The sequence below is a fragment of the Alternaria ethzedia genome, assembly GCF_023757985.1.
Source record: "Alternaria ethzedia strain BMP 0044 chromosome Unknown scaffold_8, whole genome shotgun sequence".
Taxonomy (NCBI): Eukaryota; Fungi; Ascomycota; class Dothideomycetes; order Pleosporales; family Pleosporaceae; genus Alternaria; species Alternaria ethzedia.
The window spans coordinates 525,677-652,014 of record NW_026056201.1 but is presented as its reverse complement, the minus strand read 5'-3'; the positions used below and the strand labels follow the sequence as shown (position 1 = coordinate 652,014).

General features: G+C 53.3%; 30 protein-coding genes across 30 annotated transcripts; 17 read left to right on the top strand and 13 right to left on the bottom strand.

Moving 5' to 3' along the window:
• Positions 1-5,251: 5,251 nt before the first annotated feature.
• J4E87_004421 (uncharacterized protein) lies at positions 5,252-7,933 on the top strand (the record flags this gene model as incomplete). The annotated part of the gene is made up of 1 exon (XM_049376042.1): positions 5,252-7,933. One exon carries the CDS (start codon positions 5,252-5,254, stop codon positions 7,931-7,933), a length of 2,682 nt encoding a protein of 893 aa, XP_049234251.1.
• A 2,005-nt stretch (positions 7,934-9,938) lies between these two features.
• J4E87_004420 (uncharacterized protein) lies at positions 9,939-11,879 on the top strand (the record flags this gene model as incomplete). The annotated part of the gene is made up of 3 exons (XM_049376041.1): positions 9,939-9,992; positions 10,125-10,649; positions 10,704-11,879. The coding sequence occupies 3 exons, from the start codon at positions 9,939-9,941 to the stop codon at positions 11,877-11,879; spliced, it is 1,755 nt and encodes a 584-aa protein (XP_049234250.1).
• Positions 11,880-13,407: 1,528 nt separating this feature from the next.
• Positions 13,408-14,897, bottom strand: J4E87_004419 (uncharacterized protein; the record flags this gene model as incomplete). The annotated part of the gene is made up of 4 exons (XM_049376040.1): positions 13,408-13,751; positions 13,804-14,618; positions 14,676-14,751; positions 14,813-14,897. 4 exons carry the CDS (start codon positions 14,895-14,897, stop codon positions 13,408-13,410), a joined length of 1,320 nt encoding a protein of 439 aa, XP_049234249.1.
• An 8,876-nt stretch (positions 14,898-23,773) lies between these two features.
• J4E87_004418 (uncharacterized protein) lies at positions 23,774-27,356 on the top strand (the record flags this gene model as incomplete). The annotated part of the gene is made up of 3 exons (XM_049376039.1): positions 23,774-23,858; positions 23,918-27,223; positions 27,274-27,356. 3 exons carry the CDS (start codon positions 23,774-23,776, stop codon positions 27,354-27,356), a joined length of 3,474 nt encoding a protein of 1,157 aa, XP_049234248.1.
• Positions 27,357-29,430: 2,074 nt separating this feature from the next.
• Positions 29,431-30,328, top strand: J4E87_004417 (uncharacterized protein; the record flags this gene model as incomplete). The annotated part of the gene is made up of 3 exons (XM_049376038.1): positions 29,431-29,484; positions 29,629-29,908; positions 30,021-30,328. 3 exons carry the CDS (start codon positions 29,431-29,433, stop codon positions 30,326-30,328), a joined length of 642 nt encoding a protein of 213 aa, XP_049234247.1.
• A 436-nt stretch (positions 30,329-30,764) lies between these two features.
• J4E87_004416 (uncharacterized protein) lies at positions 30,765-32,012 on the bottom strand (the record flags this gene model as incomplete). Its single annotated transcript, XM_049376037.1, has 4 exons — positions 30,765-30,984; positions 31,036-31,274; positions 31,325-31,783; positions 31,833-32,012. The coding sequence occupies 4 exons, from the start codon at positions 32,010-32,012 to the stop codon at positions 30,765-30,767; spliced, it is 1,098 nt and encodes a 365-aa protein (XP_049234246.1).
• A 3,767-nt stretch (positions 32,013-35,779) lies between these two features.
• Positions 35,780-37,798, bottom strand: J4E87_004415 (uncharacterized protein; the record flags this gene model as incomplete). The annotated part of the gene is made up of 3 exons (XM_049376036.1): positions 35,780-36,526; positions 36,585-37,130; positions 37,196-37,798. 3 exons carry the CDS (start codon positions 37,796-37,798, stop codon positions 35,780-35,782), a joined length of 1,896 nt encoding a protein of 631 aa, XP_049234245.1.
• Positions 37,799-40,430: 2,632 nt separating this feature from the next.
• On the top strand, positions 40,431-41,696 carry J4E87_004414 (uncharacterized protein; the record flags this gene model as incomplete). Its single annotated transcript, XM_049376035.1, has 5 exons — positions 40,431-40,551; positions 40,604-40,788; positions 40,838-40,995; positions 41,043-41,301; positions 41,349-41,696. The coding sequence occupies 5 exons, from the start codon at positions 40,431-40,433 to the stop codon at positions 41,694-41,696; spliced, it is 1,071 nt and encodes a 356-aa protein (XP_049234244.1).
• Positions 41,697-43,482: 1,786 nt separating this feature from the next.
• J4E87_004413 (uncharacterized protein) lies at positions 43,483-44,469 on the top strand (the record flags this gene model as incomplete). The annotated part of the gene is made up of 2 exons (XM_049376034.1): positions 43,483-43,828; positions 43,880-44,469. The coding sequence occupies 2 exons, from the start codon at positions 43,483-43,485 to the stop codon at positions 44,467-44,469; spliced, it is 936 nt and encodes a 311-aa protein (XP_049234243.1).
• Positions 44,470-45,625: 1,156 nt separating this feature from the next.
• Positions 45,626-47,221, top strand: J4E87_004412 (uncharacterized protein; the record flags this gene model as incomplete). The annotated part of the gene is made up of 2 exons (XM_049376033.1): positions 45,626-45,805; positions 45,875-47,221. 2 exons carry the CDS (start codon positions 45,626-45,628, stop codon positions 47,219-47,221), a joined length of 1,527 nt encoding a protein of 508 aa, XP_049234242.1.
• A 3,297-nt stretch (positions 47,222-50,518) lies between these two features.
• On the top strand, positions 50,519-52,677 carry J4E87_004411 (uncharacterized protein; the record flags this gene model as incomplete). Its single annotated transcript, XM_049376032.1, has 5 exons — positions 50,519-50,880; positions 50,929-51,363; positions 51,413-51,675; positions 51,725-52,288; positions 52,340-52,677. 5 exons carry the CDS (start codon positions 50,519-50,521, stop codon positions 52,675-52,677), a joined length of 1,962 nt encoding a protein of 653 aa, XP_049234241.1.
• A 1,664-nt stretch (positions 52,678-54,341) lies between these two features.
• Positions 54,342-55,373, top strand: J4E87_004410 (uncharacterized protein; the record flags this gene model as incomplete). The annotated part of the gene is made up of 2 exons (XM_049376031.1): positions 54,342-54,503; positions 54,597-55,373. The coding sequence occupies 2 exons, from the start codon at positions 54,342-54,344 to the stop codon at positions 55,371-55,373; spliced, it is 939 nt and encodes a 312-aa protein (XP_049234240.1).
• A 379-nt stretch (positions 55,374-55,752) lies between these two features.
• On the bottom strand, positions 55,753-56,340 carry J4E87_004409 (uncharacterized protein; the record flags this gene model as incomplete). The annotated part of the gene is made up of 2 exons (XM_049376030.1): positions 55,753-56,069; positions 56,115-56,340. The coding sequence occupies 2 exons, from the start codon at positions 56,338-56,340 to the stop codon at positions 55,753-55,755; spliced, it is 543 nt and encodes a 180-aa protein (XP_049234239.1).
• A 658-nt stretch (positions 56,341-56,998) lies between these two features.
• Positions 56,999-58,543, bottom strand: TUB4 (gamma-tubulin; the record flags this gene model as incomplete). Its single annotated transcript, XM_049376029.1, has 4 exons — positions 56,999-57,388; positions 57,438-57,827; positions 57,886-58,480; positions 58,536-58,543. 4 exons carry the CDS (start codon positions 58,541-58,543, stop codon positions 56,999-57,001), a joined length of 1,383 nt encoding a protein of 460 aa, XP_049234238.1.
• A 341-nt stretch (positions 58,544-58,884) lies between these two features.
• J4E87_004407 (uncharacterized protein) lies at positions 58,885-60,135 on the bottom strand (the record flags this gene model as incomplete). Its single annotated transcript, XM_049376028.1, has 4 exons — positions 58,885-59,451; positions 59,500-59,679; positions 59,727-59,914; positions 59,967-60,135. The coding sequence occupies 4 exons, from the start codon at positions 60,133-60,135 to the stop codon at positions 58,885-58,887; spliced, it is 1,104 nt and encodes a 367-aa protein (XP_049234237.1).
• A 1,954-nt stretch (positions 60,136-62,089) lies between these two features.
• J4E87_004406 (uncharacterized protein) lies at positions 62,090-64,114 on the top strand (the record flags this gene model as incomplete). Its single annotated transcript, XM_049376027.1, has 2 exons — positions 62,090-62,667; positions 62,731-64,114. 2 exons carry the CDS (start codon positions 62,090-62,092, stop codon positions 64,112-64,114), a joined length of 1,962 nt encoding a protein of 653 aa, XP_049234236.1.
• Positions 64,115-64,512: 398 nt separating this feature from the next.
• On the bottom strand, positions 64,513-65,570 carry J4E87_004405 (uncharacterized protein; the record flags this gene model as incomplete). Its single annotated transcript, XM_049376026.1, has 4 exons — positions 64,513-64,872; positions 64,925-65,060; positions 65,121-65,493; positions 65,546-65,570. The coding sequence occupies 4 exons, from the start codon at positions 65,568-65,570 to the stop codon at positions 64,513-64,515; spliced, it is 894 nt and encodes a 297-aa protein (XP_049234235.1).
• Positions 65,571-65,836: 266 nt separating this feature from the next.
• J4E87_004404 (uncharacterized protein) lies at positions 65,837-66,784 on the bottom strand (the record flags this gene model as incomplete). Its single annotated transcript, XM_049376025.1, has 2 exons — positions 65,837-66,499; positions 66,554-66,784. 2 exons carry the CDS (start codon positions 66,782-66,784, stop codon positions 65,837-65,839), a joined length of 894 nt encoding a protein of 297 aa, XP_049234234.1.
• A 530-nt stretch (positions 66,785-67,314) lies between these two features.
• Positions 67,315-68,408, top strand: SPE3 (putrescine aminopropyltransferase; the record flags this gene model as incomplete). The annotated part of the gene is made up of 4 exons (XM_049376024.1): positions 67,315-67,345; positions 67,413-67,593; positions 67,645-68,033; positions 68,131-68,408. The coding sequence occupies 4 exons, from the start codon at positions 67,315-67,317 to the stop codon at positions 68,406-68,408; spliced, it is 879 nt and encodes a 292-aa protein (XP_049234233.1).
• A 1,683-nt stretch (positions 68,409-70,091) lies between these two features.
• J4E87_004402 (uncharacterized protein) lies at positions 70,092-72,035 on the top strand (the record flags this gene model as incomplete). The annotated part of the gene is made up of 1 exon (XM_049376023.1): positions 70,092-72,035. The coding sequence occupies one exon, from the start codon at positions 70,092-70,094 to the stop codon at positions 72,033-72,035; it is 1,944 nt and encodes a 647-aa protein (XP_049234232.1).
• A 1,699-nt stretch (positions 72,036-73,734) lies between these two features.
• On the bottom strand, positions 73,735-74,352 carry J4E87_004401 (uncharacterized protein; the record flags this gene model as incomplete). Its single annotated transcript, XM_049376022.1, has 2 exons — positions 73,735-74,229; positions 74,287-74,352. The coding sequence occupies 2 exons, from the start codon at positions 74,350-74,352 to the stop codon at positions 73,735-73,737; spliced, it is 561 nt and encodes a 186-aa protein (XP_049234231.1).
• A 2,337-nt stretch (positions 74,353-76,689) lies between these two features.
• On the top strand, positions 76,690-78,505 carry J4E87_004400 (uncharacterized protein; the record flags this gene model as incomplete). Its single annotated transcript, XM_049376021.1, has 3 exons — positions 76,690-76,902; positions 76,963-77,676; positions 77,726-78,505. 3 exons carry the CDS (start codon positions 76,690-76,692, stop codon positions 78,503-78,505), a joined length of 1,707 nt encoding a protein of 568 aa, XP_049234230.1.
• Positions 78,506-78,890: 385 nt separating this feature from the next.
• J4E87_004399 (uncharacterized protein) lies at positions 78,891-80,308 on the bottom strand (the record flags this gene model as incomplete). The annotated part of the gene is made up of 5 exons (XM_049376020.1): positions 78,891-79,368; positions 79,424-79,520; positions 79,584-79,892; positions 79,946-79,969; positions 80,017-80,308. The coding sequence occupies 5 exons, from the start codon at positions 80,306-80,308 to the stop codon at positions 78,891-78,893; spliced, it is 1,200 nt and encodes a 399-aa protein (XP_049234229.1).
• A 4,323-nt stretch (positions 80,309-84,631) lies between these two features.
• On the bottom strand, positions 84,632-88,363 carry J4E87_004398 (uncharacterized protein; the record flags this gene model as incomplete). Its single annotated transcript, XM_049376019.1, has 3 exons — positions 84,632-85,314; positions 85,364-88,213; positions 88,312-88,363. 3 exons carry the CDS (start codon positions 88,361-88,363, stop codon positions 84,632-84,634), a joined length of 3,585 nt encoding a protein of 1,194 aa, XP_049234228.1.
• An 889-nt stretch (positions 88,364-89,252) lies between these two features.
• On the bottom strand, positions 89,253-90,400 carry RPL5 (60S ribosomal protein L5; the record flags this gene model as incomplete). Its single annotated transcript, XM_049376018.1, has 4 exons — positions 89,253-89,919; positions 89,971-90,124; positions 90,175-90,247; positions 90,392-90,400. The coding sequence occupies 4 exons, from the start codon at positions 90,398-90,400 to the stop codon at positions 89,253-89,255; spliced, it is 903 nt and encodes a 300-aa protein (XP_049234227.1).
• A 585-nt stretch (positions 90,401-90,985) lies between these two features.
• On the top strand, positions 90,986-92,372 carry ARP2_2 (Arp2/3 complex subunit, actin nucleation center; the record flags this gene model as incomplete). Its single annotated transcript, XM_049376017.1, has 5 exons — positions 90,986-91,004; positions 91,057-91,103; positions 91,163-91,309; positions 91,367-92,158; positions 92,208-92,372. 5 exons carry the CDS (start codon positions 90,986-90,988, stop codon positions 92,370-92,372), a joined length of 1,170 nt encoding a protein of 389 aa, XP_049234226.1.
• Positions 92,373-103,227: 10,855 nt separating this feature from the next.
• Positions 103,228-105,262, top strand: J4E87_004395 (uncharacterized protein; the record flags this gene model as incomplete). Its single annotated transcript, XM_049376016.1, has 7 exons — positions 103,228-103,466; positions 103,514-103,671; positions 103,724-103,893; positions 103,949-104,157; positions 104,209-104,288; positions 104,339-105,020; positions 105,073-105,262. The coding sequence occupies 7 exons, from the start codon at positions 103,228-103,230 to the stop codon at positions 105,260-105,262; spliced, it is 1,728 nt and encodes a 575-aa protein (XP_049234225.1).
• Positions 105,263-107,248: 1,986 nt separating this feature from the next.
• J4E87_004394 (uncharacterized protein) lies at positions 107,249-108,632 on the bottom strand (the record flags this gene model as incomplete). Its single annotated transcript, XM_049376015.1, has 3 exons — positions 107,249-107,963; positions 108,014-108,326; positions 108,374-108,632. The coding sequence occupies 3 exons, from the start codon at positions 108,630-108,632 to the stop codon at positions 107,249-107,251; spliced, it is 1,287 nt and encodes a 428-aa protein (XP_049234224.1).
• Positions 108,633-111,159: 2,527 nt separating this feature from the next.
• J4E87_004393 (uncharacterized protein) lies at positions 111,160-113,978 on the top strand (the record flags this gene model as incomplete). Its single annotated transcript, XM_049376014.1, has 3 exons — positions 111,160-111,165; positions 111,458-112,713; positions 113,834-113,978. 3 exons carry the CDS (start codon positions 111,160-111,162, stop codon positions 113,976-113,978), a joined length of 1,407 nt encoding a protein of 468 aa, XP_049234223.1.
• A 1,867-nt stretch (positions 113,979-115,845) lies between these two features.
• On the top strand, positions 115,846-119,202 carry J4E87_004392 (uncharacterized protein; the record flags this gene model as incomplete). Its single annotated transcript, XM_049376013.1, has 1 exon — positions 115,846-119,202. The coding sequence occupies one exon, from the start codon at positions 115,846-115,848 to the stop codon at positions 119,200-119,202; it is 3,357 nt and encodes a 1,118-aa protein (XP_049234222.1).
• Between the last annotated feature and the right edge of the window lie 7,136 nt (positions 119,203-126,338).

Below are 126,338 nucleotides of genomic sequence, written 5' to 3'. Positions count from 1 at the left end.
CGAACGCAAAGCCGACAGACACAAAACAGCGCCCATCGTCGGAGACGCGCGAGTGCATATCTTTCAGATCAGGAGCTGCAATTGCCTGCTCTACGAGTTCGGCTTCCACAATAAGAATGCGTAGGGCATCCGTTGTATCCGAGATTTGACTGTGCTTCGATTCTCGGACCTGCCGTTGCGTTTCTTCAACCCAACCTGGTCGTTGTGAAAAGGGAGTTGAGCCCCATTGCGCTAGGCTCCCGATCGATTCCAGATAGGGGAGAGATGCATCAAAAACTGAGATGATAAAGGAGTCGTCACCTTCAGCGAGCCCCGCGTCTCGAATAGAGAACTGGTATAGGGTGGACATTCGTTAAGCCTTACTGATGGGCCCAGCAAATAGATCCGGTAATTGTTCGGGCACGCGTTGTTCTTCGAGTAGCTGAACGACGTGAAAAGAGAGGCGCAAAGTTAGGGCAAGATCCCTGAGTCAACCTTAAATGGTGACGATGGGAAGGATGGGTCGGGTGACCTAGCCATGAATAGAACCAATTAGCTGAATATGCATGAATTCGCCTAAGCATACTTGCCCACCCCCGCTACGTTGGATGTGCATGAAAAATTGTTCTTCGTACACGTCGCAAGTGAGCTCGGCGCTTTGCTGCAATCCTCTATGCAGGCTGACGAGCTGTGGGAAGCAAGATAGACTTCTGACGAGAGCTGGACGAAACGTGGTGCTGACTGGCGCGCGGGTCCTGGTAACTTTGCTTTGCCCTTGCATAGTTTTCATGTAAAGGATTCATTTCGGAAGCGTACAGTCAGATCCAACGACAAACCTATCGCGCTTATCACCAAACAGGTGGTGTGAGCTGAATTGCAGTTCACATCGAGTGCCGGATGGTTTCCTGCTAACTGTATAGGTGTACAATCGACCAATAAGGTTCCTAACCGGGACAACACCAGATGCGACCATCGGTCACTCCGTTGCGGGGTTCCAGGTCAGAGGTCGTCACGAAGTGGCGCTGCCTCCGGCGTGCCTCAACCAGCTGTCACTCTCGTCTCGTTGCAGTATGCCTTAGCGAAAGAGGGGCGCGCAATCGAGGGGTCGGTGGTAGTAGCTAAAGCTGAACTGTCAGCTCCTGCGACAACTGGCCAGAGCTCCGATAGCCAAGTATAGGGCAAAGAGACTGCATGCATGCTGATGTTGTCTAGATCTGCTAGTACCGCAGTGCAGGACGCTGATCGTTGGAATTCGGTCGCCATTCCGGTGAGCAGTGGTCTGAAGATATGAAGCCATGCTTTTCTCTGCGTCTGGAACTGCCGGTACGTAGGCGATGGTTTCAGGTGAGGTAGTAGGGTGTGGGGTTGAAGCATCTGGTTCGTCTGGGGAAGATGGCGGCCTAGACTTTGGACCGGTCGAACAGCCGGAAGCGAGCGGGAGGCAACGAACGGCATTTAGATCACGTTGGACGACCATCTGAGTGGTTTACAGCACGATGAACTTTTTTCTGTTGGGAATGCGCGTGGTTGGCTGTAAGCATATCGAGAGTGCGGCTCTGCGGACCCAGGCGGCGCTCCTTCGTTGTGTACACGTCGCTGGGTGAGGGATTGCATTCGTGTACAGCCAGCAAATTACCCGGCCCACCTAGCAACGCAATTTCCCACATGTACTCGTTGCCTTGGTTGCAGGGCTACGTCAAGCCAGCGAATGTGCCGATGGTGCTCGTGGCATTATGACGATTGCTCAGGATAAAAAAACAATGCTCGCTTCGCTCGGGTCTGAGGTTTGTCTGTGTGGCTGTCAGGTGTTCAAGCAGGGGAGGCGCAGCTGTGGCTGCGGAATGTTTATTGGCTGTAGTGCCGGCAAATCTCAGTGCGCTTCCTCCTTTGGGCAAGAGGGCAAAAGACCGGCCGGAGATTGCCAATTTCGTCCTTCCTGAGGATCAAAACAGACGTGAAACGAGATTCGCAATTTTGGGTCTCCGTACGCCTCGCAACCTGGACAGCGAAAACAATACTTCCAAGAGTCAGAGTATCCTGGGAATTGTGGATGGTCGGATGGAGCAACCTCCGTCGTCCATCTCATCGTACATCGGCAGGCGCGACCTTGCCCCTGACTTCAGTTTGGTAGCTACGCGTCATAGAGGCCGTTGTTGACGATACGACGCTGCTTGACACTGACAAGTAACGACGCGTCGGCGGGCGCCAGCGGAAGGTTTGGTGCAGGGAGTTTGGCGCGTGCAAACCAATGGGCTGACCCGGAGACGTTCGCATGCTGTGGAGCAGCGCCGTGGCTGTGCAGTGCCATAGCTTTTGTATAGTGATCGCGCTTGCGCAATTCCAAGAATAATACAAACGACTCTATGTATGTAGAGTTTTCGGGAAAGCTGGGGCGCGGTGCGTGGATGCTGGAGGAAGCTATCGGGTCCTGTACCCAAGAATGAGGGGATGACCTTTGTTGCACGATGCTTTTTCGTTCACCGCTCCACTCGACACGCGATCGGAAAAAAGAAAGACAGATCTAAATTCGACGGCGCAGCATGAGCGTTGCGATGGTCGTCACAAGGACAGCCGTTGTGTGCACTACGCTCCACAGATCGGGTTGTTAGTACCGAGCGGCGCGATACGTGGTAACCTTCGGACTCGTTTCAAGATTGGAATCGTCGTATCCTCGCAAACATGCTCACTATGGGGGCCTTGGCAGCAATGTTTTCTCTCTGCAAATGGCAGGAAGCCGTGGATCAAGAAAAATGAAGTCGAGTTTTTCAATTGCGGGACGTAGCTCGGCGCATTGCGCCGATGAGAGATGGACCCTGGAGATCATTGGAGATGATGCAGACGGCGGGAGACATGGGACTCCATGTTTATGACGTCGGAGGATATTGCGACTGATTCGCAAGTCTGCTTGGTTGGAAGGGAAGCGATGAGGAATGGAGAGGCCGAGCATGTCCAAATTGCACAAACCCTAGAGCGTGCGAAGCAACATCGTTATCTCCACATGCAGGTGCGAGCCGGAACATTTTCTAGAAAGCGCAAGGAGTTGCAATGTCGATGCGGCGAATGGGGCAGCAATGCAGTATCGTGCATGCAGGGCCATGTCGACTAGATTGCCCTGACCCGAAGGCAATGAAGCTCTGGGAGATTTCAGATTCTTATCTGAAGAAGACCGGGACGAAGTGGCCATGTGGTACGAAGCCGAGTCCGCAAGCCCCGTTGTGGCGGCATGAGACACACAGGGTATTGAACTTGTTGCGCCTCGAAGCCCAGGCCGGTCCTATCAGTAATGGAGGGAGAGTTGTATGTACAGCATGGGTGCAGTAGGGTTGAGCAGATCTGTATCTGCTCCTTGTCTCCGCATACTTGGAGGTGCTTATAGTAGGTCCGCAGGTCCGGATCCGAGATGGCTTACTTCTTGAGCTGTTCAGTATCGTGAAAACCATTGCTCAACTCTCTGGCGCTCGACCTTCCCCATCGGCAGGATGTGGGCGTCGGACGGCAACAAACCCTTGCATCTTGCCTCTGGCATCCCGCTTCTCCGCATTTCGTCTATCACATCCTATTTATGGTGGCGAGGACGAGCGTCCGTCATGGCTCCAAAGGGGGGATAGCGAGGCGTCATTGCCCCTGCATAGCGAGGATCAAACGGGTGTAGTCTAGTCAATTGGTCCGAATTGCATATCAAATGCACGCTTGGCCATACATGTGCCGGGGTGCGCAGCCCCACCTCGAACGGGTGCTGTGAAACATCGAGTGCGCATCCTTCTGTCTCGAGGCCGAGTGTGCGTGAACACGTCGGGCAGTGCGGATGGGGAGAGTGGGAGCGTGGGCAGGTAGTGCCAGCTGCGGTACATGCAGCGGAAGCAGCAGCGCTGCGATTTGATTGTTAGCCGCGCTGCCCGATGGTTGGTTGCGGGAAGGCAGGCTGTTAGTGGAGAGGGGTCGGCTGGCGGCATGTAGCCAAGACGCACTGGGAGAAGATGGACAAGCAGAGCGAAGACGATGCATATCGCGTGCAGCCGCCTCAAAGGAGAGGGGTCCTGCAGCGCCTAAGGGTCGACGATATGAGCCAGGACTGCAGTGCGCATCTCGACGGCAGCAACGGCAGACTTAGAGAGCCGCATGCACGCGAGGCACCACGTAGCTATTGGACAGTTGTCACGCACACGTTATGAGATTGTACTGTAGCGGGCTGTCGCTAGTGCCGTGACGCTGTACAGATAGTGCTGATTCCTTGGAACCTGGTGGGAACTGAACTGGCAAACTACACGAGGCTAAGCAGCTATCGGCCGACTCTAGCAGACTATCGGCAGGCATGGGTAAACCGATGGGACTGCTACATCATGGTTGTGCAGAGCGCTGGAAGGGTTTGCTCCCACGTCGCCCCGGCATCGAGGCGTGACTCCTACACGTGTGAGGCTGCCGCGGAGGGATGGCCCTGCGACGGCGCACTCAGTTGTATTGTGCGGGAACCGGTCGACTGACGTGCGCGCAAAAGCAACACATAGCGACAGGTGCCTGGCTGGTACCTGGCAGCGCGTCGCGGCATCGTGTGGATCAGGCGTGAAATTACGAGGGAGACAACGATTAGCATGGGTAAAGCACGAACCGGGGATCCCTGCGCGGTGTGGTGGTGCGTGCTAGCGTGGAGCCCGCCTGGGAAGGAACGACCGACAAAAGCGACAGTTGCCCTGGTGCTCGTCTCCCACCCACCTCCGCCAATTCACCGTCACCACCTCGCCGTCGTCCCCGTCGCGCCCTGCCGAACCTCACTCTGGAGCCCATTGTCGTTACTCACACTAATTGAGTCGACTCTAGGCATCTGTCCGCTCATTTCCCCCGTCATTCCTTAATCCTGGGTGTACTGGCTTCACTCACTGCGACTACTACCACGGCAGCCTACCGACTTGCCCACTCCACCCGCAGCACTACCTCGACCTATACTGTACGCCTCGCACAACCTCACAGCCGGTCCTGCAATCTGCTCTTGCGCGTGCTGACTGTTATGTGTCAGTAGTAATCGCGTCAGCTCTTGTACCTCGACAGCGCTTGTTTCGTCTCACGCCCGCTGTGCCCACGCCTGTAGCACCCCATTCCCCACCCGTCCAACCACACTCTGTCCTCGCGCGTCCGGCAAGCTGTCCCTGGAACGCACCACCCGTCTAGCTCGCACATTAAGCATTGTGCTGCGCGTCCGTTGGCGGTACCATCTCTAATCTCGTCAAGCCCCATCGTCGCAGATCGCTGCGTCCGACAGGGCAGCTAGTAGTTCACCATGGCCGAAATTGCCCTGCCACGACACCGGGCTACACAGTCGCAAGCTGGTGTCGGCTCACCGCTCTACCAGCGTCGACAACACTCCAATGCCGGCCCCATTGAGCTCATCCCCAACCCGGAATTCTCCTTCCCCATGCGAGGACCAGATACCGCCTCTTCAGAGCCTGCACCCACAAATTCGCGGCCAATGTCCCTGCAAGCGTATCCAGCTGGTCGTCGAGGCTCCATGCCGCACTACCGACAGAAGTCTATCAACGCTCTACCAGACTTTTCCTTCAATCCTGCAGGACCAGCAAAGCCAGCCACCATCGAATCTTCACCACCACAGTCACCGGCGACACTGCCTGTACCAGTATCGCCGTCAAAGCCGGCACATGGCCACAGACGCGGTGGGAGCGAGTTCATTGGCGGTGACGTGCGACCTGGCGGCCCCGCCCTGATGAGCAGCAGCCCGACAAAGGGAGAGGATGTTCTTCCTACACCAAGTTCGACACTGCGTCCGGGTCCGCCAGTGGGTCGTCGCGGACACGCTCATCGTCGCTCGGGTGCCATCTCCTCTCACGACCTCACAACCATCATGAACCCACCTGCTCCAGCGCGAACGGGCAGCGCGCCCAACACACCCTCCGAGGGCAACCAGTTCGCTTTCGGCCACAAGTTCAACAGATCTGTCTCGCAACCCTCGCTACGCGAAAATGGCGCAGACGATGAGGCGCGACCACCATCAAGGGCCCGTGTTACCTTCTCCGATAGAATCGAGACCATCCGTCCGCTCTCCACCATCTCTTCCGAGACTGAAATCTCAACCATCAGGGGACACTCAGCTGCCAACAGCCTGTCCTCGATTGTCAGTTGCAGCAGCCCGGCGCCTGTGCGACCAGGACGCCCCAGCACAACCCTCAACACAGTTGAAGACGAGGACCGACCAAGCACGGCTGGAATGGTGCTCGACAAGTTCATGGGCAGCCGCCTAAATGGCGAGGTCATCGAACGCAAGCGACCCACGTCCGCCATCTCCCCCATCTCGCCAACCGCGCCCATCTCGAAAGTGCAAGCCAAGCGACGAAGTCTCTTCCAAAAGGATCGCAGTGATACCTCGGTTTCCACCCTTCCTACCAGTGCCTCCGATCCTGCACTCTCCAAATCCTTCGACACACCTCTAGCATCACCCACTAAAGATGACGACTCAGCACAGGTCGCCGAAAAACCGAAAGCTGCATCGCGCAAAAGCGGTCGCAAGCCCCGGAAAGTCAAGTCATGGGCAAACTCCATCATCACCAGGAAAGGAAAGCACAGCAAAAAGGCAAAGGCACGATCTCCGACACCGCCACCATATGCCGGCATGGACACCGAAGACTCGGATGAATCAGACGAGATGGACTTTGAGCCCAACTTTGATGATGACACCACAGTCACTATCGTCTCTCCTACCGAGAACTCAGTTCCTCTGCCAAAGATTGACACCGACTACGCTTCGTGGCAACCACGTGAGCTCAAGCGTGTTGATTCTGACATCATGAGCCCGGTGATCGACCTTGATGCCGCACTTGGACCCTTCAACACTCCCAATGGCACGAGCCCTCGAACCCACCAGCGGGGCTTTTCGGCACATCGACGAGCCATGCACAGTGCTGGCGGCATTGCACCTTCGCACAGGAGGACGGAGAGCGCACCTGAATTGGTACCCTTTGAGAACCGACCATCAGCAGTTGCTAATGCCTCGCCTATGGCCGATGTGTTCGAAGAGGAGGAGCCAGAAGACGACCTAACTCTGGCGATTCCAGCAAAGACTGCAAAGGCAAGGTCTACTGCTGCAGAATCTGAAGAGCCGAAGATCTCGGTCGTGGAGGCAGATGCGAAGCAGGAAGGCACTGCTATCAACTGGAACTTCAACGACGGACTTGGCATCAAGCGTACTGTGAAGCACGACGACGTTGATGCGTCTGAGCCACTATCTCCTCGAGCAGTGCCTGTTGAGTCCAGCGAGAACGTCTCGGAGCAAATGCAGGCCTCGGAACCCTTTGAAGTTGTGGAAGATCATGAGGAGCCCCGCACATCATCACTCACACATTCGTCCGACTCCACTGTCACCGCCCAGCCAATGGAGGATTCGCCAAAGCATCATCAACCTGCCATGAACTTATCGCTCCCACTGGGTCAACAAAGTCTCATGACACCCGACACGGTTACTTCTTCGTTTTCCTCGCCAGACTGCCGATCCAGTCAGATCTCGTTCGATAACGGCCGTGGAGGCACTGCAGCTTCCTCGATGACAGACTACCCCGTGATGCCTTCTCCCCGCTTTGGCGAGCCTGGACCTGAAGTTCGCATCTCTACGGAGGTCCCGTCTCTGACTTCTTCCAGGTCGACGATGACCAGTGCAATGCAGAACGCATTCCCGCTTGTCAGTCCCCGTCGATTTGGCGACCGCACCTCGTCTCTCTCCTCTGATCCCAGTGAGATTGAGTCCCGCCGTCGCAAGCGCTCTAGCATTGCTAGCCTCTCTAGGCTGATGGGAACTTCTTCTTCCTCGTTCAGCGAGCGCAGCAAGCTTTCCATTGAGCAGCGTCCTCAGTCAGAACATCGCGAGCCCACCAAGGACAAGAAGAAGAAGAACATCGGAAGCAGACTGAAAAAGTTCTTCCAGCACACCAGAGATTCCTCCCCATCAAAGACCTGAAGTGTTCATCCTTGTCACGACTTGTACATCTTTGGCTCTTGCCTCAACCGACGATTTGCAGTTTGCTTTCTAGTAGCTGTTTCCACATCATATGACATTATGGCTGTGCTTCCATGAGCACATACATCACCTCTTTCCTCTCGCATGACCACGGAGTTTACAAGCGATGAATATTTAATGGCGCATTACCAACCTGCGATGCATACGCGAACCGGACTTTTTCTTACTCTCATTGAACAGCATCTCTTTCCTTACGAGTACTAGGAGGACGAGTTTCTAGGATTTCTGTGGTTTGCATCATTGCATGGGACCTCACCTGGCATACTTTGACTGGTTTTCACTGCGGCGGTAGCCATACACCGACCGCACATACAATTTCCTTGCTCCACACTCTATTGGAGGTATATATTTGCTTATACCATCCACACGCTCTCTCAGAGACGGTCGAATCTGCCCTTTGGCAGACATTTCACGACAGGACTCTTTCTTTACTTCCTTTTCTTGACAGTCATTTATTATGAAGCAGTACATACATCACGGTATGCTGTAGTAAGCTGAGGATGGCGGGACACATGTATTTTGAACATGGCAGCACAAATCTCGTTGGGCAATCTGTACCATGAGCTTTTGAAAGGATAGATAGTGGGTTGAGCTGGATGAATGGCTGCAATCTTGAAAAACAATCAAACTATGAATCAACTACATGGCCTTGTGTTCTCTCGTGACTCCCGAAATCACTGCAGCAGTGAGTCTCCCGCTTGTTCGTGACAACGCAAATCTCGCTTCTTCATCCATCGCTTACCTTGAGCCGCTGCAATATGTCTCTGACGCCAACATGCCTGTCCACATCACTATCCGTTATCAGGACAACCAGCGCGAACTGGCCACCAGCTCATGCAAAGCCGTTATCGCGCACTGGCCTCACAATCTACCACATCGCCCGCGTGACAGCGGGACAAGAACCAAGATTTCATCTCACTTGCCCCGAGCGAGCCGCCACGGCGCACATGCACGGCAGGGACTTAGTCAGACCACGCCGTCTAAACGGTAAAGTGTAAAGTGACATAGAGTGCGTGCGGGAAGCGACATGCGACCGTCGTTACGAAAGCCGCGCCCCCATTATGCTGAAACCTCCGCGCCGAGGTTTGCGCACTGTGGTATGAAGGATTGCCGTTCATCAACAGTACGCCCGGGGACCGACCGTTTTTCCTGTTCCTGTCTCGCTCCCGCACTTTCATTTATCTGTGTTGGAGGGTTGTGCATGTGGGGTTGGCAGGATATGCAGGGGCGGCGGTGATCATTTAATTTGTAGATGGACCTCGGGAGTGTCAGGTGGTGATTAGTGAGTCAAGATGAGTGACGCGATGCAGGTACGAGTCAAGCGAAGCGGGTGCAGGTGTTTCAGAATCTGGGGTGCGGGATGGGCGGCGAAGCGAGGGGTGGTGCTGAGGCTGTGCTGTGTTGGCGATGTTTGGGGTCGTTGCTAGGGGAGATGGCGGGATGGGTCTTTGGTTTGCTTTGATGTGGGGTTGATGACCTCGAGGAGAAAGATTCAGGGCAGCATCGAGATGAGGTGAGACGAGGTGCCATCAGTTCTGATGTAGAATAGATTGTAGAGTTGAGAAGAAGAGCATATCTCACAGTTGCTTTCAAATGTAGAGCTGTACCTAGGTATGCTGGAGGGATACACGTACCTTGTAGGTCCGAAGTGCTCCAGTCAGCGCTGCCATAGTTAACTTGATGATGTATGAACGCTCTAAATGCTTCAAGATTCATTGAAAGTGTCAAACATTGGAAGACTCCCAATCGTGAAGTTCCTTCCTCAAATGCGCATTAGACTCGAGCGTCGAGGGAATGCGGTTAGTCTCGATTCGTGTTAGCGCACTTCCACGGTGCGGGCAAGTTGGCATCACCGAGCAGTGACGACTGGAGCTCCCCGCAACAGCTCAACAGCTCCACAGCTACCTCTAGACCCCCAAACACGTCAACACGATCGCGAAGAAATATGGCAGACGAAGAGAAAGAGAAGGCGGAGAAGATCGCAGCGGCGAAGAAACGCGTAAGTTCTCCCTCATGTCTCACTACTTCCTGAAGGCTGCCATTGCTCAGATACAGTTGGACCGGTGTCTTCTCCTAGCTCAAGTTTGGAAAGGTTCACCAAAGCTAAGACGATACTGACATATGCGCATAGTATGAACAATTGAAGAAGCAGAAGGCGAAGAAGGCGGGCGGAGGAAAGAAGAAGGGAGACAAGACTGAGGAACCCGCCGAAGCCGAAGCCTCGACTGAAACCCCGACCGAAGCAACTTCTCCCGAAGAGAAGCCCGAACAGGTCGCGCCGGAACCCGTAGAAGCCACAAGCGTGCCAGAGCCGCCAGCAGAGGATGATGACGAGCCCTCAGAGCTAGCAGTACCTAAGCCGTCGCACGGCCGCAAGCCTTCAGTCGCTGTTGATTCGCGACAGCGCTCCGAATCTTTCTACCGCTCGGGAGCCGCTGGTGGGCCTCTGTCGCCTGGAGGAGGGGTTGCAAGCGAGGTCTACCGGGAACAAGCACAGAAGATTGAGGAGCTCGAGAAGGAGAACAAGCGTCTGGCAAGCGAAGTTGAAGAGAATCAGACCAGATGGAAGAAGGGCGAGGAAGAATTGGAGGAGCTGCGAGAAGGCAGAGGCGATGTTGCGCTCGCGGTGGAGAAGGGCAAGGAGGCTGACAAGCTGGTATACATCCTTGAAGTCTTGGGATATGGCATAAGAAACTGACATCCAGCGTAGAAAGCCGAAGTCGAATCGCTCAAGAGACAACTTGCGCAGGCGCAAACGCAGAGCAACAAGTCCATACGCCGTACGTCGACCGCATCGCCTAGCCAAAGCGCATCCATCGACGATCTGAACGCGCAGGTCGCTTCAAAGTCCGCGACTATCGAGTCACTCGAGCTGGAGATATCGAACGTCAACAGACAGCTGTCAGAACAGACCAACAAGAACAATGAGCTTCAATCGAAGATCACAAGCCTGGAATCTGCAGTACAAAGGGCAGAGCAAGAAGCTAGCTCGACCAAGACTGAGCTACAAGATCTGAAGGCGAGCCTGGACAAGGCTGGTGATCAGGCAGAGAAGGATGGTTCAGATCGCGACTCTGCGCAGACGCGCATTGCGCAACTAGAGGCTGAATTGGGCACTGCGAACCGCAAGGCCTCAGACTCAGTCTCGCGCGCAGAACTACTGGAGAAGAAGATCGAGACTCTTACACAGCTACACCGCGACAACGACTCACGAAACCAAACACGCCTGCAAGAGCACAAGAAGATCGAGCGCGAAGCAACAGAACTACGAACCCGTATAACAGGTCTCAGCAATGAAAACGCGCGTCTCCGAGAGGCAGAGCAGCGTCGCCGCAAGGCAGACCTCGGCTCTATTGAGGACTCCAGTGTCCAAGAGCTCTTAGATGAAGAGCGCGACCGTCTCCTCGCGAAAGTGCGCGAACTTGAAGAAGAGAACTTCGAGCTCCGCCGTGGCGTATGGCGCGACCGTCGCCGCGACATGCAACCTCCCATCGACGACCAAGCAGACGCCGCACACCCTTACAACAGCTCCAACAGCTTCGACGACGTCGACCTCTCCGGCGCGCCATCCCGTCAAACGCTCCCCAACCGCACACACTCGTCCTTCCAAGACGTCATCCAATCCGGCATCTCAGCTTTCACAGGCCAGAACCCCGCGCATCGACGAAGCGACGCAGCGAGCAAGCCGAAGCCGAGACAAGAAAGCCTGGGCAGTTTGGACGAGTTTGAGATCGATGAAGATGCGTTCAGGCAGGCGCAGGAAGAGGAGGGCAGGAAGAGACTTGAGAGAGTTAGGGAGGTTAAGAGGGGGCTTGTGCAGTATAAGGGATGGAGGCCGGACTTTGTGGATGTTAGGGTGGGGATGGGTGGTGTTTTTGAGATATAAGCATCGTATGACGAATACATGGTTATGAAGACTATGTGTCATCGAGACTTCGGTCGGCTTCCAGAGAAATGCAGACATGAATAACATGACCGGCGCTTTTGAAATGATGTATCAGGGATACGGCATGCGCCATCTTAATACTCCGCGGCGCCCAAATACAGCACATAGTCATACACATACCGCGTTTACTCCATGCAATCGCTTCCAGAGTTTCTTTTCTCCATCGCGAGCTTGCTCACCGGTCTCTAGACACATACTCCCTACGCACGATGGTTTTGGAATAAGAAGTGAGGTAGTATAGTGTCTAAGACTTGGAGAAACAGGGCTTAATATACGTGTTTAGAACCCCGAAACGGAGCTTACATGTGGGGCTTCGTTTTTTCTGACAGAATCATAAACAGCTCTCCTGGACTTTTTCGACACTGCTCACTCTTCATAAAGTCCTCTCTGATCGTTTTGGTTCCACAGCACACACCGGAGCGGAAGACATGGCCTTTTCGAACATGCTTTTTTAGGTCCCGTTGGCCATGTGGAAGTCGATTGCCGTTTTGGAAGAAAGTTGGTCCTCTTTTCTCACATGAAATCATTCCAGACTGACTTTAGTATCCATGGTAAGCCCTAAAATGGCTTTTTGACAACTCTTCTCCGCACTCATGACATTGCCTGGTAACGCGTTTTGTTTTTCTGGAAAGAGGAACAGTTGGAAGAGGGCACATGTAAAGATGATGCCCCGGTTTTTGGAGACATGGCGTCTTGTATTTCACGTTTTGGGGAATAATCGTGTGGATATGTTGATGAAGTGGGAAGAAAAAGTGCGGACTGGAGAGGTTTATATTCTCAGCAGTCGCCGGGCGAGCGCCATGCCAACAGTTTGTTCAGACTTTCCAGAGTAAAGATATGCAGAATCTCTCTACAGGAGCATGCCATGGATCTTTTTGATTCTTTGGACCGCGTTATTTTGATACGTGAGCCATCGCGTCTGCTTCTCGGTCTCCATACGAGACTACTAGGTTGTATTTTGGAAGCAGGAGGAAGCACATGGGCGCTCATAGATGTCTTCTCTTCTTTCGCAACCATCATCATAGTGCCTCCAAGTTTTGGTGTAGTGAAAGGCAGGAAGGGTGTCTAGAATCGAAGTAGGAGGAAGTCGACGCGATTTATATATGTGAGCGCAACAGCACAGCAGGAAGATACACCCTACTTGTGATGCCTTTTGCTACGCGAGGACATATTGCCAATTTGCGCAAGTTTTCTTTTATCCCTGAAGGAGATGATGCACATTTATGTTCTCTCCGCGACCTGGCTAACGCATGAAGACGGAAGAAACGTTCACATGTACGACTTCTTGGGATTTTTGTTTTCCCAGGAACATCACAAACAGGTTCGGCAGTTTTTGAAGTAGCAATTGAGAGGATGAATCCTGTCTCCAAGATGTATTTGCGAGGACATTGATGCGCCTCAACTATTCTTGTATACAACATCGTTGAATAACACATCAATGCCCCTTCGTTTCATCACGGCTGCTCCGCTAATCGACGCAAGTATACGCTTCGTATTGGTCAGCGCTCTGACCTTCCAGCACTGCATGCTGTGGGTATGGGCAAAGCCTCCTTGTCCTGTTACTTCTATCTGAAGGCTCCGTAGCCAGAACCCACTCAGGAGCTACACCATCCTCTACCCATGGAATGAGAGCTTCGAGAGAGTAGTACTTTCCAGGAACCTGAGGATAACTAGCAGCGGGGCCGCAGTGACCACCACCCGGGACCATGAACAAGCGCCAGAAATCATTAAGTTGTGCCTCGCCGTAGATGGCTTTCGCTTCGTTGTGCTGATCGATAGGCCAAGTAGGCGCATTGAAAGGGTCAGCCCAGCCTATGCGCGTAAGTCTGATTTCGTGCTCGTGTAAATCTGGTGGACGACAAACCTTGCGATGCGACAAGTTTTCCACCTCGAGCTCTGAATGCATCGAGTCTTGGGGATATTGCAGTTATTAAAGGGCCTGCAACCTTGTCCACAATCTTGACGTCGTTCTGGAAGTCGAATGTAGTGTAGTCATAGCTCAAGTTCTTGAAGACAAGGTTCTGCAATATAGGTACTGCGTACGCGGTGTAGAGAGTTTCTTCCAGCAGAAGCCATTCGGATTCCGATCCTTTTGCAAATCCGGGGTATATATCGGCCCCAGGTCCAGCGTAGAACGCCTCAAACGTGGCAAGCTGCGTCTCATTCAGACATGTCGTGCTGTTATTCTCAACTTGAGCCTGCCCGGACCGGCACAGTAGTGACGTGATTTCGAAGTCGCACTTGCTTGGATCGTCGATCACTCCGTCTTTCACGCCGTCAATGTCATCACACTTCTCCAGTGCTGCATCCCTTGCAAACGTGAGTATGTCCTGGTCTAGAAATGCACCAGGCTTCCGTGCGTGAAGGCCGTTCCACAGAAACGAAAGGATGAGGTGGGAGTACCAGTTGCCGGCACTTCCTGCAACAATACCATCGAAGACATCGGGATGGTACTGGGCCAGTGCATATCCTTGAGCACCGCCTGTAGAACAGCCTGAGAAGTAAGATTTCCGTGGCGGGTTTCGGAAGAACGTCGCTGTGATGGCTTTTGCTGGTACAGTGAACATCGCGATCGAATCCCGGATCCACGCTGCGGTCTGGGCATATGAGTGAAGGAATGGAACATAGCTTCCTGGCTCGGAAACGCCGTTCTCGGAAACCAAATGTCCAGAGTCACACCTTGAGACCTATAAGTTAGCTCAACATGGCAAGATATAGAGGGGGTTAAAAACAGACCCTCCAACAGCGAAGCCAGAGTTGAGATTAGTGGCCATTGCTTGGTAATCTATCACGCCTGCAAGTCCGCCATTGCCTTCATGATGATGTCAGCAACCACGAGGCACAAGCACTAATCTGGCTGATTCAATACGTACCGACAGACAAATAGCGCCCATTGTAATTTTCGTTTTCGGGTAGCCAGACTTCAAAATTTAGTGTGTTATCTGGACCATATGGCATGAGTCCGACAACACGGCAAAAGGAAGCTGTATTTGTCTCCGTGATATTTTGAGCAGCCACAGCTGTTATATTTGCAACTCCGCCAATGTTTACACGACTGGAGCTGACGACGTAATCCACACCGTGTCGTAACGAAGTACAACTGTCATGGTCCACGGGGCTAGAAAGTGCTGCCGCTAATAACGCGGCAAACGTGAGCTGTGTGTAAGCAAAGTACAGCATGGCAGAGAATTTAGGATGGTAAGAAGGAGTGAAGCGATCGTTTACGATAACATGCGAAGTATTTGTTCTTTATGGCGCGTGGCTCTCGGCCCGATCGTAACTTGCGTAGAATGTCAATACGCACAAGCGCCGGTGACGATCACCGAAAGCTTTCTCAACGAGTCAGTAGTTTATTGCGATGAATTTGCAAAATCTACCGAGCAAGGGTCTGGTCATTGTGGACGGCTCACGATGCGGAGTGGTTTGCGGGGTGGATCGGGCGGGCTGACCGACGTGGAGAAAAGACAATCGGCGACGGGCGACCGAGCCCGAGTAGGAGCTAGACTGGATTGGGTGCATGTCTGATGCTCGACTGGTAGCTTCCGGTACAACAGAGACGCGACTTCTGCCTGCAGATTGCTTATATACCAGCAGCATTAGAGAGTAGCTCGGACATCCTGCAGCGACCGCACTCTCCTCGCTCGCATCAAATTGGCATTCTCGGCATTTGAACGCATCGAATTCGACCTTTGTGCTACCTTTGCCATGAGGGGTTTGTAGTGATAATTTTGGAAACTGTTTGAGAGAAAGCAAAAGAAATCTCGTTATGCATCCTACTCTTCGTTGAGAGACATGTCTGTCTTTCTTGTATCTTTGAGTATTCTGGAAGATACGGTAATTCCAGGAGTAAAACATAAACAAGGTTGACGCTGGGTTCATGTATTCGCGCTGACGTAGCACCCATGGTGTTGTTCTCGATGTTGTTTGGTCATGGCCCACAAATTGTAGATAGATAATGCTCTGAGTTTTGCACAGGGGCGCTGATATAATGATAATATGGGAGTAAGGAGATGAGGCCATGAAGACGAAGGACAGAAGGCAAAGCCATCCCAAATTCGCTCGTGCCTCTTCGCCCGAAGACATGTAGACGTCGTTGACTCTTTTTGAAGTGCTGGCCAGATAGTTTGTAACGGGAGAAGAGAGGGCGTAGGGTAAGAGGTCGCTTTATACGTGGAAGGGCAGAAAGACATAAATGAGAAATATGTCTTTTAGTGTGCTAGGGAATCTTTGTCTCTCATCTTCCCATGGGGCATCCATTTATTGGTTTTGAATACGCTCGGTTGAGAGAGCAGAAGGATACCGGCAAGGACATGGTTTTGCATCGCCAAGCTTTCGGAAGCACACTGGATCTCCACAAAAAAATGTCTTTTCGTTAAAGCCAAGCAGAGGTGTAGTGAGGAAGAGAGGAGAACCGCCAGCAGTGAGGTATATATCTGCAGCAGCCTAGCCCACGGCGGTCATGCAAGAGTCTGCACCTTCTTTGGTACTCGAATAGATGCTCCATATGTCAGCGACGAAGCGTGTCATAATCTCGTAAGCGTAACGTTTTAATGAAGTATTAGGAGGAAATGGACAAGCCCGAGGAATTCATGACCATGGGTACAGTTCCAGGAACAAGACCTAGACAGACATGTTATCGTGACGAAGTCGTTCTGCGTGATTCTGAGACGGGACTTTTAGTGAATGAATAGCAGCGGGGTCTTTCGAAAACGTGAAAATTTTTTTGTGACCTTTTGGAGGATGCAAATTTTGAGAGTTTTCAAATTTGAGAGGAAATAGAGAAGAAGGAATTGCGGGAGGAAGAGCTTTTTATACCGGTACCAACGAGCATAGTATTAGCTCCGCATGTAGTTTCCTCGCACATAGATTAGGAAACGTCAAATCTTGGTGCCATACACGTAAGAGACAGCTCGGTTGCTTTCGCTGTGCCGAGCGGCGATAGGGCTGGGTGTCAAATAGCAGGCCATAGCCTTTGACACAACATGAAACAACATGCAATATCTTTGTATGCGGGGCTCACGCCGAGAGCATCGCGATGTCCTCATCGACTTTTCGCAGAAACATAAAGAGTACTTGTGGCCCTTTTAGAGGGAGGAGATCTCGAGAAACATGAAGTCTGCAAAATCTTCTTTTGAAATGGTTTTTGGCTGAGTGTATGTAAACAGAAGTAGAGAAAGGGCGCCGTGAGAAGGTTTATATATACCATATCAGAAGTGCCGTTCTCCGCCGACATGACTCGTTCGTAACGTGGCTTTAGGACCTCGTTATCCCAGAAAGGCAAAACGACCACATTAGTACTGTTAAAGTAGTCTTTGAAACAATTCTCCAGCCATGAAATCATCAATGTAGGCTTTTTTAGTGTTTCGCAAAGCCACCGCCGAATCCAGACATTCGTTGTGGTCCTCCATCTTTTGATTGTGCTCTCCGGCAGATCCTCGCAGTATGTCTGCGTATTTCCGAATTTTCTGCACCATATCTTGGCGATGATCCTGTTTTGGAGTCACAAGCCAGATGTTTGGAGAAAGAAAGAAGAGAGGAAGCATGAGAACCATTCTGGTGTATTTATAGCAAGCCATGTTGCCAAAATGTATTTTCTTTTCCTGCGCCTGCGCAACATCAGGCATCAGTGTTGTCCTTTTCTTTGGACATTCGCATCGTCGCAAGTACTCGCAGGAGCGACATGGTATGGATGACATGAATTCTAGGAACGATCTTTCCATCGCACAGCGGCATGGTAGTTTTGGTGGGGTATCTACCTCGGAGCAGACCACATATACTGAATTCATGTTGTGCTTTCGGAAAGGCTTGAGGCGCTTTTGGTTCTCAGGTGTAAAGCGAAGAGAGGGTATGAGACATCGAGAGTCAGGAAGACCCCCGTTGCTTCTCATACAGGGGTTCTGGACGTCTTTTGGAGTCTTCTAGGAACGTTGAAGTTTTGGTGCAATCGGAATGGAAGTCGTTCACATCGATTCATGCAAGATTGTTTTGGCGCTTGCCACAAGCGCATACATCCAGGGTTCCAAGTTTTGGAGAGCAGAGGAAAGACTCAAAGACATCAATCGGCAGTCATGTAGTTCTTGACACTGTAGGAACTGTGTTTTCGAGAAGCTGAGAGGGTGGTGTCTCAAAGGATGGTGCGACAACATAATATCAGGGAAAGCACGTTTTTGGTCAAGAGCTTAAGACCGCGCCGAAGGCCATGAACCTTTTGTTGCCCTTTTTTGTTTTAAAATAAGGTAGAAATGAATTGTGATAGTAAGAGAAAGAGGAAGGAAAATGATCAATTTATATGCGAATGCCAGCTACCAAGCCATCAGTTTGAGACGGTTATATTTCGTACAGGGCAAGAATATGGTGTAGACTGCACACGCGTATGTTGATGAAGAGTACACTGCGAATTGAAGGCAGTGACAAACTCGCGCATACTTATTACGCTCCGACCGGATGGTTGCATTCATCGTGATGCAAGTGTGAGCAGACTGGTGAGGTAGCATAGGAGAAAGTCGAACAAAGAAGCGAAAGAGAGACACTCAGGGTCAGAACGATACGGCTGTATCTTCTTTCTGCTTTCGTGTGGACGAAGTAGCAGTCATTGTTCGCTATCCGTGATTCATCGTCATCTAAGCTCTCCAAGCTCTTCTACACTTCCCGCTCACACCACCTCCACACCACTAGTCCCAAAGAAACAACGCAATAAAGTCCCGAAGATCTTCGCAAGCCCTCCAAATCGCAAGGTGGGAGAGCAACTCGGTACGTGATGCGAGCGGCCAGTTCCGCACCCAGCGCCATGCCGTCATACCATCACCTGCCGCCCCGACAGCGATCAATCAGGCCTAGCCTTCACACCCCAGATCGAAACCCTATCTCTCGCCCGAACATCGGTATACACATTCTCGCATGCATGCCAGATACCGGTCGTGTGAAACTGGAAAAGGGCTGCGCAAAAAAGGACTTGGTGTTGCGTCAGCAGGCTGCGTAACATTATGCAGGTCATACAACAGCATGCAGGAGCTGCGAACGGTATCCCGTAACCGGATTGCCTGTTGCCGTGAAGAGTCCTTTCTTGACTTGCCACACGATGCAAGTATAGGTTGTAGCAAAAATACCTCGGAGTAAGTATCCGCGTCGTAACGAATTCCCGTTCGCAATAGGGGGCGCGGAGCTGGACGCCGTGACGTTACATAGCCACATGTGCACCGTGATCGATCCACTTAGTAGGTTCGCGGATGGCTAGTAGCCTGTTCATCTGCCGCTGTTGAGCCGTGGGCTTCTTTTCCTGGTATAGATGGGTGGATCTTGTGTGGAGAACTCTGGGGCGCGGAGGCAAAGGGTTTTTCCCGGCGGCGTGGGATGTTGGGATGCGGGATGAGAAAATAGGCATCGCCGTGAAGGAATCCTCATTCACGTGAGGCTGAACTTGTTTCTGGAAGAAGATGAGGCGACCGCAAATAGCCGAAAGGATGCGTAAAGTTAAACGGTGCTTACGCAACTTAATGGGAGAATAAAGCCAAAAGACGGACTCAACAGGTAAGAGGACGTGTCAAGCCACAGGGTCGGGAATGTCAGCTAGGATAGACCCTAGATCTCGAGTCGCATTTACCTGGGATAGCTTGCGACGAACCGCTGAGCTTCGCTTCATCTGCATGCTGCAGCAGGTTTGCATTCGAAAGAACAGCCACCCTTACTCCCGAGTGTGGACAAACGCCTCGAAATCGTAATAGTGTACTCCTACGGCCTCAACACATCATGTTGAAGATGTCGCGGAGCCGGGTGAGCGAAAGACCGAAAGCTTACCATAATCGGAGGTGTCACAGGAACAACAACTCGGGGACTTAAGAGGTAGTATCGGCTACCGCGGAAGACGTCTAGTTCGACCTATCGGGAGATGGCAATGAAAGCCAAGCGGTAGGTGATAATCGACTACGGTGCAAAGTACCGCAGCTCCTGCAGGATCGTGTCGCTGTGCGCATGACGTCGGGTCTGACTCTTTGACAACTCAATCGAAAGGGTTGAGCGTCAAGTAGTCGCTCGCGCTTAGGGTCACAGGTACAGAGCTCTAGGTGGCGAAGCAGCAGTGCATCCTAGGATGCGGCGAGGTACGTACCAAGCGTGCACGTGAACTGCAGACTAGAATCCTAGCGTCGCTTCAAATCGTGTGTCAAGCCCCACCTGGTCTAGCTTCTCCTGGAGCTATACAGTGGGTAGACTGCTGGGCGTCAGCAATGCTGCGTTATATTTGGGCGCTCAACGTCGAGGCTCAAACGACTGCAGTAATATGGGGTGATCTTTCGACTGCGTTAAGCGAACTAGAACAAGAGAGGCATTGCGCCTAAGGCAAAATACGTAGTGCCGTTACCTTGCGTGCAATTGAGTGGAACACCATGCTTTTGCGTTGCGTGCACGCTGATCTGTTGTGGGCTTGTGTTTGTGATGCTTCCAGACTCAGCTTTCGCACCTGTTACTCCGAACAGCTCCCAGTGCGGATGGCAACGGAAAACGGCTCATACGTGCCTTATGCAGGTGTGTGATAGGTGGAGCTGCAGGGCGCAACACCGCTGGCGGTTCGCAGTCGTCGAGATGAAGTACGAGGGGCAATTGTCTGGGGAGTGCGCCGGGATAACCTTATCGGGTTAGGCGTGCGTCATCGGCTCGAGCGGGCTTGAAGCGAACGGGAAGAAGCATACGCTCGTCATTAGATATCTGCATGGTCGGTCGGCATCGTGTTCGCGACCGTGCTGTAGACTCGTCCCGATGGTTGCACAAAGGAAGCACGTCATGCTGCACGAGCAGTCCAACGTGTCGTCGCTACGCGGCCGCGAGAATGCTGCTCGGTGGTAAGACGTGCATTGGCAGATGCGAACATGGCAAATTTGGTCCCTACACAAGCTATCGCGCGGTGGTTATTTGCTCTCCTCGCACCAATCGCGACGAATTGTATAAATCCCAAAGTTTCATGCCATGGCCAAGCCACCTGGGATTGTCGGCAGAAGTGACAGGAGAGCCATGCAAATTATTTCGCCGGGGAATTTATCGATCATCGATACTTGCGTTTGGCGAGCAATCTGGTGAGATGTCAGAAAGTATAGACAAGGACCGGGATGCAGATCGAGTGGTATGTGCGTTGACAACTGCATTTGCATAGACGATCTTAAGTGGCTCAGCGAACATTTACAGCCACGATCAGCAGTAGGAAGTCGAAAGCTGCTCCTGCTCGTTCGGTACATCTTCTACAGTGCTTCGATTGACGTAGATGGCTTTGGTGTCGCTGAAGGATTGCTCCGTGGCTCCACCATGTGGCCGTTCGATTGTAGATCTGCCACGAGCTTACGGTGGTCGTGCACCAGCAGCCGATCTTCATTGCCACAAAGCGCAACGTCACTGGCTAGGGTCTCTTGCAATACTTCAACTGCGAGATAGCAGCATGGTCATAGCCGAAGTTTGAATTTGGCAATGCAGACCCGACTGGCGAAGCAGCATGATGCTTAAGCCGAAGCGAGCGTAGCGGGAGGCCGAAAAGACGATAGTAGCCTGACGATGCCGTCATGCGCGGTGGATGCTCCAGTACGCGTAGGAGGGCGACGCGACAGACCGAGAACGTCAGGGTCCTGGGCTGCCGAAGGTCAGGTGCAGTAGTATACCCACCGCGGCCTGCGGAATGGAACAGGGCGTGAGAGATTTTTATCGTCGCTGCCATCGGCTCATTCCACATCCGCTGCTACGATGGGGCAACTGTGGTTCGCGACGTTGCAGTACCGGTTCTCGCAGCAAGCGCATGTACTCAACAGACGGCCAAAGACGACGGGATCAACGCTGCGAGGCGGTGATAGGTGGGCGGGTCGAGCAGCAGCGACAAGGGCTAGGACGACGGCGATGGGAACTTTGCAGGCCGTGGTCATGCGGCGCTATGAGGCATGGGTCTCTGGGCAGTCCATGCTTTACCCCAGATCTCGAAGCAGGCTAGCCGCCTTTGCTGCCGCCGTCCAAGCTCTGCAGGCTCGACCTTGGATTTCCTGGGGAAGTTTGCAGGTGTTGCAGCCCTCACCGATGTCAGCGCAAGCAGCTATCCGCCTGTGTAAAAGCAATTGAAGTCGCCCGGCGGTGCTGAGTGGCGCGCTGGCGGCATAGCGTGCTGTCAGTAGTTGCCCGTTCCTATAGTTAGGCGCTTGACGGCCGCAGCTGCATGGGCCGTGTATGCGAGGCCCATTGTTGTGCGCGCATCTTGCAGCACCCAGCATCGTTCGCCAGTATCGGTGACAGGCTGCTGAAACTCGCTCTCGGAAGCCCGAGCATGGTCGTGCCTCTAGACCCGTGCGGTACTCTGGGTATCCTCAGGGACGAGTAGCTCTCTCGCCAATTAATATGCAACCGGCAGGCCATTGGAGCTCCACAATCTATCTCCGCCAGGCGAAATGAAGCCGCCCCAGTCGGGAGCATGTTATAGATGCTGCGGCGTGCTCTTCGAGGTCGATTCCACTAATAACGTAGGTGGGTGGTGTGCAGTGTACAGTACTGCAGCGCAGACGATTGCTACAGGGAGCCGAGGCCATAGCTGTGGGCCCCTGGCGCAGTTGCTGCAGCCAAGCCGCGAGTAGTCCTGAAGGCGACGCTGCTGATCGCAGACGCCCATCGCTGCCTCTTCAGACGCGCAGGTAGAGGCGAGGGCATCGCAACGGAAGTACTCCGGACAGGACCCCTGCGCCAGAATGGCCGTTTGCTGGGGGCTCCACTTGGGAGAAGCCCTGGTGCTTGCAGGCCCGTCGAAAAACCTGGGGCGCTGGCCAGTTGCATGACACACTCGCCGCCTAGCTCCAAAGCTTTACGAGCCGTGAAGTCTGGGGATCTGCTTACAATTCGACGAGGCCGCCGTCGCCGTCGCTGTGCCTGATCTCGACACCTCCAGCTCCCTCGCCACAGCTCGACCGCGTGCGACTTGCTCTGCGTGCTTCTTGACTCTCGCTGCTCGTTGTAATAGCTATCGTCCCGCGAACCTTGGCCCGTGCCCGATTCCCCAGACTCGGCCTGCCCTCTGCACCTCCGACCAATCGTTGTGTCGTCGCCCAATTGCTCTGCCCGGGACCGAAGGTTGTGTCTGCGCTGTAATCTAGCCTTTTGGGCCGTACCAGCCAAAAGCCGCCGGCGCCTCCAGCAAGCACCGCTGGTACAGACGCTTACATCAAGGCTGGACCCTCGTGCTCAACCAGCTCCACCACCTGCCACTGCCTCTGCTACTGCTGACCACAGGCCTCCCGCACTGGCTTCACGCTCTCCGGGACCAGCGGTAGACACGTACGCACGCCGACCTATGTACGGACCGATCCAACTACATCACACGTCCGTTTTCCTGGTACCTTTCTGCCCTCAGCGTAGGCTTGCTCTTGTTGCGAGCCCTTGCCAGGTACCCAGCTTGCCTACCTCCGACCACTTCGACCAAGGTCCCCTGCAGCTATCAATTGGCTTTTGCTGTACATTAGCATTGTCATCCCAAGATCCAATTCCATCTTGATATCCCACTGCTACGAGCTGCGGCCACGAGACGCTGCGTAAACAAGCTCTTAGACGCTCTTTCCACCTTAGAGGCCTATACAAGGTACTTTCGTCTGCTCCAGCTGGTCGTACCTCATCATTCGCTGACATTTGTGTGTGTTGGCAGCCTCTGATTCAGTAGATTCTTTGTTTACTCCGAGAGCTTGCTGCCCCGCGAGCTGCAACGAGCTCGACCCAAGACAGCTATCATTGCAGTACCATCAGTAGTCCGCTTCCAGTCACCTTGAGGCGGGTGTATTTTCGACTCGATTGTGGACGTGATTGGTGTTTTGCCAATCCGATACATGATCATGGCGAAAGTGGAAAGCACGAGCCTGCCAGGCCCCGCGACCTCGCCGGGCGACGACTCCAACGGTTCAGGCAGCGCCAGCAACTGTGAGTAGGAGCGACCGCCACACAACACCATGATAGCTGACAAAGATGGCTAATTGCAGCTTCCGCATCTACAGCCAAGCCCGCAACCTCGCCCACCGTCCAGACCTTCCCTCCGCCCAAGAACGACAAGCCCCGGCCGCACGTATGCGCGACGTGCACACGCTCATTCGCGCGCCTAGAGCATCTCAAGCGACACGAACGATCCCACACAAAAGAGAAGCCTTTTGAGTGCCCCCAGTGTACGAGATGCTTCGCGCGACGCGACCTCCTCCTACGTCACCAGCAGAAGCTCCACCAACAAGGCGCGACCAACACAAGACCCCGCAATGGACGCAGGGAAAGCACGACCGGCCTGCCGCCCAACCCTGCCGCCCGTGTACGCAAGAACTCGGTCTCAAGCAATGTGGGCGGCGCCAAGGGCAATGTCATGAGGCCACGCGCAAACACCATCAGTCACATCGACCCGACCGCCCTCAACAGCTTTCTCGCCACACATGGAACTTCGATAGCTGGCGGCAGGGGAGGCCACCCAGGTCATTCACACCATTCGAGCCTATCGGGAATTAGTCAGTTCGACTACAGGGGCATGTCGACAGCTGCCGGCAACCATGGCCAGTCTCACGGTCTACCAAGACTAGACACTCATATGGGATTCGGTATGGGTGGCGGTCTTCGCACGGCTCCCATCCCAGGCATGGCTGGTTCTGATGACCGTGAGCTCGAGAAGTTCTTCGGCTCGTCAGCGGCTTCTACGATTAACCCGAACCAGCTGCACCACTTCAACGCAGGCATCGCACTTCCACAATCGCCCTTCAAGCAATTCGCTAATCCCTTCGCCGGCAACAACCCTATTGAGGAAGACGATTTCGGCTGGGGTATGGGCATCGACAGCAACATGGTCTTCACCGGAGCCAACGAGTCGGCTCTTGACGGCTCCTCGCCATCGGCCATCAGCACTGCGAGTCAGGGTGCTTTCAACGACATGATGCTGGATGGCTCAAGCCAACAAAACTCAGCAGCCATGTGGCACAACCCTCTAGTTGCGCACACCAGCATCAACCCAACCGCCTTCACACTCGATGCCATGGCTCCGGTCTTCCCTGAGCTTATGATGAACCACAACACTTCACAAGAGCTAGGCGATCAGGGTGTTCAGAACGATTTCTACTCGTCTACTCCACCTCCTTTAGTGGCCATGAGCCCTTCAGCTGGTATACCCGGTATGCCGAATCAGTACTTTCAGACGCCCATGACTTTCGCTTCTGATGCCCGCAGCATATCATCTTCCTCATTCAACGGCAGCGCAAGGCACAGTTCTGTCTCATCATTTTCCACTGAAACCATTACAGACTCTACGCGGCAGGCTATGATGTTCAACTTGACTCAAGCCATGGGCTACGGTCATGGAGCTCAACGGAGATTCTCGCAACCCGCAGTCAGCTCGCCTCTGTCCAATGGTACCGGGAAACCTTCAGTCCAGGCTGGTATACTCCCTAGCACTGTCGACATCCAGCGTTACGTCAATGCATACATCCACTACTTCCACCCGCACTTACCTTTCTTGCACATCCCCACACTTTCTTTTGATACCCCGGCGTACACATACCAACTTCGATCGGCCGGAAACTACAGCCAAGATACCATGGTTGGTGGCGGTGGCTGTCTCATCCTTGCCATGGCCGCGATAGGTGCTCTGTACGAATATGAGCAGAATGTCGCAAAAGAATTGTTTGAGGCTGCGAAGAAGCTGATTTTATTCTACCTTGATGAGCGCCGCAAAGCTGGACTCTCGGCTGTCAACGGGTCGAATGCCGCAAACGACCACATCAACAAACCACCACTCTGGTTAGTGCAAGCTATGTTGCTCAACCTCATCTTCGGTCACAGCTGTGGCGATAGACAGGCCGCTGAGGTTGCGAGCACCCATTGCGCAGCACTTGTAAGCCTTGCTAAAGCTGCTGGCTTGGATAAGCCAACCGCTCCAGAGCAGACTTCTTCCAGTCCACCCAATCATACTAATGGCGACAATGTGGATATGTCCGACGAATCGAGCTCGCAGTTTGGCCAACATGCAGATAGTGTGGACGAGCACGCTCAGTGGATTCAGTGGAAGAAGATCGAAGAGCGTAAGAGGACTTACTTTGCCATCTTCTCCATGTCGAGTCTGCTTGTATCCGCTTACGCGCATTCTCCACGCATACTGAACTCAGAGATACATCTAGACCTACCCTGCGAAGAGGATCTGTGGTCTGTTGACAGCCCTCAGACGTGGGTGGCTATGGGCGGACCAATGATCGCTCAGCAACGCGGTTTGTCTTTCATCTCGGCCATGACATACCTTCTCGAAGCCAGTTCACGGAATACCACCTCACGGATGCGGAACTCCTACCCCCAGGCATTCGCAGGCGGGCAGCCAATGAACGGACCCTCTGAGAGCGACATCCGGCCCAGCACATTCGGTTGCTATGTGCTGATCAATGCCATGCACGTTTACATTTGGGAAACGCGGAACAGACACAACGGTCGATTGTGGAAGGCCCAGGAGACAGAGGCCATGCATGCTCAGGTGGAGCCCGCTCTCAAGGCCTGGCAAGTCGCGTGGAGAGCCAACCCGAACCACAGTATTGAGCGCCCCAGTCCGTTCGGTCCTCTTTCCGCCGACTGTATCCCACTACTAGATTTGGCCTATGTCAGGCTCTTCGTCAACCTTGGTCGCGCGAAGGAGCTCCTGTGGCAGCGCGATTTTGACGGCATGGCGAACGAACTCGCCAGAGGCATTGACATCGTCGGCCAAGCAGACGGGACACCTGAGAGGTTTGCATCGATGGATCTCAACTCAGGTTCTCCAGGCCAAATGGGCTCACAGGACCACGTCAGTCCCGGAAATGCGGCAAACGGTTTCTCCAACTCCCAGTCGTCCAAACGCGAAAGGCATCTCCGAAAGGCCGCTTTCTACGCTGCTGACTCCCTTTCCATGGCAGACAAACTGGGTGCCTCGTACGCTGACTTCACGGCTCGGGAGCTTCCCAACTCATCCGCGTTGTGCACTTTCGATTGCGCTCAGGTCCTTGCTGAATGGGTTGCAACTGTGCAAGACCGTGTTGGCCGTCATATGGGCGTGCTCGGTAGAGATGAGATTGATTTTGCGGGCGTGCCAGCTGTTGTACTCCTTGAAGAGGAAGACATTAAGCTGCTACAGAAGATCTCTGATATTCTCCACCATGCTGATATGAAGCTGGCTTACGACATATCGTCCAACAACCTACCGATGCTGGGTAGTCTTTCCAACCTCGGACATTGCGGTTACGGAACCAAGTTGCTGATGGTGACGGCTTACATGCTGTCAAAGGCCGCTGTCTGGCCTGGTGAGTCTGCCTGCTCAAAACCTGTACAACGTCTGCTAATATGACAGTAGTAACCCATGTCCAAGCTCGTGCACTCGAGGCGCATGCCCAGCACATCAGTCAACGAGCAGAAAACTCGCTTCATATCCAGTAACCATCTGCCTTCTTCGAGCTTGTACAGTACTAGACTTCTTCGGCTGTCGATATGCCCACTGCACCGTGTGTGCCTCTCGGATACCCTTTTTTACACACATTTTCCATCGGGTTACGACATTCCCAAACAACGACCACACCCTCATGCGTTGATGGACTTTCTTGTACAGCTTGCTTCGTTGATCTGGATCAGACGCACTGCTTCGGTCGCTTAGCGACAGCTAGAGCACCGCGTCTTCCAGGTACATATTATTCCGGTGTGGATGGTTCCAGAGATACGTGGTGTCACCATCCGTCTGCTCACCTTTGACGACATCGCTGCCAATACTACTCCTCTTTTTGTCATTTCAGGCGTTAGGGACAGGACGCAGGGCGTTCCTTCTCATCTTGATTTTCCGGGTTTTATTAGGAATTTGTACACATGGCGCTACGTATCGAGGTACATTGCTGGTGAGCAATTGTGTCTGACCCGGCGGTGGCTGTAACACGCGCAGAGTAAGATGATACTACGAACAATCCTTTACGACAACCTGGGTATAGGGTATGGGCGGCGCAAATGGGACAATGGGTCAAAAAGTCAATTTTGATCACGCAGCTAGGGAATACCTGCATCACGAATGAAAAATTTACCACCCCAAACTCCATTATGTCTTGTGACTCCGCGATGTGCCGCTGATACTTCAACCGCCTTCTCCGGTGCAACCCCTACAATGAGATTCAGGTTCACCAAGCATTCTGATTCGCTCGGTGTACTGTGTCACCATCTTAGCGGGTGGCTTACGACTGCGGCGTTGTTCTCGAACCAAGCAGCGGCGACGCCGTTTTGAACCCAAAGATAGCCAAAAGCCACCTGAGCAAGATCAAGATCTGGAACCTTTCACGAAATGAAATCTAGCTACCAAAAGACATATTGCGTGACTTGGACATACCCTCATCTCCGCGCACATCTCCACGGTAGACTACACCACACAAACGCCCCAACCAATCCGCCATCCCGATGACCAACACCTCGACGCTCACACTACCCCAGCGCCCAGCCCAAGCTACACTAAGCCTCACAGCCTCACACCTCTAACCCAAACACACCACGCAGCGCCGCCGCCGCCGTCGCCAAGCTCCTACGCGTAAAACCACTCGTACGCAGATCGTAGCACTAACGCACTAACCCAAATGCAACCACACACCACGTGTACATACGAGCGTGCGAGTCTCCATCAATCCCCCGGATGCGCTCGGATGACATGGAACACGGCCGGCACCATTGGCGGCGATGCAGCCGGTGCGCCAGCCGCAAAAAAAACGTGTACGGTGTCGGAGGTAACTCCGGAGTTGATCATGAGATTGGGTGTGGATGGGAATAGCGCGGACATGACATGGAGGGACGGCGCAGGGTACCGGGTCAATCAAGGATGATGAGTAGGGTCAGGGTCAGGGTGGGCTGGGGAAGGAGGGATCGGGGGAGTGTTGCTGTTCCTGGATTGAGAGGATGGGGGATTGATTGGGTTGAGAGGCCGGTCTTGGGTTGTGTTGCGTTTTGAGTATGTTGAGCGATGGTGTTGGGGTGGTAGGGCCGATGATGTGAGATGGGGCTGAGGCTGAGGCTGAGGTTGCGATTGGTGAGTGTGGAGTGGGAATATGTGGATGGAAATTGGAGTCTGGCATGCCATATGGAGTGTGTTTGTGGTGCTTACTGTGAGAGCGCAGTACTTTCTATGTGTGGATAGCATGGACTTATTGTGCAAGAGACTCGAGTATGTTTCAGCTACACAAGTTTTACGGTAACCTCAGCCCTCTTAACCCACAGCCTTGACTATCCTTCGTTTCCAAATTCTACGTGGGCAGAAAAACGAGGTGTAAAGGCTGTCATTCGCGACTACCTGCCATGCGCACGCGAAGAGCTGGCTGCGACGCGTTGATTGGCTAGATTCGGAGCTTGGGTCGCGTACACCTTCCGCTACAGATCGCTCTTTCACGTCAACCACATTCGCGTCTCTGTTTCAACACATAGCCTATTTATCATCACACTCGATTCACAGAAAGCATAGCAGATAATAAGAGGCGTATCGTTTGCCAGGATGTCACGCCCAGCAGCGCGTAAGGCCGCTCCTAAGGGGGAATACATCGAGACCGTAAGTCTCTCCTCCCCTTCCGCATCAACAAACGACCAAAAAGACATTATACACATCTTGCGCACCCCATTACCACATCCTTGCCATTTCATAACACCATCAAAACCCCAAATCATGAAGCCTCCCCACTAACACCACCCCCAGGATTCCGGCAACAAAGTCTCCCGCCGCAGCGCGATCACCGGTACTGCCAACATCACGCTCGGCGGGCGCACCGTCATCATGGCCGACGTGCAACTACGCGGCGACCTGCACCCCACACGCTCGGCGCCTTCTTCGTCTGGTAAGGACGTGACGCCGACGAGCATCAGCATAGGGCGCTGTACGGTCATCAGCCAGGGAAGCGTGATTAAGCCGCCGAGCAGGATTAGTAGGGGTCAAGTGCATTATTATCCGATGAAGATTGGGGATAATGTTTTTGTTGGTAGGTTTTGTTGATTTCTCTTTCTTTTCACTTGTCATGTTGGAACATGGGTCTGGGTACGATGGATTGGAGGATATGGGTGTGGCGTACGCCATGCTAAGAGTGACAACAGGGCCAAACTCGACTGTCCAGGCTATCTCCATTTCTTCTCATGTGCACATAGGGCATCACTGCAATATCGGTCCTTTTGCTATCATTAAGGAAAACGTCAAGATATTACCACATACCGTTGTACCGGCGAACATGGTCATTGCGTCAGGGTCTGTGGTGGGCGGTCAACCGGCGAGGGTAGTCGGTGACGTAGGAGAGGGATGGGGTGTTAGTGGAGGAGGTGGTGGCGGATTGGGTGTTGGCGGTGGAGGGGAGGAGAAGTGGGTTGAAGGTGGCGATCTGAGGGAGCTCGTTAGAAGTATTAGATGATGGTGGGATTTGCGTGTGGGTGGAGACGAGATGGGGACGGAGAGATATGGTGAAGAGAGGAATAGGGTGATATCCAGGGAGGGTTGATGCATTCTTCCAGAACATTGCGAATTGTTATTCCTAGTTCATTGAAGCTATCAAACTACAATACAGGTAGTTCAGATCCCATCTCAAATATGTACAAAGAAAAAAGGCGAAAAGCGCCAAATGATCGAGCGCAAGACTTGCGAAACTCAGCCACTACCAACGATGCTGCATCATACCTTCCAAACCAGCCTTCGAATATCGCTGCCTAATCATCATATGGACCGTAACAACCGTAGCGTTCGTATCACTCAAAATCTCCATGAAACGTATACATAGATCGCAGCGAAGCGTCTCCATTCTCTATCCTAGCTATTACCCGCCCGTAGGTGGCCAACGTATTTACATCCATCTACACCATCTCGTTCCCCTTCTGCGCTTTGACCTCCATGGTAGTCAACTCAAACTCTCTTTTCTGGTAGATACCCTGCGTGTCCCAAGAATCGGGAGAGCTCTCGCTTTTCGTATCGTTCAGGGTGGTTCGTCCATCGGAGTAGATGTGCGCTTTGTGCGTGGATTTGGTGCCGATGGTTGGGCCGGGGCCGAAACCGAAGCCGAAAAGGGATGGAGCTCTGTGTGATGTTAGCGTTTTGTGACAACGACGGTACAAGATGAGGACGTACCGGCTGCGTCGCCTTGTTCCTTCTGCGGTGGACGCCAGCTTCTTCGATGTAAGGGAAGTCTTGATGTCCCGGAGAAGAGGTCGCAACACGGGTATACACTGAACGATGATGGTGCCGACGATCTCCGAAGAATACCAGATGTTGGAATGAGCGTTGCGCCAGAAGTACCACTCGTCCTTCACGTTGCCCTCGTCTTTCCAGCCTGTGCGTACAGCAGATACGATCGCGACAAACATTCCCTATTCCAAAGTCAGTGGTGAATTAAAGGGGCATACTTGGAGCGACGCACCAGACTCATGGCAACACAAAGCCCAATCTTTTCCACTTTCCGCATATCGAGGTTCCACGTGATGACCCAGGGGAAGACTGCGAGGATAAAGTCCATAATGATGTTGTACACGTTGCCGCCTTCCTTGAAGTCGTCCCTAAACTTCGAGTCCAGGCAGAAATCCAAGCGGTACCAGACGTCGTAGGATTCTTTGCCGCACACTTTTGCCCATTGGAGAATGACCTTGGCAACCATGTATGCATTCATGCTGCCAATGATAAACCAGAGAATCCATTGGCCCCAGTTCTTAGTCAGCTTGAGCAAAGTGACGGCGAAGGCAGTTTTGGTAAGCGATTGGTTGATCAGTGTTCCACAGGAAGTGATGTTGATGAGTATGTGCATTCGATCGTCCCATGTGTCGGTCACATAGCCTGTGGCATACTCGGTTGTGATAATGGCGTTGTTGACAGCAAGTAAGACCTGTTACATCATTAGCTACGACTATCTGTAAGCCCAACAGGTGCCTTACCCATGCAACGAGGAGGATGTGGTCATCCCACCAGAGACCGTGGCGACGAGTGACTTTGATCCATATCCGAAGCGCCAGGAAGAGTGATGCACCAGCAAACAACGCCCAAAGCCCAATGTTCAACTCGAGCGAAGGATCCACGTAGTGGTGATGCGAATCATCGTGGTTCCGGCGGATCATGTTTTCCCAGCGGTCGGAACGGGATGCGGCATAGAAGCGAAATGAAGGAAACCGTAAAGAGTGAGATGTAGTCGCAGACCGACAAAGTTAAGAAAAGAACGAACGAATGCCTCCGGCACTCTACACTGAATGACCGGGGTGGTGGGTGGAAGAAACGACGAACAAGAAACGCCGTAAAGTGCGAAGCGGCACGAGGTCTAGATGACATTTGCGCATCCCCGTGCAAGGATTCCAGGGATTTCCTGTTGTTAGCATCGATCACAGCCCAGCAAGCGACAATCTGCTTGACATTCCAGACTCGGAGGTTTTGAAATGAGTCCCATCTCGAAGGGTGGTTGGTGGAACCACTATGCCGGTAGTGGGCAAGCCCCGGGCGCCGTCGCACGATAACAGCTGTATCTTCCGATGTATCCTGGGGAAGCTCGTGTTTGCTAACTGAGATAGACGTTAGTAGGCGAGCCTCCCATGGCTTGTGCTGACGCGGAAGGGCTCCGTCATTTAGTCTGCTTGGGAGAAGCAATCAGAAGCTGCTCAGTGCCCTTTAAGCGGTGGTTTGACGACATACAGATCAGCGATGGTCATGGCTACTGAGATAGCTGCCACACAGTGGGACAACGTTGCACAGATGCGCGAAACATGGCAAATGCCGCGACCGTGCTTGCTTCTCCTGGGTTTGCGCAACGTTCCAAAGTCGTTCCAACGTCGTTCGAAACAGGCCACGTGCTGAAGACGCCACTGCGTCCGTGTACTGGCGGAGAATTACGACTACGATTATCCTTGGGGGGCGGCTCGATATTAATCGATGCATTGCAAACACCAGGTCAGCTGCGCCGAGCGTATGGTACGGGATGGGTAGGCCCGGGAAGCCGCAGTTATGCCGACCGGCGGTAATGACTGGCATCCCCAGCGCGCAGACTCTGCTGTTGGGTTTCTTCGCAGAGTTGGACACGAATTCGATAAATCGCGAGGGAAGGGGTGGGAAAGAAGTGTTTCAGATTGAGAGACGCCGGGTCAGTAGCCGATGCGCTGTTTCGAAACGGGTAAAGCATATCCGGGCGCATGAACGAGGACGTCATTCGATCGTACGCGCGACGAACACCTCCCTTTTTCTTCTCTATTTCCGACATACCATGCTATAACAAACACATCGGTTAGCAGTATAGGAGGAGCGATGCTGGATCACTCCAGAGAATTCGCAAATGAAGGTTGCGCGATGATGATTACTCATTACCCACACCTTCAAGCGAAAACAATCAGGCATGTATAGCGGCATTCCTTCTCTCTCGCTCTCATCTCACTTGCTGTGCAATTTCTCAAGATGCTCGTTCCTTTTTTCCTACTCCCTCCACTTCGCGATGGTTCGACATCCTGTAACGCTCCAACGGCGCGCGATATCAGGTTTGGATGTAGCGCAACCGCCGTGAACCCCAGGACTAAAGGAATCAGAACAAACTACACGCAGGCGCATATCGAGTTCAGATTGAGAAATTGCATTCATCCCGTTCGCCAGATCTTGAGTTGATCTAGGGTTCGCTCCTTCTTCGACGCCGTTAGAGACCCGTTTCGCCAGGTGCGCATCGCCGTCCAAGCGGCATGCCAGTGCCTCCTCGAAGTCTTCGGATGCGATTGGCTCGTCCGTGCTTGGAAAATTTTGTCGGCAAAACGTGTCTATTAGCCGACCTCAGATCTCTTGGTTGTAGATTTGGGTGAAGGGACATGATCTTCAATGTAGCAAGCATCCCTTGTTAAAGGGGTTGAGGGCGCGTGCCCTTGCGAGTTGAGAAGGGTGAGCGAGATTGGTGGAGTGGTTGTGAACCAACGTTCGCATGGGCAGCTACGCCCTACGGGAATTGGGCCTCATCGTACCTTGGTATCCGCAGTAGTCGCCTGACTCTATCCAACTTGGTCTGAAAACACATCGCAGACATGAGTGGATCTTCAGCAAGTAGTTGTTGTCTCCGTCTGGCAATAGGAGCGACATCATTGGCGGATACGACGACTACCTTCGCGAAGCTACCCATAGTTACGCGACGATGGGTACTACCACTGTATACTTCTAGTGAACCAAGGGATGGATTTCGGGGTACTATTTCTTTATAAGAAATCTAGAATTGTCGTGCGTTTACCGTCGCGCAACAAACCTCTTCTCGCATCTAAAAAAGGAGAACACAATTCACAGCTACATTCAACAACAGGTCCCGGCATACGCAGTTCAGCAAGATGGTTCCATGTCTAACGCCGGCAAGTGCACTGCGCTTCGCCACCAGCCATGCCACCAGTTCAACCAGAATGTCACTCTTCTATACACTTACAAGGCCATCCACCTTCTCAAGAAGGAGCCTCACCCTATCTCGCGGCTTCCGATCGTCTATCCAGTCCTTGGGCCCCTACAAGAAGACCGTAGCATCACCAAAGGTTTCACCACCCCGCTTCCAAAGACCGATACCTCGAATCACCCCTTCTATTCCGTCTCCACGGAAGATTAGGTATCGACACACATCCAAGGACAAGAAGCCCGTGTCCAACATCCGCAGATACTCAATCCTCGCTCTACTGTTCACACCCAGTATAACGTTTCTAGCTGTCGGAGTGTTATACGGATATGGATTCAGCGAGCCGACCTCCAAACAAGGGGGTGAGGAAACGGGAGAAGCAACGGGGAAAGAAGTGGGAAAGGCAACGGGAGGGGCATTGAAAGATGGATGCCGGGTGTATACTTACAGCCAACCCTTGCCATGGCAACCCTGGCAACCCTGGCTCGTCGGCTTGTATATCTATGGAAGCTTGGAGTAAAAACTCTGGAAGACTTTTCGATACGCCGTTTCTGTCCCACGGCGGCTGGACCCGGTATCACCCAAGCGGCCACAACGCCGACTGGAGACTATCAACACCTCACCAAAGACGAAATCCTTATTCATCCACAACGACATCCACGTCGAGCTCTCGTTCACATACAAATACCAAACCCCGGGAATATTGCGCAACACGCGATAATGTCCTTTCCGCCGTCGCGTACTGCATTTTGAAAAGGAAGGAGGTTTCCTAAGAGTGCAGATCAGACCTCCGGTCCCCCTCAACAGTCAGTTTACATCCCTGCGCTGTGTGTATGCCTTTCGATATGAGTATGCCGCTATCTCCCTTCTCTAATAGACAGTAGGAAATGATCCAGAAGTATACTTGGCCTTGGGATTTAGTAAACGTTGGTTTTGATACCAATGTAGTTTGCAGCGCACCTGTTGTCCCTTTCGGTCTATTTTATGATTAGCTAGCAATATGAGTTACCCAGGAGTCTGCATTGGCTTGACCTTGTGAGCACGGTCGCGTTTCTGCTGATGTATGCCGAAACGCACCTGTTGTTGTCCTGGGTGCGTGTCATAATTAGCTCGCGATAGAAATTCACCAGGAGTCTACATTGCCTTGGTACTTCAACAACTCTCGTTTTGATACTAACGTAGTCGCATCGCATCTGTTATTGTTTTGATGTACGTTGCAATCAGATACCAAAAGTACTTACCCCGGAGACTACATTGCCTTGGAATCTTAGAAAAGTTCACTTTGATACTAATGTAGACTGCGTCACCTCTGTTGTGGTCTTCAGTGTCGTCTTGTGACATTTCATCATGGCAGTATCTCGTATTTATAGCAGCTATGTTTTGATGTCGTGTGGAGGGACTACCTCAGTCAAGCATGTCGGGATACCCTCGACACTCCACTTTCCGTCGCAATCCTCATCCGCCTTTCAGTTGAGCTTGAACCAAAGCTAGTGCCTAGTTGTCAACGGCAAGCAGAACAGCCTCATACTTGTTCTTCCAGTAGAGAGCATCACCGTTGGAGGCAGCAGCTCCAACACCGTTAGTAGTCTTGGAGACTTTGGCTTGGGAAAGCTCGAGCTCCAGGCCCCGGATGACTTCGTCCCTGTCAACGACCTCCTGGCGGTACTGATCGGCCTTCTTGTAGGTGGGTAGCATCTCCTTGTACTCGCTGTAGGAGCGCTTCGCTAGCTCAGTCCATTCTAACACGGTCCCCTCGAGCTCTTTGATCTTGTCCTCCCGAGCACGTGCTTTCTCTTCGTTCATGAAAGACGGAGAGCCAACAACAGCGAAAGTGGGGCTCTTGGAGGCCTTGAGCTCGTTGACATCGGCCTTGAGTTTGGCGTTCTCCTCCTTGAGGGACTCGCAGGTCTGTACGGTAAACTTATGCTCTTTCTGCTTGGCGAGAAGGTTGGTATTCTCCGATTCTAGCTGGTCAACCTCATCGTCAAGACCCTCGAGCTTCTTCAGAAGCCCCTCCACTTGAGTCTTGATCTTGGCTTCTTCCTTCTTGCTGGCGTCCAAATCGGCGCTGAGAGTGCTGGCTTGTTCGGAAAGAGTCGACTTTGCTCGCATGAGTTCGGTAACCTGGGACTCGAGGTCGGCGAGTTTGACGAGACGCTGCTTCAGCTCGGCGTTCTCCTTCTGGCGACTGTCAAGGTCGATCTTCAGGCCTTCAACTTGCTTGGTCTGCTCGTTGAGTTTCTAAAGCCATGTTAGTTCAACCTGCACTTAACTTGCTTGTTATGTCAAAGCCACTTACCACAAATGCCCTCCCATGCTCAGCTGCCTGGTTGCTGTAGCGCTCGTTCAGAGCCCTGTTTTCCTTCTTTGCCTTTTCGACCTCGAGTCTAGCAGTACTCTCGCCTCCCTTCAACTGGCTGATCATGGTGTTGAGAGCCGTGTTCTTCTGTGTCTCCTTCGCGAGAAGATCGGCAGTCGACTTAAGCTCAGCGGTGAAGCGATCGATTGTCGCCTGCTCGTCGGCCTTCGTCTTAGCCTGGACGTCTTGGAGCGCTTTGCGCAGAGTGTCGGCTTCTGCAAGGAGCTGCTTCTTGGATTCCACGAGAGTCTCCAACTCCTTTCCGAGAGCGTCGACTTTGCGAAGATCTTCCTCCTTTGTAGAGCGCGCTTGCTCTAGTAGGTGCGCATAGTTGTCAATCTCGGTGCGGAAGTTGCCCTTCTCTAGCGTCAGGCGTGAGATGCGCTCTTGGAGGGCCTCGAGCTCCTTCAGCTTGTCGGCAGTCTGCTCCTTGTGCGCAAGGAAAGCCTCCTGGTGCTCGAGGATGAGATTGTGCTGGATGTTGACCTACATGACGTGAAAGAGTTAGTGACTGATTCATCGGTATGAAAGACCTTTTGAGAGCGACTCACCTTCTTATGCTGGGTATTGAGTTCGTCTTGCGAATCCTTGATGGCCTCGTTCACCATCGAGCTGTGATATAAGCTCATGTTGTCACGCTGCTTCTCCAGGAACACAGGCAGCTTCTCCTTGGCGTCATTTGCCGCAGTAAAGAGCGCCTCCAGTTCATTCCACAGGGCTTCGACAGTTGGGTTGGTCGCATCCGGTGACTCTGCGCGGATCAGCTCCAACAGTCGGCGCGTATTGGTGACCGTGGTCGAGACAGTCCTGGTGAACTTTTTGGCATGCTTGGCGACTTGTTCCTTCAAAGCATTACCTTGGGAGATGGCGAGCTGCGCATCCGGGTTGTTCTGAGCTGTATTGAGGACTCCGTGAGCGCCACTGTCTGCGTCAGCGTTGTGGTGAGCGTCTTTGAGGGCCACATCGGAGTTGCTGGTGTTGGGGGTAGTAATCTGCTCCTTGGTGGCGATGACGCTGTCGACAGTGGGGGGAGCAGCAGCAATAGATGCAGATGGGTTGATGGATGTGGCCAAAGCTGCCTTCTTCAAGTGCGGAGCAGCATACTTGGAGTATCCGAGAGAAACGGGGCCCATGTAGGGCTTCGCGGACGCCATGTTGTGTGGTGGATGGAGAGAGCGCGGAGTTCTGTGCTTGATGTGAGCCGCTGTCAATCACTACGGTAGGATGTGAAAGTGAGGTCGCCGTTGCGCACGATGTAGTCGGATGCGATCAGTGAGGGATACGACTTACAATTGACGGTAGAAGACTAGGAGAGTGCGGGACGGCTTTGTTCGAGAGGATTGGGGGTGGGATGTTCTGGTTGGTGGGGTGAAGCTCTCGCGGTGTTTGTGGATCGAAAATAGACCTTGGGAAGGCAGTCGCGCTCGGCCCTAGAGCAACAACGTAGGCAGGTACTCTTCACCACCTAATCGAGCCAATCTCATTGATGAGAGAGGTATCGTTAGACGTGTGCAATCAAGACACCTTCGTCATGAAGTGAGAAATGAAAAGAATGAATTAGATGACTTGTCACGTGCTAGCAGAAAGAGCGACTGCCTTCACCTTTTCCCACGCTAGCATAACGGCTGGAAGGAGCTATGGGTAGTTGGCAGTCGTGCTGAAGAGCGGAGGCGCCTCATACAAGGAAGGCATTGAACAAGTGCGCCGCAGTCTCCATTGTCGCAAAGCGAAAGTTTGATATCCTGAGATAATGTAGACTTCTAGGACTCTGCATTCTTCCTAAACGGGAAGACCACAGGAAAGACGGAAGAGGTGGAGAATGAGATCAAAATGAAAAGACCTTGCAGCAAGAGAATGTAAGGTTAGATTGATCTTCGACAAGAGAAATGAACCAGGTACCTTTGTCGTTGTCAGAGCTGCCACCTGGGCAACAAACGTACCTCAGCAAGAGCCCGCGGACGATAGCAACTCTTAGACCTACACTTCGAAGTATCGTCACACAAGTTTGTCAGGGCGATCGCGGAATGCTGATTACTTAAGATGTAACTTGTGGAGAGAACAAGTCACCCACTCCAGCGCTCCCCATGGTCCCCACAACCCGCCAAGCTGGACATGCGACCTGGAAACGGGAACGTGGCTCTTGGCTGACTCAGGATACGATGTTGGATCAACGTCCCCTCCAAAACGAACAAAAAATGCTGACAAGGCAATGGCAAAACGCGGCTTAAGCCTCGGTTACGGGACAGAAACACAAAAAGCAAAAGACACGCCATTCTGCTTGCCTGTCAAACCAGGAAGACGGGTCAGATTCCCATTCGGCATGCTGTGTGACGGTCACGTCGGCGTGCGATGGACCACGATGGATCGCGTTGGCCGTGTTCAGACGTGCAGAGGGCACATTTTGATTTTCATCGAGTGGGTTCAGTGTGGAACAGGAGAGTTCCAGACACGCAGGCAGCCGAATACCCGCGCAGAGGACGGTCCGCCCCTTTGAGGATGTTGGAACGGCGCTAGTCCGTTGTGGTTTTGGACGCTCGTGGAATATGTTGCGGTGGGTCCCTTAGACCTGAGAGGCTCCTCGCTATTTATCCAGGTGGCCATGGGGAACGGCCGTTGAACCAAGCGAGTGGGGGTCGCAGCGAGTTACCTCGGGTTCCAGTGGCTGAAGTGGTTGAAGTGAGGTGAAAAGGGCCGGAGAGGCAGCAATCACAAACATGTCGAGAGAGAAAGGCCGAAACGAGGCGTCTTGGGTAAGCATTGGAGGTGATGGGGTGGGTCCACTTTCGGAGGTATGGCGCGGAAAGAGCCGCCATCCAGCGTCTGAAACATAGTCGGGATTGCTCCTAGGCCGTCCTGCAGCAGTACGGGCGAAGGAATGCATCATGACGGAGAAGAAAGCAGGCGAAAGTTGGGCAAGCAGTGCACGAGCCGGCAGAAGGAGCTAGTGATGTTGCACTCGCTGCGGAGGCAGGGCCAGCAGCGTACAGAGGCAGCCCCCTACGGTGGACGAGTGAAACGCGGAGGCACCGGTACAGGTCCGAAGCATCAGGTTGGGGAGCAGATGTCTAGTCATGTTGGCGAGCGGCGGCAGCAGGCTTCCTAGCCCGTGGTAGGACTGGATGCAGCGGGAATCGATCGTCGCGCCAGGTTGCCGTGTCTCGTGGCTTTCACGTCGTCCATCACGTTGCGGGCGCCGATCGCGTCCGCATGGGGGACTGGCATCCGAACGTCGGGCGTGCACGCTTGACCTGCCCTTGGCCGCCGTGTCGCGGGAAGACATTTAATATCATCCTGCCCGCCCAGCTGGGTCACGGCTGCTGCTGCGAGCATGGGCCTTCATCGCGAACGGTGCAGATCAGGGATTCTTTGCCGACACGTTATTTCTTAGGCCAGTCGCATACCGTCCCGGTTGTTCAGTCGTCTGTTAGTGCTGCATAGTGTCTCGTTTGCGCCCTCCTGCCTGTCCATTGAGATACTTTTTTTGCTTCTTCGTCCCTCGTTCAGTCGCGTCGCCCTCTGCTAGCACTGTACACCACCCACCACCACCACCGCTCTACTGCACCCCTCCCAACCTCCGGTAGCGTCTCCCGCTCGCCTCAGATTCCAATTACCTGCACGAGTCAGCCCGCTAGGACCTCAGCTAACACGCATGGTAGGCCTTGACTGCTACCTCGCTACTGCTGTATGCTGTAGCCCATCCCTAGCGTGTCGCGACTTCTCCTCTCCATCGCCGCTGCCTCAGCTCCTCCACGACGTCACCCATAGCAGTTTATGGCACCGGCAATCATGTGCTTCGGACGAAAACCCTCTGCCACCGACCCCGAGTCGAGGAAGAATGTCGAGATTGAAAAGAACCTCCGCGCCGACCGGAAGCGGGCTGAGCGCGAGGTGAAGCTGCTGCTACTCGGTATGCATTGAACGGGCCCCGGTGATACAGCGTGACTGAGACAAGAGTGCAGGTGCCGGAGAGAGCGGCAAATCGACCGTCCTCAAGCAGATGCGCATCATCAACGCAGGCGGATTCCAGAGCCTCGAGCGCAAGACATGGCGGGCCACCATCTTCAACAACCTGGTCTCGGCCTTCCAGACCATCTACGCGGCCATGCAGGAAGACGACATTGACTTTGAGGACGACGACAACATTGTATGTCCCATCCAATGGCTCCGGCCCAAACACTACTAACCGACGACAGCGGTACTCCGAGATGGTCAACTCCGCGCCCGACATTGGCACCGAGGAGCCCATGCCCGAAGAGTTCCACACAGCCTTCAACTCGCTCTGGGCCGACAAGGGCGTGCAGCTCACAATCCTCAAGGGCAACCAGTATGCGCTGCACGACAACCTGAACTAGCACGTTCCCCTTCACCATCTCTACCACTCCCAGGCTAACAATTCAGCTTCTTCCAAAACATCGACCGTCTGTTCCAACGGGACTTCCTGCCCACCGACCAAGACATCCTGCGCACGCGATTACGGACCACAGGTATCTCCGAGACGATCTTCGAGCTCGGCAACCTGACATACAAGATGGTCGACGTGGGTGGCCAGCGCTCAGAGCGTAAGAAGTGGATCCACGTTTTTGACAACGTGCAAGTCGTGCTCTTCCTCGTGGCCATTAGCGGATACGACCACGTGCTAGTAGAAGACCGGAATGGCGTAAGTCGCCTTTTAAGCATACACGCTACATCCACTAACAGCACTAGAACCAAATGCACGAAGCTCTCATGCTATTTGAGTCGATATCCAATTCCAAATACTTCGAAAAGTCGGCGCTTATCCTCTTCCTCAACAAGATCGATCTCTTCACCGACAAGATAGCAAGTGGCATGAGCCCAATCCGGAGGGTCTTCTCCGACTACACCGGCGGGGACCGAGATGTGGAGGCCGGCAAAGAGTTCTTCGCCAACAAATTCCGCAACCTCGTCCGCCAGCCCAAGAAGGAGGTCTACGTCCACTACACCAACGCGACCGACACCAACCTGCTCAAGATCACCATGGCGTCTGTACAAGACATGATCGTCCAGCGCAACCTCAACGCACTGATACTATAGTAATCACGGATGGTCGCGTTGCGATCGTCGCCGTCTTACACACAGCCCACGAGAGCGCTCGCGCGCCCACGCGAAAGCAGGGGTGCACAACGCACACGCGCCCGCGCTGTCGACCCACCTGCCCTAGAAACGGACAGTCCGCCTGGCGGGACCGGAGTAGCAACGGACTTTTAGTGGATGAGAAGAGACGACTTCCACGGCCCTTTTCTATTTTATACCCCCGATACCTCTTTCTCCGCTTCTTCATCATCTTCGCCAGTACATGACGATCTCACGACTTAATCTCTTGGTCTTGATTCTAGTCTTGATCTTGGTCTCTTTTTCTTCTCTCTTGGTTTGTTTTAGTAAGCGGATAAACGCATTTTGTAGATTCATAGTGTATTGCAGATCTGAGGAGACGAGCATGTCTTGGAACTCGACTGTGGAAAGATACAGAGGCTGACAAAATCTCCCTCCCTATCTCGGCTTTGGACAACTACCGTTCATTGGGCGTTGTGTACCTAGTACTCCTGCGCAGTCACTCACTGAGAGTGGGCAGGGTCATAGATTGGGGTTGGGCAGTGCCATGTCCAAAAAAACATATTACATGGCATTGGACGTGCAGCGGGGAATGCAGAAGAGGTACATTTTGCTGCTGCAGTGTAATATCAACAAACCATCTTACCCAGCTCCGAAACATTGTTCATCTTGACGTACACCGGTTCCCGTAGTTTCCGTTTCCCGTGTCGTTGCATATGCAACCACTTACATAGCCATGTTCCCAACTTACATCATATTTACCCTGATTTACCCACCGCAAGCGAAGGGAGATATGATCAGGATGGTAAAAAGCCGCAATCCCGCGGGGTTCGTCAACGCCCATGCATCATGCGCCTCTGCGGCGTGGTTGCCTTACAGACCGAACCAGTCGCTCTCGGTCCGTGCCGCTTCAACCCGGCGTGGGACGTTGACTCGCACGTCGCGTCGCAGAGTGGGAGGAGGGTCTATCCCTCCAGAATGAGGGAGTGGCTGAGCTGGTGGCTTGGCCTGGACTTGTGGCGTCGGTTTGTGGTGGAGAGAGATGGGATGGGTGGATGTGTATAGAAAGGGTTAGATGGATTGTAGTGCAGTGCAGTGCAGTGCAATGTATTGGACATGCGGGGTGGGTGGTCAGGCGCGCACAATGGGATTGTGAGGTCACGCGAAGTGTATTGGCGGAGTGAGTAGAAGGGTGCTGTTGGTGAGGGCAGTGTGGTTTGTGGAGGGATGCGAAGTGAGGTAGTGCGGATGGGGGAATCCCTTGCTCTGAGGACGATGCCTGTGAGAGGGCGATAGTAGGCGCTTGCTAACACCATGTTTTGTTGTAGGTAGACACTAAGAGAAGACCGGCAAGCTAGGTTGTAATATGTGCAAGTATGGACAAGATTGATTTGACGGTGCAAACAGCGCTGTAGAATGGGCAGAACAATACCTATTCTACCTAGGTATATTGCAGATAGCGAGTATTAGAGGGTGCATCGAAGCCACACTGCTCTAACAACAGACACCATTAGAACATATGGGGGAGATGATCTAGACCACACACCGACATCTTGTCACGAGACCTAGGTGACTTCATTCACCGTATCCTCGATCGCTTCACACTTCTGACATGTGCAATGCTCTCGTGACGGGTGCCGGCTGCCAGTGCTAGTGCCAATCGGGGAAACATCGGCGCGTGGAGCACCTGCAGCAAGTCCTGATAGCCGGCCGCCTTGAGCCTCATCGACACCATCGTCATACCCAATACCCCTCCACCCAGCTGGCCATGTTCTCGCCCGCTGTTGGCAGAGTCGCCCGCTCTGCAAACACCTTCGCTACTGCGCCAGCGACTTCCTATGGCTTCACCCGCTGCGCCCGCTCTGCGCTGAGCACCAGCACGGCGCCGCAACAACCCTTCCGACCCAGTCACCAGCGGCGCTACTCGTCCTCGAAGCCTTCCACACCACCGAACAGCAAAAAGAAGCCCACGGAAATAGATCAGAATGCTACGGCAGAGCTCCAGGGCGCCGGCAAGAAGTCCAAGGAGACGAAGAAGCTGAAGGAGCCCTCGACGGCTACCACAGGCAACAACGTGCCCTTTGTGCCGCCAACAAACCACCTCCGGGAAGACGGTAAGATGCCGCGGGGATGCACCTTTCCTTCCACATGCTGACGTACTGTAGATGTCAAACTATCTGCCTTCTTCGGCCTCCACCGCCCCATCTCCATCTCGCGCTCCTTCCCCAACGCGACGTCGACCGCCGAATTTGACGCTTTCTTTGATGTAAACCGGGCGAATGACGTCCAAAGAATGGAAGCCACCAAGAACGTCCTCGCTGGCTTCTTGGACCGCGTAAACGCCGAGATCGATGCACAAGAGGAGCAGCGAGCCGATGCGATACAATCGGAACAGGAGGTATACCACCTCGATGTTGAACCCACACAGCAAAGCGTAGAAGATTGGGCCTCTCGCCTTGTTCCCTTCCGAGCACCAGCGGCACCCGCGCCCTACGATGCACTAGCGAGCGCGCCTCAGGCCGAGTCACACTCCGCTGAAGGCCTCTCCGCTAGCATCAACCAGCGCATAACCGAAGTACCGCTGCCCGCGCAAGAGAGGAAGCCAAGCACATTTCGCCAGCACGTTGCGCGACGAAGATATGGCATGTACATGATTAGTGTAAAGAGGCAACGGAAGCTCAAGATGAAGAAGCACAAGTACAAGAAGCTCATGAAGAGGACGAGGCTGTTGCGGAGGAAGCTCGATAGGTTGTAGTGAGTACATAGCGTTGGCGTTATAGACATGCATGGCCAGGTCGAAGAGAATAACTTCATGGACTCGCGGACTGCTGGCCTTGGGACTTCGATGTCGCCTGCGCAGGTGCGAAACCGGTCGCAGTGACCAGGAATAACACCCGCGGCTTAACGGTCGCCTCCCTACGGTCCTTCGTTTGACAGAAGGCATTACGAATTTACTCGACTCATCTCTCGAATCTCGCGCATTGTCTCGGTGTTTTGAGCAGCTTGTTTTGATCGCATATGACGCCAGACGGGGCCGCTTCTTCTTTCCAAATACCACCGTCAATAACCACCATTACGTGCATTTCCCTTGCATTGTGTTTCTGCCCGAGCATCTCGCTGTTTCTTCATGCATCGCAAAGAGTCTCTGAGAATTCGAATGGAAGTTCAAGATGCGAACGCATTGATGATCGGCGCTGTCAAGCGACGTTTGTTGACGGCGGCTATACTACGCTCTAGGCGTAGTCCCGTGTCGCAAAGTCACATGAAACCCCACCGCGACTGAGGCCGTCACAACACCCCCAACATCAGGCAGCACGCACGTCAGTCGACTGAGTCGATGCCCCGCACGGAAGCCTTAACAGACGGCTCCTAAGGCGTAGCGAAGTCGCAGCCCGGCAATCATACGTTCCAGCACGCTCAAGAGCGCATGACGCCTTGGCACGAACACCCCTCTGTCATTTTTCCACTGCGTTTTCACGACCCCGCTGTGTTCTGGGCGTCGGATCGAAGGCGGGATACACGTCTTGGGCGCATGGTTGAGACGTCCAAGTGATCCTTCCCCCAGGCATGGCGCTTGGAGGTGAGTCCCTTGGAGAGAGAGTGGCGGGAACGGAGGCACAGATGAATGTGATATATAAGCCTGGTATACCTCGCCCGCAGATTGGAAGGCCAGCAACTTCGACAACAGCAAAGTCAACAGTAGCATCCAGCAAACTCCCTTCTTTCGCTTCTTACAGCACTTTTTCCATTCTTTCGCCCAGGTCGGCCTTTATATCAACTTCATCTACCTATTACTTACTTCTTTCATTACAAGAGCTAGTCTCTCGTTTTCCTCCACTTTTAACGTTTAACGCATTACTACTATTATCGTTCTTTCGATTCCAAATCACAACCACAACAAATCAGCAAACATGGTTTCCAAGACTTTCATCATCGCGGCTATGATTGCCTACGTCCAGGCCCGTTTCGGTCAGGAGCAAGTCCCCATCGACGCTATCAGTCAAGTTCAGGGTGGCGACGGTGGTGCCGCTGCTACCATTGCTGGTGCGGCCATCTCTGACCTTCTCGGTGGAGCAAACTCTTGCGATAAGGTATGTTGCTTCTCCACTTGTTTACCCTGCCTCCACATCCCCGGGGTCTCAGGCTAACAAACACACCAGCTCGTCCGTGCTGATCAGATCTTCACCGAACTCGGTGGCGGTGCTGATGCCCTTGCTGCTGCCATTGGCATGGTGACTGCGGAGAAGAACACCAACCCCTTTGCTGGCGGCAACGCACAGAACGTCTGTGGCGATGCTTCGCTTCCGGCTACTGCTGAGCTCCGTGGTATTACTCCTCTCATCGACCCTGATGTCGATGTCAACGGTGATGCTGCTGCCCTTAGCGCTAGCAGTGCTGCGTCTCCTCTCGCTGCTGATGGTATGAGTGTCTTTGACCTCATGGACCAGGCTGGTCTCGGTGACCTCGTTGTTAGCCAGGCTTCGGCTGGTGGTGCCGGTGCTGCCGCTGGTGGTGCTGCTGCCGGCGGTGCTGCTCAGGGTGGAAACCAGGCGGCTGCTGGTAACAACGCCAACGCTGGTAACAATGCCAATGCTGGTAACAACGCCAACGCTGGTAACGATGCCAATGCTGGTAACAACGCCAACGCTGGTAACGATGCCGCTGCTGGTAACGGAGCTGCCAATGCCGGCAACGCGAACAACAACGCTGGTAACGCTACTGCTGATGCTGGTGCCGATGCCGCTGCTGGTAACAACAACGCGAACGACAACCAGAACAACAACGCCAATGCCGGTAACAACAACGATGCTGCGGCTGGTAACAACAACGCTGGCAATGCGAACAACAACCAGAACCAGAACAACAATGCCAACGCTGGCAACGACAATGCAGCTGACAACGCTGGAAACGCCAACAACAACGCTGGAAACAACGCCAACAACCAGCAAGATGCCGCCGCCGGTAACGACAACGCCAATGCCGGCAACCAGAACAACAACAACGCCAACGCCGGTAACAACGCAAACAACCAGCAAGACGCCGCTGCCGGAAACAACAACGCCGGAGCCGATGCTGATGCCGATGCCGGCGCGGATGCCGGAGCCGACGCAGCAGCAGGCGGTGCCGGCGGCGCCGAAGACTTCGGTCTCTGCACCCCCACCATCACCTTCCAAGGCGGCGAGAACGGGCGCCCCGCCGACGAATTCACCTTCCAGATCGCGGACCCGCTCGCGCGCGGCGGCCAAGGCGAAGCCCTCAACCCGGACATCATCACCAACGCGCTCTGCAACCAGCTGACCAACGTGTGCGAAGCCAACGAGGCTGCTGTCGCTACTTGCGAGAGCGCTGCTGCGGCTGTTCAAGGTGGAGACAGGAACAAGGCGCTTGCTGATCAGTTCAACAGCCTTGTTGGATTCCCTGGTGCGGTTACGAACCCGGATGGTGGTGCGGAGGATGTGGGTGCTGCGGCGAAGGCGAGGGTGATGCGTCGTGGTCTTAGGTTGTAGGAAGGTGGTTGTGATATAGAAGATGAGTATGAGATGAGTATGAGTATGAGTATGAGAAGATGGGAGTGGGAGAGGTGCTCTGAACGAAATTTAGATGCGAGGGAGGGATGGAACGGTACGCATTTTTTTGCTGGATGTCTACTGTTGTTAGAAGTTGGCTCGACTTTTCCTTTTTCTTTTTTATACTGTATTCTTATACCACTGCATTTGCGTTTTACGACAAGTAGATTGATATCGATGAACAAATCTGTTACGATCATTTTTGTCTGTTGCTGGCTTGTGAGTTACAAATGATGTCTCTCTGGGGTCCTCCTGAACATCCTTTCACCTTGTATCAATCGGCTGTTTGTTGGATACTTGCAGCTTTCCTTGAGTGGCTTCATTCGGTTGCTGGTACCGACGCTCGCCTCAACATCGTGGTAGAGGCGAAGACGAGAGGGCGCATTTGATCCAGACTGGGGCCTGGCCTTGGTTCGAGCTGGTCATCGAAGACGTAGTTTGGTAACCTTGGTGGAGGCAAAACTTGAGGGAAGCTGAAGTCTGCCATTCCGAACGAACTCGCCGATGTTCATACGTCCTTCGTTGCGTTGCTGGTAGCGAGCGTCTCCTCGTCACTTAGGTGGAGGCAAAGTCTGAGGGATCACGAGATCTGTAATTTGAGATACACTGTCAGTATTCCTGGTTTCCTTCGCCGACTTGATAGTTCTAGACTCTTATTCAGTGGGAGAGGCGTTGATTCGAGACGGTCGATATGTCGGCTCTAGATCTGCATCCTTTGCCTGCGCAGTATCTTGCAGTGAGAGGCGTTATCTGGACGCCGACCATATTGTGGTTCTGGACTCGTTTTCTTGTTTGCGCAGTATCTGGGTGCTGAAGGGTCGACCCACCGGGTAAGCTAAGCGCTCTTTGCGCCATGTACGTACACCTACATTGGCAGCTGATTCATGGAGCCATCCGGATAACAGCGCAAGCGGAGATTTCCATCCAACGTGGTGTGCCATAATCGTGGTAGGAGGCACCTCGAGATGCAATCTAGAGGAGGCTGTGTAGAGATTTGCATTCGCATGCAGAGTGCTCCCACTGCAGTGGATCAGGAGTCTTTTGAAATGTCTCGAGATGTAATCGATGTGTGTGTTCAGTGGTAGCGAAAGGAGCTGCACCCTGAGTGTGTCTCGTGGCACCACTTACTCCACGGGAGAAATCATCGGTATCTGTGTTTCTCCTCGGTCGACGGGACCTAACCCACACCCTCACTTCGGTAGACACGCGACAGCTCCAGGAACGGCGAGGTAGTGGCCCAGAACTGAGGGAAAAGCAAGCGGTACCGTTCCCTACATTGTGCCATGTGGGTTCGATCGAGGCTCCGAGTTCCGTTACTCCGCCTCGAAAAAGCAAACAAAAGAACGTGGCTAGACAACGTCACGAGAAAATCTCCGGAGTCTGGAGTTGTCGCAGCTTGCAAGGTACATGCAAGTCCTACGATACGACTTCTGTTTGCGGACTTGGACGCAAAACCCGACCGAGTGTCTTCACCACACGGGCTGTGCTTAATCTAATGCAGACAGGATGGATACATCCTGTTCCGAGAATCCTCCCCGGCATCCCCGCCCTGCTCCGCCTTTGCAATTGTATGCGCTGCTGGCTGTTGGTACGCGATATGCGGTAGATAGCGACTTCACACGCTCATTGGCCATGGGTAGGATGAGGTTACTTGGTGTAGCTGATCTGCAAGTCCGTTGCGATCTGCGCTGCATCTGTCTTCCGCGGAGCTGGTGGAGGTGGACGCTCGACTTACCTATGAAGGCGAAGTGGCTTGCGGAGAGACCCTGAGCTAGAAGGTATGGAAGAAAGGAAGGAGTGTGTGTGGGGATGGTGAGTCTCGCCAGGACCAGGGGAACCATGTGCGCGCTTGGAGTCGGTGAAGTGGAATGAGCTGTTTTGGACAGCGAGACGAGTGTTGTGAGCTGGTTATGATAGCGAGGCAGCTTTGCCGTTCCGAGCAAGCGGCTGGCGCACAGCGTGCATGTGTTGGACGATCATTGGGAATTGCAGGAGGCCAAGGCAGAGCTATGAGCGTCGGTAGTCCACGTGTGAAGGTGCTAGAGTCAGTAAATCCCGCTGTCGTTCATTGCTTTTGAGGCGGAATCAGGCGGCAGCCACAGACGCATTGTCATGGCACACAACCCTCCTCACGTCGCATTCGCTTCGATGTGGCGCAACGAGTGCAATGCCGGAGTCGAATGCCTGGCAAAGTGGCTTCGTACGAACTCTAAACGCGAACTTGAGCCGTCGACACCGGATGGGTAGCGCCCGCCCACGGAGTGAAGCTACTGGGACGTTCGTGCCTGCTAGGCCCGATCTGGGCAAGGGGTGTCATCCAAGATGAGGATCAGGTACGACTGCATTGACTCGACCCACCAAACACGTTTGAGGGCTGGCAGAGCGAGGTGGTTGATGGTGAAGAGCAGCGGCGGAGAGAAGGGCCGCGGTGGCTGGCTCCCCAGCTAGGCGTGGCAAAACGGCTGCGCCACGGTGATCACAAAAGCTTGAGTGCCCAACAGATGGACTGTTTGGGTGACAGTGTAAGAGATGCGTTCACTCAACATGACATGGCGGCAGGCCATGCAAGTAGTGCAGTGCTCAGACAGCATTACGCAAAACACTAGGTCCGCATGGGCTTAGGCGCGAAAGTGGGTCCCGATGAAAATCGCGTGCGTCTCGACATGCATTCCTTCCACACAGACAACAAAGCCTGTTAGCCTCATTGCGCACGAGCGTCGTCTAGCATGGCACATTATTAAGAGAAACATTTAGCACAGGGCGAGAAGCCAAGGGACGCTGAGAAAAAACTTTGAGACGTGCTTGCTGAGAAAAGGATCACCATCGGTCCTTTACTCGGTCCCATTCCCCCGCCATCCGATTCGCACCGCTGCAACAGGCCCTGATGACGACGTAGGTGCTAATCGCGAGTGTGGTTCTTCAGTTCATGGCGAAGTTCCTACCTTACACCTTCTTATATGCCTTTTTTCGCCGATTGAGACGCGGAATACTATAGTAGTCTATGCTTGCCGCTCGCCAACTCCCTGTGGATACCTACTAGATGAATCAGGCCAGCATGACCACTCCGCGACGGAAGGCATGTGTCGAGTGCCGACAGCAAAAGGTACTTCCCCACCTCAATGCATCGCGACAACGTCCGCAATGGCGAAGATGGTTTACTGATCATTTCTTTGGCAGATCCGATGTGATGTCGAGCAGCACAAGGTACCGCATGACCCATGCGGCCGCTGCAAGAAGATGGGCCTCGAATGCCGCATTCTTCCCACGTCGACCAGGAACCTGCGCCAAACAAAGGCTGAGATGCGACGCGAATTGGAAGAGTTGCGATGGAATATGAGGCAGGGGCAGAATCCTGGCGATGCAAACTACCCGCAATCGACAGCATCACCGACCGTCGACATGCAAAACTACGGTCCGCTCGAACACGCTTCGGGCACATATTCTGATCCTTCCGGAAGGACAGATGCATCAGATTCCATGTCACCAGCTTTCGACTCGCGGCCACCGACGCGAAAAGGTTCCGATCATCACGGCACGGTACCGCGTGTGATTGATGGCTACCTGCTCGATTCAAAGAGAATCGACGATTGCTTCACCATGTACGTTGACTCAGAATGTCGTTCTTATCTATGCTAACATGACTGCAGTTACTTCACCCAATACCATCCACTGTTTCCTATCTTGGACCCTTCAATAGGGCCGAATGACTATTATGACCAATCGCCGTTCTTGTTTTGGACTATCGTGGTCACGGGATCGCGGCGGTACTCTGAACATGAAGTCCTAGAAAGGACGAGCCAGCCCATCACCCAGCTCGCGTTCTCTTCAATGGCGCTACGCACCTCACAAGTTCCGATCATCCAAGGTCTACTGATTCTGTGCACATGGCGACTACCCACCAACTCAATGTACAAAGATACGACACACCTCATGTGTGGATCGGCAGTACATCTAGCAACACAGATTGGTCTGCACATAGCAGGTGTTGGCCAGGATTTTGCTAGGACGCCGCTTGAGAAGGACCAGTCGCTCAAGGTGCAACGTGCCAGGCTCTGGCTGTGTTGCGTCATCGTTTCGATAAGGTGAGGTCACAAAAGAAGTAACACTGTGACATACGCTAACCGTATCTAGAACGAGCTGTGTTGAAGGTATACCACCTCTTGCTGAGTCATTCTTCGATGGCGATGAACAAGACCGTGAAGACATGGTTCCATACCTCCCGTCTGACCTGCAATTCCTGCACAAAGTCTACATCATCCTTATGCGTGCCATGGTTGCCATGGGCAAGACCAACTTACAGTCCATTCATTGTGATGTCCGTGTATTACGATCATTGATTGGCATATTCGACTCGCAACTCCTCAGCTTGGCCCCATCTTCTCCAAGTGAACTCGGTAAGTCTGACCCGGCTCTTTCAAAACTTGACTTGAGCTAACGAAATAGATACCCTGCAACTCAGCTGTGCACGTATTCACGTAATGGCGTTCCATTTCTTCGCCCACCCCACGAACCCTGGACCCGATGCCGAGGGTCTGTCACGATTCTACTCCCTTTGCATCTCAGTTATCCAATCCGCTTCGACGATGCAGACGACACAAAAGATCTTCTTACCCTCCGTCTCACAATCATTCATTGACCGAACTATTACTCTGGCTGGGTTTACCATTCTTAGACTCGTTCGAAGTCCGCTTGCTCAACATCTGGATGTACTTGCGGGCGAGCGAGCTTTCTCACAAGCGTATGATTTCCTTAAGAACGTTTCTTTACAACCAGGAGATATCCATTTCCGAACTGCGCACATCATGAAGGATTTGTGGGGTAGCGACAAAGTGTTCCGTAAGAAGGATGGCCGTGTGGAATCGCTATATCTGAGGCTGAGGACGCGATTGAGCATGAGCATTAGTTACGACATGTTCTGGTACTGGCGAGAAGAGTTCAGCAACATGAAGAATCCGTACGGCGACGAAGTAACTCTTTCGCACGAGAACGTCCAGCAGAACCCACCTCGTAAGCATCTTACGTCAAGTCTGACGGACTCTTAACTAACAAACATGTCAGAATACCCATCCCAACAACAACAACACCCACAGCAGCACCAGCAGCAACTTCCGGATCCTTCGATCAGACAGCAACAACAACTCCCAGTGACCAAATTCGACCCCAGCTTGGTGAATCCTCAGATGCAACAGGACCCGTCCGTAATGAGCTTCGATGCCTGGGAAGGTCCAGACTATGGAGTGCCGCCAATGCTTGATCAATTTCCCGATTACGACTGGGCGGCCGGATTTGAGTTCTCGAATGCGGAAATGCCCAATGTGCCGGTTGGCCCCATGAATCCAATGATGACAGCACCAGGGCCTGGAGGCGCACCGAATATGGGATACACCTACGGTTAGACGTTGTAGGGTCCGCGTGAGGGAATGAATCGGACGCGATGGAAGAGTAATAATAGCGGTTTCTCGCCTGGTGCGGGAGTTGAAGCGTTCAGATACCGTATACCTACTCAGATACGCAATGCCATGGAATATACTTTACCCCGATCGTCCATTGCAGACGCCACATATGGTCTACGAAGACCTCCCAAACGTAGACATCTGGATTCGGGATCGCGATCGCGGGATCGGTAACACCGCTAGACGATAGTCCAGGAACGGATCGCGGTGGCGCAAATTTTTCGATCGCTTCGATGCACGCTGCATCTTCCTGGGAACAGGCGCGACGCCAGAGAGCTGGGGTGGTGTGCCCGTCTGACCGAACGAACTCCGAACGCGATGGAGATGGATTACCAAGGCGTATATGATAACAAAGGGTCTTCGCTTTCCAGTGGGGACAATCTGACAGGTACAAGACGGACCTTGCAGCAAAAAGCAAAACGTGGGTGCGATCACCTGTAGTGCCTTCATCGCGCAGCCTGACCCTGATGGGCCACTAGCGGCGCCTTGTGCACCACAATCTAAAGGCGTGTACCCAGGTGGAGGAAAGAGGAACCGACACAAAACACCAAAGAAACCGCCATGCCGGCCGCCAGCTCACTTTAAATCCCAGTCTACCCCTCTCACCAACCCCCCATGCGCTCGCTCGCCTACCCAGGAGACTTCGGCATCGGCCAGCATACCCAACGGGGCATTCCATCCTTCAAATCCTCTCTCATACGATATCGCCTCCCGCCTCCAACGCGCCGACCATGGACATCGGCGAAACTGAATTTCGCAGTCTTGTCTGACCAGTGAGAAGGGACAAGCATGGCGCTCCTACCGGTCAAACTGCCGGCGAACATCGGCACCACACTACGTCAGCAGCAGGAACAAGGGCTTTGTTGCGGGGGTGGTCACCACCACGGCTGCGGCTTTTCGCTTGGTGTTTTGCGCGTCGTCTCGAGGGGTGTGGATATGACGTTTGTGGGTTGTGCACTTTTCACTATTTTGCATGTTATAGGGTTGGTTGAATGTTCATCCGAGAAAATGTCTTCGCTTTCGCCATCGCAAAAAAGAAGATCTTTGATCAAAACTGATGGCTACGGAGTACTTGGCCGAGAAAGACGGGGGGAGGGCATACCCGGGTCTGCCTATCTGCGGCGTAGCCTCGTTCTCAACTGAAAAGAAGTGGTGTGGTTACTATCTTATTACCCTTTCATGCTTATTTCGAGATTAGCTATTAGATTTTCTATATAAAGGTTGTAGGAGTTAGGTCCGGTTGGTTGGCAATGATTAGATACTGTTCCCAAATCCGCGGTCGCTTTTCGGGTTGACAGCATCCTAGTTCGCAGGACGGGTACGTAAGGCCATCGCTTCCGCATCTGGTCGACTATTCGTGGGTAGCCCAGCCTTACTTGTTGCGGCCCGCCACAGTGTATGTGCAAGACGCCGAGTCTCAGCGGGCTAAAGTCAGGCTGTCGGGTGTACCTTCTTGCTCGTTTTGATGCCTGACGAGGACACTATACCCCTTGAACAGATTGCATTTGCTGCTTTTGGTATTAAGAAAGAGTTGGTTGCGCGTGCACAGTAAAGAGTCGGGTTATCGTTGTTATCGGCATTATCAAAGCGAAAGAAGAGAAGGCAATATGGGATCCAGCAAAGCAGGACAAACAGAAAGGAAGATGACGGCCGTCGAGAAACTGCGAAGCATGCTCGCGGATCCAAACAAGTTCCTATCCTGTCCCGGAGTATACGACGGCTTCACAGCGCGGATAGCTCTCCAAGAAGGCGTAGACTGTCTATACATGGTACGTCTCCCCCATCTCCCCATCTCCATATCCACCAACATCCCCCTCACGATATCAGACAACACCAAACCAACCCAACTAACACATGTCCAGACAGGCGCAGGAACAACAATGTCCCGCCTCGGCGCCGCCGACATGGGCATAGCCACCTTCACAGACATGCTCACCAACGCCAGCATGCTCGCCTCGCTCTCGCCGTCGACCCCCCTAATCGCCGACGCAGACACCGGCTACGGCGGGCCCGTCATGGTCGGCCGGACAGTAACCTCGTACATCCGCGCGGGCGTCGCCGGCCTGCACCTCGAAGACCAAATCGTGAGTAAGCGGTGCGGGCACCTCAACGGCAAGCAACTCGTCGACATCGAGGAGTTTGAAGCGCGGATCCGGGCTGCGAGGTTAGCGCGGGAGGCAAGTGGCGGCGACATCGTCATCATCGCTCGAACGGACGCGTTGCAGGGTTTCGGGTACGAAGAAGCACTACGCCGTCTCCGTGCGGCAGTCGCTCAAGGCGCAGACATGGCGTTCCTGGAAGGCGTGACGACAGCCTCAGACGCGCAGCGCATATGCTCCGATCTTTCTCCCACGCCTTGTCTCTTCAACAGCGTCCCCGGTGGCGTATCCCCTGATTTCTCGGTCGAAGAATGCAAGACCATGGGGTATAAACTTGCTATTTTCCCGCTGCTGGCGTGCGAGGTTGTGTATCCTGCGGTTAGGAGGGCGGTGCAGCAGATGAAGGCGGGGCATGTGGAGAGTGTGGAGGGGGATGGGAAGAGGTATGGGCCAAGGGAGTTGTTTCAGGTTTGTGGGTTGGATGAGTTGATTGAGTTTGATGTTAAGGCTGGGGGGTTGGGTTATAAGGATGGGGCGTGAGGGGGATGATTGTTCAGTGAAGATGGAGAGAAGTGAGGCTTGGAGAGGCGTTGTTCTTGCGTTGGAAGGAGGTGGGAAATGTGCTGTATACCACTCATCGTTTTGCATTCTGGTTTAGTTTCGAAGAACGTTCATTCCTGTTCAAACATGACTTTCATGGTGATCTCATGACTCCCTCCAAGCTACTGCACGACCAATCTTTATAAAACCACACATGTCCACAATCTCCAACACCGCCCTATATTCCTCAACACCTCATACAAAAAAGACTGAACAGGTCTAGAGCCTACATCAACGCTAGGCCATCTATCTTGTACGCTTACATGTTAATGTAAACTACAAACCTGTTCCGTTTTCTTTTTCTTGGTCAACATGAAGCCTAGATACCCCACCTCCTCCCAATCCTCTCAAACACACACCTCAAATCCTCAATCTCCCTCCTAATCTTCTCCAGCTCCTCAAAAGACTTCCCCTCTACCTGGCCCCTCCTCAGCTCAAACGTGAGCCTTGCAATCTCCTGGATAATGGCAAGCGTGTTGTTGTAGTATGTATCCACATCGTGAGTAGCCGCCTCCATCTGCCCAAACGCCTTCCTGAAATTCTCGATCTCGTGCTTGTTGGCAGACGGCATTGTATGCCGGGCTGACATATTTGGTGGTGCGTGCGTGACGGAGATACGAAGGGTGGGGATTGTGTCTGTTGTAGTGGTAGTAGGCTGAGTGGGTGAAGGAGGAGTAGGACGGGTAGGCGTAGTGCTTGGTGCCGAGTCCGCGGTGGATCTCGGTTTTAGATCCGATGATGCTCGTAGACGGGCGTGGTAGTGTTCGGAGATGGGTAGGTCGGCATCGTGATCGCCTTGCTTGGGACCGCAGAAGTAAAGGGTGCGGGTTTGTGTGGACAGGGCGAAGATGGCTAGGGGGCCAACGACTCTGGAGTTGGTGATGGAGCGGATGCTCAACGCGAACATTTTGGGGGGAAAGTTTTGGTGTCTTGGGCTGTTCCTACGGGGTGTTGTGTATTTCTGTGGTTGGTTGATTTGGTAGTGAGTGTAGTCGTAGGCGAGTAGGCACAGCTGACTTACTACGACGTATTTTATGCGGAGAGGACTGCGTACACTTTATACGTATAGAAGTGAAGCCTTGCTGTTCACTTGTGGAATCCAACGCACTGACCTGTGGTTGTTTCCATTGAAGTGATTTGGGTCAGCAATAGAGATGCAAGAGAATGACAACACCACAGCTTTCCAGTCACGGTACCACGGTGAATCTGCTACATGCCTACAACCATACAGTCAGCGGATTGATTTCTTGAATGAGCGATCCGTGGTAGACCTCGATGGATCGATTATCTTGCGCTCGCTACCATACAAACTCCTGACGTTCTCTTCAAAGAAGTCTGCCCTTACAGAACTAGCAAGAGCCGTGATATCTCCCACCATGATGACCACAGTCGCTACGACGATTCGAAGAATGTGGAAGACTATAAACTCCAGAACCACGGTAGGTCTGTAGCCTACGTTGCATGTCCGCCAACGCCGCGAAATAGACTTGAAAGTCGGGTACCCTTGACTCCACTGCACCATCCAATGACGCCGATGCCAAATCCAATAATTGCTCAGGTGACTTCTAGCCGACTCTCTTGTCAGCTTCCTCATCTGCAGGCGGCGCCGTCTCTTTGGTCAAGTAGTCGGCATCCTCAGCCTCTTCGTATTCTGCAATCAGACCCTGAACGACTTCCTTAGCTTCGTCGAACTCGCCGAGACCATCCTTGAAGGGCACTTCACGCTTGTAGCTTTCAAGGAAGGCGTTGCGTTTACGCAGGGTGGAGTATTGTGCGACTATGCGCTTGAAGAGCGTGGCGATACCCGTGTGATTTGCAAGCATGAGTCCGGAGACGCGGTGCGAGGAGGTCACGTAGGGCGACTTCTTGGTCAGCGCGACTTGAATGGAAGCGGGGCCCCAGGGTATAAAGGTAGCGAGACGTCGTTCGCGAATGCGCATGAGCGATTTGTGTACCTGAATAGTCAGTGAGCTGGATTCAAGCTGCCAATAGGAAGAGACATACATCTGAGGGATCCGCTTCTCCCTGGATGATGTTCAGGATAGACATGTAGCAGCTCTTCTTGGTGGGGTTGGTGGAGACCATGCGGTTCTTAGGCTGCAACAGTCGTCTCATGACGTCCAAGACGGTTGTCTTGCGAACCGTCTTGGCCTGCTCTACGTTCTCGCCAGAGAAGGGGGTGTATGAAGTCATGAGGAAGTGACAGCGCGGTGTGGGAATGAGCGATGCGACGATTCCAACGAGATCGTTGTGCATGTATCCGGGGTAGCGAAGGGTCGTGGTACTGGCAGACATGACGGTGGACACCAGCTGGTTGGTCTGCTCGAACGACGGGTTCATAACGTGCAGTCGGTCTGCAGCGATTCTAGTCAAGGCTCCGTTGTCGAGGACAACCTGGGAGGTCAGTATGAATATATGCAAGTACACTGGGCAAGTACACTGGGCAGCTTACCACGGAGTCTGCATTCTGCGTCAGCCGTCTCATGCTCAGCAGACTGTTGTATGGCTGGACCACTATGTCGCCGTCCTGCGTGTTGGGGAAGACACTGTAGGTCTGGATGAGCTTCTTGGGGAACCTGTCGTTGAGGCGTTCGAGCATGTAGGAGCCAAGACCCGATCCTGTGCCGCCAGCGATGGAGTGCAGCATCATGAAGCCCTCGAGCGAGTCAGAGCCGTCTGCCTCGCGATCAATCATGTCCAGGATGTCCTCGTGCACCTGCTCGCCCATACTGTAGCCCATGCCCCAGTTGTTGCCGGCGCCGGTGCCATCCTTGTGTATGTAGAAGTTTTCGGGGTTGTAGATGTTCTTGTAGGCGCTCGACTGGATCGAGTGCAGCACTCTGGGCTCGAGATCTAAAAGAATGGCGCGGGGGATGTAGCGGGTGTCGTCGGACTGGTAGAAGAATACGTCTTTGCGGTCGCCGCCCTCGGTCGCGAAGTCCTCGAGGTTGCCGTCGCGGTTGATGCCGTGTTCCTGGCACAGCTGCTGCCAGAACTGCTGCCCGACGCTGTTGCCGCACTGGCCCGCCTGCAGTGTTATTATTTCTCTGATTCCGATTAGCTACACCATGTGACCGCAGTCTGAGATATACGCGCGCATACCTAGGCATGGTGGTGGTGGTCAGCGACGTGGTGGGATGCGAACGCGCTCTGGGCGGGGTGCACGCGTCGGGTCGCCAAATGTTTGGACCCTGCCGTCATAGCTCCCCACGCAATACCACCCAACACCATGGCCTTCACTCCACGTCAACTAAGAAAAATACTGAACAGGCCTGCAGCCTACATCGACGTGAAAACCTACAAGATAGGTGACCTAGCGTCGATGTAGGCTCTAGACCTGTTCGGCTTTTTTCTTGCATAAGGTGACTCCACCATGCCAATCCAGATACTCGCCACTCTCACGACGGCACTATATCTTCTGAATGTTGTTCTTGATATTCGCGTACTTAGTCTATTGCTCCTCCTCTTCTTCCCTTATCCTGACTAACGACTTGCCCTGGAACCCAAAATAACACTGGAACAAGAAGGTATAGATCATGCAGAAGAAGTTGTACCGAAGCACATCCAGCCACATCAATATCGTCACGCCATCCTTGGTCCCCTCGTGCCATGACCTCCGAATCTCCAGAAATAGCTTCGGATCGTCCGTCACCACGCCGTCGAGGCCCTGCCGTATGTCCCAACGCATCCGGCTCTCCGAGTTCACCGTCCATCCGTACACGGGCCGACCGTCGCTCTGAGCTCGCCGTATGAACATCCTGCCCCATGGCGTCATCAGAATGGCCTGGGCCATATTGGACGAGACATTCGGCACACTGAAGAAATGTGACGCAATGAGTGTTGAGAAGCCAATATGCGAAATCGAGAAGCCGGGCAGATATCGCGAACACAGCGGAAGAAACTTGGCTGCCCAGCACCCAAGCACAATGCGCTTACTCCACGGTCTGGAGGGAGAAGCAGGTACGCTGTTGATTGTTTCACCAATCAAGCGCATCACATCGTCCGCATCGTTATCGAGCTGTATCGCGTCAGCAAGTGCTTGTACAACTCGGCTAGTACAACATACCTTGATATCGAGCAAGACCCAAATGTCTTCCAATCCAGGTTGCGCAAGATATTCGAGCAAATCAATAAGACGAGGCATCGGCTCATGAGGTGCTTGCAGCGTTCTCAGCTTGCTTATAAACTCATAGTCGCAATCTATAACTTTTTCGGGCCTGCCAAAGCATCTTCTCAGGTTTCTGTCCTACAGAATAGTCAGTATACGATCGGGGTAAGTTTTGATTAACTCACATGCGACAATACGACTACACCATCTTTCGTCAGATGTATGTCTGTCTCAAGAGCATCTGCGCCCGCCTCGACTGCTCCTCTTAACGAGGCCATAGTGTTCTCGGGGTGCTTAGCCATGTACCCTCGATGGGCAATAGCCTGCGGTAGCCGCCTGCCTGACACATCTTTACGCGCAAACGCAAACGTAGCTATCCAGCTGGTCAATTTACATTCGCCACCAGAACTCAGTAGGGTTCCTACCTGCGGGGAACTTGGTCTTCGGGCCGAGTAGTGGCTGCTCTACAATCTTGTCGAGCTGCTTCGTGAGGCTCTCAAACACCGGCGGTACTCCTACAACCATCTTTTTCTTCTCGAGCAATGGTGTTTGCACGTCGAACGCGCTGTCGGTGTCTACCCTAACCTCAGACATGACGATGTGCTTCTAGCGTGGCGGTTCCGAAAGCGGACGGAGCGGAGACTTCGGGGTAGCGTGGTATTCGGGGAATGTACAGCGAAGGACAACGACGAACGAACGTATGCGCAACTTCAACGTAAGGACAAAAGATACAGATCTATAACGGCAAACAAACACACAATCTCCCTCTCCACACATCCACCCGCAAGGCAAATTTGCGGCGCGGGATCTCTACGACCCATTCCCTACGTTCGGCCGCCGAACGCGCCCTCTCTGGCCGCAACACACAGCAAAAATGCGCCGTGCAGCAGGACCCATCATCCCAACCCACACAACCGCACTCCAGGATACCGAATCCGTCCCAGAATCAGCCACCCACATTACCGCAACGGGCATAGGTAGCTGCAAATTGCAGACGGATGGAGACACAGCCTGTCCCGCATTGGCTGGCAAGCCAGGCTAAGCTTCGTTCCAAGATGGAGCTGTCGAGCTCCGGATGTATCAGCTCCCGGGCGCCACTAACAGTTGGAGTTGCAGGTATGCAACCCCCCTTGTCTCAGCAAGTTGCGTGTCAGATAACGCGATTGTATGATGTGTTATTAGTAGAAGTGGGATTATCCCTTCCTACGCGCTCTTTATGCGTCTTTCAAGCGCCCGGAGAAATGGTCTTTTCGGACTGCGGTGACAGGCGAAGGTGGTGAAATTCCATCTGATCCGGTGCCGTGGTTGATCTACCGCTAAATGCGCGTGGCGCGTCGATCAGGTCCTGGCTGGCTTGCCTTGCGTGCAGCTGCGCACGCATGCCGCACGGGTTGCTGTCAGGAAGATGACTTTCCCGTATGCACGGCACGTACATAGGATCCTGTTGTATGCAAGGGTTTTGGTAAAAATTGCGCATGCCGTTGACCGCTCGGGCGTGGCGGCGCGAGCATGCGGATGTTCTAAGATTATCTATCTAATCGCTTCACGTGGATCTTGCGTGTCTATTTGGATCCGCCTTTTTTCGCAGACGCGGGGCCGACGCGGTGTTTGTTCGCGCGGTGTGGTGGTGATCTTAGTAGTCTGGCGGCGTGCCTGAGGCTACGTATCTTTGGCGAGGGCGCGGAATTTGGGAATAGGCTGGTAGTAGGTGGCCTTACTGATACCTCTCTGAATGGTCTCAAGGCCTTGTACACTCACTATACTGAAATGAACCGGCATAGTCATGTCTATGAGCATGTACGCCATATAGTGTCGGTGTATCATGTATTGTTCAGGCTAAGATCTTGCTGTCAACTTACCCAGGTACTACTTCCAAAGCCTCACGCGAGCCTCTCAGCTCACAAAGGAACTGATCGTCAGAGTTTGTCAAGTCTATCTAGTCCCCAGAGTCGACTGCAATGGTAGCCATCGAAGTGTGTACTCCTCGTGCTGGATGAGGAGCATCTCGCGCGTACGACTATGGAGCGCAGGCTGTTTGACCGTGTTCGTATCGAGCCCTCCAATTCAAGAGACGATTCACTTCCATCGCCAGCTTGGAACTGTTGGACTAAACTGATTACAGATACAAGAAGAGTGTGGGGGCGAAGATACCCTTCAGCCTTGCGCGATATCTAATCCGTACCCGGGTGGCTCGTGCACCAGGGTCCTTCACAGTCACTGTGGGGTAAACATCACTATAGCATCATCTATCAACTTCACCACAACCCAACGGAAAAATACTAGGTACATCGAGTCTTAACAACTGTGGCTTCATACGCTCTCTCATTCAATGATCCTTCTATGCTGGTAAGGCTGAACGCAGGCAGTTCTTGGTATTGCACCTGTTTGTGACATCACACCACTTGCGCCCGTCAGCACTTGAGCATTCCTACGCAAACAGCTAGCCGACACCAAGATTTTGACCTAGTTTAAAGACCGGCCTTCCAGAAACCCGGGTTTAGAAGCAATGACCAACCCCTAGCATACCGCAAGCTCCGCGGCGACCATAATGTCTTCGCTACTAGAGTACCGACCTCTAGCGGAGAAAGAGTTTCGGCTGCTAATCCTCATCCCTGCCGTATCAATAACCGCCCCACTGCGGGTGCACGTCTTCCACGACAACGTAGAACACCCAGAAGCATCCTACGCAGCGCTTTCGTATACGTGGGCGTCCAAGCTAGAAGGCAACGACGACAACGATGATTTGCTCGAATCCGTGGATGTGGATGGACACGAGACGTTCCTCCACCAGAACCTAGCCAAAGCACTGCGGTCTATCCGTCTCGAAGTCCCGCAGTGTATCTGGGCGGATGCCCTGTGTATAGACCAGAACAACATACCCGAGCGCAACATCCAAGTCACGCTCATGCGGCAAATCTTCTCCAACGCGACGAATGTGTGGGCATGGCTGGGTCCGCCTGCAAAAGGCAGTAACCTGGCCATGGACTTTCTCGCCAACCTAGCTAGTCGTTCTAACGAGGAGGGTATCGGACCGTGGCTTGGAAACGAAGGCATGCATCCGGATACATACCCCACATGGGAAGGCCTACGGGCCCTAATGGCGCGAAACTGGTGGAAAAGAGCATGGTTGGTACTTCCTCTGTACAAACAGCATATGAGCCATTGACTGACTTCGTCCACCCACCTCAGGATAGTACAAGAGTTCGCCCTAGCCAAAGACGTCGTCTTCATCTGCGGCACGCGTCGCCTCTCCGCCGACGCCCTAGAAGCAGCCGACCACCTCATCTTCATGGAATTCACGCCCTCAAAGAACGAGCGCGTCACCGCTCTCACACGAGCCGTAGACATCAACCCGCGCGTGCTCGACCCAGCCAGAAACCTAATGAACCTACGCCGGCGTCTGCAAGAAGGCGAACAGCTTTCCGCCTTGGCCACACTGCAGATGACCCGACTGACCAACGCGACGGACCCGCGGGATCACCTATTTGCCAAGATTGGACTCAGTGGACGCGAATTGATTGAGTTGTGTCCGCCGGATTACGACGCCAAGGCGGAGGACATCTGGTTCACGTTCCTGAAAGAGTTCATCAAGCAGAAGCAAGATCTCTATGTTGTTTGTCTCGCGGGTATGCAACCGAGGGCGTATCATGCGCTCCCTTCTTGGCTCCCGGATTGGGGGCCTTCGAAACCGCAGTATATGCTTACTTCGCTGTACACGGGGAAGCAGTGGCCGTTCTTCGATGCGGCGAGTGGCGCGGCGGCTATTGCGACTATTTCGAGCGACAGGATCGAACCGGGTATCTTTCTGAGGTGTAAAGGAGTCGTCATCGATACGGTAGACGGCGTCGCAGGCGATCCATGGTGGACAGACAGACCGACGTCTCTCCGCCAATCGCGATGCAAGAAGAACGCGTACGGAACACAAATCGCTGCCTTTGGAGCGTTGGTCAGGACGGTGACTGCGAATACGAATCGCATGGGTGCGTGGGGCCCACCTCCTCCTGAATTCAAAACCGTCTTCGCGAAACGGTGGCATGAGCTGAGGGACACGACGGCACCGTATGAAGCTGACAACACTCTCGATCGGCCTCTTCCCTTCTACATGCGAGCGTCAGGTTTCGAGCGCGCGTGGCGCAGTATGCGAAATCTCAAGCTGGATGGCGTCGAGTTACATGAGCATGTTGAGGCTGGTTTGGTAGATGCACAAAATAAAGCGCGGGCGTCGAGTTCCCAAGAAGGCTCTAATGAAACAGAGGGATTTGATTTCTCGGTCTCGGCGCCGTTTCATCCGTTGTGGACTGCGCTTGAGCATAGTGCTGGGCAGGTCTGCTATGAGAGGTTTGTTTACACGACTGAGGGGGGTTATCTTGGGGTTGGGTCTTCTACTGTAGAGCCTGGGGATAAGGTGGCTGTGCTGCTGGGTTGTAAGGTGCCGGTGGTATTGAGACCGCTTGAGAAGGGGTATCAGCTTATTGGTGAGACTTATGTGGATGGTATCATGTATGGCGAGATGACGAAGGGGCTAGGTGAGGGTGCGGCTTTTGTGCCAGTTGAAGATCTCGATCTTTTCTAGGTGTAAATACTCATCGAGTTGTACTTCGTCAATCTTACTTTGTCTGAAATATCAGCGCGTTGAAGACACGACGAGTGCTTCTCTGTTTTTATTATACCGCTTTAACCCATGAAGGTATGAATATAACATGCTTGCAATGTCGTCTATTTTTTCTTACGATATGCCTCATTTTCATCATCGCTATCGGATGCCCACGTACCGGCAGCCTTCAAGTCTTGCACCGTCGGATGCTTAAACATATTCGTGATATTTCGTTCCACAGTCGTGGCATTCCGCTTTTCCTAAGTAGCGCCGTCGAATGTGGTCGCTCCAGGCCTGATATTGGGCTCACGTTCCATAGCATCCACGTCTTGATACGCCACTCCTGTAGACACCAAGTGCGCAAAGGCATCCTCCTCCTATGAAGCAACCTCGAACTTTGGTGTGTACTTTGCGGCGGCACTGGCAAATTCGGCCTTCTTGCTCGCCCAATCTGCGACTGCCCTGTGCTGTGGGGCGGAGGTTTGCAGCTGTGACTTTAGTTGTTCAGTCTCTTCCTTCTTTCCAAGCAATGTGTTGAGGACGATGAGGTTTGCGATTGTGTCGGCCGAGGTGCCGTCGATGGAAATGGCTTGTTGGAGAGCGGCTTCGGCTTCTGGGAGGCGGCCGAGGTGGATTTCCGATACGGCCTGTGCGACGAGCGAGTGTGGGGAGGTGGATTGAGCGGTTGTGGCTAGTTCTTCGAAGACGTAGAATGCGGACTGATACTTCTCGCCGCCCTGAGTGGTGTTAGTGCCATGACATGTGACAATGATGTATTAGGGAACCTACCTCGCGCATGCCAACCCAGCTCTCAGCAATGTTGACTAGCAGACTGTCTTGTGCCCATTTCCGTGCGCGCTGGGCCTCTTTCGCGGCCAGATCTGTGCGGTTTTGTTGGAGGTGAATCTGTACAATGAGTGCTACGCTGTCCAAATGTTAGCCGTGATTGCCCAAAATAGTCCATGCAAAAGGACTGTTAACGTACGCATCCAGACTGCCCTGGTGCTTGCTCAGCACATCAAGCGCAGCCTCCGTCTCGCCCGCCCTCTCCAAGACGATGCCCGCGCAAAGCTGCACTGTCAGGTTCTCCTGTCCATGTTGCTCTGCCAGCTTCTTCGCCTGGTCCACTACGTCTTTGCCCTGCTCACAGTCTGCTAGCAGCTTTACTGCGACCAGATCTGGAGTCTTCTCGGATGCGAGCTCGCTGGAAACGGCTTGTGCTTGGCCCAGCGCGATTTGGCTGCGGAGTTTGAGGACGCGAACGGGCAGCGCATTTGACGCGGAAAAGGACGACGTGTCGAAATCGAGGACTTGCTGGTAGGCGCCGGCATGGAAGGCCGAGTGGATGTTTATGAGCTCTGGATAGGTGTTAGCGGGGCTTGAGCTGGCGTGGCTGGCGATTTGACGAACCTCCTTCGGGCGAGTAGGGGTCCATGATGGGAGTATGTGTGAAGTAGTTTTATTGAGTGAGCGACGGGAAGATTTGGTATCAATGGGCTATGGATTGGAGATGCAATGGTGTTGAAGCCAGATTGAGTTTGGCCTGTCGGCTCGGACCCTGGATGCCGCTCATTGGCTGCTGCTCCGCAATCCCCATGTGGCAGCCACCATCATGTCATCAGATAGAGGGAGATGCATACAAATGTATGTGAACCAATGACTGTATCTATCACACCAAATACTACCCCTAACGGCAAGCCGCTACACCCGACGTACAGTAAAGGTCATGAACCTTGTACCGGCAGGCACAAGCGTCGTCTTCATCCTCTTCGATAGATCTTCTTCACCAAGCACAGCTTCAGCCTTCCATTCCGTTCCAGTTTTCTCCCCGACCTGCTTCCACATGCTCGCCCAGGACTCTGGATTGTGCCAAAAAGCAGTCTGCTCTTTCATGAGGTGTGAGAAGCTGCCGGCTTCGGGCTTGCCACCTTGGCGTCCAACGATGAGACTTCCAGCCACTGGCCTCAACAGTTGGACCACGCGCTTAGCTGCTTTGACCTGACCGTCCCAATCGAACAGGTGGAAGAACGAGGCGGCATTGACCATGTCGATCTTGCCGTCTACCTGTTTCAGCTCCGAGTTGGCGTCGAAAATGTCGGCTTCCATGAACTGTGTCTGCAGAGTCGACTTGTCGAGAAACAGATCATAGCCAAAGCCCCAGAAGTCTGTTTTGACATCGGACGCGTACGTGTTCTCGGAGGGCGCGCCGTTGTGGACCAGCTTGCGGATGTCCTGGCCCATACAACATCCAAGGTCGAGGAACTGCTCCCCGTCCTTGATGCGACTGAGGACTTCCTGGTAGGCCGGGTTCTTCTCGATGGAAAAGTTCAAGAACCCCCAATTTCCCAAGCAAGGATACGGGAACTGCAAGGTCGTCAGTACAGCTCGCTATTGTTATGTATGGCAGACTAGACTCACGACCGAGAATGCTTCATCTCTCACACGTTTGATGTGCGTGATGATGTCCGCTGCTGGCACCCTGCTGTAACTTTCGAACAGATCTCTCGTTTCCGGACTAGGCTCTTCAAGTTGCTTCGTGTACCATGGTAGTAGCTCAGGATCCTTCACATATGCCTTGGTCGCGACAACTTGCTCTACTCTGCTGCGCTCCTCCTGGGCTGGGTCTTGCACTGGGACGACTTCGGTCATGTTTGGGCCGCTTCTGAGTGATACCCAGTGGTAATGAAACTACGTGTTGATCTCATTGCGAGCGTTGCGTCCCGGCTCTTTATGCTCCTCCTACCTGCAGTCTACACCCATTTGCGTGTTAGTATGAACCTTGCAGGCTGACGGCCGCCCTCGTTGTCAGCACTGCTTTAGCCACCCTCTACATCAACTCGGTGTCGCATCCGCGCCGTATGCCCGCGAAAATCACGCAAAGGAGGGACGTGGGATGGCAGCATGAAGTGCAGACGTGAGATGGAGATAATGCTACCCAATATAGATGCCTTGCGGCTGGACCTTCCCGGGATGATGGTGGGGGATGGCGGGGCAGGTACGGCGCGCGCGACCAGTGACGTGCATAGGCCTAGAAAATTGTGCCCAACGCAAACACCAGCAAAAACTCCGCCAACCTGAAGGTCCCCATATATATCCGGCGACAGCTCTGTCAATCTTCTGTTTACTCCCGTAGATCACCTTTACTCTATACTCCTTTTTCTACACACAAATCCTTCAAGATGCCTGCCATTGAACACCCTACCATCAAGGGTAAGTGAAGTCGACTTTTGAAGCAGTCATACAACCACACCCTTTCAATTGCTGACATTCGGTATAGATGGCTGGTTCCGCGAGATCTCCGGCATGTGGCCCGGCCAGGCCATGACCCTCCAGGTCAAGGAGGTTCTTCACCACGAGAAGAGCAAGTACCAGGACGTCCTCATCTTCGAGTCGACCAACTACGGCACCGTCCTCGTCCTCGACAACGTCATCCAATGCACCGAGCGCGATGAGTTCTCGTACGTCACAACCCTATGGCAAGACGCGGACAATGGTTGATAGTAGAACAGATACCAGGAGATGATCACCCACTTGGCCATGAACGCCCACCCCAACCCCGAGAAGGTCTTGGTCATCGGCGGTGGTGACGGTGGTGTCCTCCGTGAGGTCGTCAAGCACGACTGCGTTAAGGAGGCCACCCTCTGCGACATCGACGAGGCTGTCATCCGCCTCTCCAAGCAATACCTCCCCGGCATGTCTGTCGGCTTCGAGCACCCCAAGACCACCACCATCGTCGGCGACGGCTTCAAGTTCCTCGAGGACAAGAAGGGCGAGTTCGACGTCATCATCACCGACTCCAGCGACCCAGAGGGTCCCGCCGAGGCTCTCTTCCAGAAGTCCTACTTCGAGTTGCTCAACGGTGCGCTCCGCGAAGGCGGTGTCATTACCACCCAAGGTTGTAAGCCCTCTCCTAGTCCGCTCAGTTCACGTCCACTTTTCGACCGCCATGCGCCGGAAAGGTGCTGCTTTGGTCAATGGCTAACATTCTTGTATAGCCGAGAACCAATGGCTTCACATGCCCCTCATTGTCAACCTCAAGAAGGCTTGCAAGGAGGTCTTCCCCAACGTCGAGTACGGTTACACCACCATCCCCACCTACCCCTCCGGCCAGATCGGTTTCATGGTCTGCAGCAAGGACGCCAACCGCGACCTCAAGAAGCCCCTTCGCAGCTGGTCTACCGAAGAGGAGGAGCAGCTTTGCAGGTACTACAGCAAGGAGATCCACGAGGCGGCTTTCGTTCTGCCCACCTTTGCTCGCAAGGCTCTCCAATAAGCGTCTGGCTTGTCGAATTTCTTTTCGTTACGACCTCACTAGATACCACGATATGTGATGAATATCAAAAGACTGTAAAGTCATACCCAACGAAACATCGATACTTTCGACTGCATACGCTCAGGCATGATTGTTCTGCTAACTACTAACGTTCTACACCAAGCCGGCGACATGACAGCCACAAGCGCCTGGTTACTTCTTGCGCTTCGGACCGCACCCCACTTGCCAGCGCACAACAATGTGTCCAGCTTCCAGGACATCGGCAGTTGAGGCTCTCGGACGCTTAGTGAGAAATGGTGCCTGGGCAGGCTGTTATCATGCGCGAGTTTCAGCAACCAGCTTGAGTTCTGAGGCAAACACACAGTCGCTGGCCTGTGAGTGGACGGGAACGACACGGAGACGGGCCCTGCAACCATGTCGGTAGCGGTTATGAGCCCACTTCACTCAATTTTCCACGCGACATGTGCCGTACACGCTTGCCACATTTCCATTCCATGTCTTAGCCATGCGTGGCGTATGAGGTCTGTGGGCCATCGGTACTAACGGCAGCAATGTCATGCAGTCCGCAATCGCCCGGTAGACGTGTCAAAGAGGTCTACATTTAGCGAGGAGTGAGCTGTCTCGTCTAAAACTCTCCTGTACCAGATGAAGATTCGAAGCAACCGATTACTGTTGGCTGCGGACTAGGCCACGTTGGGTCGTTTCGTCCTCCAAATGATTTCGCTAGTACAGCCGACAGATGGCATAACTTTTGCGGTGATGCGATTCGTACTGAATCACGATTACAATTCCCCTTGACTGTAGTACCCGCTGTGGCTTTGTAAACGAAGTGTGGATCAAACACGGAGGGTGTCGATATGATCCGATAGCTGAGACCCGTCGGTGAGCGAGCGCTTCTCGACCATGAACCTCAGGGTCATCGAAGGATTCTGTCAATCCAGCGGTGTGGCCATGCTGTGGAGCGTGCCTGCGAAGACAGGATGACAGGAACTTCTGGGCCGTTGTGATCTGTGTCAAGATCGCGGTTTGGGGTGAAGCGTCGTTCTATGTTTGGCAGATGCTCCGGCGTGGACCCACGAGTTTGTGACACGCGAAGTGTCACAACGTTGCCGGCGGGCTAGCCGCTACAGATGGCGGAATCTTTGGTTTGAGGCTGGCGCATGGGATCGTGATGTGGCACTGCTCCATAATGGCGGTGGCAGAGATGTCATTGAGACGGAGAGTGAATATAGTAGGTCTCGCATCGTGCCTAATACCTGCCTCAAGCTGCACCACCTTCTTTCCCCACCTGCGCCTTCGCTCTTTCGGCCACGACATCGTCGTGCACACTTCACGTCTCCCTTTTCTTCTTTTTTGTACAAGGTCGAGCCGGGCTCTTCCTTCAATATAATCTTTACTTCCACGACGGGTTACACGATCACCGTTAGCAGCCATCACACATCGTTACGACTCGCGCCCATGCAGTAGTACAATCCCTCGCTTCCTTCCTCTCCTTTTCATTTTGCCTGGAGCATTTATTACCTTTGACCGAACTGTCTGGATACGTTCATCTTTCGCTGTACATACTTTGCGAACATACTTGCCGCCGCACCCGAATAACGACGCCGATTAATATCGCACTCGCCAACCTGCACACCAAGCGCGCTTAACGAAGCTCGATCACTAAGACAGAATCAAGCGACGATGTTATCGGCAACATACCAGAATGGGGAGCCGTTTAGTCCGGCCAAGGTTCATCCGCTCCTGTCCCCACAGGCGCCCAACTCAAGTTTCTCCGACCTTAACCCCGTCGATGCCGATGCCTCATTTAATAATCCCACCCGCCCAGAGTCTCCACAGCCTCCGCAGACCAGCGTCCACTGCCCCCAGGACGCGCCGTATAATGCATCGGTAGTAACGCAAGAAATTGGCGGTACGCCCGCTGCAACACAAGATCCAGCCAGTCTGACCTCGGACGAATCCTCCCGCAACGACGACCCCACCGTTATCACCAAGTCCTCGTCCATCGAGAACCTCTCCGTCCTCCCGCGCGTGCCCTCTTTCGGCGAGCATCGCATCCGGAAGCACCGCAAGAACGCCTGCTCCATCGACTCTGCGATCCCCCGCCAGACCATTCTTAAGGCGTTGCAGTCTCGGCCACCACCATCGTCGACGTCACAGTCCATGGACACCGCCATAATGGAGAGCGCAGGAAAGAGTGCGCGCTCAAAGAGCATCACGCACTCGCAACTCGCAAAGGCGCTCAACGAGCTGGAACTGCACTCGGCCGACCTTTCCGCCAGCAAGATGGCTGCGCTCGCATCACCATGCTTTTTCCACAAGAAGTTTGACAAGGCCGTGAACCTTGGAAAGGTCATGGAAGAGATGGGCGATGCCGAGGACGACACGATATCGCATTCGAGGCTCATGCAGACCGCGAACAGCGTCCGTGAGGTTTCGAAGCAGTTGCAGCGCCGACCCATCAAGATGACGGTGCGCAATGTCATGATTGTCACCAAGGCGCGTGATAACAACCTCGTATACCTCACGCGCGAATTGGCAGAATGGCTCATGACGACCTCGCGCTACGGCTCGGACGTGGGAGTGAATGTCTACGTAGACCACAAGCTGCGCAAGTCGAAGCGATTCGACGCAGCCTCACTGTTGGCCAAGGACAAGCGCTACGAGAACATGCTTCGCTGGTGGACACCAGATCTATGCTGGGAAACCCCTGAGATCTTCGACCTTGTCCTTACTCTAGGTGGAGACGGCACCGTCCTCTTCACCTCGTGGCTCTTCCAGCGCATCGTGCCACCGATCCTCTCCTTCTCACTCGGCAGCCTCGGATTCCTCACCAACTTCGAGTTCGCACAGTACAGGCCCGCGCTCGACAAGATCATGTGCGAAACGGGTATGCGCGTAAACCTGCGCATGCGCTTCACATGCACTGTGTACCGGTACCAGAAGAACGCCGCGGCCCAAGGCTCACCCTCGCACATTGAAGCCGAGCAATTCGAGGTCCTCAACGAGCTCGTCATCGACCGCGGCCCATCGCCCTACGTCTCGAACCTCGAGCTCTACGGCGACAACAACCTGCTGACCGTAGTCCAAGCCGACGGCGTCATCTTCTCCACGCCCACCGGCTCGACCGCCTACTCCCTCTCCGCAGGCGGCTCGCTCGTGCACCCAGACATCCCCGCCATCCTCCTCACCCCCATCTGCCCGCACACCCTCTCCTTCCGCCCCATGCTCCTCAACGACAGCATGCTTCTCCGCATCGCGGTCCCCCTCAAGTCGCGCGCAACCGCCTACTGCGCCTTCGACGGCAAGGGCCGCGTGGAGCTCCGCCAGGGCGACCACGTCACCATCGCCGCGTCCCAATACCCTTTCCCCACCGTCCTCTCCCAGCCCACCGAGTGGTTCGATAGCATCAGCCGTACGCTACGCTGGAACTCGCGCGGCGCGACACAGAAAGCGTGGGACGGTGATGAGGACGGTGAAGAGGCTGAGGAGGAGAAAGAACCGGATTTCGATATCGACTTTGATAACGACGACGTCGATCGCGATTCTGGATACAGTGCTGAGGGTAGCACGGTGGATGGCAGGGGCAGTCCGATGAGGAAGGGTGTGGTGCTGCCTTTCTTGTAGGCTTTGTCACTCCCTTGCCTGCCTGCGAAAGAGGTGGATGTGTATATGACATGACAGGGGAACGTTGTCTATTCTCTTCCCACTGGTCATCCACTCACGCATCGTCATTGCTGCTTGGGCGGGTCCCGGTGGTTTCCTTTTTGGGTTGTGTATATGATGGTCGTTTGGATAGACGTCAGTCACATAAGCATGCATCTTTCGCACAGCATTTTTTCTCGTCATTCGCTTGCGTTGGTTTGTTGGTGAGCGTATATTGCGAGAGCTATGATATCCTTAGAAAGCATGTAGATGAGTTTGGTGGTAGTAGATACTAGATAGTCGTGGGTGTGACGAATGGAGAAGTGGTTGGTTTGGCGAGTTTGCCTGCCTCCCTTTGGCTATGATATGTTCTTGTTCCTTTACTGCGTGTCACACTATATCTTTTGAACATCTACCTGGTTATCAAGATCGTCTCTGAGCCCATCATCCACAAGCGCGTCCGCCAACCCGGCGCCCCAGCCAGTGTATGTGAATGACATACACACTCTTTCTCTGCGAACATTTCTTTCCATACGCGATTACTACCATAGCCTGTGCGGAAGGCTGGATTGGTAGCATCAAGCCGGTTCCTTCCGATGTGTCAAGTATGGCGATGGGGTGTCTTCCCTGGAACCGTGGTACTGTAACGGAAAACCGCAGAGAACCAGATGACTGTCACGACCGGATAAATATTATCTTGCTGCTTACATGGCATACAGAAAATCTTTTCAAGTAACTCTTTTCAAGTAACTCACATACCCATATCATCTCACGAGGTCGTCTTGAATATCAGAACAACGCAGTCTCACCACAATGTCGTTTCTTCTACCCATGATGCGCACACGCATCTTGAACGCCTCACGCCCACTTTCGCGACAAGTACGAGCGGTGCATTCTACAACGCCCGTCTCAAAACCCATTGCAGAAAGAATCACCCACAATCCCGCACTTCACTGCGCCACCTGCCCCTTTACAACACACGAACGTGTCTACCTCAAAGCACCTCTTACCGGAGGACCATTCCTGCCCGACGACAAATTAGTCAAAGCAATCGAAAAATACTACCTCACACGCGCAGCCACCGCGCCAACAGACTACTCCGGCGCCGACAGCGAGAAAAACTACAATGCTCGTACCCAAAGCCTCGAAGCTGCCCGCCGCGAAAGGGCGGATTTGATAAAGAAACTCCTCATCAAGCAACTTGCTGCAAAACATGAGGTATCTGAGCGCGAGGCGAAACGGGTTGTACGGAGTCTGGTGTGTGATGTTGAAAGCGTTCGCGAGCAGACGCAGCGGCAGGAACGGCGGGGGAAGGGACGGCAGAAGAAAGAGCAGAGACAACAGAGGGACTACCAGAGAGAGGATCGTAGGACGTTTCGTGTTGTCTTGCTTGTACATGTTATCGCTTGTGTCGGGACATACTACTTACTCAAATCGCTATGAGCGAAGGAATGGAAGTAGGTGGTAACATGGATGTCGATTGAGACTACCAAGACATGGAAGTCGGTAAAGGTGGTGGTTGTGGTGGGATTGGTTAGTAGTCTTGCATTGATACACTTCACTCAAATACACTTTGGTCCTGGGGATGCCTACGCTTTGTGAGCGTTGCAACTGCCCTCTCATAGTGACTATAACTCCATTTTCTCTTTTCTACCTGTCTCCGGCACACAGATGTAGTCTATCACTTCTGTTCGTATGGATCCCAATGTCTCTCTTTCCCAGCCAGACCTTCAAGCTCGTCAAACGTGAAGGGCATGTCCACATAATTGTAGAAGTCCAAAACGGCTGTGGTTGGGATAGTCAACCATTCAAAATTTCGCCGTGAACCATACCGTGGATTAGTGGGCACAGCACGAATAGGGTCGTAGTCCGCGTCCAAAACTTTGACTAGGCTGAGATCAGGATCTTGTAGCACCTGAGCATCCGCCAACAGGAAGATGGCGTTCTGCCAGTTGTTACACTGTAGCCCTCTCATCGGCTGACCCCCACTTCCTTCCCGATAGACTTGACAGACGTCTTCCATCGATAAGTCGTTCAAGGTGGTGGGAAGTGAGCGTGCATCAAGTCGAAACTGATCCCTTGCTTTTGCGACAGCGTCAGGCATCTTATTTGCCCCCTCCATCTCGGGGAGACCTCGTTCCACACCATCGGTGATGTCCTTGAGCAGCCTCTTCCACTGCTCATTAGAGCCAGGGCCATAATATGTTCTGTAAATCGTATAGCCCCAACGTACCAGAAGCTGTACTCGATGCTCTTCCGCCTCGCAAAGGTGGTCGAGGAAATCTGAAATGTTTTCCATAGCGGTCGGGGGAGCAGAGGTAAGGAGTGGCTCGGGTGGATTTGTACGTATGAGTATGAGTAAACGTTGGTAGAGGTATTGGCTTTTGGAAAGGCCGCGCCAAGTAGTAAAAGAAAGCAGTTCGTCCGGCACATTAGGACGCTAGTATGAGGGGCATCCCTGCAATTTCGCCTCTGGGTTAGCACCGGACGGGCGAGGTATGCGGCACGGTCGCTGCTGCCTGCGCAATTGTGATGTGGACAGAAATGGTACTCGTGCTACGGGATCGATGGAATTAAAGCGCAATACCATGGAAGCTTGCACGCCTCACGCCCTTGATCTTGAAGAACTTGACGAGGTCGTCATCCCGCTTTTGCTCGAGCTCTTGGACGTCTTTACCTTGAAGCTCGTCGGAAACGCTTGAACCTAATGCATCAATGCTATCCTGTGACCAGTCGAACTTGTGTTCCTGCATATCCTCAACCCAGACTCGGCTTGCAGGTCCTAGATGCTCAAGAAGGTGCTTAAACCCTTCACCGCCACCGCCTCCTCCCATTGCATTCGCCAGGAATGGCCCAACCATGGCCCACCGAGGCCCCAGACTAGTAGTAACGCAAGCGTCTGGCCACCTGTGGTCAGCAAACCAAGGAAGACATGGGGAAAACGAGAGACTCACCAAGGTCCTGGGCGGTGACTATACCACGAGCCACTAGGCTGTATGCCTCATTACAAAGGGCAGCTTGAAGACGGTTGGCGACAAAACCGGGTACTTCCTCTTTGATGTGAACAGGACGCCGTCCCACGGACTCGTAAAAAGCCATCGCATTTGAGATAGCTGACGCCCTTGTGTTTGAATGTGGGACGACTTCCACAAGTGGCATGAGATGAGGTGGGTTGAACGGGTGGCCAATGAGTACTCGTTCGGGGTGCTGACACTGGCTGATGAATTTCGAGCTTGGAATGCCTGAAGATGAAGAGGCGATGACAACATCTGGTCGAACAGCCGCGTCGATCTCAGCAAGAAGTTTGGTTTTGAGATCTGGCCTTTCGGGCGCATTCTGTGTCATCCTATCAGCTGGTGAATTTGTAGAGCAGCTGATTCTATACACTCACCTCTTGCAAAAAATCCACGTCTTTGTAGCGCTTGCCTAGAGTTGCGCCTACAAACTCGTAGTTCGAAAGAGAAGCGCTGGATGGAGAGTTCGAATCAGCTTGTGACACACTGGATGAGTGTAGTGTTGCAATTACTTTTCATCAAGACCCATGGTCTCTAGCGCAGGCCAGATACTCTCCAGATAGGACGCCAGTTTCTCCTCTGCGCCAGGTGCCGGGTCTGCAACAATCACACGCAGGCCATGAGCGAGAAAGAGACCGGTCCACGATGCTCCAATCACGCCAGTGCCAACAATACCGACAGTACGAATGGACATATTCGAAAGATACCAGAGTTCCAAGACTGCGAAGGATGGTTGCAAAGGTCTGTGAGGAAAGATTGGATGGTTACTTTATGGGGGCCGTCGTCCCTTTAATGCGATCGCAGGAACTGAATCGACTTTGGTACGCATCGGCCGGGCTGTTACATGGAGGTGTACATTCAGATGGTGTGCCTACACGGTGAGGGCCGGGAAGCTGCGACCAGCGTTAGTACAGGCCTTTCTTTTTCGCACGAAGTTCAACAGCGTCAACATAGTATATCCGCTCGAAAGACCTACTGAGGAGTATTGCCTGCGAATGAGCTGCAACCAGTGTCGCATCGGATCTTCCCATGGCTCGCCCGAAAGGTCGGCCGAGTTCTGTTAGAGAGTCTACGACATTGCACGTTGCATCATGCAAGGTTTGGTCTCCAAACATCATCATCACTTGATAGTAGAACAGATTGAACACCGTCACAACCAATCCATGGACGAGAGCCAATTGGCGGTGCCGAGGCAAGATTGGCCGTCAGCCAATGGGACGTTGAGCCGGGAAAGAGGCCCAACCGAGGCCAAAGCTCTTCACGTGGTTCGATCGGCTCCCCCGGGCCTCACCCAACGTGCCGACATTCTGTTCTGCAGGCGCAGCCTAGACGCTGCACCTGGCATCAAGACTTCGGCGTTCGAAGATGCTACTACCGTCTACGGGCGTAAGCCACAGCCGCCAATGGAATGTTACCCTTCCCAATACGGTTGGCTGCGGACTCCCAGGTATCGTTACACAATGGTTGTTTCCAAAAAGGAGTTCATCCATACATTATAAATGCCATCAATATCTACAGAGTTCCTTCCTGTACATCCTTCTACTTTTCAGAGAAGCATTCTCTTCGTTTCCTTCACCGCTTAGCTAGTATCAACGTTCTCCAACCACGATTGTACCCTCGTCATGGCTGTGCATCAGACGACAAAGGATACCTTTGGCCCTGGAACATTCGTTGATCGCGACTTCATTGGTGTGCCTGCCGATGCGAGTAGGCTACTGAAACACCTGGCTGGTATCACACCTGGCTTCACGACCGAGGAGGCTGCCCTGAATGATGTCGAATTCTCTGGGGGGGAACTACCCATCATCCCAGGACCCTTGAAATCGCAGGTCTTTGTGCGTACTCATTCCTCCCTAAATTTCAAAAATCACCATGTGCTCACTCTCTTTGCGTAGTCCGCCGTTCTACATGCCATGATCGGCATTGTTGCCAAAGAGATCAGCGCACTTAAGGGCATCCAAACGGGTAGTATTCACATCGACACTGACAAGTGTGGTCTGTACCCTGCCACCGTAGCCCTCGTCGACATCGACGGTAAAGGACTCGGTGATGTCAAGACCGATGGCACCCTTATAAAAGCCAGTCTGGATGTTGACAAGGGCTGCGTCAGCAAGAATCACATGTATATTCGCTCGTGGGCCATCTACCCAACTCGGGATCCTCGCGTCTGGTATCAGGTAATGAGTAACCTCAACGCCCCAGCATTTTTCAAGGCCTACGATATCGACGGAGAAGCCCCTGTTGGCACCAGAGAAGAGGCGTATGAGCTGATCAAATCCACCATCTCCAAGTATTCAGCCGCCGAACTTGACATTAAAAACATGGAGAACGGATTTTGCGGGCAGACTTGCTTCAGACCACAACACTGGGCAGAAACGTCGATGGGAAAGCGACTGGCTACGCATCCTTTGATCGACTACGCGCAGGTCAAGGGCACTTCGGCATTGCCACCCGTACTCTTTCCACAGACTGGTGATGCTCGCCCGTTGGCCGGCATCAAGGTTGTTGAACTTGCCCGCGTGATCGCTGGTCCAGCAATGGGAGCGGCTCTCGCGGCCCTGGGTGCGGACGTCATCAAAGTTCAAAGCCCCGACCTCCCCGATCTGCAGGTACGAGGCGCTCTACGCTCTATAATTACATCGATCTGACATTCACTAGCCTTTGAGTATCACGCTTACCGCCGGTAAACGTACATATGCGTTGGACCTTCAGAAGGAGGACGACAGGCAAGCCTTGACTGACCTTATGGCGGATGCGGATGTCATAATCCAAGCGTTCAGGCTACGCTCTCTCGAACGGAAGGGCTTCGGGCTACAGGACTTGGTTGAGATGTCGAGACAACGTAACAAAGGAATCGTCTACATTGATCTCAATACCTATGGACCGGACGGCTACTACGCAGAACGCCCGGGATTCCAGCAGATTGCCGATGCCGCTTCTGGGTGCTCTTATGTCTGTGGCAAAGCTTATGGATTCGAGGACGGTGTCAGTGTCCTCCCAGCTCTTCCCGTTGCCGACATGCTAGCTGGCGCCGTCGGTGTCGTCAACGTTCTCCTTGCTCTACGTGATCGCGCAACTAAGGGCGGATCATATCACGCCACCTCAGTCCTAACGTCGGTGGATGTAATACAACTGGGAGAGGCATTTGGATTGTATTCGCCGGATACAGTGAAGAGAATCCAGGACAAGTATGGTTTCAAACCCATGACACCAGACCTGCACGTGGAAGATCTTCTCTACATCCTTGGGGAGGCTTGGTCAAGCCATTCGGACCTTCTGCGCCGTGATGGATACATGACCACTTTCGACGATACGGCGTATGGCAAGAAGCACTCAATATTATCTCCGATCGTTCGGTTTGACAACGATGATGTCAGTCCTCGATGGAGCCATGGACCTGTAGGATATTGTTCGTCAAAGTATGAGACTTGGGCATGATCATGCGTTGGCGATACCGCTCGTTATCATTACAATTAGATAAGACGACATTCTAGTCAGACTATAGAACACGATGGTCTTACCACTGCCATCCTCATCACATGACCAAAATTGCTCCTCCTGTATCCGCTGCACACCATATCCCAGCATCCTCGGGGTGGCACAACCCACTGGTTTCATTGAAGTTATGGACAAATACTTCATACTGCAACCCTAAAGTAGGCTCAAAGCTGCCACAACTGGTACGAGTGACGGTGTCATGGAGAGCCAGTCGATTGAAGGTATTTCTGTATGGTCGTTCGCCGCGATGCGAATGTTTCCAAGGTTGAGTTGTATTGCAATCCTCATTGGAGCAGGTGTTGCGAAGAGATCAACAGGATCTGAATCACCAATGGCCCCTCTTGTTCACGAGCACAGCCTCATCGTCAGTATGGTAACTCTCTGCGACCTCTGTCGCGCCGTCCAAGCTCTTCGTCTCCGGTTCTTCAATGACAATCACTGGTCGGTTCATCGCGCCATAGTTGTCCGTGTGCCCCTTCGAGATCTCCACCTCGACATGTGAAGGCCGGCGACTATCCTTTGGGGATAAACTGGGCTCTGAAGTCACAGTGTATTGTGTCGTGGCCTTGATGTTGCAGTCATAGGCATTGGCGCTCTTGCCGATGTTGCCGAGCTGGACGCTGCCCCGGGTGGAGGCGAAAGTATTGCTATAAGGTTCCGATGCATGGGTGGATGGGTCCTTGAACTCGTGTACTGCACCAGTGCGGTTGAAGTTCGAGATGGCGATGCGTCTGATCAGGTTGGCCATGGCCATTTCGATGTTGAGTTTGACGAGGTAGCACAGCGAATGGAATTGAACGTAGCTGAGATGGCAAATCGTTAAGATAGGACTAGACGCAATGATGAAGAGTGACTTACACAAAGGCTTTGGGTATAGCGGTAGCGGCGATAAGCATAACATCCATTAGAATCGACAGAACGATGATGCGCTGGTTGAATTGAACGATTTTGTTGTCTGCATGTAAGTATAACTGTCGGCGCTAACCTTGTAGTATAGCATTCGCATGAACTGGCTTACACTTTGTGAGACCGTTGCGGATCAAATTGTTCTTCACCATTCTCAAGAAGTACCAGTTCAACGCCAAATCGATAATGAGGAATAGGCACTTCTCGGTGCGATCCCAAGCCGCGCTGATGAACTCCCAATAGTGGCTTATTTGCATCCGGGCTGGGATCCAGATAATGAAGCCGCTGATAATGACTATTGTGATATAGACAGTTACTGCAATGAAAATGCGGTCGCCGTGCATGCGATTAACATCAATAACTCTGATGCGATTGACGATAATCTGGAAAAGAAGCATGACCTGAAAGCTCCAGAAAGTCACTATGCAGACTCAGTACAGTTGTGGTAGGATCAGTTTGATGAATGCGACTTACAGATTGCAAAGTAGAAAGCAAAACCTGCAAACTATCAGCATAGTGTCTTCGAGAGCACGGATGATACTCACTCGCTGGAATGTGTTTCAGCACATGCAGGTAGCCAACAAGACCCAACGCAAAACAAGCCCCCAGCTCCAACCAGGCCATCCATAAATAAGGACTTCGAATCGGAGTTTTTGCCAATTTGGTTTGGTGGTAGATCTGCCACAAAGCGAGTAGGACGTTTGCCAACGTGAGGGCCCATGGAATGGAAGCGACAAGGACATCGAGGTTGGTGAACTCGTCTTCTGTGTAATCGGGTGAGATGAGTGGTCCCCAAGGCTCGCTCACGACACCAGGTCGGTAAGGATCGTTCAACATCGCGTGGACTGGAGGCGCTCAGCGAATGAGTGTTGTATGCGACCACGAGACTGGACTGGGTGCTACTCGAAATACAGATGCTGGCTCGCGAGGCATAGTTAAAGGATCTCAAACACCATCTGCGGAGATACTCCCGAGTTCATGGCACCGACAAAGTTTAGCCATGCACGATCTTGATGGTATTTGTGGGCAGGAAGTTTAAACATGCACCATCATGATGGTGCCTGTTGACGGGAATCGGCATCTCGCCAACATAGCGTCGATCGGAACTACATCCGCTGCCACGTGCTGGAGAACGTCTAGAGCGTACTCTGGACAACTTTAAACTTTTGACGAATGCGAAGGTCCCTACGGTGCGACTCTTGTATTAGTCTAGAGATGGAACATTGTAGGTGTTGTCTCTTAACTTTTTCAACGGGGCAACAGATGACGACAGGTTCATGTGGCTGGAGACTGGCTTGGGCAGTCGGCATTAGCGTCACCGTCGAGTGAATGTCTACATTCCCGCCCTCCAACCTATCCTAAAGGTGCGCAATGGAAACAACAGACAAGTTGGGTGATGGGGCGTGTCAGAAATCCCTTGATAATGGCAGTATTGATGCTGCTGCTGCCTCCGTTAAACCGCTCCTACCCTGAACGCTCGTCATTCAGATGTCACTCGGCATCAATAGAAAAGCCTGGCAGCATGCTGTTTTCCCCAACAGCCTAACAATATCATCATGCAGTTTGCTAGTTACTGACCCCTGAAAGTTGTTTGAGGCTCAAAATCTACCCAAAAAGCAATTATCAGGTACACCATCGGACCCCCGAGGCGCGCTACGGTGGCTCACATCTCGGCCTGACACCAGCCGGGGTCTTCTTCCAGGACGCACATCAACCCTGTCCAGATCAGTATGTGCCTGAAGTTTCACGTGGTAGAGACTCGCCAAAGGCACCTACTAACGTAGTGTGGCGTTGGAACATGCGGATAGATCCTGGAGAACAGTCCGCCTGTGGCTGATTCGTCCTGGGACGAAGGGAAAACAATCGGTGGCGCAATCGACCGGAAGTCGTTGAAGGACCCAGACTCCGTTCCGTCGCTAAAGATTTGAGAACCCGTTAGTGGCCGTCTACCAGGACGCCAGAACGACGTACTCCGTTATATGGGCGCGGCATAAATCGCCGAAGGCCAGTGAAGGTAGGTGTAGTCGCGTTCACTACCAGCGCCAGATGCGTTCTTCGTGTTTCGTATTTCGTGTTTTCGTCAGACCCTGAACACCACCAAACTACTACTCCATGCTAAGAGTTTTGCGAAATACGAAATACGCCTGTACCTGGTGCTACTATACCTAGGTGTAGACCCGTTCACGAACCGTCTGTTTGAGTTTCTCATCTGTCTCTCAATCTCGTCAGTGCTCTGATCTACGTTCAACCAAGTCGGTCCAGCGAATTTGTCAACACCGCATCGGCGCTTCGACATCCCCACTTCAACCAGCCACGACAAAATTCTATCAAAGCTATCGCAATCATACGGCATACCAAGATTCCATCTTAACAATCAGCCCGGGCTGAATTCATGTTCCGACCAGAGTCAAAGGCGCACCGCATCCACTCTATGATGACAAACTTGGCAGTGTCTTCTTCCCAACTTAACATATTAAACCCAGAGTCGCGATTTTGCAGGCACTCCAGACTATCTCCGCAGACATGATGCATCCCCTGAGATCTTTCGGCGCGGAGAAAACACCACTTTAGTACACTAACGGTGCCAGCACGGAGCAAGCCCCATGGGGCGCGTCACGAAGGCTTTTTAGTATTTGAAAGCAAGAAGATGGGTTTGGAGATGGAGAGAGGACTGCGCATAGCACAGGGCTTATATAGTGAGCTTCACTGGCTTTGCCAGACCATGCTTCAAGTAGAACTACCGTTCAGACCCATGGAATAGAGCTGGAAGTCACCGACTCAGATGTGTGCACCACCTGCGCAGTGCTTCAAAAGGGTTTATATCAGTGTTATTGCTGTTTTCGAAGACGTGACACGGGAAGAAACCGGCGGTGTTTTGGCGGACGCAGGCCATGACTACGTACTCGATGTTTTTGGAGCCAGCGGCTTCTCAAACTCCATTCAAGTGGTGTAATTTTGCAGAATGCCCAAAGACTTCTCCATGGTTTAATCGCAGTCCATTTCAAATCATGAACGATTCAATCACCGCTTTAAGACCGATCACTTGGGCCTCAACATGAATAATTCGGTATCAAGTTTTTCTTTTCTGACATATTGAAGAATCTGCCGACTAGCAAAGGCGAACCATGTGGTTTTGTATCCTTGATTTTGGGTGCCGATCAGGGAAGAGAACCGGCGCACTGAACGACATGAAGCGTTGTATAGTTCGTTTTGGCAATAACTCAGCTTGTCGCTGAACATAGTGTAAAGGAAGAGATAAGCACAGTTGCGGCAGCAAGACTCTTTTATATGCAACCCGCACTAACAACAACATGGCAAGTGGGCAGAGTCTGAGACGTAGCGACATGAAGGCGACATATGGATCTTTTAGACGTAGCAAAAGGTCTCAACCCCATGACTCCATCTTGTGTCGATTTTGGGAAAGCGACTCCCACAACATGGATATCTTCTAGGAGAGTTTTGGAAGCAAGTGCGCAAAAGAAGCGTTGATAAGCGGTCGCCATCAGTATTCCGAAGTGGTGTTTTAGGTGAATAAATAAGTCGAACTATCAAAGCATTCCACTCTTCATAGGCAGTAACAACGGGGTTTTTTTTAATCATCTACGGCAGTATCTCTCTATAGCCGTCGACTCGGCTCTTTCGGCCTCTCTGACCATATCCATATTGGCAATCGATTTTTGCCGACTCGAACAGCACGGACAGGTCATGCGTATACCGGTGGTCGGTTTTGGAACTCACGTCGGGAGGAAAGAGTCTCGCGCAGACATGTCATGATGGCATATATCTTTTGGTAAAGGTTCCTTCTTCTGTAAGGTGGTGAGGAAGAAGGAGAGAACCAGATCGAGGGTTTATATACCCGACGAGAAGACCAGGGAAAGCCGGACAAGCCAATGATGTTCAGGCCAGACTGCTTCGACGACATGCGTACTTTCTTTCGAGGATTCGGCACAGTCCATGTAAACTTCAGAAGTTGATTTGATGTCACAAAGCACCATCCAGCACGACATGTCTCTGACAAAACTTGTTTTTGGGAACAGCAGCCGAAGGTCGCTCATACGACGTGACTGTTCAGTTTTTTTGTTTTTGGGGTTCAAAATGAGAAGAGCACGCCTGTACATTGTACCCGCACGCAAGAGCCGAGTCCATTGGTACGTAAGACATTGTTTTTGGGAAATGTTGGAAGAACACAGACTCGTCTCAGACATTGACCAGAGGTGACGTCGTTTTTGGTGCCCACAATAGACTGGAGAATGATGAAGAAAGTAAGAAGAGAGCAGCGCAACGACAGCTTTTATACCCGTCAAGCTAGCTTGCTGGTAGACCGAACGGGTTCGAAGCTCCTCTCATCATACTGCTCCATAGCGATTTTAATCAGGAAAGGTATCCGCACATGCAGGTATCATGCGCAGTTTTTGCAGACCCGGGACCCTCTCATGGCATGCTTGTGGGTTCTCTTTTGATATATCCCTACTCGAAGATCCGCACAACAGCAGTCTTCTCATGTGTTCGTTGAACCCATGTTTTTGGGAGAACGGGAAAAGGCCATAGGTTGTTTGAAAATCGATTTTAGTGGTCATGTAGGCTCTTGGATAAGTCTTTTGTTGTAGTATGTGGTAGAAAGCCGAGGAAGGCGAGGGAGAAACCATGGGAACGTTATCTCCAAGTTTTTTGGATAAAGTTTTGAAAGAGCAGGACAGCCGGCAGAATCATGGATCTGTAACTCAAGGCTTTTTGGTAATATTGCAGGAAGTGTGTGATGAGGGAAGAAGAAAGCATCTGGGAGGAAGGGACACGCTTTTATACCCAACACAGCGATCACGAGACCGTCACGTGAAGTGCGGGAAGCTGCATCCATCCATCGATACATGATGCGCAAGAAGCTGTTACTAGAACTACCCCATCGAAAACGTCTGGAACAAGATCAAAGTGATCGTAATATATAATGAGAATTTGAATAAGACGCCATACAAGACGTTGTGCTAGCCATCACGGCTCTATGTTACAAATATACAAAGAATGAACACTTGAGCTGCTGGCGAGCGCGCTGCAGCTCCTCATCCACTATACACAGCTCAAGTTGGCAGTTTGGATATTACACTAGTTCCACGCCTGATACTCCCTAACCTTTCTGCCCACTTCCTCAACGCCCACCCCGTAAACTCAATCCTCAATAGCAAAGTCATCCCCACCATCCGCCTCCGCACTCTCCCTACCCTTCTCCCCCGGCGCAAAAATATCCGGATTACGATTCTTCAGCGCCGCAATCTGACTCTCCTTGAACAATTTAAACTGCTCCGGGTCCTCCTTCTCCAGATTCCTCAGCTCCTCAGCATTCTCCACGACGCTGTTGAAGGCCTGTTCCCAGCCTTTGCCCTCAATCATGTGCCTCATCTCGTCGCCACTGTAGTTCTGGAAGTATGCGCGCAGGGTGCGAAGGTGTTCGGGAAGACCTTGGTCATCTGCCGTACCGGAAATGAAGGAGACGTGGTTTTCGGAGACGTCGGGGGTGGTGGGGCGGGATGGGTTGAAGAGACCGGTGCGGACGCGGTGGCCGAAGCGGTGGAGTCGTCCTTCTTCGAGGGACATGTGCCGGGATGCGAGGGAGACGTCGGAGTTGTGGCGTGAGCGTAGGGTGGAGGGTTCGTCTTCGTCGGATTGATCGGCGGTGAAGTCTGTTGAGACGCTGTTCTCGAGTGTCGGTACGAAGGAGGTAGGTGGTGAGCTGCTGAGTTTGGAGCTCGTAGTGGAAGCGGCATCGGATGGCTGGAGACGTGTCTCTGGGTATTCGTCCTCGAAGCGTTGGATCATGCCTTGGAGTGTTGTATCCAGGAAAAGTAAACGACCTGTCAGGATGTTAGCATATCAACATGATGTAAAGGTGATGAAGCTTACGGTAGTTCAGGTCATTGTCACTCTTCGCCTCTCTGATAAGTGCAGGCTGAATTCTTGACCGTGTGTTTCGCGCAGTCTCGAGAAGATCCTTGGACATGGCTCTGGCCTTGCTCGGCTCTTCAAGCACTGGTACTCTGTTCCTGCTTCTAGGAGTAGAGGTACCACTTGCTGGGACAGACACCCTTCGGAGATCGTTTTCTTTGTGTGAAAGACAGTAGCTAAGCGCCTTCGCAATTCCTGTGCCTCCCACAATGTAGTCATTATCTGCAGCATTTGACACGTCTTCAGTACCCTTGTAATTGTCTTCCGTGCCGACAAAATGCAGCAGGATGTCCGGAACCTCAACTTCCTTAGGTGCTGCTCGAAGCTCGGGTACTTCATTGATGGATTCAATGTTGCGCAAGCAGTATGCGACGACTTGTTTGGCAAGAGCTTTGATGACTTCGCCTTGTTCTGGGGCTGGGATATCGACATCGACACAAATGAGCGATTTGGACAGCTTGGCCGCTAGAGTGAGTGATGCATACAGCGCAGCAGCTTCTTCTTGTGTCTCCTCGTCGGTAGAACTAGCGACGCGTGTTATCTCAGGGTTCTCGAGAATGTTGATGTGTGCGATGTGTGGACAGTCCGGCAGAATCTCCGCGATAGCGATCGCATCTTCCGGCTTCATATCGACATTCATGAGATGTATGCGTTTCAGCTCCTTGAACTGAGGCATGTACTTCCTAAGGAGAGACAGGGATGTCTGGCCCATGAAGAGGCCTCTGTTGTGCGAGAGATCCAGAAATCTGAAGGAAGGTAGATTGATGAGAGTCGGAATAAGTGTCTTGAGAGCGTCCGGAGTGAGATTAGTATCCTGTAGGCACAGCGCCCAAAGTGGGCTGTTCGGGCAGGCCTTGATGCTTTCGCAAATCTTGTCCATCAATGATCTCAGGTCGTTCCCTCCTATGTCAATACCCTGACAAACACCAGAGCGCAAGTAGTGTAGGACGTGTTCCAGGCCTTCGGCGTCGATGTCGTTCGTCGCCAGACTAAGACGTGTAATACCGCTGATGACGCAGCCGTCGATGATTTTCCGGATGCTTGACGAAGTGAGGTTGCATTCAGCCATGGCTAGCTCTTGAAGTTCTGAACCGCCCAGTCGTTCCGAAATGGCTTTGGAGAATATTTCGGCTACATCTGCCGATTTAGCATCCTTGGTGGGTGACGGCGCTTGCGTGCTGTTCGTAGGCGGAGAAGCCACCTGCGGGCGAGACTTGGGAAACGGTATCATCGACACGTCGACCGCCATGATGGACTTGCACATGTATAGGAACAGAGCGATGTGTTTCCAGCCTTCAGCTGTGATCTTTGGGTTGTTCTTGAGAACCAGCTTCTTGACTGCGCATGAGCCTTGCTGGCACAGCCCGTCCTGTGTTCCGTCGTTGGATAGATCACGTCGCTTCGGCGGCTCAGGAACCTTGGCAGCCAGGAGACCGGCGAGTATGACCCGTATCTTCTCGTCATTCAGATCCGCGTCTTCCAAAAACAATTTCTTCACAGGTACGATGGCGAGCCAGTCCGATAGCGTCAAAACGTCGGCCAGCTGCAACCTCGACCCTGTCAGGTCCAGACAGGTGACAACTCCAGGCTGAACAACGGAGCACGCGCGTGGTGCCGCAAGCTGGTCGCTGATGCGTTTGAGAATGGGGGATTCGCGGAGCTGGCAACATCTTCGGTAAATACGCAGCGGGTCGATCGTCGGGCGGTCTTGAGCGCGAGGAGTCGGCGCTCCAGTCGCAGCAGGTACTCCTTCGGTGCTGGCGCTGTCGTCGTCTCTAGTAAGCTCCATGGGGATTGTGCCATTCTCCTCGGCCTTCTTGCGTTTCTTCTCTTTCCGCTCTTTGCGCTCAGCCTCGGATCGCTTCTTCTTCTCCTTCTTCCGGCTCGGCTCCTGCTTGTCCTCGTGCACGACTGTTCCCTCTGGGTTCGACTCGGAATCGTTGCCGACGACTTCTTGGGCGATGGAGACGACACCGTCTTTGTCCTTTTCCTCCGCCACGGCATCCGGGTTTTTGAGTGCCTCACTCTCGCCGCGCTCTTTCAGCTTCTTTTCCTTGCGCTTGGTCTTGTCGTCTGTCTCGATGTCATCCTTGTACTTGGGTCCACCAGCAATCTCCACGTCCACGCAGAATGCCACCTTGCGCAACTTGTTCTGATCCAGCTCCGGGACTAGACATCGCTCCCGGTTGGGGTCGACGTTCATGATCTTGCGCGGGCACATGCCGCCGTTCGGGTAGACCTTGCCAGCGGTGCCGACCTGGGTTCCGGATGACAGGCGTCGCAACACGTTCCCCACGAACGAGCTCTTAGGCTGCTGCGGTATGTAGGGCTCGGGCGCGCCATTAGTGCCTCCCGATGCTGCCTGTATGCCATTCAGGGCGCCGTTGGCCGAGGGTGACGCGTTGGCTGTACCGTTAGCAGCAGCGGGCGAGCCCTGGGCCTGGGTGTGTGTTGTTGCGGCGGGCGAGTTTTGCGACGAGAACTTGGAGCTGATGCTGTTCATCCACGAGTTGCGTCGCGAGCTGTTCTTCGCGTCGGGTGGCGTCGTGCCGCTGCCATTCTTGTCGGTACTGCCGCGGCCAAGCAGCGCTGGACGCTTCGGTATCTTTTGTGGAGGAGTTGGGCCAGCGGCGGCAGCTGGGGGCGGTCGCGGCGGCGATGCGGGTCTCGTGGGCGCCGGTGTCGGCTCATTATTTTGCTGCTCGTCGTGGCGGGGTCTGACGGGTAGGCCACCATGCGACGATGTCTTGGGCGGTGCATCTCTGGTCAGGCCGGGCGACGAGGGCGCCTGCTGGCGATGGTGATGGTCTGCTCAGGCGCGCAACATGTTAGTAGCCTCTCGAGCTCAGGGTTGCGCCGCAAAGCCGAGACGTCTCCACCCAGCAGGGTAAGCGGGCCTCACGTACCTCTAGTCGAGTGATGCAGCCATGATACATCAACACCGTGAATGTCTTCCATGGCGGACGCGGTATCGCCGGGTGTTTGTACGGCTGTCATTGCGTATATAGGCCTCTCGCCATGCGTCAGGGTTGCAGACGGCCTCGGTGAGGCGGACGGAGGTCAGCGGGGTTTCTGCTTCCACGAGAATCCGCCGATTGGAAATGCTGCAAACTCTCCAGATAACGTGTTCCGTGCGACTTCAACGACTCGCTGCACTCAAGGCTGACGGCTGCGTGATTTCTGGGAGCTGCTCTGTGCGAGTTCGGCCGATGCGATGTTATGGCGAACGTGCACTGCAAGCTGTGGGAGCCGGCCGATGACGAAAGGTGTCGGCTGATTGCGCTTCGGGTCTCCTTCTCCTCTCCACACCAAGCTCTATCGCGCACTCAATCCTGCCGAACATCATGATCGACTGCGAGGATGGACTATATACCCGTCTACGCTCTTCCTTGAAACGAACCTAATCGCAACATATCCACATGCCTCACTCTGCTGCTGGCTGATGCCTCCGCGGAGGGAGCGTTGACTACCGACTGTCCCCTCAGTGCCGCTGAAACACCTGACCGTCATGGCCACACAAAAACAGCAACCCGTGCTTGTCATTCCACATGGTCAAACCTGCGACAGCACGCCATGTGGTGTCGGCCACTACCGACCACACGCGCGTGTCACATGTTGCTATTTCAGAACACTTTACACACGCTGAACAGGAGGGGCACATTGTTTGGGGGGTATCTTGTTGTGGTAGCCAATCACGGCTTGCCGTCTCGTCATCTCATTGAGGTCGTGAGGCTAAGTACAGTAGATGTATCCTGCAAAGGCAGGCATCCTTTCCATGTCATCCCCAGACGCCAGAGCCGTGCTTTTGTCATGATAGAACAAAGTAGGAACAAGAGAAAGGAACAGCCTAAGCAGTGATCTCGGCGATCTTGGCCTTGACGCGCTCCTCCTTCTCGGCCTTGGTGAGCTTCTTGCTCCTGTACTTCTGCGACTCGGCCTTCCACTCGTCCTTGGACTTCTTGGGGGCCTCGCCCTCCTCCTTCTTCCAGGGGTCCTCACGGATCTGCTTGTGTGCGTCCTGGTACAGCTCCTCAAGACCGTCAGCCTCGATGTCGTCATCGATGTAGCCGCTGAACTGAGACTTGTAGCGCTCCTCGTCGTCGTCGGCGAGAGTCTCCATGTACTCAGCGACGTGACCACCGAAGATGTACTTGCGGAGGGTCTCGGCGTCGAGCTCCTTGCCTTCCATGTCGTATCCGGGGAAGCGGTTCTCGGAGTGGGGGACAAAGACACCGCCGTCGGAGCAACCCTTCATGGCACCGAAGACACGGGCACCGGTGGAGGTGCGGGTGAGACCGACATCCAAGAAGACCTTGAATGGGCGGCGCTCCTCGCCGTCAACCTCGGCGGCCTCGGTGAGGGTGAACTCACCGTCAGCCTCCTCTACACCAACGAAGTCCTCGTCGAGCTCGAGCTTCTTGAGGACACGGCGGGCAAGGAGAAGACCGGTGGCGTAGGCGGCGGACCAGTTGGTAAGACCGTGGGTGATGCCGTAAGCCTTGAGCTCGTGGGCACTGGATTGTTGTTAGTCGAGTGTCTTCAGAAGCGGAGTCGCTGGGACGTACTAAGCAGCCATGAAGACCTTGTCACCGCCAATCTCGGAGTGGACGACTTGGCAGATGATGTCCTTGTTGGTGAAACGGACGACGAGGCGGTACTTGGGCGCATTGTACTTGTTCTTGGCCTGGGTGATCAACCGCTTACGGGCGTAGTAGTCGGCTGCAGATTGTTAGAGAAGTCGCGGTTTGAATAGTTGGATCAATACGTACTCTTTCCCTGCCTGCGGCGCTTGTACTTGACTTGGTACCGCGAGAAGTAGGCATCGTTCTTCTGGAGCTTGGACTTTTGACAGAGTCAGCGATTGGCGCTTCAAACCCGCATTCGAAGCATCTCGCAAAGACTCCACTCGACTTTCGTCGAAGCGGGGTTGCCGTATGGCAATGGAATGGAGGGGTGCATTGCGGGCGCAATTCAGGGCGTACTTACGAAAGGCATCTTGACCTGCTGTTAGTTGAACTGGCTGGAGAGAAAGTTCGGTGTTGCAGAACGACGATATTGAAGTGGGCAGGAGGCGCTCGGACCATGCCTTAAGCGATGCGCAAGTCGCGACTTCCCCAAGTTCCCAGGTGGGTGACCATGCGACTAGCATGAGGTGGGTGACCACGTCTGAGCATCATCCAAGGTTGATTCTAAACAGTGATTGTAGAGACATGTAGAAGTTCTAAGACATGAGCGGCTTCTGGGTGCAGTCATGTCAATTATCCTGTATGGGTTGTTGACGCAGAAACCTCATTCGTACGCCAGATCTGCAGCGCCTCAGATGTGTAGCATATCATACATGCTGTACATCGATTTTCTTCTCCGCTTGTTATCGTTCTACAGTTATCTCGTAATCTTGAAGACATGAAGTGACGCATTTCAAGTTGTGAGCATCGTGTTGCCCGTTTGAGTGCTCACGGACCCCTGGCCAACCATGCGCCCCGCCAACGTCGTCAACCTCAAGGCAGGCAGCCCCGAGCTACGGCCAGCTTCCAACATCCACTCCTTCAGCCCCAACAACCCTTTCGAGCTTTGCACAGGATGGCTGAAGCTCCCATTGGTATGCGCAGCGGTCTCCGCTATATGTGAAGCTCTACTTACCCTCCAATTAGTCCTCGATGGCGGTACCGGTTTCCTCAAGGCGGGTTACGCCGGACAGGTATGTCCCATACAACGCGGCAGACAGATCATGGCAAAAGCTAACAGGACCCTTTTTAGAACTTCCCCGACCACCAGTTCCCCTCAATAGTCGGCCGACCCATCCTGCGAACCGAAGAGCGAGATGGCGGTGACATCCAGCTCAAAGACATAATGTGCGGTGACGAAGCAGCGGCAGCGCGCTCAATGCTTCAGATCACGTACCCTGTATGTGCATCGTCGAGATCTCAAGGTGCCTCCGAGCTAACGCTGTCTTGTCCGTAGATGGAGAATGGTATCGTCAAGCGCTGGGATGACATGCAACATGTCTGGGACTACACCTTCCACGACAAGATGAAGCTCGACACTACAGGCCGCAAGATCCTCCTCACCGAACCGCCGATGAACCCGCTCAAGAACCGCGAGACCATGTGCGAAGTCATGTTCGAGCGCTACGGATTTGGAGGTGTATACGTGGCGATCCAGGCTGTCTTAGCTCTATACGCGCAGGGATTGTCATCTGGTGTGGTCGTCGACTCGGGAGATGGTGTCACGCATATTGTTCCCGTATACGAAAGTACTGTCCTCAACCACCTCACACGCCGTCTCGATGTCGCCGGACGCGACGTGACCCGCAACCTCATCGCCCTCCTGCTACGGAGAGGATACGCTCTCAACCGAACCGCCGACTTCGAGACCGTCCGTCAAATCAAGGAGAAGCTCTGCTATGTCTCATACGACCTTGAGTTGGACCAGCGTCTCAGCGAAGACACAACCGTGTTGGTGGAATCCTACACTCTACCTGATGGTCGTGTCATCCGGGTTGGCAGCGAGCGCTTCGAGGCTCCCGAATGTCTGTTCCAGCCGCATCTTGTGGACGTTGAGCAGCCTGGTATCGCCGAGTTCCTGTTCAACACGATTCAAGCGGCCGACGTCGATGTCAGGAGCAGCTTATACCAGGCTATTGTGCTCAGTGGTGGTAGCAGCATGTACCCGGGTCTGCCAAGTCGGTTGGAGAAGGAGCTCAAGCAGCTGTGGCTCACCAAGGTCTTGGGCGGAAACCCGGAGCGACTCAACGTGGGTACACACCTACTATACCGGCTAAACTCTGCTAACACATACACAGAAATTCAAGGTCCGCATCGAAGACCCGCCACGGCGAAGGCACATGGTGTTCCTCGGTGGAGCTGTGCTCGCGCACATCATGGCCGACAAAGAGAACATGTGGATATCAAAGGCAGAGTGGGAGGAACAGGGCGCGAAGGCACTGGAGAAGCTGGGCGCGAGATGATACTAAGGAAAGCACGCAGCGACATACATCAACCAACAAATCCAACAATTTCACGACACGACCTGCGTACCGCGAATAGTATGAGTGACCCGAGACATGTCGCTGGTGATTTACTACCTGTCACACCTTCTCAAAGCGGTCTTGTTTGCCGCGATTTACCTCGGTGTTCCATAAGCAGCCCCAATCTCCCACCTCAGACAAGAAAAGAACCGAACAGGTCTGCAGACTACATTAAGACAAAAACTTGCAAAGTAGGTGAACTAACGTCAACGTAGTCCTAGAGACTCCAGGGTGTTCGGCTTTTTCTCAGGTTGGCGTGCTCCATTGCTTTTGCCTATTCCCATGCTAATGCGTGCGCCGACTCAATGTGGCCGAGCTCCTCCGGCGGCTGCATGGCTTCATCTACCTGAGCCGCACGCGGGAGATCTACCAAGCTGTACAACAGTACAACTTCTCCATCGCAAGTTGACGCATTGACGGGATGCCCAAGCAACTGCTCTGATTGCCGCGCTAAGCTCTGTCCTCCGGTGCCCAAGCCAAACTACGTGACGGCATCGCATCGCGGCGAGCAAAGCCGAACCCTCTCTAGAAGAACATCACATACATTAAAGTTCGTGCGCTGGCGTCATCGGTCAGCGCTCAGTAGACGATGGAAGAATTGTGTGAAGGAGCGGCTTCGGCGGCAGTCCCTTCAGGCGGTATTTCCGCATGTTGGGTAATATGGGATTGTGCAGCATTGTTTGTACCGTGCGAGCGGCTCTCCCTCCAAATATTATCGCACATATATTCTTCGGCGATGTTAGGGTGAACTTCGGGATAGACAGAGAAAAAGGCGCATGATGGATCACGATCGGTTCACGTCGTTACATCCAGCCAATATGTGCATGCCCTTTTGCGAAGAACGTCGCAGTTGTGCTGCACAGGTGGAATGCGCTTGGCGTAGTGTGGTGGTGTCATGTCTTGAAGGCGCTACCGTTTGGTCTCATCAGACCGTACTTTGGAGAGCACGCGCGCGGACGTGAAAGAAAAAAGACGTTGCTGCAACCTGGCGCAGGGCTCTGCTGCAGATGCAACGGTACCCTATCACACCCTCCACGGCGCTGCAGGGCAATGGAGGGCAGTTTGCAATGCTGTCTTCGCACCACGCGTTTAGCGCCGGGCATTCTAAGACGGGCACGTGTTCGGTCTTAATCATGAGCCGGGCATGCTGCACTGCGTCATAACGGACAAGCTGCACAAGCTGCTTAGGCGTGTTGGACGATTCGCATGGCTAGCGAGGCAGGAATTCAGCGCCCCGCCCAAACCGCGAAACCAAGGCCTGCGAGGTGAAATGACGAGATTATAGCGCCTGCTATCATGGCGCGCCTCGCTGTAGCGGCCTTGTCCTCCGTCGGTACTAGCTATGTAAAGGCCGCTGTGTACCAGTTATCCTATTCACTGTTAGATTAGCTTTCAACCCTCCTAGCCGACGCACTGCACTCCATCTTACTTTGATTGTGGACCCAGGTTTCGGGAAAACACACGCGCCATCTGTACTCCGCCATAACCGGCCCGCAGCCACCTGTTGCAACTGATAGACACCGGCTTGGTGTGCTGCCAGTAGCAGGCGCCTGTGCTTCCACCACATTGAAACGGGGTCCACTTGAGCCGTGCATCAGGCTCGTTACCCTCTCAGGAACGATTACCGCACGACGGTGCGCCTTCAAGCGGAAGATCAACACTGTACCTTTCCAATAAGATCGGCTACCATCCCCGAGCCCTGCCACCAAGTCCCAAGCCTCTGCTGGACCCTCCCGCTGCTAGATATATTAGACACCGCCGCTGCTCTGTGCTTTGCTGCCTGCAAGCACGGTACTCCATCTTTCCATTATCCCTCTCCTCGCTGTCATTCAGGAGAAGTTGATATAACAACTCACCGGAGCCGCACCCTTCCTTCCTCCAGGTGAACGCGAGATATACTCGCCACACGTCATATGCGATCTCCGCCAACGTCGCCTTCCCTTTCGCGAGTCATCTTCAGATCCGACACCTCTCACCAGAACATGTCTTCTCGAACTGCCGACCGCAGCATGCCTGCCATCAGCTCGCCTCTCTCGCCCAGATCACAGCCTCTCGATATTCCTTCCCAGGCTCGACGTCGCCCAGCCATGAACCCACGACAGTCGAGCAACACCGGCCCCGCTGCACACCTGAGGCTCCCTTCTCTGCCCCGCTTCCACCCAGCAAACTACGCTTCATCCCAAGGCTCGAGTCATGCAAACACGCCTACTGCTGGTCCTGACAGCCCCAACTCGCCCGCTTCGCCTCGATCATCCAACAGGCAGTACGAGGTTCAGAGACAGATGTACCTCTACCAGCAACAACTCCTTGCCAACACCAGCCGTCAACACAGGGGCTTTGGACCGAAGCCAACCAGTCCGCGTCTGGAGCCACTCGCCAGCCCTGGGGTAGTCACTCCCTTGGAACTCGAAGAAGACGCCGGTGGTTACCTTACCGCTGGTGTGAGCCGTGCCGAAGCCGACCAGCACGTTGAGAAGTACATCCGCGAGGAGGCTCGTCGAAGGGGAGAGTACTCTCCTGGCCGTGCAACCTCCGTTGGTGGCCATTGACTATCCCGCCTCCAGCAAAAGCAAACACACCACCACCACTCAAGCACTGGCACTCGGACACGGCACCGAAACAACTAGCCGCTCTACGCCTTTCTATTTGTCAAGTAATTTTGGAGTTATATCACCTATGGCACGGAGCATCAACGGCGTTCATCACCATCCTCATCACCATTACAAACAAACAAAAACCCAGCACACGAATCGTACACAAACAATAGACGGAGAACGGATGGAACGGCTCGTTCTAGCAAACACGGACTCGCAACATTCTTCTTCTTCAACCACACACTCCAAGTGCTGGAGCGTGGCAACCCGATCGCTTTTTCTCAAATACCCAACTATGCGTTTTTCATCCTCGGAGTATACAAACGTACCGCATGCATGCATCTCGCCTGTCCATAGCTTCACTGTAAGCGCTCCACCAGTTGGTGTCGAGCTGGGCAGATGACGGGTCTTCTTTTGTTTCTTCACGTAGCTAGCAATGACAATTCAACTCTATCCCATTCATCATATCATCTTTTCGCCTCCGTGATGCATGCCGGCATTGTCTCGATCTCCAATCTCACAAATCTCACCCAGCAAACACTGCCACCTCCTCCCTCCCTCTCCGCCATATCCAGAGGTACAACCCGAGCATGCCGACCTACCCGACTCATGTCCTCCCTTCCCCATTCTTTCGCCCCCATTAAAAAATCACGCCCCTCCACTTGCCCACCCCGTATCCTTTTACCCAGCATGCAGCGCACGCCGGCCACATTCGCCTCTCTGAAACACGCGATCAGCTGCTAGCCGCCGAAACCAGCGGACGTGTGTACAGACGTGTACTGAGTCGCTGTTACTACCGCTAACGTGATTCCCTGCACTTTCCTAATGTAATCAACCACGGCAATGAGAAATGCAGAATATTCCCCACATCACTCCATAGTTACTAGAGTTGCAAGCCAACGCATCGTAGCGTCCACTAGACCCGTGCGAGCGGACCCTGATTCTTTCTTTGCAGTTTGGAAATTCCCTAATCTACTGTCTGCATCCAATCCGGCTTTGCATTGGCAGTTTTAATCATGGGCTACTACTATGTGACCAAGGTCCGCTACCGCTGTGGTTGCAGTTGCACTCTCGCTTCGCATCCAGCGGCACTTACCACCACATTTCCGGGTCAATCGTGATTTCGAAAAATCAAGGGAAAGGGATAGTCGAAAAGCAGGTTTAGACGGCCCGTTGACCACATGTTTCGATCATCGCCAACACATGGCCATATATCAGCTGAGATATCGCTGTTCATGTTGATCATTCGACGGCGACATTGGCGTGGTCCGCCATCGCCGTTCGCGTAAACCTGCATGTGTTTGCGAACAAAGGAAGATGGTCTAACTAAAGATCATCCTTCTATTCTGAATGGGTGATGGGGGATGTGAGATTTGCCAAGCGCAAGGTGCCCCGCAGTGCTGTGAAAGATCTTCATGGTGGATTGCTACTTGGGGTGAAGTGTGCCGGGTGGAGGATCTTGGCCCGGAAGGGGTTTGGACGTGATGCTTTCGAGGGGAACCGTGATTGATGTGTTGCATGTTGCGCATGGGCGGTTGTTTTTGCGGGAATATGCATGTATTGCGCATATTGTTTGTGTTGTTGAGCTTAGGGCCTTGCTGTACAACAAATGTGCTGGTAATCTCCTTCTCTTTGTTGTCCTAAACCCACATCTACCCAACGCAAGCTGCACTAGAGATTAAAGTTGGACTGCGTTTAGTTTGCCAGCACATGCTAATTTTGCACAGCCCGCTCAAGATCGCAAAGGAATGCTACAGAAAAACAGGGTCTTTCTTATCGCCGTGTTATTTCGTTTTGGGGCCGGCTTCCCTGCGTCTTTTGATACGAAAGCCGTTGGTTGGTGTGGTGTGGTAGGCTTGTGCCCCGTGCGCCTTCCTTCACGGATCTAAGATGCCGAGTAAATGCCATGTGTGTGGGTCAAGAGTTATGCAGGGATTCGGCATCGGTTGTTTGCGAGCTCCCGGGCATCGATGCTGTTGTCAGTAAATATGTGGTGCGCAACGGTCGTGGCACCTTGATGACGCGTGATGAAGGAAGTGATGCAGCGAGAGACGCGTGTATATGCTGGGAGAGCCAGGGAAACCTCGAGATAGAGGAAGTGGTGCGATTGTAGCCTCTTACTCGTGGACCGCCGAGATGATTGCAGATCACGTGCGTGCGTCCATGAAGATCAGGGAAATCAACTCGAAGATACCACTCGCTTGGTCGTCCGTCTTGAGTCGACATTGCAGTAGTTGCATTCGAGCCAATCGCTCGTACTCCAGGGTAGATTAGAGCCGCACCTGCTACTCGTCATTTGTCGCAAGCCGCTCTATCGTCCAATGCATTGGGTTCGGTTACTATACAATGAGTTAGAGCATGATTGGTGCAGTAGTACGTGCATGTCCAGGTAATGATGAGTAACCGGTGGTATTTTTCAAACTCCACAAGACGGCACACGATAGGTATTTCGTATCGACTCTGCCTCCACTTCACGAGGCGCGAGAGGCATTAGCGTACGCTGCCCAAGTCAACTCGCTGAACTCTGTCAGTTGTTAGCATACCAAGTACGACGCACGTGGCCGTACGTTTGCCGCTCTTTCACCGCTTGCTCTCCCATTGCGCCTCTCACGCCATAATCTTGCGAAATTTGGTTCGAACCGTAGCTAGTGTTATTTCAGGATGATATGACGACACACGAATCGAAGGCCCAAGAATCGGGTCGTCGTCGGACCCTCGTCTGGGAAAATGTCGACTCGATTGTCGCAAAGAGTCAGGTCCACATCTTACTCCACAGTCTGCGCGATTTGTAAGTCGAACATAATTCAGGAACGTCCGGGAGCGATGGGGATGTGTTTCAGGAACGCCAATCATTTCGCATGTGGAAGGCACTGGGGATCGAAAAGTCAAAATGACGATTGAATAAAACTACGTCAGCGGCGGTCGCGCTGGGATCTGGGATGCGCAAACAAGGCTAGTCCTCATGCAGTTAGACTCCCTCCGCTCTCCGCTGCTCCTTTGGATGAAGGATACCTCAAGATGCAAGAGCATGTAAACATCAACAATCTTACCATCGCGATGGTCCGGACATACACTTCGATGATGCGGCGCTCCACACAATCTCGAAGTCATCTTGACGATGCATCGGGAGTCTCCCTTGAGCCGCCTCACAGCTGAACTTTCTCCACATCATAACGACCACGGAAATGCAGTGCGCACATCAACAAGTATCTTCCACAACCCCACTTGAGAGCCGCATCATCTGCGACCCCGCAATGCCGCGTGGGCTTTTGCGGAGGGTGTGGTCAGATCCTCTCACCGACTTCTCATCTTACCAACCCGTCGGCTCGCAGTGCGTAGTCAACTTATGCAACGATTGATCCAGAAGGTTAAGGTCAGATTGCATCGTCATCTTCATCTGTACCTATGCGTCATTGTTGACATCAAGAGGCGGACAAGCGCAATCACTGAACACCGTTTTTTTCCTAGGTGGGCGCGGACCACTTCACCGCCGGCTTCCCATTAACGGTACAAGGATTGCATGGAAAAAGATACATGGAGCATTCTCAAGAGTCCATCCTAGATGCGGTCAAGCACTACATGCACGGAAACCTTTCTCGTCTAGGCATGGCATGGCGGGGAGACGTGCAACATGCAACTGCGCCAGGTCTCCCATCAATAGCATGAACTCACGCAGGAGACTGTTCCGTCATGGATTATGAAGAGACAGGCGTCGAGAACGTCAGCGTGGGATGTTGACCCAAGAATTTGGAGCAACCGACAAGGTATCTCGTCCACCAGGTGGAGGTTGTCAAAGTAACCTGCCCAGCACTAACAGCCTTGCTTACGACTACAGTAAGAAAACCCAACCACAGCCCAACACAAATCAATCAGCAATCTTCGATCGCAGTATTCCTACATTCACATGTACCGCTCCTCCACGATCGCGATCGCCAGCATAGATCAGCCGCGTCGGGCCTTTGTTATCGGACCGTATAGGACCCGCCATGCACGAACGGGACATGGATATCTTTGCGGCAACCACGCGTGGGATCAAGCGTCTCAAATTTCTACGCGACTCGGGATTAGTTTCCTCTGGGTGATCAGGCCGTCGGGCATGCCCGCTTTGCTTGCTGCAACGGTTGCGTGGGGTCCTCGATGGTGGCAGGACACAGGTTTATGGCGACGCGCGTTGGTTTGCGGCAAGCTCGCTTGTTGGCCAGGTAATCGCTGCTCAATGGTGAGGTGAGGTCTCCATATTGATGGATACATATGGAGACGACATATGTGGAGGAGTGAAACAATTGTGAGGCTTCAAGAGCAGACGAGCGAGCCGCGTATGGGTACTGTTGCGGTGGCGAAGGACTTCGATGAGATTCTGGTCGGGTGAGGCGGTTGTGACAAAAACTGTGTTGGAGTGTTTTGCATTCAAGTCGATTTGGTGTGTCCGCCATTGCGAACAAATGGTAGCAACGTGTGTGCTTCACAGAACTCTACTCAGCGAGTGCTTCAGCGGCCTCACCTGGCGACGAGCACTATGATTTCGTCTGCTCAACACCCTGGCCAGGTACAGCTCTATATTGTACAACAAGCGCGCCATCATCAGCATGTTCGTCTTTACCCGCTGGAACACCTTGCGTCAGTCACTTCTCCAATATGTCAACGCCGTCACTAGTTGTTGAATTGGCGATAATTCGCACTCGAGAGGATCTCAACATCGCCGTCAGCGAACACGTCGTAGCAATGCGCATATAAATCGTCTATATTCTAAAGTCGAGCCTACTCTCTCTTCTCTCCATTCCCACAGCTACTATTTTCTTCATCACAACCTCTCAAGCGACCTCCAGAACCATCAATCACACAGATCAACAACCATGGCCCGAAAAAGCTCTCGCAGATCCCGCCGCACAGAAGACCACCCCGACCCCTTCGCAGGCTACGACCCGAACGACCCCCGCGACTATGTAATGAGTCACACAACACACGACGACGGAACCCATGACTACTCTTCAGGCCACATCGATGCACCACGCCGTGGTCGTCGCGGCGAACGGCAGCCGACCTACGACGAAGCCGGTCAAATGGGTTATGCTCACGCGGCTTATGAGAATCATATGGGCGGAAGGGCGGCCGGGTTAGTAGACTCGATTCTTCTTTCGCATCTTTTTCTCGCCGTGCTGACTTGTACGTCTTACTAGGTACGGCCGCGGCTACGTTCAAGGTGGACAATACGGCTTCAGGAAAGGAAACTTTGATGAGATGTACGATGGATACCAAGAGGGTGCCGATTATGGATACGACAACATGTATCAGCAAGGTGCTTTTCATGGTGATATGTATAATCGCTATGGGGGCTACGATGATTTCACTGGTGGTGGCATGGGCGGGTACGGTGGGTATGACGACTTCCATGGCGGATATGGAGGGTATGAAGGGTATGGTCACGGGGGATATGATGATTATGGTGGAGGGTATGATGGGTACGACGATTATGGAGCGTTTGACGGATATGGTGGCTATGGTGACTATGGTGGTCATGGTGGGTATGGCGGATACAGCTATTATTGAGGTTCTGTTTGAGTAGTATAGCGTCCAATTTGTCTATCAAATGAACCCTGGGCTTATGACCGCAATACGGTAACTATATTTCGATCAGCAGGATTGCATTATCTAAGCTTGACTAATCATTTGGAGCCCAACATCATAGTACTGAAACACGTAACAGCCACCTTTCACTGGCGATGGGCTTGTATGGATGCAAATTAATCGAGAAGTATGACGAGGACAAACAGGGAGAAATGCAGGATTCACAGATGCTTAACTGATCGAACACAGAGTGCACCATATCATGTTGTCGTAGCCAAGTCGCACTTTGACCAAACGCATAGCTTTTCTTCATCAAGGTCTTGCCAGCACGACCTCGAGTCACTAAAACGTGGTATCGTCATCGACAGGTCAACATATAGTATATATTCTACTCTTTGGTTCTTCTCCTTTCTCTCAGCACACATTCCAACTTCGCAAATTAGCAACACTCACATTACTTAAACAAACTACCCACCAACTCCATCAACAATGGCGAAGAAATCGAAGAAGGCACCAAGCCGGCAACACATATTAGACGGCGCCTTCGCAGCCAGCCCCCATGCTACTTCAGAAGGTCCATGGACACACCATTATGAAGACGACAATGGGCGCACATCCACAGCACAGTACTGGCTGCCAGGCCAAGATCCCCCAACGGGCGACATGCCACGCCACCCCAAAAAAGGATACAAAGCAGGCCGTGAGCGGGCTGAGAAGGCCGGCTGGGATCAACGTGGTATGAGAGAAGGATTCCCCATGGGACATTTCCAGGGTTTCCATGATGCATACGATGATGTGGAAATGGGAGGGCAAGCTTATGCGAGGGGGTTTCAACGGGGAATGCCCGTTGGAGGAATGTTTGGGTATGATAATGGGTATGATGACTATGCTCCTGGTGGATATTTTGATGACTATGATGGAGGATTCGATGGGTATGGCGGATATGGCGGATATGATGAAGGTTACGGTGGATATGGGGGAGGGTTTGACGGTGGATACGGAGGATACGGTGGTGGGTACGATGACGGATATGGAGGGGGATACGGAGGAGGATATGGCGGAGGATACGGTGGTTATGGCGGAGGATTTGGAGGCTATGGGTTTTACTAGGCATCTCGAAAAGCTCTAGCGCCCGAAGGCGATGAGTGCTTTAGGCCGAAATTCGAATGACTGCTTCAGTTCGATACGACGTCATTGTCTAACCATAGTCTCCAACTTGCTGTTTCTCCCCCACGTAGGGTTACTTTGCTAAAATAGTTCCCGATCAAGAATGCTACCACCCAATGGTGATATCTGTACAAAAGAACTCTCAGTACGTGCTGCTCACCTGACTACATTAGTTAAATGTAAACATATTTCGACTGCTGATGTTTGCAGCGCATTCCGCCGAATGGTATGTACCGAATGATAGGCTTTGCAAAGTCGCAACTTCGTGTACCTTCTCACACTAGGAAACCGGGCCTCTTAATGCATTAACGCATGACTTGGCTCCATCGTCAAAACAATAATCAGCCATGAGATACCGGTGCACAAATTCCAAACGGGCAATATCGATACCTGGAGGGCGTGCATTATCCATCTCGATTATCGATTGCCGCTTCGTGGCCCTACCGCGTCAACGGTGGCAATCTCCCGAACCAGATGCATAGAGCGTGCCGTGCCGTGCCACCACATAAAATGCGGTATTCGAAGCCGTGATGCCGATCATGGCAACAAGCACGGTGGTAGTGTGGAAGGTGCGACATGCCAATAACTCGGGGCCTCGCGTTCAGCCTCGTTATCGTGCTAGTGCTCGGCTATGCAGCAAGAATAGACATCGTGGTGCTTTTTGTCAAGATTGAGAGATGAGGAGACCGTGAGGCGCTGCTTGGCCGAGCTACAGCATCTCGCGAAGTGTTGATCAAAGATAGGAGGGGCACGAGGGAGGGACTGACACGCAATGATAAGCTTCGTAAATGGCGATCAGAGATAAGAGAACGCATGTAAAGGTAGTGTCAGGGTCTTGCGCAAGCGTTGATGTTGCGTGCGGTTACAATGTGAGAAGACCGCAGTGTCAGGAGGAAGAGCAGCCAAAGAAAGCATTAGCGTTACCGCTTTAAGCCTAGACATCTTCTGCACGCGGGAAGGGTCCACAGATCATCGCAGCTCCTTGTTCACGACATCAACTCGTGCGCCACGCTGTAATCACACACCCGGCTCAAGTATTGAGTGATGGAGAACAGTATAGCGCTCTTCTCGTGTCCAGATCTAATGATGCCGACTACACTGACTACAGCCTCGTGGCGTGCCGCCGCAGAACCCCCTTGACTTTCTTTTTCTGAGCTTTTCTCAACTCAACTCAACGTGCAATCTTCGATGGCCCAACTCTCCTTAACTTCCTTTCCCAAGATGGTGGATCCTGGCTCGATTAGAGGAGTCACTACATACTGATCCGCATGCTTGGGAGTCAGCCACAACAGTCCCTGCGCCTGTCCTTCGTTTTGCGAGATACGCATGATCTATCACATGGCCCATGCCTCATCAAACGATCGGTTCTGTTCTCATACGTCAACAACAATGTTTGATCGCTCTCTCCTTAAAGCTTTTGAGATGCCTCGTCATCCGCGGAAACAGGCTGGTCAAGTTTCCTTCCCAAGATGCATTCTCCCTTTGTCACTCGTTCATTTCTTTTCGTCGGCTGTTTGATACACAGCATACGTGCCACTCCTTTAGCCAACGTAACTCTGCCTTCACACATTCCAATTCCTAGCCCGACCGGCGTACCACCATATGACACGATACCCTCAAACAATAAGACCGAAAGATGGGACAGCCCAGAATACACATGGATCTTCCAGTATCCCCTACCAATACCTGCTGTGAAGGAGGCCAAGTTGTAAGTACTCATCGTGATGAAAGTGGCCGAACGCTGACAGCGGGTAGCACCTACATCAATGAGACTACCGGCGCCGTTATCGACTACTACGAGGTGGAAGTCAAGGCTGCCACCCAACAAATATACCCCAATCTACCAGCCACTACTCTATACACATATGATGGGTCGTCACCGGGACCGACATTTATGATGCGAAAAGGGCGAGGTAGGTCTCGGCTTCATTCTGTCTATGAAGTCAAAGCTGATTCAGTTATCAGAGGCAGTAGTGCGATATACAAACACCGGCCCAACAAACTCATCTGTTCATGTCCATGGACAGTACAACCGTGCTCCGTTCGATGGCTGGGCCGCAGATTACGCCTTCCCCGGTCAATACAAAGACTACTACTATCCGAACGCACAGAACGCTCGAACTATCTGGTACCATGTCAGTCTCCTTTGATCTCTTTCTATCTTGTAACCCACATGCTGACTTTTAACAGGACCATACTGAGCGCCAGACCGGCGAAAATGTATACAGGGGCCTCTCTGGCTTTTACATCATAACGGACGAAGACGAGAAGGTCCTCGGGTTGCCAACTGGTGACCATGATATCCCGTTATCCTTGAGCGCGAAGACATACAATCCTGATGGCTCGCTACTTTTCGATACGAACAACAACACTGGACTGTGGGGCGATGTGATTCATGTGTATGCGCACATTACTCTGGATAGTTGATTTTTGAGCTGACCCAGAAACAGAAATGGTCAACCATGGCCGTACATGAATGTTGAGCCACGCAAATATCGCTTCCGCATCCTTGACGGTACTATCAGCCGTTGTAAGTCACCCCACAAATCCCCCAGTTGCAACTTTAGTAACGGCATCTAGCCTTCGTTCTATATCTGCAAGACGATTCAACTGAAGAGACCGTGGACTTCACTATGATCGCTTCCGATGGAGGGCTCTTCTCCCACCCCGTCAACACATCGAGCTTCGCTATCTCCGAAGGTGAACGCTACGAGATCGTCGTCGACTTCGCCGACTTCAAAGGCAAGAACATCACAATGCTCAACGAGCGCGGAATGGTAGGGAACCTCGACTTCGCCGCAACTGATCGCGTCATGCGCTTCGTAGTCGGCGACACCGTGACAGACTGCACCAACAACGACCCCATACCATCCGACCTTCGCTACATCCCTCCTCCTCCGAAAACCAACGTCACCAAGAGTTTCAAATTCTCGCGAATCGACGGCGAGTGGCTTGTCAACGGTGTAGGCTGGGAAGACATCGAGAACCGCATCTTGACAAGACCTGTCCTGGGCGAGGACGAGATCTGGGAGTTGAGACACGGAGGTGGAAATGCCTCGCACCCTGTTCACATCCACCTGGTCGACTTCCAAGTGCTGTCTCGTACGGGGAATCGTAACGAGGTGATGCCATATGAAGCAGCGGGTACGAAGGACGTTGTGTGGATCGCTCCTGGTGAAGTCGTCAGGGTTGTGGCTCGCTATGCACCGTGGGCAGGTGTTTACATGTTTCATTGTCACAACCTCGTCCACGAAGACCACGAGTAAGTTTTGTCGGATGCGGTAGTCACGAAGTTTCATACTAATAACACGCAGCATGATGGTGGCATTCAATGTCACGAACCTTGAGAAATGGGGCTACGACAACTCCACCATGTTCATCGATCCCATGGAGCCCAAGTTCCGACCAAAGAACATCGACGACGCGGACTACACTGAAGAGGCTATACGAGACAAGCTGGACTGGTTCTACAGTCTCAACGCCTACGAAGAGCGCTCTGAGTGAGGGGACGTGGTTACATATCGCCAAACCTTTCTCGTTGTCTATTCTTCTCCTTCCGTATATACCAATACCACCCATCTCTCTCATCTTTCGTGGCACCGAGATCTCCACAGTGGAGTGATGTTTGAAACTAAACATCTGACGCGTGACAAAACAATCCACCGATGCACACGTGTATGGAATGTGGTCTCTGTTTTCGTTGAGTCCTCTACACGCCGGCTCGCCAATCGGATTCGAGTAGCGCAAGAAACCTACCATTCAGCCAAACCTTCACCAACATCTTGGCCTTGACTAGTGATTCACGCAGTACCATCTTCACGTACGACAATAATTTCCCAGCCCAACGTACCACATCACATGGAACTCTGTACAAGAGCGTACACGTTGACTGCCGAGCGGACCATCGGCCATTTGCATTAGCGACCGCTTATCTGCAACCCTCAGCTGCAGGGTCCAGCATACCTATCAGCGCAGGTCGAACAGCCTGCCGCAAGGCTTCATTACGGACCGACGAGAACCAAAACGCCTCAGCCAGCGGGGAGACGGTAAAATCTGCTCACTTGCCAGAAAGGGAAAATGAGACAGACGGGATCTTCAGTGTCAGATTGGCTGTCAATCAGGATCACTGGTCTCACGTTTGACCAGCTACCCCCCCAACCTCTACATGCTTCAGCCTTGAAAGAACGCGCAAGGTAATTCCTCGTTATTTGACGTCCAGCATTGCCCGCAAGGCCACCCCAGATCGTCGGCGGCCGGCTGTTGTCAAACGAGTCGCGGGGTCCAGGGCCATGAGTCAAGCGCGAACTCAGACTGTCAGTGTCGTGTCGGGCTCATCTCGAGAGTTTAGAGTATAGCCGTATGTTTGTCTCAGAATTGTTTGTAACACAATTCCGCCGGTCGTCCCTCATCCACCCGTTGGAGAAACGATAAGATCGCGCGAAAGTGGGATGAGGATGGTTCGTTCGACGTGTGCCCCTCGCAATGAGGGGGGTCCACATGTGGCCCATGTTGCAACGTCGCCTCGTCGATCGATTCGAAACATGTCCGAGCTGCTGTGCTGTGCTCTACAGTACATACGGTACACCACGGCCGTTGGAAGATGTGTTATCCGTGCCGAGGACATGGTCCACCTATGCATGTCACATGCCGTCGTATCAGTATCTCGTAGTAGTGGAGCCAGATACGAAATCGCGATGAGGGACCTAACCGTGTCTTCGCAACTTCCTCTTACAGTTGCGGAACACGTTCCGCCATTGACAGTCACGCAATCGACTCTCTCACAATCCTTCCAGCCCACAACACCCACAATCAACTTCACACAGTCTCACTCCACATCTCGCTCTCATCGCGATCCCATCGGCGAGGCTGTTCTCGGCCGTTTCTCGTTGGTGACGTGGGCTGATATCATAGAGGCCGTCGTAATGCAAGTGGTCGCTGGCCGCACTAACCGGCGACTACGAGCCACCTCGGCCCGACTCAGGCGGTTCGCAATACAAGCTTCGCGGTGTTGAGCGCCGTGTGGAAAGTGCCGGGTAACGCGGCGCTGCGCTCCTCGTCATTCCGGGTGGGAGTGATCGAATCGGAAGTTGCCGCCGACACTCGCTCGCTGCCTTTTGGTAGGATCTATCGTTGAGGCATTTGTAGGCGAGGTGATGGGATGAATAAGGCCGGATCGACTTGCTTGCGAATGCAGACGTCGGTAGTTGGTTCATGTAGATGGTCATTTGGTCTGAAACACGCGATGCTCTTCGTTAGTGATCAAAGTGAGGATGTGCAATAGAGAGATTGGCTGATTGAAGTGACGAGGCAATTTGTGCCTGCCTTGTATGAATTGTGTTTGTGTCTACTATTGCGCGATCTAGCTATGTCTATCATCTATAGCGACTGCTGCAGTGACTCTTGCTGAAATCAAATGAGGTACTACCCAAACGCCGTGCTATGCAGAAAGGAAAGCAAAGAAGAGAAAGAGAGAAGAGAGTCAAAAGACATCTACTCCTCAAGCACACCAGTCTCCATCATGCTCTCCCGGAGAGCCTTCTTGTACTCGCGCTCCATACCGTGCCTGACGGCGTCGAGGACGTTCTTCACAATAGCCTTGGGCTCAAAGCGAGGTGTGGTGCCGCGCTGGTAGACACCAGTCTCGACTAGGATAGAGTACCAGTTTGCGGAGTCGGTGTGCTCGTTGTACTCGTTGGTACCCCTCACATCGGACTCGGGTGTGTCACCTACAAAGTAGACGGTTGAAGGAGCCGAGTTGATGCCGTGGGTATCGCGACGCCACTCGGCAAGAAGGCGGGTGGCGAATTCGAAGGTGCCAATCTGAGGCTTGCCAAATGCGGTTGTCTTGAGCTCGCGGCCAGTGACAGCCTTGAACATGGCCTCGAGTGAAACACGGAGAGCGCCCATACCAATACGGGTAAGGTCATGCGAAGCACTCCAGACGACATCATTGTGGGAGAAGAAGACTGGTGGGCCTTCGTCAAAGTTGGCAGATCGGGTTCCGAGACGACCGTTCTTCGACATCAGCAGGTCGAGGATGATCTGCTGATCCGATGCCCAATCGCGAGAATCGGCGAACACGAAAATGGCGTCAATGTCGACCTCAGCGAAGTTGCGGACTCGCGAGTTCTTGTATTCTTCCTCAGTGAGCTTGCGGAAGGGTGTAGTATCTTGGTTGTCTTTGATGATGTCTCCTGGAGTAACGCTGGAGCAATGTTAGTCGATGTCATGAACAGAAGTGACGGACCAACTTACACATCCTTGAAGCCGTAGCCCTCAGCGACAATGCGGCACTTCTCGCCCTCGCCTCCAACAACGAGGACGGTGTTGTACTTCTCTGCCATCTCCCTCATGGGTGTGTGCCCGCAAATGAACTGTCCAGGTGATACTTCCATCTCCATCTGCTTGCTGAGTTGCACGCAGCGTTCGGCTTCAGTCTTGCCACCACCGTTTGTAACGAAGATGTATGGTACAACAATGCCGTACTCGTTCTCACCGTTGAGCATCTTCATGGCTTCAACGGCTTCAGGGATGGGTCGTCCACCTCGGATGAGGACACCGTCGATATCTAGGATGCGTTAGAAATAACTTGCTTTCCCATGGTGACTAACATACCAAAAGCGAAGGCGTATTTGTCCGTAACTGATGTCTCTGGGGGAGTGTAGCCAGGAGATCCAGGAGTGTTGGCAGCGTCAAGGTGATGTCTGGCGGTCTCAAAGGCACTGGCGATCTCTGATGCTTTTGATGAGGGGGCCATGAGATGTTGTGGGGGGACGACGACGGTTGGGCCCATCTTGATGTTCTCGCTGGTAGCCTCACTGGCAGAGAGGCGGCGCATGCCCGTTGCAGGGGCTGCTAGAGAAGGTGCCGACATGGTGATGGAGTGTGTGGTGTTTGGGTTCGAGGAAGTTTGCAACGTGTGTTTGTTGCAAGGAGTTATACAGTTGTGGTTTGAGCAAGATTGAAAACGCTGGAAGTCCAACAGCCTTTATAGTTTGCGAGCCCGATAGATAGGTAATGTCTCCAGAAAACCCCTCAAAGGAAGCGGAGAGAACTGTGGGTATGTGGGTATGTGGATTTGTGGAGGTGGGTTGCTGGTTGGTTTGCGCGCAGATACCCAGAGTTTTATACCGAAGAGACAAGGTAGTGTGTACTTCGCCCCCTACACTACTCAAACGTCCACTGCAACTCTAGCGGCACGGTACACTGCGCTTCTGCGTAAATGTGCCGGACCCTGAACGATAAGGGTATGGCTTGGGATTCTGTTGGATGGCATTGCGTAGATCTATGGCGTCACTCGGGCAGATTGAGGGCAAGGGACGGTTTTGCAACACCGGAATTCGATAGCGGTAGGGAGAGCCCAGGCGTGCGCTTCTGACATGTGGTGAGAGATTGTGGCATGTTTCTCGATGCCCATTCGACAAGTAGTCTGGTAATGTTGCAATAATAGTGGGTATGACAGTCACGGTACAGGGCCTCCTGCATCTCAGGCGGTCTCAAAGTATTGCCGTCCCATGCGCGCCATGTGGTAGACGGCCGCGGTTGGTGTTGCTGTGGAACTGTGTTGCAGAGTTTTGAGGGTCTTTTGCGCTAGTGATGTCATATCTGATTAGCTCGCATATCGCTTCGGCGCCTTGGAACAGCCATTCGAATCGGCTGGGGCATCCGCAAATGAAGAGCCTCAGGGACTCAGGGCAGGCGATGCTGATGAGTCCCTTTGGAGTCTACCAGCTCCGATCGATAGCTCCTCGTTTCCGGCGAGAACCATCCGGCCGACAATTATCGCCAAGTATCGGAAGCTAGATGAGGCAACTTGAGGCTCAAACGTAGGCTATCTCGGCAGACATGCCAATCCGTCTTAGGCTCTTGGGCTCTTAGCCTTCGTCCGTCGTCACCATATCGAAAACTGACCTCGACTAAATAATACAGCATCGATAGAGACGAGATACACCTGCGATTCCATGCGCGGGCCTTATCGCTACCTTTCACATGTCGAATGAGACGACTGACGCACCTCTCTTCCGAGTGTAGGCGCGTGCATTGAGCCATATCTCCCCAGCTTACATGTGGTGGGCCGCGAGTAGAACCAGTACCCACAGGCATAGTCTCAGGCCATAGCGCTTGACGTAACTGTACATGAATGTACACCGCAACTGGCGGCGCATGTGCAGTATGGACTGCGGCGCCAGGAAGCATGTATGCCATCATTCCGCATTATAGGATCGGGCTGCCATTGTGGATACGAGTGGTATTTACTCAAAACCAGGCTCAACACCTGGTATAGAAAAAGACAAAAAGAAACCTCGAGAACGAAAGTTGAACGACTGTTGACGATTAGTGGTTGGCGTAGTGGACGTAGATTGAGGCATTTGGGTGGGAACGCAACACGAGTGCCTGGTCAGTTTGGGAGAACACATTTAGCGGCCAGTCAAGTCGCGCATCCTGTGCACATTGGCGCTTTCAGAATGCCGCAAGACCCGTTTAGGACCGGAATCCCCTCTGCAAGGAGCAATGATCTGAAGTAGCTCCAGCATTATGCAGGAAGCGCACTTATCGCGACCGGTGTTTTGGCTGCGAATTCTAAAGAGACGGATGAACGGGGTTTCGTTGGAGGTGGTGGACCTTTGTATGGGGCTTTGGTCGTCGAGCACGTTCTTCTCCACCTCTCCACGATTTCCCCAGGAGTTGCCCCAAAGTTTTCGCGTTGTGGATAACTCTAAAATCGGCTTTGCAGAACTGGAAGTCCTCGCATATGTTGCTGTATGTGTTGAAGATGGTGTAGCAGCGCGATGATCTTTTAGGTCCCTTCTCCACCACCCTCTGGCCATGAATGTAGAAGATTTTCTACACCCACGGGGTTCCCGTCGCAGGGTCTCGGCACATCTGCGGCGGTCCACTAGTTTTGCGGAGGGAAGATGGAGGAGGCGCTGATCGATCAGGAGATTGGACCCTCGCATCTGTAGTCGTTTTGCCGCCGGCACGACAGATCCGAGCATGAGTCGCGCAAGACACTCGAGCTGTACAGCTGAGTCTAACCGAGGAAGATGAGTAGGCCAGCGCTACGAGAGGCGGAGTGACGTGCTGCAGTTGTGTTGCAGCTTCGGGGTTCATGAGGGTGACGTGAGAGAGGAGCCGCTGAGGGGAAGGAGCAGCCCATCGCCAGTCGGCAAGCGCGCGCGCAGCACCTGGGCAGCTGCAACGAGCAAAGTGCTCATCCCCCAAGCACAACACAGGATATGCTCTCCGTCGGCCTACGCACATTCAGGACAGCAACAGAAAAACTTCGACGCGTTCGAATATGAACTGGACGGGTGGCTCGCTACAGCGCACCAAGAAAGCCAACACGGGCGTGGTCCAACAGCAGAAAGCATACTTCGCCCGAGCGCGGACACAGCTCCAAAATGATAGTAATTCTCCCGTCGCTCCCTTTCGCCCTAGCTATTTGCAAGACGATGAAGACTCCTACCTTTTAGGCATAGCACCATTTGGCTCAGGCTCTCTGCGACACACGGGGCACGCAGCAAAACGTCGCAACGAGAGAACGCAGCCTGAGCACACGCCAGGCAACTATCAGCCAACCGCAAAACGTCGTGAGACAACACCCCATGGAGAATCACACCCAAACGATCGGCTTACTCATAAAGGTAGTAGTGACGGCTCGTCACTCTTGCCCAAGTGACCGCAGATACTAATCAATAGATAGACTTGCGTGACGGAAAACGTCAGGCCTCCGAAGTGGATACGGAACTACACTTACTCGAAGCGAATAGGAAGAGGCTTTTAACACAGAAAGATTGGGTCGGCATCGACCCATCGAAGCCGGTCAGTCTGCGGTTCCGCTCGAGCAGAGAGAAGAGCAAGATCGGCAAGCGCAGAAGAACGACAAGAGGACGCGGTGCAGCCCCAAGACGAAAGGACAAGGATGAATTCGGGAATGAAGTCCACAACTTTGCGGACGATGCCTTTGCCCAAGTCCTTGGAGATAGTGGTCCACGCCAGCGTCTAGATGATGTTCGAATCCGGATTGGCACAGATGCAATGACAAACACTTACTCTACACAATTGGACCAATATGCGCAGTCGCATGCTTCCTCTGAATCCATGCTTTTCGACCAGGAAGAACCGCTTGCACAGCTACGCTCGGCGAAGCCACCTGTCGACCTTGAGCTTCTTGCAGCAACTAGTGCTTTCGAGCAAGCTGATGTTGCTTCCCGTGCGCCATCGACCGGTGAACAACCTCAGCACTATGGCCTTGCTCGGCGCAGTGTAGCTAGCCCTTCTCCAGACGCTTCTGAGCAAAAGAGCTTTACGGGTGACCAGTTTGAGCTGCAGTGTCAACCTGCGACGATGACTTCTCGTGAAAACGAGAGCTCTACGCATGACTTCCGACTCACACACCATGCTTACGGGGAAGAGCGCGCATTTCGTCTCGCCTTCAGCGGCTCCAACTCTACTGCAGGTGCCCGTGGTCGCACTGCATCGGATGGCAACCAGATCGGTGAGACAAAGCCTTTTGACGATCCAGACTCGGTAGGTGAGTCCAAGACGGGATATGTGCATCAGCGCAATATTGATAGGGAACAATCAGTCGGTGTTGACGTTTCTGGTGCCAATACAATCGTCGATGAGGGTCCCTGGAAGACGTATCTCGCAATCTCCGATGGTTCAAGCCACTCCGACAAATCCATTCTATCCAGAAGCTGCGTCCCGCATGATTACCCCACCAAGAGACATAATAACGAAGCTGCAATGGACTGGTCACAGCATGCCACTCAAGGTCAGGGCAACGAGAGTCGCATTAGCTCGTCCTCCGTTTCCGCCTCTTTGCCGTCTTTGAAGAGAGGTGTAAGAAAACCAATATCGGCGCATGCCTCCGACATGGCCCTCATTCGTCGGGACAGACCGGTCAACGCTGCTGTGCAAAGTCTGGACGAAGACGAGAAGAATTGGCAAGCGTTTGTTTTTCAGACCGACGATAACGATCAAGGAATGCATGATCATGCATGCAAGACATCCCCGCTGGTTCCAAAATACTCGGAGAATTCATCCTCAAGGTGTCTGCCACTATCTCGTGCCGTCAGCTCTGTCAGCCCTGCAACGTTCGAGTCTAGACCTCGAATTGCTTCTGGCACGGGCTATGACGCCTTGGAATCCAGAGCTTTAACGCCATCACCATTCCTCAACGACGATTCATTGGGACTTGGTGGATTTGTTGAGGGAGTGAGCGGGAATAAGCAGGGCGAGAAGATGTCGGGTCGCAAAGTGTTCGACGGGCAGTCCCATGCATCTCTGCAGAACCACGCTTCCTCAGACATCATCTCCTCAAGGGTCTTCAGTAGCACAAAAACGTCCCGCAACCTAGATGGACATGCCAGCGCCGTTGCACAGCATCCAACATGGTCGAACAGACGTATATTGTGCGGTAATTCGCAAGGGTCTTCCTCCGGCTGCGATATCCTGACGAGCGATGATGGGGCACTCCACCTCGTCGATCCTAACAAACGTTGACAAGGTACATGCTGGTTGGCCGTCTCAGTGCGGACGCGGGATGCCTGAGGCTGAAATTTGGTGGAAAGTTTCGGCTCTTCCTGTAACATGGATTCGCCATTTCATGCCTATCGATATCGCAACGTCGTACCATGGTAGGCTAGCAATCGGCGTGCGACCTACTGCCATGAGCGAATCAAAATATTTTATGGGGCCTACATGTTCTCATTGGTGCAGATTGTGTACGATGGGCAGTTCATGCCGCAGTCCGGTAGCATGAGCTCAGCTCAGCTCATGGACACAATAAGATTCCGATCGTCCGCGCTGCTCAACATCCGGACAGCTTCGGCAGCGCAAACATGGAGCAGCAGAGTGATGCAGAAGCTCAATGCAGAAAGCCATGTGAAGATTCCGATATGAATGCGTGGAGGATCACCCTTCGCACGGGGAATGGGTACAGGGCACTGAATGCATGGTATCTCGGCCAGAGATGCATGTCATCGTTGCAAATGTTTCGAGCAGGCTCAGAGCAGGCGGGGCTACGTGCAGCGCTATTTCGGGTGAGCCCTACGAGTTGTGACAACACAGTGCCGGCCATCCTTACTTAGCGAACGGCAACGACGACAACGGCGAGCCTACCGGATATGCGTCCGAGGGGCTGCGAGAGGACGCTGGTGCCCAAGGGCCGAATGCGGTGCCACGACATCAGGGCATGAAAGGAATCAAGGCATGAAAGCGGCAGCTCAGAATACTCACTGCGCATCAAAGAAACGATTGGACAAAGCGCAACGATGGACTTTGATGCATCACACCGCCCCAAGTCACATGGACAGCACGAAAGTGGAAAGCCCGGCACGTTGGCATCGTGTGCGGTTGATGTGCGGGGGCGTTTGTGGTTTGATTGGCAGCAGGGCGCCAGGGGCAGGAATCCTTCCTTCTCGAAGCTGTGGAAAGTTTGTGGAACAATCACGCGACTCGCAGTGGCAGGGCGATGCGGATACGAGCATTGGGCGCACCGCATTGTCGCGCCATTCTTTGTGAGGAGCGGGACGTGCTGGAATTGTGAAGCAGCCGAGTCGGCTGCAGCAAATTGAGGGGCCAGCAGAAGGTTGGAGGGCGTCGACGGCGGATCCCTGACTCTGCGCCGGCCGTCAGAAGCCGGCTATGATGATGGAACCGTTGTGCCGGCTTCGCACTTGGGTTTCACTTGCCCGCGCGCCACGTGTGAGAGATGGGGGATTCCACCGCCACACATGGGGCGTTTGCAGCGCCGATGCGACTGGCTGGCGGGTTGTTTCCAGCGACAGTGGGCGGAATGCAGTACACTCATTGCTTCGTGTGACTCGGACTCACCGTCTTGCTGTGCCAGGCCAGTCAGAGCTAGCATACCGCGCGCACACGATGTAGCAAACATGACGACGGCGCATCAAAGTTTTAACAGGCCAGCGCAACATACCGGTGAGTCAAAGCTGATCGACGACACACGAACCGAACAGCATCAGGGCCGCTGAGGTTGCTTCTTCGTGCAGCCATGCCATGCCCGCTCCGGAAGGCACGGCATCGTGACAATGGGCGATGGATCAGACTATGGAGCATGGCTCCCTGTGATGCAACTCGGTGGACAATGAACAAGAGCAGAACATGCACTGCCCTGTCATGGCATTGTGCCATGCTGCCGCGCTGGGTGCCTGTGGAATGCCGTGGCCGTGATGCTCAGGCGTCGAACGGTGAGGCGCCATGATTGGCGGACCCCATAGTATAATCATGGGCTGCGTCATACAGGACACCGTTGCTCAGTGGGGCCTTAACCAGTGTCGCGGCTCTCGCAGTCGAGCGCTAGGCCAGGAGACAAACAGGGAAGTGCCCTCGGAGCCCGAATTGAGCGGAGGCGGATGGAAGCCCGAATGACTAGGAGTCAAGGGATAATCGTGTGCTTGTAAGATTTAGCTGAAAATTCGGTGAGCGCCTTGTCTGTTCCTGGCCCAAAGACGGCCGCCAAGCGCAGCCGTTGCCCATATACTACTACCTGTCTGCCCTACAGCCCACTCCTCTCGCACACTATCCACCAACTATCCACACTACGCCCAATTGCAGACGCACAAGACCCTCACACCACCGAGTATTCACCACCAAGTCCACCACCTCACTCACGATACGCCGCCTCACCACACCCTTCTCCGCATTTCCTGCAGCGCCCACTCGCGCGCTGACTGATTTTCGCCCGCCCTGGTCTGCCGACGCGATTCGCTTGCAACCCCCACGACTGCTCCGGAGTACTCAGATCCCAAATTATCCATGCAGAGTGCATGCAAGTCAATTCTCCAGTAATCCCAGCTGACCTGCGTCTGCATCTTCGCGCAGCGCGCGCTTCCCAAGCCCGACTCGTCATAGCCCAAACGCATTCCGTCAGTCTCACGATGCGAAGCTGCTCCTAGCCTACGCTTTTCCACCAGGACCCAGCAGGCTGTTGATCCTGTCTGCTTTTATTACCCAGAGGCGCCCGCTCGCCGTTACGCTCCTTCTCCCTCACCACGGCCCGCGCCATGAAGATTTACTAGCCCGCCCCGTCACATCCTCTTGCTTGTTCCACACCACCAACCATGTCGCTGCTGCACGACGCCATCTCGCGACCGCGCATGCCCTCGCCCTCGCCCAGCTTCGGACGCGCCATCACCATACCCGCCCGCTCCAGTCCCGCGCTGACGGCCTCGTACCTCAATGGCTCTCTCAATGGCTCCCTGCAGTCCACGCCCGAGGGCATGGTGCCCGTCTCGTCCTCGCTGCCGGCCATTCCCTCCTACACCCTGCCCGAGTCGCTCCTGCCTCCACCACCCGTCCAGTCGCCGCCCACGTCCTCACCGTCAGCCATGGCCGAGGCCCTAGGAAAGGGACCAGGTCTGATCCGCAGAGTGAGCCGCGGCGCGCAGGGCATTCCAGGTCGCTTCCGCCGAGGCAATGCGTCTGCGCAGCGCGACAAGAGCTCCGGCCCTGTCATCATGCGCCGCCGCAGCGACAGCAGGACTGCCGCCGACGCCGACACTGGCATCTCCGACTTCGACGCCTTTGAAGAGGAGGAAGCCGTAGAGGACCCCTTCGAGCCCATCCACGGCCTCGGCATCTCACACCCAACCCCCAGCTTCAGCTCGATACCAGACGCTGCCGTCGTCGCGCCCGTACGCAACTCGCGCCTTGAGCAAGGCACCGTTCTGAGAAAGATTACCAAGAAGGAGAAGAAGGAGATCAACCTGCGGCTCGATCTGGAATCAGCCAAGGTGTTCTGGGATTCCTCGCGCCCCTCCAAAGCCTTCTACATCGACGATGTCAAGGAGATCCGCTCAGGTCCGGAAGCTAAGCACTACCGGGAAGAGTGCAACCTATCCGAGAACTGGGCCCCCTACTGGTTTACCATTGTCTACACCGACACAACACGCTCCAAGGGCCGGATACGGACAATGCACTTGATTGCGCCTGACGTTGGCATCTTCAACATGTGGACTCAGACGCTCGAGTCTGTGTCGCGCAACCGCATCGACCTCATGGCCGGCCTCTTGGGCTTTGCCGACAAGAGCGCGAAGCTCGTCTGGCAACGCGCAATGAAGAAGCGTGGCGAGGGCGACGAGACACTTGACTTCCCCAGCACCGTCGAGCTGTGCCGAAGTCTACACATCAACTGCACCGAAGCCACCCTTCGCGCCTACTTCCAGAAAGCCGATACCCTCGACGCTGGAAAACTAAACCAATCGCAATTCTTGTACTTTGTGCGCCGCCTCAAGGAGCGCAAAGACATCAAGGCGATCTACAAGACCTACACGTCTGGCTCAAAAATTGAGATGGACAAGTACACTTTCTTCGACTTTTTGCAGCGCGAGCAAGGCGTAGACGTGAACGCCGATCTCGAATACTGGACCAACACCTTTGAGAAGTTTGCACGTGCAACAAGACCCAGAATGGCTGCTACTCCGACCGAAGGCGGAGAGGTCCCATTGCCATTGGCCATGAACTTCCCCGCTTTCCAGACGTACCTGACTTCGGCTGCCAACTCCATCCTCAAGCCAGTCGGCCAGCCACAGGAACTCAACCGACCATTGAACGAGTACTACATCTCCAGCTCACACAACACTTACCTGCTCGGCCGTCAAGTTGCAGGTGAATCAAGCACTGAGGCGTACATTACTGCGCTTCAGAAGGGCTGCCGATGCCTTGAGATCGACTGCTGGGATGGCGCCGACAACATTCCGGTCGTCATGCACGGCCGCACTCTGACCAAGAGCATCCTCTTCCAAGACACCATCAAGGTCATCAACAAGTACGCCTTCACAGAATCACCCTACCCAGTCATCCTCTCGCTTGAGGTGCACTGCTCTCCAGTTCAACAGTCTGCCATGGTCAAGATCATGATGCAGGAGTTTGGCGACAAGCTGGTTCTCCACCCACTAGACTTTGAGTCGCAGTCGCTACCCTCACCAGAAGAGCTGAAGCACCGCATTCTCATCAAGGTCAAGCGTGCTGCTGGCGATGAAATCGACACCAGGGCCCTCATGGGCGAGATCACCTCCCGAAGACAGCGCAGCTTCAGCTCTCCGTGGTCGAGACCCGTGATACTGAACGACAACCTCATCCCAAACTCGCCTCTTCTTTCCAGCCCGCCTTCAATGAGCCCACCAGAGCGAGCAGCATCCTTCTGGGCGACACCCCGAACTTCAAACAACACGCTACCCACCTCCGCAGCCGTGAGCTCAGCTGAAGACAGCGACAGCCCCAATGCAACCACTGCCGAGACTGCTGAGGTAGTAGATGATCGCCGTAAGCCGAAGAAGGCCAAGACCAGCAACATCACGAAAGAGCTCGGCAACCTCGGTGTCTACACAAGGGGAGTTAAGTTCACAGACTTTGGCAGCATGGACGCAAACACCTTCAACCACGTCTTCTCTATCAACGAGCGTGCTTTTGAGAAGCTCACCAAGCCTGGAGCCCGTGAGAAGCACTTGCTTGAGGAGCATAACATGCGTTGCCTCATGCGCGTCTACCCTCACGCCTTCCGCATCAACTCATCGAACTTCGATCCTCTCAAGTTCTGGCGTCGTGGCGTCCAGATGGCTGCGCTGAACTGGCAAACCTATGACCTCGGTCAGCAGTTGAACGAGGCTATGTTTGCTGGTGGCGAGGATCGCACAGGCTACGTGCTAAAGCCAGCCGCCCTTCGTCTTGAGTCACAGACCCCAGTCATTGGTCACAGGAAGGCACCTAAGAAGGAAGTCAAGTTCACTGTGCAAATCATCTCTGCTCAACAGCTCCCGCGACCCCGCGGCCTCGGGCAGGAAGCCAACATCAACCCGTATGTTGAGTTTGAGATGTACTGTGCCGAAGACATGGGTGCGAATGCCACCGGTATTGGTGGACAGGACGCATCTGCTCGCAATGGCCACTCTGGCATCGGCAACCCTCTGCGTAAGCGAACACGCATCGTAGAGGGCAATGGCTACAACCCCGAGTTCGGCAACGAGATTGATATGACAGTTACGACTAGGTACCCCAGCCTTGTCTTCGTCCGCTGGACTGTCTGGAACTCGCTCGATGCCCGAACCACCAATCACGCCCCTCTGGCTACATTCACGGCCAAGCTCAACAGCATCCAGCAAGGCTACCGCCATCTCCCACTTTACGACAGCAACGGCGAGCAATACCTGTTCTCCACTCTCTTCTGCAAGATCAAGAAGCAGGACATTGTCGACGCACCCGAGCCTGCCGCCAACGCTTCTTGCGGATCATCCATTGAGCCTACCAGCCCGCTTCAAGAGCCCACCAACACCAAGGCAAGCCGCAGCTTCGTGAGGCGCTTGATCAGCCGTGCACCCAGCGAGCGCAGGAAGCGCAAGGAAGAGCAACAACGCGCGGGAAGCGAGTCGCGCGAATCCGACCTAGACTCCATCAGTCGCTCGAGCACGTTCGAGCGATAGCGTAGCATGACGCCACTGCTTGCAGCTGACGACGCGCCACGCGTCGATCCGACTTGTATCATACATCTCATCTGTACCGACCTCTACTCTGTTATCCCACGGCGTTCCGGTTCGGCATCTTCCATTGGTGCCTGGCGCCACGACAAGGGCCACGGCAAACAATTCCGACCCATCCTCAATCAATATTCCACGCCCTGGCGCAACCGCATTGTGTTGGCAGGCCCGCTTCCGACGGCTATCAAAACTCCATCGAACCGCAACTTGGCCTCGGCACTCAAAAGTTATCGTTGATCATGTGTCCTCTTGGACACTGATCGCCTCGTCCCACTCTTCGCTTCTAGCATATACCCGTTTCTACAACCAATACTTTGTTTTCACATCGGTCATCGGCGCAACACTCAACCATGGGGGACCAACAAGGATAGTTTGCCGGCGAGCAAACTTTGACCTTAGTTACTGCATCTTGGCGATATCCCATAGACTTGCTTCTTGAGCTTCATCGCTCGATCATTACCTGTACAAAGCTTCTACTGTTCTCTCTTATTTCCTTTGTTAGCAAACTCTTAACGACGCTACGACAACATCAAAACTGCTTTGCATAGCATTGTTTTCAATTGCCGAGCCTGCGGTGCGGGGTTTTCGCATGGACGGTCGGCTGTTGACTTTTCGGGTTGTTTTCTTTCTTTCGTCTCCTCCTTCCGATAGAGGACGATCAATTTCGCTTCGATGCAGGACATGGTTTGGTGCAATCTTTTTCTCTTCACTTCTATACGTGGGCCGGCCCGGTCTTGCATGCTAGTCTTGCAAGGAAGAGGGGGTGGGCATTGGCGCATGTTCACTCTTTGGCTCTTTAGCTTGTTGTGGGTAATGGGCATGGCATTGGCGTGGGATAAGGTTAATCATCAGGAAGATACCACTCAACAAACATTTAGAAATGATACCACACGGCTTCAGCGCCACGATTGCGCAGATTTGGAAGTCAAATTTCCACACAACCCTCCTTCTCGATGCTTCCATGCTCTGACCACCGTGAATGATGACCACAGAAAATACTTTTCCCGTCGCTCAGGAGACTGGCTGGACTGGAACTGGCGGAAAGGGGCGATGGGTTGGGAGCGGGCTGGCCTTGCAGCCCGATCGACGCAGCCGTTCACGATCTTCGTCTCGAGAGCACGAGCTACGCTCCCTCTCAACCACTTCCTCGGAGCCGCATAAGGCCGCCGCAACGCATGCGCACGGCAGACATGGTAATTTGAACAATGACATTTCCAGCTAACCTCTTGCCTGCCACCACGGCCGTGGTTGACGTGGCTAGCTTCCGTCCTAACCTCGTGTTCTCTCTTCCAAGCTTTTAACCATCCGCACGCACGCACACTACAGCTGCGCTTTACTATTGCAGTAGCTTGTTCGCGAAAATGAATGAATGACTTCTGTTTGCCAACACACCCCACACTCGCTCTCCACATGCAGCACTAAACACGTCTTACTCCGCACCCCGGCTTCACTACATCATGACAACACCATGCACTTGCATCTGCAACCAACAGTACCGTACAGTACCGCTCTAGCTAACGTGCGGAGAAAACCACAAGCTTAGCCACCTATTTCGTTGGCGTTGACAAAAAAGAAAAAGGAGCTGCAAAAGCCGACCGTCGATCTGGACCGCTGTGGCGCACGGGTAGGGTTGTGAAAGCAAAAAAAGTGTAAACCTTGCGCACGCCCGCTTGCCCGTAAACTGTTTCGCTCGCTGGTTCGTAGGTTCCCAGTGACGGCGGACGGAAGTGTGGGTTCAAAGTTCCCCGCAGAGCACGGGAACGCAAAAGCCACTATCCGGTCTTGCGGGTGTTGCGGATGTGGTTTGGGCGCAGAGGCTGGACTGGGCCATGGATTTGAGTGGAAGAAGGTAGGCTGGCTGGCAGGAAGTGAGGCAAGTGGTGAGGTAAGGGGAAAGAAGAGATTGGGTTTGGGCAGTGGGCCTTGCGCGAATGGATGGAGATGCGCGATGGTTGGAGTTTACTGTACTGATGATGCGATGATGCCTCCGTACCGAAAGTATGGAAGGAACCGTTCGAGGCTGGCAGCCTGCGCGTGCGTTGGGGACACGCGAAAAAGCAAAATCCAAGGGCGGAACCAGGACGGCACGATCCGATCACCGCGGTAACGTTACACAACCTCCATGGCGTATTCAACCAAGTTCAAGCTCACAAGTATACGAAGACGAGTCAAAATTCAATAGTCTTGCTGCCTGCCTGCCTGCCTGCGGCTGTGCCTGTGTGACGCGAACTCTGGTCTTTTGCGGCTGTGCGTGCGCTCTCCTCTGCGCATTCGTCCACCTTCCTTCGTTTCGTTCCTTCCCGTTTCTGACCTATGGCCGTGGATTACTACGGAGCAGTGTGCAGCATGCAGATGGGCTTGGATCATGTACCGAGTCATGAGCCATGTGTATATATGTATAGTATGTTACACAGCATGCACGCAATACGTAGTGTCCGAGCGCAACGCAGCGTTCCTTCGGCGTGAGGTGTTGCTAAGTCTTGCTGCACGTACGCACGCACGCAGGGCACGCATGTCGCGGGTAGGTAGACAAGGGCGCGTGTTGGTTAGGTAAGTAGAGTTTCGGTTTCCCGCTGCTGGCGCTCTGCTCGTAACCTTTCGAAGATCTTGGGCTTGAGGCACACATTGGGCATCGGAGATGGTGGATGCGAAAGCATGCAGAACATATGCGAGACATTTACGATGTGGATGTCACTCCCTCAGTACGTGAATGGCTCGCCTGGCAAGAGCTATCACGAATGCGACTGTCGCTCGAGTGAGAAAATCTTGGAAAGGATTGCGGGGCCGAGCTTTCATGTACGTGTTCATGTACGACTGCCCTGCGAGGCGGGTGGATGCGGAGCTGAGAACTGCCATGCGTGATTTGTTCGAAAGTCTATTTGCTCGGATGGTGATCCGATGTGTTTTACATGTCACGAGTATGCTGTGTGATGGGTATGTAGCAGCGGGAAAGGCAGGTGGGTGTTGTGCCTTGCGTTTACGATGCTGTATGACCGTGGAGTAGGACCGATTACACTATCTATTGCGGAGGTTGCAGCATGCACGAGGCTGAGAGTGGATGTTCGCTGCACCGAAAAAAGAAGATTCGAAAAGGTGAGGCATATCGGATTTGTGTCACCGTGATTTCTGATCGGTGAAGATGATGCTCCGATTCTCTCGTAAGCATTAAGCTGAGTTCTGAGTTCGCACGAGCCTCGGGGCGACTGGTATGGGTACCTCGCTTCTGCGGGGCGTAACTGTTCTATGTAAGGACTCTGCGAAATTGGTAAACTCCGCAATTTGTGAGATAAGCGCGCTCGACTCGGTGGTAGGTGCTGGGTATCCACTCTGTTCCTTGACTGCGAGGCTTGCAGTGTGGTGTTTACCGCACGTGGCGCCGTACTCCGATCAAACGTCAAGCCATTGACTTGAGGCTGGAATGTCCTTCCCGCGCCTTTCGCATTCGCCGATCAACTTGTGCAGGCGACTTGTGCAGGCGCAAGCCGCGGTTACTCAAGATTTTTTCATCAAAGTCTTCACCAAGCAGGGTCCCACAGTGGATATGCGAACCAGGCGCTGAACAACGTGGTACTTCATGTGGGGGCTGCGCATGAACTGATAGCCCGTCAGATGTGAAATCTTCCGGTGGGCTGTTGATCTTGTGAATGAGGCGTCCTGCATGATGAAGGCGCAGGAAGTCGTCGCCTGATGGAGTCGATGTAAGATCGTATATGCATGTGGAATCAAACATGAACCTCAATGGTGCCGTCTCTCGCTTCGCATTGTCGGGAATGTCGGATTGAAAGATGAGCGTTGTGCATAAGCTGCTGACTAGCAGGAGGCTTGCAGATGCATGACATTATCATTGCGATAATGACGAGATGACCTACTTCGGATTATTTTGCAGTACGGGTGTAGGGATGTTCATGTCGCAACAGGCATTGTAGGTCAGAAACGAGACTGCTTACTAACATATATCCAGGTAGCCGGTATATTTGGTCACCTCTTGAAGCCGCAAGTGCCGCGAGAAGGTGATCAATCAACATAGAGTGATTGATTCTGATGGCCCAACTGTCGATCGACATTCTGAGTACGAAGCTCATTCGATAATGCTGATGCGGTTATCTATGACACGACTGTTCGAGCCGGCTGCATATGGCGTGGTTTTCAATGCGTCAGGTATCATTGGCGCGGTACAGTCGATCATGTTGCTTCACTCCTGTTCCTTCAGCCCGCCGTAATATCGAATAGTCCGGGGCCTTATCCTTCAGCGAAGCGACGGAGTAAGCTGCGCGTGGACCAAAACTTGTACGCGTAGCCTCGCGGCATCATACGGAGAAGTCTCATGCTTCAGCCAAGTCGTAACATGCGCTGTTTACGTATTTCGGGTCGCACGCCATTGTCGCTAGATATTGTGAATTTGCGATATACATGGACCGACGTACCTCGCGATGCTCTCTGAGCCCATGCAGCCAAAGTCATGAAGTAGTGGCTTGCAGCTTGGAGGCAACGTCACCCCTGCTAAAACTATATCGCAGGCTGGCTGATACAGTGTGCGCATGTGGCTTGGAGGCAATGCCAGTGGTAGAAACGCATGCAAGTCGTGCCGCAAGACTGCACCCCGCATGAGGTAAAGAAGCGGTGATCGATCATTCGGCCAGTCCCGTGCGGCACGTTGTTGCCTTGTCTCCTGGAACCAACGAGCCTACCCGCGTGGATACTGCGGCTGCCGCCACTTCCAATGAGTAGGTGTGGGGCACTCGGATGCTCTCCGGCGATAGTGCTCGGCGGGTTGGCATCGTATTGCGTCGGCAGTACGCAGCATCGATGTAAAGAGAGCGAATATATCGTCATGTATCAGTACATTGACGTTGTACCGTTACACAGACGTGGGGGTTGGAAATGCTCGCTTCGTAGAAGAGCTGTGAGCAGGGGTGGCCAGAATTTGTGTCGCATTTTCAAGTCGCTGCATACACACTGTCGTATCTTAGCAAGTAGGTAGTATGCAAGACTGTGTCTTACATGTTGCTTGTGAATTGCGACACAAATTCTAGCCACCCTAGTGCTGCTCCGGTGTTGGCAAACGCCGTCGATGGCGTCCCTGTCCGTTCGCTCTTGTGAAATGTTCTGCAAGCCGCGAAGATCTATCTTTGCGAGTTGTGTAGTGTGTTCGGATAACGTAAGCCGCGCGCCCTTACTCGGTCATCGTGAAAGCGAGAAATGGTGACTGTTGAGACCTCCGGGTTGGCATATGGGCAAAGCGCCATTGAAGAAAATCATACCAACCGCTGCGTTTGACGTCATACAAGAAAATGTACGCGATAAGCCCGAGTGATATCCTCTGTAATGTGAGGAATCGGTGGAAGCCTTGGACGGTTTTGGTAGGCATAGTCGAGTAGCAATAAAGTAGTCCTCAACTCACACTATGTCGAGCCTTGCAAGTAAAGACTCCAAGAGGGCGTATGGTTTCGACACATCCGTAGAAAAGACGTTGGCACTAGAATAAAGGGTCCATTAATGCGGCTCTGCTGCAGGTCATTTCACTGACGATCAAAAGCCGTTGTGAAACCTAGCAGAGCGCCACTGCCACAGATGCAGGCCTTGAGCTGACTGGAGGTACGAAATGGCGGTATTGAGCGGTTAGAGAAGAGAGAGATTGATGGGACTCGAGCTATGGTCTTGGTGACAGAGTGAGTGTCTTGTGGAGGAAAGAGCGATGCCTCAGGTGAGAAACGCGCTAAGCCTTGTGCTCCGACATTCCGACCCCGCTGAATTGCTGCAACCTTGAGACACAATCTTTCGCCGCCACCACCACTTGCGCGCGCAAACACGCCAAGCGCTACCACACAACCTCCCGCTGGAAATGGTGTGAGCAGTCGACCTGTTCATACTCTACCCACAACACCTCCGGCCGCAACTGCCCCCGAAACTCTCAACCGACCCCACAAATTTCGAATAAAGCAGGAGCCTTGGACGCGAACCTTCATCATGGAGGGCGCCTTTACGCACATGGGCAACCACCTGGTGTCCGACTCGGCTGCCACCATCAACGCCGGTGACGTAGACGAGGGCATTCTCGACGGCGATCTTGCACGCGGTGGTCTTTCGCGTAGGCGACGCGCAGATGATGACGAAGAGTACGATGAAGACGACCTGGAGAGCATGGCCAGTATGCCAGTCGGCGGACGCAACGGCCAGTCTGCTATGCGAGCGGAAGACGCAGAGGTCGAGCTACCAGCACACGCTTGTAGGTAATGATGGTTTGGGAGGGGATGAGAGGCATACTAATATCCCGACCAGGCGCATACTGTGGTATTCACAACGCCGGCAGCGTCGTTAAGTGTCTCGCCTGCAGCAAGTGGTTCTGCAGTGCCCGTGGCAACTCGTCCTCCTCGCACATCATCAACCATCTCGTCCGCGCCCGTCACAAGGAAGTTCAGCTCCACCCCGCCTCCTCGCTCGGCGACACGACGCTCGAATGTTACAACTGCGGTACCAAGAATGTCTTCCTTCTCGGTTTCATCCCCGCCAAATCAGACACCGTCGTCGTCCTCCTCTGTCGCCAGCCATGCGCATCTATGCCTTCGCAGAAAGATATGAACTGGGACGTGTCGCGTTGGCAGCCGCTCATCGAGGACCGCTCCTTCCTTCCTTGGCTCGTACCTGCCCCGACCGACCAGGAGCAGCTCCGCGCCCGCCACCTCAGCCCCCAGACGATCGCGAAACTCGAAGAGCTATGGAAGGACAACGCGAATGCTACAATTGCCGATCTTGAGAAGGGTGCTGGTCAAGAGGAGGTTATCGCCAAGGTCCTGCTGCGCTACGATGACGCCTTCCAATACCAGAACGTCTTTGGTCCCCTAGTCAAGATCGAGGCCGACTACGATCGCAAGCTGAAGGAGTCGCAGTCGCAGGACAACCTTGTCGTTCGCTGGGATATGGCCTTGAACAACAAGCACACGGCCAGCTTCATCCTTCCCAAGCTCGAGCTGGGCGACGTCAAGCTCGCAGTCGGTGACGAGATGCGCTTGCGCTATACAGGAGAACTCCGTCCACACTGGGAAGGCGTTGGATATGTCATCAAGATCCCAAACAACCAGTCC